Source organism: Dromaius novaehollandiae, chromosome 1 (assembly GCF_036370855.1).
Source record: "Dromaius novaehollandiae isolate bDroNov1 chromosome 1, bDroNov1.hap1, whole genome shotgun sequence".
Classification (NCBI taxonomy): domain Eukaryota; kingdom Metazoa; phylum Chordata; class Aves; order Casuariiformes; family Dromaiidae; genus Dromaius; species Dromaius novaehollandiae.
In genome coordinates this window covers 159,523,517-159,645,412 of record NC_088098.1, presented here as the reverse complement: position 1 = coordinate 159,645,412, position 121,896 = coordinate 159,523,517, and the positions used below count along the sequence as shown (strand labels likewise).

Below are 121,896 nucleotides of genomic sequence, written 5' to 3'. Positions count from 1 at the left end.
TTTATGGTAATGATGTCTAGACCTGGAATACATCTTTAACTGGCAGTCCCAGCAAGGATCATCAGTGAGATATATGGTACATCACAACTTATCTGCTGGATAAACTTCTCAGAAGACCTGAATATCTGGATCAGTCATTCATAAAATCCAGCCAGCATGGTAACACTGCATACAAGTCAGAACACATTTATTTTCCATTAGGTTAACACGTAAAAAGTAGAGTTCTATTTGACGATGGCATCTTATAAATCAGAGATTGATGACCTCTAACTAAATAATTTGCCATAGAGGATTTCATTAAAAAGTTTTTGAAATATTGCAAATGTTGTTTTAGAATATCTTTCATTTCATTGGATGAAAGCTGTCTTTATTGACCATACTATTATTTTTTTTAATTGTACAAGCTTAAGTACAACCTAGGTGATAGTTGGACTTTCAGTGAGTCAGTGAGAACCCACTTTTGCAAGCTATTCTTCAGTAATAACCTGTAGTCCATATTTTTTCTTCTCCTTCAAGGCCTTCTTTGTTTATATGGGTCTCACTACGAGATTCTCCAAAACATACACACTACCTCCCCGAAGGATGACTCTACCACCATTATCCAAAATGTGTGCATGCAACAGTTGCCCTAGAAGTGATCCTGGCTGCACGCCCTCCGGCGCACCTCAGCGGCCCCAAAGCCCGCTTTCCCGCTTTCCCGCTCTCTCCCTCTCCCTCTCCCTCTCCCTCACCAGCTACACAGCTATACCCAACCTACCCCCTCTGCCTCCGCCATTAACCCTCCCCCCACCCCTCTCGCGTCCAGGTAGGCGGCCGTCAAGCCCCGCCCCTAGCCGCCGGGGGCGGGGCCTTGTTCTTCCGTGCGCCAATCAAGCACCGCCGTAGCCCGCTGCAGATGCCCTGCCCACTGGAGGGAGGGCGGCGGGCTGTCATTCACGTGACGTCACTTGAGCTGCGGGCGGGAGGGGAGAGCAGGCTCCCGAGCGGCGCGGCGGGGTGGGTCAATCAAAGTGCCGCTTCGCGCGCGTATGGTCCTCAGCTCTGTTCCCCCTCCGTGTACCGCCCTCCGCAGCAGCTGCACCGGCCCTAGGGGCTGTTAACCGCTGGGGGCGGGGCGCGCGCGGCGGCCGTGGAGCAGCCGGAGCGGAGCGGAGCGGAGGTGCGCGGCTGAGGCGTCTGTGCTCTGCACAGTTGGGCCGGCGCCCAGAAGGGGCTCCCTGCCTTGCCGGACGTGAGCGAGCTCCTCCTCTTCCCTCCCCTCTCAGGCGGCCATCCTCATTGACGGTGTCTTTAACGCGGTGGCTTCCCGCGGGCAGACGCCGCTGCCCTCAGAGAGGAATGAGCGGGCACGCAGAGGTATGGCCGGCCTTCCTCCGCCCGCGCTGCTCCCGAGCACGGGGAGCCTTCCCGCCGAGCACGCCGGTGGCTCTGTGGCACCGTTGGTTCGGCCCTTTGGAATCAGTGAAAAAGCTGAAATAAGCAGTCATTGCGGCCGAGCTGTCAGTCTCAGGTGCCCTGCGGCTTTGGGTGGTTTTCCAAGCTCGCTTCCTTTAACTCTATGGTGTTTGCTTAGAAAGGAACTACGAAAGAAATTCTTGGTTAAATTTGGTTTGAGGTTCAAGTTCTGCAAATAGAGAAGAGAAAGTCAAAATATTTCGGGCAATGCTGTATTTGCAGTGTAATGTTTTGTAACTTTTCATTCATGCAGATACTGGAAAATGCATTTATACTCATAATTCTAAATTTTTATTTATGTGTTGCTACTTCCTTTTTAAAAAAAAGGTGAACTGATGTTCTCTGTAGTAGACTAACAAAATGTTTACAATTCTGGTTTCAAGTCCTTACTCACAGCCTTCCTGTGTATCGTTGGAAAAATCATTTAGTCTGCACATGCCTGGGTTTACTATGTGGGTAATAGTGCCTCCATACTGCAAGGAGGTAGTGTAATTTGCTTAGAAAGGTTGCAGAGTACTTGACTTCTTTCAACAGCTGTGGCTGAATACATAGCAACAATCTACTTGGCATTATAGTCCTACCATTAGAGATTTAAGATGATACAGTCTGTGGCAACTACACGTCCCTCCTAGTGAGTTGTATTAGTTTTGTTCTGTGTTGCTACCATTGCCTTTCTAGGTGAAATTTAGAGTAGGGGTGTTAGCTGGTGGAGTCCCGCCTGACTTGGTATCTTCCTCGAGAGGCTTCTCTGAGCAATATCTCAGTAGCCAAGAAGCAGAAGTGTCAGACATTCAGATTTCTGGTGTTCTTTCTCTGTATGTATATGTGACTACTGACTGCCATATGCTTCATATTGCCATCCCGTTTTGGCAGCTTATGTTTACATTCCTGAATTTCAGCCGAGCAGTGAGAAGGCTGTAAAGGTAGCAATTCGGTAATGCAGCTGACAGCCACTTTCTTCCTTGCTTGGTTTCTCTGATCATTGCCAAGAAAGAATATTTGAGAGGCAGTGGCAGCTGGGCATACAGTGGTATGAAACAGGGGTCCCATCTTGGTCCCAGTATGTTTTCCTCTGCTTTCAAGAGCTTTGAAGTTATCTTTAATGTCTAAAACTAGTAAATTCAAATCCATTTCTCATGGTGCTCTGTTGCAGTGTTTTCCCTATGTAATCAAGTTTGAGCATGAATCCTACAGCTACAGGATTAGACAGTTGTAGCCAACACAGTTCTTTTGGCCCTACAGACTCCATGGGGCTCTATAGACCCAAAAGCGTTGCAATAGGTGATTAGAGTGTAAATATTTTTTCACTATAGGAAATTTAATTATGGGGAGCTATTCAGGTCGATAATGGCAGTTAGCACTCAGATAGATATAGAGATACATAGACTGTCTGGTAAAAAGTCAGTTTGTGCTGTGAAACATCCACTGAAGCCAGAGAAGCTTTGGTACCTTCATTTTCTTTATAGAGAAACTGAAGTGCAGAATGATAAAGTGGTTTGCTCATAATCACAAGGAAAATCTTTGAACCAGAGGTAGAAATACTCCCTTACAGTGTCATCCAATACTGTTAAACAGAATTTTTTCCCCTGTCATTTGGTTTTCATCATCATAATTTATAGGCTGGAAATAATACTGTCATTTTTCTCTTTTTTTTTGTTTTTTGTTTCTAGGTTAAAGTGAAAATACCTTTTGGAAACAAATATCTGGATGCTATTTTTTCTGTGCCAAAGAAGAAATTAACGCATGGAGTGATTCTTACCCATGGAGCTGGAGGAGATATGAATTTCCCTCAGTTAGTTTCTTTGGCAGCCTATCTCGCATCCCATGGAGTTTTGTGCCTGCGGTTTACTTGTAAAGGCCTTAACATTGCTTATAGGGCTAAAGCATACAGAACAGTTGTGGTAAGAAGTGATCAAATTTTGTCAAAGCTCAGATCCACGGATATACTTCCAGAGGGGGCTATGATACCTCCAGTTTTTCCTTGATTTGAACTGTTTTCAGCTGATTAAAAAAAAAATCCTGTCTGCTTCTGGATTTCCTAAATTACCACCAGAGATTAGTCAAGCAGCTATGGAAAAAGCAGAAGCACTGGTTAGCTAAATGGAGCTCACCATGGAGCTAATGGCCATGAGCAGAAACAACAGGAGCGGTTTTTAGATAGGTAATAGTTGGAACAGCTGCAGCAAGTATGTGGCTCTGAGTTCAAGGAGAGAAGGAAAAGCTTGAGACAAGGGCATGAATAGAGCAAGGATGTTTGGTGGGAGAGAATTTTTAGCTGGGAAAAATGAAAGGATTTGGGCAGGGTGGGGGTGAAAGGTAGGTGTTCTGGGAGCCTGATGAGCTGCTTGGTGAGGAGAAGGGGAAAAAGGAATACAGCTTTCAGACAGGATTTCAAAGAAAAGAAACAGACCTGGGAATTGTGGTGGGTCTGAGTGTTTGGCGCTGAGAGAGCAAACTTTGGGGAAGAGAAGAGCAGGGGATTCTGGGATGCAGAAGGATTTGGGGAAGAAGAGATTGGAAGTAGCATGTGAGGGCCCTAGATAGTGAAATAATTTTTGGTTACAAAATCAATTTAAACTGTGTTTGTTTATATGTTTGTGTTTTTCTTTCTGCTGCTACTATGTTATTTAAGATGCTCTCATATGCCTAGATTTTGTTAAAATGGGCAACCTTTTGCTATAATAGTGTCAGCTTGGAGTCTGTTCTTGTTCTGGAGTGTGTAGGAAGGAGTGGAACTGTTCCCCTGATTATCTAGGGTATGGGAAGCTAATCTGAGCACTTTGCATCAAATCAAAGATTCAGTTAGGATTCGTTAGGGTATCAGATATTTTTACTGTGGGAACTATGTCCAGTTCTTAAAGAATTCATTTGCATGAAGTCATTGTGATTATTTGCCTGTTACTTTGAAGTAAGACTTTGCTAGTACTAATGCGTCTGCTCTATGATATTTTTCTTCAAAGCATAATGTTGTTAGCCACTTTATGTTAATCTGCTATTGTATAACAGTAGTTTAAAGGTCTCTGCTAAGATAGTAGATACTAATTTTAAAAAAATCCAATTAGTTATCTCCTGTAAACTGCGAAAAATTCTATTGCTGAATTTTATCTTTTCTGTCAAAAGTAACTGTGTCTTAACCTTTTTGCTGGAAATATAAGGTAAAATACATGACCTTAAAACCCCCAATGAAGGGTCTTTGCGCTAATTTACTGTGCCTTTTGATGGGCCAGAAGCCTGAATGTGGTCTGTTACTATAACTAGGTTGATACACAGTAATTAGGTACATTTTAGTAACTCGATAGCTCATCTGAACTTTCAGACTTGCTGAGAACTAATGTGAAGTTGCTCATGATTATTACTCATCTTATATTTTTGCCACAAAATATTATGTGGTTATTTGTGTGAAAAACAAGAAAATGTTGTATGTATGTATGTTCTTTGTTTAATCAGTAGGGGAAAATGCCTCCCAACTCATGTTTAGTAGCCCCACACAGGAACAAAACCCTTCAGCTTTCTTAATGCTGCTGAGTTGGTGACTTGTAATATTTCACTTTATCTTATTTCTTTAGGAATACTTAAAGCTTTCTGATGATTATAAACTTTCAGGTGTCTTCCTTGCAGGTAAGATTTTCATTATCTATAATTTTCCCTCTTATACTGGCTTTAACAATCGTAATCTGAAATTACTCGCTTTTGAAGTCTACCCTGCTCTGGGAAAAAATGAATGAACTTCATATGTGGAGGATGGGTTTCAGTTTGAGTAGTCACCAAACGCTTAGTGTCTAACATGGGAACAAGCTAAATAAACTCTCACTATTTAGAGAGACTAGAGATTGCCTAGACAGAGCAATTCAGCTGTCTACTAGTAGGATCTTCTTTACAGAGAGTTGGATGCTCTGTAATCTTCATTAATTGATTAATTGTCCACTGACTGCAATGGGAACATAGGGGCCAAATCCACTTACATCATCTGCCTTTAGGTATCCTAACCTGGAGCTGAAACCTACGAGCTCTGTAGCTGGTGGATGAGCCAGGCACGTATACAACTTGGCTCTCTAGTAGCTGCATTGGCAGCACTGCTTCTTGGACCAAAAATGGGAATATCTAGCTTGACATTTTCAAAAAAATTCCTGTGGGAGTATGGTTGTCTAGACCTATTCACTGTCCTTATGGCTGCTGCAGATTTTGCTCCAGAAGGGAAGGAAAGAGCAATAGGCCATGTTTTCCAGATTCTTTGAGAGAAAACTTTCTGCTCTTAAGTGGAAGAGCATGACTTCTCTCATAATCCACACGTGGACAGGATTACTACAGATCTTGAAGAATTCCCGTTACTTGCAAATAGCTGTTTTCCCAAGGCAGATTTTGGTAAATAAACCCAGTGGCAGATAGAAAATCAGTTATATTATGTGAAAAGTGAAGTAGATGCATCCTACCTGGATTCCAGCTACTACTGTGCTATATAATCAAGTGGGAAATAGTTCAGCTAGAGGTTAGTACTATTAGTTTCTATTTTTACTTATAGTTTTTGGCTGAAATTTGAGGTGTGCCTAAACTTACTGGATTTGGTTTGGGGGCAAGGACCACAAAACTTTGTTTTTACTCTGGGCAGATTTAGGTCGCATAAGAAAAATCAATGCAAGGTAATAGCATTGTTCTTTAGAATTTGAAAGGTCTGGAATGTAGGGCCTGTTCTTCATTTTTTTTTCATAGGATGAACTATTACCCTTTCCGGTATTCCAAAGGATCCCTCTCTGTTTCTTTTTCCTTTTTTAAATAGTGATATGGAATCATAATATAACCAGTGAGTTACCTTATCAGAAAATACTGAAATTCTGATTAGTATTTTCCACAGAGTTGATGAATGAAAGTATCTCTAGCATTTTGTACCACTGGCGCACTGAAAAACACTTAGAATTGTTTTTAGGAATTGTTTATTCTAATAGAATGTAGACGAGATGATAGTGGATATACTTTCTTGCTTTATTTTTACATGGGAGAAAGGCCGTTCCATGGGCTCACGAGCTGCTGCCTCAGTGATACGTCAGCTTAGCCAGGATGGTGATGATGACTTCATTCAAGGCTTAGTATGCTTATCTTACCCATTGCATCGACCAAAACTTCAGTCCAAACTCCGGAATGAGGATTTATTATTTATCAGGTGTCCAGTGCTATTTGTCTCAGGATCAGCAGATGAGATGTGTGAAAAAGTGAGTATCGCAGTAAATGCTACTATGAAGGGTAGTGTGGAGGAACGGGAATTAGTCTCAGTGACTTTGGTATCCACAGCTGTGACTTTGATTAATAGTCTTCTGAAGGAAGGAAGCTTTGGGAAGGAAATGTCACCATCAGAATTAAGGAAACCTGAGGTGCTTGCTTTTGCTGCTCAGCACTTCTGGCTCATACTTCATCAGCTGCTGTAATAAATTCATTCTTGGGCCACTAAAATAATGCTGATTTAAATGTTTTGTCTTTCTTGATAGGATATGTTGTACCAAATTATAAACAGTGTGCGGAAGGAGAGGGTTACTTACTGTGCTGTCTGAACTCTGTCTTAACCAATTCAGGTTACAAAATAGAAACACTGTACTACACGGTACAATCCACATTCATCATATTTTTGTGACACGTTTTTCCAGCAAAGCAGCTCTGCTCACAAGACAGACATCTCTGAAAGAAAGTGGTATTTTTTGTTGAGATGAAAAACAAGTGTTCAGTGATCAGATTATAATGTTTTTCTGCTTTGTTTTCTTGCAAAGTACATGTATGTTGTCCTTAAACAGTCCTACTCAAATTTGAGACTGTGTGCTTAGCATTTTCCATGCCTGGACAGTTTATAAGGAGCCATAACACTTTCATAAGGGGTTGCAACCAAAATTAGTTGTGTTAGTAACCAGCAGATACTTGGAATGCCCTCTTAATGGGGGAAATCTTCATTCTTTTGTGTCTGGCTTATCATTTATCCTAGATCTGTTTACTGGGAAAGTCGAGCAGAGTCATAGTTAATCTCTAGGGAACTATATTGATATTCTGCTGTTGTAGACAACTGTGACTTAACAAGTTCTGTCATTTCATTGTTAGTAATACCATCTGGCAGTGAGAGTAGATTCCTTTATCAGTGCAGGGAAGGAGCCTTCACAGGGTTATGACCTCTGCAATTTTTTGAAGTTCTAAATTTCTGCTGTTTTCAGTTGGGTGACAGACTGACACTGATGGCTAACCTTTTAGCAAGTTCCATTACTGAATATGGGATTGTCACATCTTTTCTGTCAACATCTTTTTAAAGGGCACACCACTCCACTTTTTTTAATAGTTGCCTATTATGTTTTGCACAGGTAAAGGAACAGCTGTAACTTGCACAGTTTGAAAACTGCTTAGCCTCTGATTCTCTGACTTTTCCCATTCTTGATTTTCTCCATAGCAATTGTTAGAAGATGTGGCGAGCAAAATGAAAGCTTCTAAAAAAATCCATTGGATTGATAAAGCAAACCATGGGATGGCAGTCAAAGGACGAACAACAGATGATATCATGGAAGAAATAAACACACAGGTTTTTTCTTGGCTCAGAGAAAACATTGAACTGGAGCACAAATGATTATCGATTGTTAAGTAATACCTTAGGTTAACATTTCATAAATATAGCAGATTAGAGGTTGTTATTTCTGATAGACAGGTTTTTTAAAACAAATATTTTCAGAGTAGTCTAAGGGTAAATACAAGTATAACTTTGTATGAATGTAAAAATTGTGTAAAACAATAAAGAACTGTTCTTAAAGGAAGGACACAAGGTACCAAATATTCAGTATTGGGGCAGTGTTCTCTTCTATAGTTCCATGAAAATGCCTGTATACATTTATTGATGTGCATTACCAAATAAATATTTTTTGACTAATATTCAAAGTAATATCCTGGGAGGGGGAATCTATTTTGAAGCCTCTGAATCTTTAGATATATTTTATTTCTAGGTATATTACTGATGCTATGCTTGTTTTGAAAAGATATCTTTCAAATTAAGCCTTATTTTGAAAAGTTGTTTTGTTAATTAAAATTTATTCTGCTGATTTGTAGAATTCTGCCACCATGTCCTACAAGACTGCCCAATATGGCTTGTACTGCCCTACCTTTGTGCCATATCCTTGACCTCAGTCCACTTCAAAAACTGTGACAGAAGTAGAGCAATCTCCCACTCTTAAAATGTCGCTACCATAAAGAGCCAGATTCTGAGCCTGCATGTGGTGGTGGAGGAGGAGGGGGGATGGGAGCATGGTACTGCAAGCAGTTTTATGCAACAGGAACAAAGAATGTCAGTAGGGTTACAATTTTGAAAAGTTAGCCTGCTACAATCTGTTATGTAAAGGTCTCTATTCTCATGGGCTGTTTGGAGAGATGGATGGAGAAGACTATTAGATTAAAATGGAGAAAAAACATGGTGTTTTTACCAGTGGAACAAATCCTGGAGGAGGAAGCAGTTCTGCTTCTATGATGTGTTTCACAAGGCTTTTGGCAGGAAGACTCAGAGGAGGCATGTGGGCATTCAGACCTCATCATCCATTAGGAGAGGAAGTCAGGTCTCCAATGCTGAACTCTGAAGATTGGAAGCGTACCTTGTATGTGTTTACAGCTGCAGGCCTCCCCACTATGGACTGTGAATAACCTGTTTTTGTATAGCTGAAGAATATAGCAATATGCTCACTGCCTTAAGCCAAACAACCAGAAGGATACATAACGCCAAGCTGCAGTTATGACTGTAAGTGAATGTACGAAGGTCGAACCAGTTTGGAGTTAATTGGTTAGTCTTCCTTGGCGCACTGCTGGATTGGGCACCTGTTGGTTTATCTAATAAAAGCATCCCATCCATCATTCTGAGGGGTGAGAACAACCTATGCACTGGGCTTGAAAGGGTTTCCTGTATGCATGCAAAGTGCACAGTGAGTGCTCGTGATCTGGACAGTGCTATCTTGTGCAGGGGTCAAGTTCATCTTGGAGGCAAGGCCTGTGAACCTTGAACCACGAGAAGGTATTTTCACTAGCCACTCAATATGAATGGGAACTTTTGTAGAAATTGTTAGGGGTATTTGCTAGAGTCACTGTGTTGATGCACAAAGTATTGTTGCATCATTACTCTTGGCTTTGTGGGAAAGGAAACCTGTTTGTCCCAGAAGGAATTTCTGAAACGCAAGCTTTGTGCACTTTGCTGTTGTGGGCTGTGCTACAGAAGGCAATTTCTGAAATTGGAGAGGCTCTTGGGAAAGATCTTGTATTCTGAGAGAACTGGAAAGCCCACTTTCCTGGATCAGCCTGGAAGTTCTCAGCAAGTTGTGCATCCAGAAAGTGTTGATAGTGTCCAGGATGTCCCAGGTGGTGATCAGCGATTATCTACCAGGCACCTGATGCCAAGCTGCTATATTCCAAGCTTATGGAAATATGGCAGGGATAATCTCCAGAGAGGGTGCCTGCCTCTTTCTGAACCTGAATATGGGCCTAGAAATTTTATGTGCTGCTCCTTTATAGCCAGTACCAATTGTCCCATGGGCCGGGAGCATGTCTTTTGTATCTTGTCTCTAAGGGCCTGGAGTTTCTCATCCAGGTGATAACATCCTCCCACTCGGAGGTGCTCATTGGTCCAGCTGAGATTTGGCAGACTTGGGCCTTGAAAAGAGCAGAACTCAGCCATGTTCTTGCTTTACTGGGAAATGGCTGAAATGCTTCTGTTCTCAGCTATAGTCATGAGCCATAACCCTGAGATGAATGGCTGTTTGGTCCTGTAAAAAGCTTCTTGGTATTGTCTCCTGAGCACCTGGCTCATCTCCACTGCCAACAGTTTCCCAAAACCTGCTCCTGTCATTCTGTGCCTTTATGGCTTGTAGCTTGCTGCTACAGAGCGATCAGTCTGAAGTGAATAGTCCGTTCTAGCCTGGAGGGCCTTTCTGGGAGCAGCCTTTGCGCGTGACATTGCAGAGCTGCTTAAACATACTCTGAGTCAGCCCTGGTGAGCTCAGATGATTTCTGCAATGTTTTGGTCAGGAGATTGGATCAATAGGTTTATTTTGGCATTGTAATGTAAGAAATATCATTGAAGACTTTAGCTTATTATAGTTTAAAAATATATGGTATATGCACCTTACCAAATGATCCAACAAAGTATTCCTTATTGGCAAGAGTAAACAACAGAAGTTGCTTTTCTGCAATCATTCACAGAACCCAGATGCAGAAAGACCAAAACCAGGTGGCCTGATTTCTTTAAAATTCTTTCTGTTTAATTGCAAATACGATCAATAAGGCTTAGTGCTCGTTGTTTATTAGCCATATGAAAGAGATTTCTGCTACCTAGTAAAGGAAGAACTTAAAGTAAATAAGATGTTACGCTAAGCCAGCTAATCAGCTTACTAGATAAGAACTGGCTCTATAAAACTACTTTGCAAACAACTGTAGGTTATCAGGGTTGCATTTAGAAGGCTACTGCTAACAATATACTTGTAGGCTCATTTTTGCTATAGCAAAAATAATCAATAGACAGATGAAAGTTAAACATTGGTCAGACATAATATTCCTCCACTGTTTTTCATAGGATAGCTCATAAATGTTGATCTCCCAACAGTAATGTTATTTAATAAGCACAGGACACATTGAAATGTCCACAGCTGTTTCCAAAAGAGACACACAAGGAAAGATTTTAAATTGACTGGCTATGTAATACAAAGTAAAACAAATCCTCATTTTTGTCTTGAAACATACATTCTGACTTTCGAATTTCATGAATTTAGACTTGAATGTGAATCTACCTATACAGCATTTTGAGATGATGTTAATATGCTCATAACAATTGAGTTACTTGAGCAGTTTCAGTAGAGAGTAGATATTTTAAAAGTAAAATAGCCTTAAGAAGTAATGATCAGTTTAGTTTCAGTAGTCATTGCTAAACTCTACTTAATTCTCTTTATATTGCCAAAGAGACTAAGAATTTCACAAAGCATCTGTAAAAAATCCTACAGACCTTAAGTTTTTTTTATCTAGTATTTTTAACGTGTCCAATAGAACTGAGCTTTTCCTTTAGGATTCTGTAAGACTTAAATATATATGTATATATTTAAAAAATATATATATATATATATATATATATATATATATAAAACCCACATGATTTTCTTTGAGAATGCTGGTTCTCTCACAAGGAACAAAATTATGGTCTGAGAAAGACCACTTTGGATAGATGAACTGGGTGGGAGGTTTGCAATTCATACTTAGTCATTTTTGCAGAACACACTTGTGACTAGAGCCAGTACACCAAGTATTGTATTCATGAAAAGTATCTGCATTTCAAAGGTATCTCAGAACAAGAACACGACTGATATAAAGATGTTTTTTATTAAAAACAAATTATAAAAACATCTTGAACAAAGTTCAATGACTGCATGATAAAAAGAAAATTGGTCGTGGTTGGTTTTCTTCCAAACATAGATCATGATGCAATAAACTTTATAATATCCACTGAAGTTTTAATTCAAATTTTCCTTCTTTCCTTAAGAAGGGATTCTTAATTTTGGCAAATATTCCAAAATACGATTTTTTTTCTTTCTGTCAGAGTTCATCTTTGGTCTGTAATGAAGGAACAGACATTTTTCAGTTAATCGTAAATTCAATTTTCAACTGTCTAGTGCTGCAAATGCACTAAGGAAAAAGTCTTCAAGACTGACAGGTCTTAATATTGTGGTAACTGATACTATGCATTATTGCACAATAGCTGTACCAATTTCACTGAAAATGAACTGAAGACATTCAGCTCTTGCACTACACTTAACACTCTATGTACTGTACCTTTTTTCTGTGGCAAGTACATGGAAAAAGGTCATCATCAGGCTGCTGCACTCTCTCCATGCCCTCTCTGATTTTTGGCTCATTTACTTGCAAACTGGAATATTCCTAGTTTTTTTTTTTTAAAAAAGAAGGCATTATTAGTTCATAAACTTCTTAGATTATACATCTGGTTGCAAATACTGCAACAACTCAGCTGAATAATTCTGTAAAAGTAATGTGGCTACACAATCTGTTCCTAAACCTCCACACTGTGTCACGGAAAGGGTAAACAGATACTTAATCGTTGACAGAAACCCCTGCGGGTGCCTCACTGGAGTTTCAGTATCTTGGTGCTAATGCACAGATATTTTCCGCTGTGGTGTATGTTTCACAGAGTGTATGTCTGAGTGGAATTCTTTGATCTTGGTGGGCAACATATTCTTGCAGATTAAATCGAGATTTATGGGATCTGATTCCTTCTCTCCATCTGCAAATGTAGTCTTAAGAGGTTTCATAGGAAATAACTACATACAATGTTTATAATCCAGTTAAAGTTCTTGATTGATTGCTGCTGTTTGCTTTGTGGCTTCAATACTCGATTGGCCAATTTCCAGCAGCTCTGTCTCCCTGATTTTTTTCTATGGGATTTCTACTTCAGTGGTAGTAGCAGTTAAAAAGGTACTAACCTGAAAAAGTTTGAAATAGTAACAAAAAATATGATCTCCCATGAGATTATTTCTTGCAAATTCTTGTCCAGATTTTGCAATATTTTTTGCCTGTGAAGAAAACAAAAGTTTTAAAAAATCCTGTCATAAAGTTATTTCAGGACACCAGTATTGCTTCTGTCATTAAATATAGTATTGATTGTTTACAATAAATAATAATTTATTTTTATCTATTGCCTACATGCCCTCAATTGAGCTGTCCATAAAACGATAACAGAAATCTCCTACTGATAAATTGAAGAGATTAAAAATTTAAGCATTCCTAATTTTAAAAGGAAGGCATTAATATGAAAAGTTTTAATTTCTCCAAAAATCAACTTAATTTCCAAATTAAGGGCAGTATTATGTATTGTAAAAAAGTGTTTTTCTTATTTTTACAGTTGGTAACACTCAGAGATGCTTCTAACAGATTTTTTATTTTAAACAAATGCACTTTTTGCTCTCTTTTTTTGTCAAGAAACATTGCTGACTACTTATAAATATATATTTACCTCTTCATCATGCTCTTTTGCCCACTGTAGTTTCTCTAGTAGATCACTCAGGTCACTTTTAAATGGAATATAGTGTTTCCATGGCTGCAGCTCATTATAAAAATGCTCGTAGTAGACGGAGTCTTGCTTTAGCACTACACTGTTTCCTGCTAGTAGATAAGGCAATCTGTATGCTGCCACTGTGCCATCAATATTAATTTGATATTTATACTGAAAAAAATGACCATAAGTTATTAACAAACAGAAGATCTGAGTAACTTGGTTAGGTTTTATTATTCTGAGGGCACTGGGTATCACTGACTTGCTGATATTGAGAAATGTAGGACTGGCTAGGCGAGCATCAATTTTTAAGTAGTTTTTGTTATTTAGTTTGGGATTCATCACAATGCAGAGAGTATAAAGAGATGCCCTCTTCATCAATTAAGTTCTCCGGAAATTCTTAGACGCTCATCCTCTGATGTGAGGGTAGATGTGCCATTTCATCCACTGATTTTTCCCACTATGTTAGTTATGTTAGTAGTCCTGATCACTGAATCAGGAAAAAGAAATAAAAAGGAACTTGGAGTTATTAGATTACACAAAGAGGGTTCTACTGAACCTTCAGATGTAAATCAAACATTATTATCTTCAATCTAAGAGCTACACAGCAGCCAAGGCCACTGGAGGGATGTCTAGTCATGCTTGTCATTGGTGTTGGGGTGGAAAACTGCAATAACTTTATTATAAATAACATATACCAAGTTACTTGATAATAAGAAATACTGAGAACCTAATTCTGCAGAAAGCAATTAGTGACCTACCTTAAAAAAATCAAAAAATGAAATGTGCTTAACAATGGGGCCATAAAGGCTTTCATCATGTTTAAAAAAAAAAAAGTTTGTGAAAGCAGCATCTATGATCTCTGGATATTTTCTGCTGAGTTTTACAAGTTCAAGCCTCTCTTTTCGGCTGTCACGTCCTCTCCAAAATGCTGTGGTATTCTTGTCTTCCCATGATGGGCCAGTATTAGCTTGAACTGACATCATATCCAGACTGACTCTGGAAGAGAAAGGAAAAGTGATTTAATAAGAAAGTCTTATCGGAAATTTTTTTAAATGCTACTTAAATTTATTTCAGTGCCATTATCTGAAAGACTTTACAGCACCAATACACAAATAACAAAAGATGAAGGTCAGTCATAGGTACACTCACATATGCATTTGCACTCATATTTTTTCAATGATAAAAATACGTAAGGAATGTCAAGTTAACAGGTTTGTGGCAAACAGCATCAGTTCAATGGTGACATTGTGTGTGGAAAGGATATATATCTGTTGTCACAGAAAAAAAAAATGGCTGAAAGTGGATAATGTTGCCAGACAGATGAAGGTGGTGCAGGATAATGCAATGACCGATAATGGTGATAAGGCAGCCACGATATGATGGTCCAAGGCAAGGTATGTATGTAACTGGCTTAATGTGAGGTATTTCATTTCCTTAAAAACCTTGCTTAAACTAAACAATTAAAACACACAGATTGATGGGGAGCACATTTAGGAAAAGTCTTATTCATAAAGAGAAGGAACCTGAACTGAATGCTGTGAAATGATAAACAGATTCAAAATGGATAATGAAGATATCTTAGAAATTGATTTTGTAGTATTTCAAGACAGCAATACAGCTGTTACCAAGGCCAGTTATCATCAGGAATCAAAGTGGGAGATGATAAGACCTACGCTGAGAATTTTGGCTAAGTAGGATTTTATAACAAACAGATTGGATTCTAGGAAAATCATGAAGAAAGACATAGCTAGCTGTCAACATGTTCATAGAGTAAAAAACAAACAAACAAAAACCCCTTGAAATGTTCACTCCAAGTGCTGTTTTCATTGACTTGACCTCATTCAGATTAATTTTGATTTCTGAAATAAAACAGTGAAGTATATTTTAATATACATAATTCATATGTTATACAATGCATAAATTGGTTATGCTAAGATATTAATTACATATTTCTAGCCTATCTAGAGGCTAGTAATGTCTGAATAAATAAATAGTAAAACAGTTACTATACTGGTAACATAAATGTCTGTTTGGAAGATTATTCACTCTAATACTTTTGGGAAAATTATAAATGATTTCTTACCGTCCCATAGTTTCCAAAACTGAGTCTGTTAAGTCGTATGTTGGCATGACAATGTCTTTTGACTCACTGGACCCACACCATGAGAAAATAGGGTGAGGGATCTGTGGAGATTTCTTTTTCTCCAAAGGCCAATCCCCCAAATTAACAAAAAATTCTACATCTGGCATTTTCACCTACACAGAAACAAAGTAGGCACAAATGTGTTTTAGTACAAAGCAGTATTCTTCTGCTGGCATCTGACATTTTGAGAACAACTACACTGAGAGAAAATTGAGCCAGGTCAATTATATACTCAATCCATCCATAATAGATGGTTAAAATTCAGAAATGTTGTATTAAAAATACCCAGACCAGACAGTAAAGCCTACAAGTTTTTTCTTTCTTTCCTTTTTTTTTTTTTAAGAATCACACAAAATCACATCTTTTAAGGGATATGAACACCTCAGTTTAGAGGATAATTTCATGTTATACTTCACATAATTGGCCACATATTCTTTGTCCCATTTTAGCAATGAGATCTAGTAAGCAATCATCTGGTTCCAGCATAAGTTAGACCATCTTGCTGATTGTACGGAAAACTGTTTTTGGGTGGTCAACAACTTTTCTGATGCATCAGTAAACTGATCTGATTTGCCTTCTATCTGCACGGTGGCTAGATCCAACACAAGAAAAGTAACAGGAATTAACAGCCATGATGGAAAGACCACATTTAGTCAACACTAGGGTTAATTATTAAGCATAGCATGGCATTGCATCCTCACTTATTTAAAAAACACTGGTAATACTGAAACCATTATCTGAAATCACATGTCTCAATGTGCAGTGGCAGCCAAAACGCTATCAAAATATTGGCGATTGCCAGGAAATGTTGTGAGAGCAGAACAGAGGGCATAATTTTGCTGCTATATACAACCTTGATGCACCCACATCTTGAGCTCTGTGTGCAGTGCTGGTCTTTGCATGGAAAGTAAGAGAAGGTACAAAGGGCAGCTACTATGATGGGGATGGACCAGTTGCCTTAGAAAGAGAAACTAAAAATGTGGGACACTTCAGTTTGAATAGCAGAAGGCTGAAGAGAAAATATGATTGGAGTTTTACAGAATCCTGAATGCATGGATAATGTGACTGCAGAACTCCTTGTTCCTTGTTCACCCTCTTCATGACTTTTTTTTTAATATAAATCTTTATATCTCCCTCAGTTGCCTCTTTCAAAGCAAAAGAATGCTAGTCAAATTAGTCTGTCTTTATATACAAGTCATTTGACATCTGAACACCCTTGTCACTGTATAGTTCTTTTCAAGACAGTGAAATGAGCACTGCACACAGTATTCACAAGATAGGCATGGTCTAGTTATTTATTTATACAATAACATAATCTTTTTTCTTTTGTTCTTGCTTCCTTCCTTAATAATTCATAATGCAGCGTTTGAATATTATGAATATCTGATCATTAAGCTGTTGTTTTTGGAAAACTCTTGGAATAACTCCAGGATCTCTGTCCTGAGTAGTATCAGATAATTTAGAGATCATGTATGATTAGGAATATTTTGTTCATGTTTTATCATCAAAAATCTTAATATCTATATGAGAAAATACCTTTTTTGAAGGAAGAACAATTCTGAATATAACATGATAACAATTCACAAATTAAAATATACATATAAATGTAAAAAAAAAGTTATAAGCATGTTGCTGACTCATCACTATATATGTGTATGGAAACTTTTCTGCTTTTAAACCTCTTTATTCCTGAAGTCAGAATGGCTGGTCACATTCTTAAATTTCAGGATTTTTTTGTGGTCCAAATACATTTCATTAAGTTTCTAATTGAATGTCTCTTTCTGGACAGAAATAGGAATTAATCATTTGCCAAGGATCAAACTTGGGGAACACACTCCCAAATGGCTGAAGATATTTACTCTAACCTGATGACGTATGAAAACCTTTGGCAGACAAATCCAGAAATTATAGAGAGCCCCAAAGCCATAGTTTTTGCCTTCTGTGTACAGTGTACTTGTGTGTACTGACAGAAAAGGTTTTATCATGTACCTTCATTTCAAAGGGAGTTTGGAAACACTTTCTAATCTTCAGCAATAATCTTTATCAGTACAGTGCCATCTAATGGTTATAATGGACATAAAAAAGCTACAAATCACATTTTATCTACGTCAGCAGTGACAAAACCATCCAACAGGTTAATTTTTCTTCTCCAACCCAACAGCTGTATTGTTTTTCAGTCACATTATCAAACAAAAATTCCTATGCGATCTCTTGGGGATGAAGCAAATTGTGTTTTCTAGAACCATAAACAGTTTGTCTTTGGAGTTAACAAGTCTTTTTCAACATTTAGCCTATATCCCCTTGATGTGATTTAATTTCATTATTTCTTATCTTACACTACTGCCACAGAGAAATAGAGAACAGCTTCCTTCCATCTTCCACAGGGCAACCTTTTCCATAATCGAAGACTATCTTCATATCTCCATCAGTTAGATGAAACAATCCTCATTTAAATGAATCATTCTTTGTACATCTAATCATTCTTACCACTTTCCTCTGCAATGTCATTAATTGAACAATCTTTCTTAAAGCACAGTACCCAAAGGTAGACACAGTAGCACAGCTGAGGTTTTACTAATCCTGACCATAGTGGAAAGGAAAATATTTCACATTTATTTCAAATGTTTCTCCAGTTAATTTTTTTTTTTTTTTGCAACAGTATGCCACTGCGGATTCATGTTAAATTTGTGACACTATAACCTTCCCACTTTCCTGCAGAAATTACACCCACTTTTTTGCAGAAATTACGGCTCACTGTAATTGTCTGGTTTATCCTGCCTTTATGTAGTACGCTGCCTTTTTCACTTCATTTTTATCCACTTTTTCATACAATTTCTCTTACTTGTCAAGAAAATCTTTAATTCTGATGCTGTTCTGCAAGGTGCCTGCAGGTTGTCCCAGCTTTATGTTTTCTGTAAATTTAATAAGCATATTCTCTATTCATCATTCAGTCAAAATACAACTAAACTATTAAATAAGGACTGGACCTAGGACAAATTTCCGAAGAAACATTTGGTATATCTTTTACCTGTCTGGAAACATTGGCAACTATTCTTTAAGAAAGGTTTTCTGACCATGTTACACTAGTTTCTTCTAATCAAAATTTTCCTATCTTGTTCATGAGAAACTCAAGAGACTTACCCTCAAAAGTCTTTCTATAATAAAAATATTTGACATCGTACATGAAATCTATTATCTTGTTATAGATGAAAATTATATACGTTTGGATTGATTTGTTCATGATAAATCCATGTTGTTTGATACTGATAAGCATCAAAATAATAATGTGCTTAGTATTTTTTATATAGATTTTTAAGGAATTTAGTTAGGGTAACAACTCAAAACTTTGGTCTCAAAACTCCTGTCTTTTCTTTTTTCCTTTCAAAGACAAGTACTGTGTCTTTGTACAGTCAGAAACATATATTGTTTAACTTCGATATCTTCGTATTTCTGGTGCTTTTCTGTGTACATAATAATCACATGTATTAAGAATATTAATGAGTCTTTCCACCTCCTGCACAATTCTTTATTGCATTTCAGGTCACTGGAAAGCTGGTTCCTTAGCCGACTTGGTCTCTTCCTATTCTTGCTTTGGAGAATTTGTCCTTATGCCCTTAATATTGTTTATTAGAGGAACTAACAACTCACTTTTTCCTGATAGTTGCTTTCTATCTTCTGTACTGGTATTTGATTTCAGTTTCCTGGAGTCACCTTTCTTAAAGTCTGGACTTACAATTTAAATGCTCAGTGTTTGCATTGTGCCTTGAAGATAATGCAAGATCAGACTTGCAGCCATTTCTGCACCTCTTATGCTTGAGGTTTTTACAGGCGTCAGGACATCCCTATTTAGATAGTTCTGGAATTTGTCCAAATTATGAAAGCCTCCACAGGCTGCCCTACAAGTGTCACTGATGTTCAGAGTGCCCCAATCTGTGTATGCTGAAACTTCAGCCCTTTCTTTATTCCTTCTGCCTCTGCATACAGAATGTTAGGGTTTTTTTTATGGATTCCCTAAAAAAAGCCTGTGTGGTGCTTTTTACTTGTACCTTGAGGGACCTTTCCCACATGCCACATGGTGGGCTTTTGGTGTTCCTCTTCAACCCTTCCTGTACTATTTTCAACATATTGAATTTAATGGAGAATGATATAAAGTCCTTTTTTTATTCTCCATCCCATAAAACGTAATAGCAAAGACAGAATTTTCTGTTAGATCCTACAAGATGTCTAATTTACTCTATAGAAAAATCACTCTTCAAGTCTACCTGACTCTGCTAACCACTTAACATTTGTGATATTCCATACACTGATCACATAGCATTCCAGAACATCCCAGCTTCAATGAAAAAAATCCATCTGATCTTTCAATTATTAATGAAAGAACAAAAACAGCTTTTTAACCAATATAGTAATAAATACACTGAAGTGTATTTATTGAGCCCATGTTTCTTTAAATTATGACATATAGAATAACTGGTTGTATAGATGTACTCACTTTTCTTGTCAAAGAGAGAAGTATGGCATCCATGAAAATTCTGAAGCCAACATGTTCCCCATATGTCTTTATATAAACCTGAAAATAATCCAAAGTTTTTACTGGACTGGTGTTTTCATTTCAGAGAATGGCTGGCATAATTTGGAGCTCTTTTAATCTCATAGTAAAGATCTAGTCAGACAGGTTGTATGATTTTATCTACACATTTATGGATCTTTAAAAAGCATTTATGAAGCTTTAGAAATCCTGCCTCTCATAAAATCATAGGAAAGCAGAAGAAAAAAGACAAGCTTTATTTGCTCTTTGAAGACATTTTAGATCTGTCTCATGCACACAGAAACTGGTTGCCTGTTTCTGTTGTCATCTTTTGTTCTCATTTCCCTGTGAAACTCTACTTAAGGCAGTAATTTTTTTAGGAAGAACTGTAGCTCTGATCCTCAATGGAGCTAGATGGTATTTCTTTACCTCAGAATTATGCAGAGCATTTATTGATATATGTCACAACTGGACAATCATGGCACTCCACAGCAGTACTACTCAGAGAATGTGAAACTGAACTAGCATTTAGGAGACTTAGTTCTGCTCCCAATTCTCATATTGATTGGTCGTATGATCTTGGAAAGTAATTTGTCTTCATTATGTTTCAATTGCTTCAGCTGTAATGTGGACAGAACACACTTTACAAAGTAGGGCAGATGTTACTGAGCTCATATTCAAATTGCAAAGTATTCAATTTCAAGGACAGAAAAGCAAACAAAGGCAGTTTCTTAAAGAACAGATAAACATGTTCCTTTGAACTGGAAAAAGCCAAGTAGCCTAACCAATCACTTGCCACCAGATCCCCATTTGGGCTTCCAATCAACCCATACTGTACCTCATTATCTTTGATGGTGTAATGACACAAACTCTGTCTTTGTCCAAACCTCTGTGGAATTTCCTTTGCAATCTTATCTGGATCAAGAGTGGGAAAATTTGCTAGGTCTCTCTGAATCTGTGGAATGGTCTGAGGACAGCCCATCTCTTCCAGCCATGCACTGCTCTCTTCCTGAGGGCAGTCACAGTTTTCATGGTAAACAGGTCCTATTAGGAACACAGTTATTAGTTTATTGTTAACAAGTCATACTATCAAGCCATTGAGATCAGAACAAAAGGGTCAGGCACTGAACATTCATTGTTTAGGGCCAATCCTTCTGCAGTTCTGAATGGACATGTTCTGACATCAGTGAACTCATGCCCAGCTACTTCTGATTGAACGCTTTACATGTACTCAATACGCATTCCAGTTCATAGTATCTGTTTCTGTTTTCTCTACTGAATAGTATATGCAGGACACTTATAACTGTCCATAACTCCCGTGGGATTTGATAGTTCTCAGCATTTCCTGAGAAGCTCTATATTAGTCCTAGCAAACATTCACAATTTGTTAGAAAAAGCCACAATACGAAATCTCTGTATAGTGCTGCTTCTTACCTTTTAAAATATATGGAGACTTTGCAACATGTTTATCTCTGGTTTTAATTTCTATCTTCAGGTTTTTGTAGCTTGCATACATCCTATATCTCACAATGAAGGAACCATCTTTCCTGTCCAGTACTTGCACACCAACCCGAGTGAACTGCTCCTCTGGAGCAGTTATCTTCACCTGGAATGCATTTTCACCTGGTGACGAAGTGAACCTAACCAGAGAATAAGTGGGAGCTTAATTAAAAAGTAAACACGCAACAGTTTTCTTAGAACCTGATCCATTCCCTTCCAAGTTGACAGATTTCCACGGACTTCAGTGAGCTGTACTGAGTCACTTGATGTTACATGTTGAACAGTATAGGAAACACTGTCTTTTTTGGCTTATACGGAAACAGAGCACATTTAAAGATGCAATGCAGTCCTTTATTAGTAATAGCCCAAGTGTAGAGTGATAAAAAGGTAGTAAGCATGCAGATAAATGAAAGTTGATGGTTATAAAAAAAATACCAGAACAAGCTTCATTTTACCAGCTTAATAATTCCATTATTTTACATATATGGAACCAAAATTTTTCCAGTTTACCTAACAGTCTCTGGAGTACTTTCTAATTGATTACATTGATCTGGTGCCTACATGTTCAGGAGAAATACTGGTATACCTAGCAGTGGAAACAAGCAGGAAACCTGAGTGGGCATATAATAAATTAATCATTTATTGTTAAGGTTTTGACACAGCAGAAAAAATCATAACTTGTTGGTTGGACTAAAGTACATGTTTTGCTAACTTTTTAAACAGCCTTTCTCATCTCATACGAAATTTGGTATAAAAATTTTGTATAAAAGCTAAATTTTATACTAGCACAATGGAAACAAGTTCAGAGGAGTTTGAAAAAGATTGTAATTACTTAATAAGATAATTCCCTACTTACATCTTGCACATGAGAAAAATTAAACCAATTACACAAATTAAACAGTGGCAGAAACAGTCTAGCACCACTGAAGTTACTGTGGTCTTTTATTCCATCAATGAATTTGCCCTTACATTTTGTTGAACATTTTTTTTAGTCCAATACTGCACAAGAATACACCTTTCTTATTACTGCCAAGCAAATAGGCCTGGTAGAATTAATTTAAGCAGAGTGTTATGTAGTATTTGACACCCATACAAAGATTAAACTGCCTTTCCAAGTGATATACAGAACAAGCCATGTAAGGGACCTTCAGTACCAGTAATTTCCCTTTCTGCAAGAAACTCTAACTTCCTTAATAAAAGGTTAAAGTAGTTTGGGAGGGATGTGAGTAGGTAAGGCCAGTCCCGCTGAGGATGCACAGACCTGAACGGGAATTTAGACACGTGGGTGCTGCTGTGCTTTAGAGGGGGAAAGCAGGAAGCTTCACAAAAGCTCCCCAAAAATCCAACAATTATGATTTGGACTCAGACCCAGCAAATATTTAAGAATGTCCTTGACTTCAGGAAAACTGTACACTTGCACATCTTTTTTTTTGGGGGGGGGGGGGGGTAAAGCCTGGAGAAGGACAACTAGTAATTCTCAATGTAAATTATTTCAAGATCTTGATGGGAAGAGGGGAAGTGGACATGAAATTATGCCCGTGCAGTAAGATGGTGACATTTTAACCGATCTCTCGATTTTCTGCCTGTAACCAACGCGTGAAGTCTCTGTGAGAAGCTGCCATACTTACTTCTGCCCTTCAGTGTCCACGGCCTGCACATAAAAGTAGCGAGCGGGGAGGACAGCCTCGGCTCTCAGGCCGGGCCCCCATACTGCGGTGTGCTCCGGGCTCAGCTGGCTCCCTCCACCCCCGACAGCCCCCGCCGAAACGACTCCCAGAGCGACGCAAAGCAGCCAAATGCTACACATTTACGGGGCTTCCTCCGACGGAGAACCACCGCCAAGGAGCAGGAGGGAGCCCGGAGGGAGGAGACGGCGCGAGGAAGGCCAGGCTGCGCTTCAGTCGCGGCGGCAGCGGCTCCGTCAGACCTGCGCCGCGACCGGGCTCCGGTCAGGACAAAGCCGCCCACAGAGCTGCCTGCTGCCCCTCACCGCGGCTCCGGGGAGTCCCGCCTTCGGCGCCGCTGCACGAGGGTGGGGCGTGGGGCACACGGCGCCTGGTCGCGGGGCCGCCGCCGCCTCCCTCGCCCTGTGCCTGCGTGTGGCGGCCGGCTTTGCTGCTCACCGCAGCATCCCCCGGTTCCGCACGGCGTCAGCGGGAAGCGGCCGGGAGTGGGGCCGCCCGGCCCAACCGCTTCCGAAGGAGCGGCGGCGGGCGGCGCCGCACTTCCCGCGCGCAGCGGCGGCGCTGGGAGATGTAGTCGCGCTCCGCCGAGGGCGGCCGTTGGCGGCCGGCCGTTAGCGGCCGTTGGGGGAGCGGCGCCCGGGCTGCCCAGAGCTCGCTCTGCTGCGGAGCTGCCGCCGGCTCCCGGCGCTTCCCGGCTCGTTGCTGCGGCCGACAGCCCGGAGTGCCTCAGCGGAAAGGGGCTCAAAAAAGCCTGCTTTCACCGTGCTTTTTACGTATCGTGCTGAGCATCACGGTGTAGCCAGGTTCTCCGTGTTACACACTGAAGTCTGTGTTTGCATCGTTTACGCTCACTAGCGTGGGAGTTCACTCTCCTCCTTTACTCTCATTAGTGTGAGAAATAAAGGGTTTGCGATTAGAAAAATAAGCTCACAAAGTCCTGCCCACAGTGGTGGAAGCAGAAACTATGTCGTGTAACTAAACTCATTGTCTTGAATTACCTGGATTTGAAGGCCAATGTGGTTACATTGGCACGTTTCTCCTAATGTAGTTTATAATGCTAATGCACTTGGGATGCCACGTTAATATAAATAATCATTTAACACAGTCCTAGTGGAGGCACTAAAGCTTTGGTGATACAACAGTTTGTGCTGACCTAAGTCTGCTGTGCTGTTAAAACCCATCTCCTGTTGTAATGCATTATGTTCTGCATTAGTAAAATGATCCAAATTCTGGCTTTACGAGCAGATAAAAAATGTAAAAAGATACGCAGTTTACTGAAGCATTTCAAACCATGACTACGTTGATTTTCATCCTAAAAATTATTCAACAACAATATAAATAATAAAAATATAAAATACAAATATATAAATAATATAAATATAAATCATAGATAAATAATATAAAAATATACAAGATTTCTAAGTTATCAATAAGAAAGAAAGCCAGGATGACTCAAGCTGGGCAAATGGCAATTACGCACTTACATATTTCTAAATAGAGTTTTGCTATAATTTCGTGCTTTTCTGAATGACTTTATATGTATATCTACATGTTTTTATGAAGGTAGGAATGAAACTGTGAATACTAGGGTGAGTTCCCCCTACTGAGTGGAGAGGTAATATATTGTGGAGGTGGAAAGGAATCCAAACTAAATAGGTGGCTTTCAGGCTCTGTGGAAAGTCTGGATTCTCTGTCGCATCAAAAACTTTCAGGATGGGCTTCAGAGAATTTCAAAGACCTTTGCCTGAACTGCAGAGGGAAAAAAAACACTCTTTATCATCGATATGGGGTGCTCCCTACTACATGCAAGAGGTGCAGAGATAGGACCACAGCGTACAGCAGGGAGTTTGGCTGGCTCTCAGTCTCCAGCCTGAGGCCTGTGTGCACCCAGAGTGTGAGCGTGGACAAGGACAACCGCGCCAGGGAAAGCTCTGAACAGCTGGGGTTTATTTCATTGCATAGTAAGGAGTTACACGCAGGGTAGCGGGTTGGATTGGAACATACAAGATCTTAGTGGCTGCTGAGATACCACCCGGGTTTCATCAACCCTGTGGCTGCAGTTGGTACTACTTAACTCCATTTTTGATCATGCCTTCCTAGAATCTGGATCCACTGGTTTATCAGTGTAAAGAGCTAAATGCAGAGGGCTTGTCATATTCCCCTCATTTTAACAGTATGAAGGGTTTTACTGTTTTTCTTAAGAAACATTGAACAAGGAAGACTTGGGTTTCCAAATATGGAAAAAGCCATGGGAAAGTTTACCAGAGTATGTAAACTGTCAAGCAGATATGTTCTTTAAAGACTTCAGATGAGGCTTGAGGGATAGAGGTTTAAAAAGAATCTTTAGTTTCTTGAAGCTGGTTGCGGTTAATACCATTGAACTCTGAAAAATGATGCAGCTTCTTTTGCACAGAAGAGCAAACACAGAAAGGAAGTGTCAAATGCTTTTCTTAGTCATTTAGCTATAGAAACCTCATCAAAATGAAGGCTTCTTTGTGGGAGAACTTCAGTCCTAAAAGATGGTTTCAATTTTGCTATTGTTTTTCTCGTTAAAGCAAACAATACAGTAAATTAAATCTCCTCATCAAGGAGTCTTCTTCTGAATTCTGAAGAGATTTTGTGGTTTTCATTTTGAAATACTGCAAATATGTTTATAGAACGGCACATTAAAAGATCAATTGCTTTCAGAAAATCATAGGCTGAGAAAGGACCTCCTAGGTAAATGAATTTAGTCTTTTCCAACAAGCAACTTCATCACAGAATGTCTTAAAAATTAATGAGCTTCAACTTCTAAAGAGACAGTTTTTGCCTCCTGGTATTTATTTTATAAACTGAGTATACTCCTCAGCTTATGTTTTGCTGTATGAAACAAGCCAGTCTCCTTTAATGTCCTTGGAAGAGAATTTTAAATATGTTTTTATTTAACAAGAAATGCCATAACTATAGACTTCAAATAATGTACTTGCTCTTCCTAGTAGAGGGGGATTGGCACATTAAAAAAAGAAAAATATCGATGAAGTAAAGGTGACACATTTCTACCCTCCTGCCTTTCTAGCGTCCAGCTTTTCTTCCCCCACATAAATACTGCTCAGGGAATCTGTGTACACATTTGGCACTATTTTTCAGCACCCAAACAAGCTGTAAAATAAATCATAAAACCTAATTTTAGTTCTGTCTGGCAAAGCCAGCATTGTTGCTATCCTAATGCCTATAATTTGGCTCAAAGAAAAATGCTTTGGAGGCAGAATTGCTTAATTACTTCAAAGGCTGTTGGCGGACTAAGGCTTCACAGGCTTCCAGCTGGGAAAGACTTAAAGGGACACTCTCAATTATGAGAGGTAAGTCTCCTCAGGATGAAGCCATACAAAATTCTGAATTTGGTATAGGTCTTGTCTTATTTTTGTCCATGGACTGGCAAACTTGGCTGTGCCACCAAGCATCAGAGGAATTTTGTGATTTTCCTCTGCCTAATCACTGAGAACTATCAAACAACTCTAGCATCCCGATGCTTTTTTTCCGTTATTGCTGTGCCTCTCATACTGGCTGAATTAAGGACTCTGTGATTTACAGGCACTATGCCATAATTAATAACACCAAATCTTTTGTTAGCAGGAGACTGTAACTGTTTGATCTTCCTCCAATTGTGGTTTTAATTTTGCAGTAAGTACATACCAAGCCATACAAGCAACCATTTAATGTTACAAATCTGAGTATTCTAAAATAAATAAATATTAAATAATTGTGCAAGTGCCCAAAGTGTGCCACTCATGTCTTCAATGTCACTGTGTTTGCTAATGTTGAAAATAAGCTAACTGCAGTGAAAAGAGAGGGAAATATTTTCAGCACTTCTAGGCACTGTTTTTTCTAAAAGGATCATTTGTAACTTTATATAATTTCCCAGAAGCATTTCTGTTACTTAGGCTATATTTTCCTTACTACTGTCAGAGAGAAACCAAGAGAAAACTGATACAAATGAAAGAATCAGATGCCTCTCCCTCCTTCCCCAGGAGGAACCCAAAGCACTGTTTACGCCCCTACGTTTTCTATACCCTGAACTGGAAGATTTAGCTGCCTTAAAATGGTGATACTGAAGCTAAGCCAAGACTTGCCATGAGCCCATTCTTCTATTTTAATCTAATGACTGTTTAGGGTAGCAGGAGCAGGCCTGGAAGCTGGGAGTGGAATCCAGGACACCCTGCTCCCTTCGGAGTACGCCAAGCACAGAAGAGCTACCTCTGGCTTCATCTTCCGGCCAAATTAACCTTCTACTCTTGGCTGCGCTGACTGATTGGGTGGGGAGCATTTCCATATGCAATAACCTATAATCTAATGGTAGGGAGGTGCTGAACCCACGTTTCCCAGACTGGTCCAATTCTGGGGGTTGTGCACATCACAGAATGCAGGTAAGAAGCGACGCTCCAAGTAGAACGGGATGTCTTTAATGAAGGCAGGCAATCCCAAAGCTGTTGAGCTGGGCATTTTGCTGGTTTACTGTTTTGCAGCTGGGTACCTTCGGTCAGCACATATATTCTTTTGGATGACTGTCAGCAACAGGTAATTTATAAATGGATTTTCTGCAGCCACGCATCCATTAGTCATCATAGCTTTACTGTTTCAAACGCACCTTCCTGGCAGAGACTAAGCAGGTAAAGCCAAATTTCGGACTCTTTCCAACCTTTTTTTTTTTAAGCATCTCCGACCAGTCCTTCCCCTCGCCGCCTTCTTGCCGTTTCCAAAATCCCTCCGCTGAAACGCCCCCTGCCCTCAGCAGCCGGGTAAGGGCTTTCCCCAGCGCCGCTCGGGCTGCAGGCGACGCACTCGGCGGCTGGGGGCGCAGGGCCGCGCAGCCCCGCGTACGCGGTGCAGAACAACTGCTGCTGCTGCTGCTCCGCTGCCGCTGCCGCCGCCGCCGCTCGAGCCCCTCCTCCCCTCCCCCGCCCGCCCGCCCCCCGGGCAGCAGCGGACGAGACCATGAGAGCGCCCACGGCGGGGGGGCGGGCGGAAAGGAAGGCAGCAGAGGTGCCTCTTGCGGCGCCGCGCCGCCGTCGTCGCCTAGGCGGCAGAAGCGCGGGCGGTTCTCCTGACGCACCGCGAGGGCCCCCGCGTGTGCGCGGCCGCTGCCTGGGGCGGCCGCCCGCGCCGTCTCCCCGGCCCGCTGCGGGAGGTGGTAGCTGCCAGACGGCCGCGCGGAGTCGGAGGCAGAGGGGGAGGAGGGGGCGCAGGTGAGCCCCGGCGCGGCTCCGCTCCCCGCCCCCCTCCGGCGCCCCGCGCGTAGTGTCCGTTTCCGGCGCGCTCCCATCGCCGCGGCCGCGGGCTGGCGACGCAGGCGGGCGCCATGCAGGTAACGGCCGAGAGCGCGGGCCTCGCCGCCCTCCCTGCCTCCCCCCGCTGCGGCACCGCCGGGCGCCCCCGCGGGGGTGGCGGCGGAAGAAGGAGGTGGGCTGGCCCCGGCGGCGAGCGATGGCGCCTCTGGCGGGGCCCCTGGTGTGCCGCGGGCGGGCCCAGGAGGGGGCGCCCCCTCCCCCATCTCGCGGCTGTTAACTCTGGAACCGACTGGCGGCAGCAGACCGGGGACCGTCGCCTCCCCGCGGCCCCCACTGGCCGCTGCCCGTCCGCCGGCGCTGTGGCCTGGGCCCGCGGGGGCGGGGGGGGGCGGTCTGGGGGCTGCTGGCCACTAGTCCGAGCCGTAGGCAGCCCCCCGGGCCCGGGCGAGCTGTGCAGCGTGATCCCGTGGTGGTCGTGGTTCCTATCAGATCCACGCCACTGCGAGGCTTAGGCCGGCCAGAGCGGGTCCTGCCGGTGGAGCGCTCTGCAGAGTGGGCTAGAAACAGCAATGCTGCTACCACTGCAGTTATACTAAGCAGCTAATAAGTGCACATATGTGTTTTCCTCTTTCCTTGTGATCTCTGCAGCTGCTGAAATCGGAGCTAAGAGCTTGCTTGTGTTTACTTACGAAACGTGTTTCTGTAAGAGGAAGGTTACTGCACTGTCAGTTAAGTTCAGAAGACAGCATTGCAGGAGTCTGCTCTCCAGTAAAACTTTGCGCAGTGTTTTCCGTCTGTGGAAGTGTCTTTGCACCACAGAAGTACAAACTGCTGAAATGACAGATACTATCAGCTTGCTTAAAAAAAAAAAGTTAAAAGCAGTTCAGCACATGTGCTTCTAAATCTATTTCTGGTAATTCTTAGCTACTGTAAACAAAACCTGACACTTCCTGCCATTCCAAAGAACGGGAGGCGTGCAAAAATAAAAGAGAACCCTTAAAACCATACAAGGAGAGCAGTGAAAGAAATTGAGTCAAATGTTGTCAATTCATAATAAACAGAGATTATAGTTACCATCATTTTCTGCAAGTTTGAACTTCACTGGCACCAAAAATAGGCAGGATTTTTCAGTTATGTGACCTTAAGTTGCTGTCTCTGTAATTTGTTAATTTGCATAAATTATTTTATGCTCCACATATGTAAGGTATTCTGACTGTGAAGGAGTAGAAGTGGTCAACCACAATTATGTAAGTGTAGGGAAATTATTTTTTTTAAATCCTATACTGATTTAAAAACGTAATTTCACACGATGTCATCGTCATAGTATCAGCATAGGATGTGGTGTTGGCATTTCATAAATAATGAAAAGTTTCATTTTTAGAAGTCTAGAGATGCTTGGGGAAAAAATGTGTAGCAGTGTGTGCAGTGATATATCTTGAAGGGTATTTCAGCTTTTATGGGATGTAATTTCACAAATAAGCTTTGTATATATTTGTATGTTGATTATCAGCTGAGGCACCTGTACTAACTTTTCTTCTTTTTTTTTTCAGGTACCTCATCAATAGCTTGCAATGACGTAGACTGTGTTGTAACTACGATTTAAATACATATATTCTTAGCTGTATAATACTTTTTTCAGTATCATTCAATGCCTAACATTTCAGAAGATGAAAAGGAGAATGGTTCTGGAAACAATGGAAACACTGAAAACAGACCTGGGAAAGAATCCTCAGAAGCTTCTCTTCATGATCCTGTAAAGCCATACTGCATGTCAGATGCCTCCACTGCATCACTGGTTTCTAGGGGAGGTGGGCATTATCCATGGGGATGTCCTGTGACTCATACAAGAGAGAAATTTTATACAATCTGCTCAGACTATGCTTTTTTAAACAGAGTAACATCTATTTGTAAAAGCCCAAGTGCTTCAGTTAGTGCCTGCCTGTCAGGCAGTGCTGCCTTAAATGTTGGTAATAACACACCTAGCTTAATCGGCATCCAAACAGGTGTTTCAGACATAATCTATAGTGAAGATGCTAACTTAGAAGGTTTGTCTAGCAGTCTTGGAAAGCTTCCACTGGCATGGGAAATTGACAAATCAGAATTCAACAGCATGACCCCAAATCTGAAGAACAAAGCAGGTAAGATGCTGAACATTTGGGGCTGTGATAGAGAAAGGTTTCATGTTTAGAACTTGTTGTGGAGGGGGAGAATCAGCACTTTCATCTCTCAGTGAAGTGCTGTAGGAGAGCCTGTAAGTCATTTCTCACAACAGAAGGATCTTGCTGATAGGAAGGGAGTGGGTGAAGAAGGAGGAGTGAAAGTCGAATGTAGCTAGCTAGGTAAGCGGCTCTAAAACAAGGCTGGCTTTTACTTAACTGTGTGTGTGCTTTTTGGCATTGTTTGTGGTTTGCTTTTCTATTAATAGGTAAAAAATTGCTGATGCACTGGGTTCTATTAAGTACAGATTTATGATTTGCAGAAATATTACAAGGTTCTTCAGAGATGGAAGAACAATCTCTATTTTGCACTTAAAGAAGAGCTGGACTTTATTTATGATAAGTAAACGGAATCATTACAGTTATCTAAGAAAGCAGTTGTTTTCTGTAATGAAACTGTGTATATTTTGTTTTGTTGTACATATATGATGTTAGGGAACCCATTTCTTTAGAACTGTTTCCCTTACTGCCTCCTGAAGTCTTTCTCTACATAGTCACAGATTTCAGCTGTGAATCAAGCATTTGCACACACGTGTCTTTCTTTGTCCTATAATCCCTCTGCTTATCTAGAGCTGCTTGCAGCTATTTCATAGTGTGTTGGTTACCTAGTCAGATTGCTGTTTTGTCTACCTTATTGTGAAAACAGTTTAGCAAAACTTAAATATTTTTTGGCTAATTCCATTGTCTCTTTACATGTACGTGTAATGTCCTTAAATAAAAATAAGAAACAATGAGAACATCTTACGGGGATGTCAATTTTGCTAAAATATATGCAATATATTTCATTTGGGTATGATGGCTTCAAAATGGGACAGAAATACCCCTGCTCTGATGTGTGTGGCTGAACTATTTTAATTTTTCCACTGCCTCAGTGGTTTACAAAAAGGAAAAGACCTTGTGGGTATATTATTCTTAGTGAATTTGCATAGCAGTTTCCATCAGAAAGTGTAGCTGGCTGTGCAGCTTGGCCATGAAAACCGAATATTTAATTATATTTCCCCATGTATTTAATATTATGTGATAGGAAGTTTATGTTGGTGATTGCTTCCTACTCCCCCAGTGGGACAGCATTATGTTAGCTGTGTATGATTTTTCAGAGAACCTGTTTCTAGGATGGCTGATTTAACTTGTTAGAAAGTAATCAGGTTGACTGTCCCATCCAAACAGCTGGGCAGGTGATTATTACTTCTGCTCAGGAAAAACAAGACACTGTTTAGGTGGTTAGTGAGTGCTTTACAAACCTGTTGACAATCTTGATTGCTTATTTAAGCTTTTTCTTCAATTAATGTTTAGTCCCAGTTTGCATTTAATGACACAGCTATTATCTGTATTTGAGATGCATGCTATTAATAAAAATTTTCAAAGAGAAAGATTCAAAGAGGAAGGTAAACCAGCAATTAATTTGCTTCTGAAATCTGTTTTGCAGGCAACATGAAGAAACAAGTAACAAAGAAAAAATCTTTAGACAAAAAAAGCAAACAATACAGGGAGTGTCCTCAGCGTTCTGCTCTTGAAGAGGTGAAGGAGAGAAAAGTGTTGGACCTCCGGAGATGGTAGTATTTATGACCTGTGTTTAAGATTATCCCCATATAGTCTGTTGGTAAACACTGTTGCTGATTATCTTATTTAAAGCTTCTTAATAATGTCTTTAATATTTTTTAGTAGAAATACTGTGTGGGGTATGAGATTTAGTCTTTATACGTTTAACATACTTTCCACAGGATGGTGAGAATAACAGCTTCCCTCCCATATGTTAAAATACTAAAAGTGTTTTGCTTTCTAAACAGTTTTCCCTTTCAATAAGGAAACAAGTTATGTGGGGATTTGCTGCTAATAAAATGCAAGTTCACGAGCGTGGTCAGGCAAAAAAATAACCTTGCATGTAATTGTCTTACTTGCGGTTTTTCTTTTGGTTTGGAAATATTTGAGCAAAATTTATCAGTTCTATCCAACCTATGAATGTGTATCATATGGACTTAGTTCACTAAGTTCACTTTATTTAGTGAATTCATCCAATTCTAACTTACTGTATTTCTGTGACATCAGGAAATTAGAGTCCTGGGAACCTGTGGCCCAGAATCACATTCATTAGTAAATTGGTAGAGATGCAATTTACTAAAAGCTCGTGTGTTAAAAGAGACTGGCTGAAACTGTGTATTATATTAGTATGCAGTCATTCTTCCTACAAGATCATTGGTACAGAACTTTCTAGGGGCTGTTAAAAATTTGATGGTGACTCATTTGTATGAAATAAGGTTGTAGTGTCTGACAAATTTGAAGGAATTGGGTTAATATACTTGCTCCAAATTTTTAAAAAATAATGTACAAAAATACTTCAGGATGCTCACATGGCTAAATCAAGAATGCTTACTGACTTGATTTTTTTCTTTTTAAATAGGTATTGTGTTAGCCGACCACAGTACAAGACTTCTTGTGGAATTTCATCCTTAGTGTCTTGCTGGAATTTTTTATATAGTACACTGGGGGCTGGAAGGTAAGTCACACTTAGACCACTTTACCTCCAGAGAGTCTAAAATATGTTTTTAATTACATTATCAAACAAAATTATTGTTTTTTCAGCTTGCCACCTATTACTCAAGAGGAAGCTTTGCATATACTGGGCTTTCAACCACCATTCGAGGAGATTAGATTTGGTCCTTTCACTGGAAATACAACTTTGATGAGGTATGTCTGGTATTCTTGATGCAGCTAAAGTGTTAATATGTGCAAAAATAACATGATAAAGCTGAGAGAATCTCTAAAAATGCAGTAGTATTGGTTTGTTAGGAAAAAAGAAAAGGGATGTGGCTGATGCAAATTGGTCATGTAAGTTTTCCGAGTAATGAAGAATATCTGGTGCTCTGACAGAGTCCAAAGGAACTTTTCAAAAAGAGCACTAGCCATTTGGTATGGTACTATGTTGGTACACAAATCATGAGAACATGAAATTATATTTGATTTTTGGTTCAGTTTGACTAGTGGCAGTGTAATATTCTATTGAATGCAAACACTGTCTTGATTAGGAGAAGTTTTTTACAGTCATTCACCTGTCTTCAAAAGCCATGTTAAATGCTTGATAATTTCATTAAATTAGCCTGTAAAGGCATTTCATATAACAGTAGCTCTATGTAAAAATTTGTTTTAGAATTGAAAATGAGATTGAGTGTTCCCTGTACCTTTACCACAAAAGACTTCTTCAGGGTGGGGCAGGGAAGGGAAGTGGGACTGGAGTCACAAAAGAATTTAAACTTTAAAGTTCCCTTTAACTTCTGTTCTGCTGCTCCCTGGTCTTGAGAAGTTAGGCCTAAAATCTGTGTCCTTTTTTGTTTTACTAACCTCATAAAGAATTTTAGAATTAAACAGGGCCAGAAGCATATTTTGATAGTGCTGAGCATCTTGACAGGGCTTTAATGTGTTACATGTCTGTGAGATTAAAAAATATTGCAGTCTTTTGCCTGTTCCATCAGTAGCATCTTACCTAGTTAGTATATTTGGAAGGTAATGTATATGGTTTGGCACAGCATATGGGTGCCGGATTAGAAAATGTGGCAGCAATCTGTTCTTAAATAATAGTATATTAGCTAGATTGTTGAAGGCAGTCATGAAAATTTCCTTCTCTGCCTTGAAAGACTGATCTTATTTTGTATCTCTTTGGAGTATGTCAGGGTACAGTAACGCTTTCAGAAGCAGCTGATAGAATAGTCTGTCTCCTTACAGTAACAGTCTATAGAGCAGAAAGTAAAACCTGAAATTCTTCTTTTTCCCCCTGTGAGTGTGTTATGCACTACACTAGTTATCCGCTTTTCCCCACCCCCCTCTCTCTGCCCAGTCATTTTTTAAGTACTTGTCAGACTGGAAAACAGCAGGGCTGAGAGTCGTATCCATCCTAAGATAGCTTTATAATTGAGGTGCTATCTTGAGAGATGTGAATTTGAATCTTCTAGTGCAGAAAAAGGCAGTGAACATCTGAGACCAGTTGTTACTTATTGCTGCTGTGAAGAGTTCTGGTATTGGCATACAATTGTGAATTGTGTGTGTTGAAAGCCAAACGTGGTATACAGGCAGTCTCACTAAAGAGTCCTGCCTGCTAATAGCTGTCTTAGAAGGTTTTCTTTGGGTAGCATGCAAACCATGTTTAAAGTTCAGCACTTCAGAAACTGAGCGTTTTTCTGAAAGTTAGATGGGACTGGACTGAATACAATAGGATGAATGTTTTCACATCTTGCCCTTTGGTTATTATGCACAGATTTATGCCAGATCTGGAAAAACAAGATGGAGGAGAAAGCTTTAAATATTTATATAGCTTTCTAGGAGATGTTATGTTTTATTTGTATTACGGTAGCATGGTCATCTGAGATCTGTATGCCTGTGGTGGGTACTTGGCACCACATTGAGACTTCTTTCCTAAATTGTCAAGGAGTGGGAGAATAGAATTGCACTTACTAATTTTTGAGATACTACAATCTTTAAGCTTATTGTTTCAGATGGTTTAGGCAAATAAATGATCACTTCCATATAAAAGGATGTTCATATGTTCTGTATAAGCCTCATGGGAAGAACAAGACAGCTGGAGAAACTGGTAAGTAGCTAATCCTAAAGCATTCGTCTTCCAATATGTAAACTGGAAAAGTCCTATAATGTGTAAGATTTGACAGAACAGATTATGTAAATAGTCCTTATATTTGCAGTTTCAGATAAGGTATCAAATAGCTCCAAATTGCCGGGTTTTTTTATTTTACTTTTTCTCTTATTTTACTAAAACTTTCATTTATACTTTTAATAAAATATATTCTGGGCTGTGGAGTTGCTGTGAAAGAGCTGGACTTTTAAGGTATCCAGGAGGATTCTGCATTTCCACTTTTGTGTTGGTATCCCTGTTTGCTTTAATACACAAGGGAAGAGCATATTTCTATTTCTGAATTTTTTGCACAGCTTTCTAAAATGATGAATATACAGCATCCAAGCTACTAAATTAATACCTTTATTAAATGTTTCTGCCTTTTAAATATGCAGTTTTGAAATTAGTCAATTTCTCCTTCATGCCTGGCTGTAGCTAGCATCTATCTCTAAAAGTTAGGTGATTACTCCGAATTAGCTACTGAAGCTACTTTTTTCCATTGTGTATACTTTAAGTGTGCTAACTAAAGAAAAACTGTATTTTTGTATACAGATTATTAGTCTTTGAGGTAGTCTGGGTAATTATTTTCAGACTGGAAGGGTAATTTGAAAGGACTGGACTACTGACAAGTTATGGGGAATTTTTTAAAGTGGGAACCTGAGCAAACTGCTCTTTGCTGTCGAACTGTTGTATGTTCAGGCATCTTTTTTTTGTCCTTAGTATCCCATTTGAGAATTCTTTCATGTTTCAGTGCTTTTTCTACTCTTTTTCTGAAACTGACCACTGTAGTTGTTACGGAATATGGTGTGGCCGTATTTGGGAGGTGTTTACAAGACTATGAAGCTTTAAGAAGCTCATGATATGAAAATGTTTGAAAACTTTCAGGAGTTCCAGTTTTATCACTGATATGTGCTACATCTGACTTGGGTCAGTGGGATTACTTTGAATTGTAGTATGTTTCCTGAGTTCAGAGATATTTTTGGTTCTTTTTGCAAGGCAAGTAATCTTTAGTATGACTTTGTTCTAAAAACAATGTATACTTTATATTGTATTTCCCTAGTATCCGCTCATGTGGCAGATGTTACCTTTTAGTACCATGCAGGAATTGGAATTTTAAGCTGCAAGTTTTAAGTGAAAACTCTATTTTGTATGTGCCTGTCAGTTTAGAAAAAAGCTTTGCAACTATTTTATGTTATCACATAGGTCTTTTCTGCTGAATGTGTAACACAGCACCAAAAGCACTTTGAACTGTAACGTGATCTTTCTTTATAGCTGCAGGGGCCCTGGCAAAGCTAACACGTGGACTGAAAGATGAATCAATGGCCTACATCTACCATTGCCAAAATCATTATTTTTGCCCAATTGGATTTGAAGCAACTCCTGTAAAAGCTAGTAAAGCATACAGGTAAGATATTGTGCTTATTTTTATTTTGGTAGAGAAAATCTACAGAGAAATTTACTGCAAGTTCATACTATTTTTCTCCCTCAACAGTATTTCAGTGCAAGTTGGAAAAGCATTTATGTCTGAGCTAGCCAAATATTACTATGTACGTCAAAAGGCTTGATTTTACAAAACTAAACACAACTTAGCCAACTGGATGAGAGAATTTAAACAGAAAATTATGAATGGTATTACATTTTTTTAAAGACATTTTAGCCAGGTGTGGAGAGGATACTTGCCTGAAGGACAAATGAAGGCAGCCTTGCTGAAAAATGAAACTATGTAGACTGAAAAAAAGCAAGGTAAATTTTTTATTTAAAAAATAAACAGAAGAAAAACAAAAAACCAACTAATTAGGTGGGAGAGTCTGTGCCCAGAGAGCTTAGGGAAAAAGGAAGTGTGTGTGTGTTTTAGGATTTTCTTGATAAATAGAAGTAAAAAGAAGCTTAGCTATTAATCCATTATGAAACGGTAATGATGAAACTTGCCATTGCAGAAATAAGTGTTTGTGTATAGTGAGAATATAGGGGATATTGCGGTACTGCAGAATGCTGGCCACATACTTTTTTGCAGTGTTTATGAAGAATGATGATAAACTGCAACTCCTGGAGTTTAAGGCTTTGAAAAATAAACAGATCTAAATAATTTGTTACCAAGAATCTTAAAAAAAACAAACAAAACCCCCCACACCCAACAACAAAACAGACGATCTGGTGAAGAGATCACTAGAATATTATTGTGTTTACCTCTTTTAATTGCTCTTGGAATGCTGGAGCACTTCGAGAAGACCAGGAGAAAGTTAATATGCCAGTGATGACTCAAATGATTTCAGGTTTTTCAGGGTGATAAACTCTGAAAGGATAAAATAATGGAATAGTTGATATGGGTTTCAGTTAAGTATGGGTTGAAAGATAGTTGGATAATAGAAGTTAGAAGACTAGATGATAATATTGATATTCATATTGGGTTTATGAAAAACATTGCATAAAAATACAAAGCTTGGTAAATTTGAAAAATTTTGAAATCTGGAGGCAGTATATCTGAGCTTTTTTTAAGGCATTTAACTTGCCACTGTCTGATATGCTGAAAGTAGTTCATGTTTTACATTGCTCACAGAATCAAATTAAACTGTTTTTTTTCTGCCTCAAAATAGTTGTAAACATAGTATGTTTTGGATGTTTCTGTTGGACTTGCTCATGGTTCAGCTGTTGGTAAACACACATTATCAATGAGCATAAGAAAACAATCTCTGACAAACTCAGAAGATACTGATTGTAGGGAATGCTAGCCAATGAAGAGAGTAGGTTGCTGATGTAAGGTGAACCTTTGCTTACCAAGCAGTCTACATTTGGCTATGTTGAAGAAGTAGTGTCAAAACAGTAATTGTGTGAAGGCAATAAAGTGTAATCATCTAAATCTACTCTGTTCCCAGTGTGAGACTGAGACGGAGGGGTCAATGAAAGCTTGCAGTATATGAACAAAAGAATACAGATGTTTTTATTAAGGTTGCATTCACTGATGTGCCATGTGAGTGAGACGAGTTTGGAAGAATATGCCCCAAATGGAAATTCAGCAGTTAAGTCTGCTTATGTTTACCAGAAGGTTAATGGCTTGCTTACTCAATCAGGTATCAAATATCTGCACAGGGAGAGGAGAGAAGTCAAGAAAACTTTTGCCGACTAGATTGGAAATGCAGTTAAAGAAATAATATGGTCCAGTGGCTGGAAACTTAAGATGCCTTATAGTTTGAATTCTCATTGTTTAGTAATGAGGGAGATCAACAATTTGAATATTTTAACAGTGGTTGAAATGAGTTCTCAGTTGCTAGTGATAGAACTTTTAAGTCAGTATTGGATTTTTTTTTCCTAAAATCAGATCTCTCCTAAAAATGTAATGTCTGGAGGTCAGATCATAAGAGCACCATGTTCCAATCTTCCAATATATGACTGGGAAAAATTGTTTAGAGTCCAGAAGCACTATTAATAGATTCTGCAGTATTTCTTACTTACCCATTTTTGTATTCTAGTTATGAGGAAGGCTTTTATTTAGAATTGAAACTTAAGTTTCAAAATAAATCAGTAGATAGGTAGCTCCTGGGTCACCCACAGACTTCCTGTATGATCTTAGGTTGCTGGATTTGGACTCGGGAGACCTGGGTTCAGTTCCTAGTTCAACCACAGACTTGCGGTGTGACCTTAGGTAAGTCAATCTGTCCTGTGTCTTGGTTTCCCATCTGCAAAATTAAATCCTGCATTATTATTTTACGGAATATTATATGGATAAAGCATTGCAAACAATAAGGCCATATACTGTCTAATCCCATAGGTAGAAAAATCTCAGTTCTTGTCACTGTTGAAACTGAAGTAGTTTTTGAAAGCTAATTATGTGCATAAGGTGGCAGAACAGGACTCTCTCATCAGTATGCCCTGATGTCTGTCATGGACCATCCTTGGGAAGGTTGCTGCAGGCTTTGTGTTTCTTGGAAGTTGTTCCCAAACTTGAATTATTATCAGCTGAGGGTTTTTTTGTTTTGTTTTTGGGTTCTTTTTTTACTTAATATGGGTTGACAAATGTTTAGGAGGAAGCTGTTCAAGTCACCAGTTGATTTCATGTAGGTTACTTTACAGCTGTTAATAACAACTGTCAGCTGGGATGTAGTTTAAGAGCAGTGAAAGGGGCTCTCTGACTGGTTCTTTTGAGGGTTCCACCCTCACAGGTCTTTCCAGAATTTTATTTCCATTGCCGCGTATATATTTAGGTTTTACATTAAGACTGTCTTTCAACAGAGTAAAATTATTTTTGATGGAGATTTTTCTTTTTCCCAAGTAATAAGCAGTAGCTTCTGTCTTGCTTCCAGGTCTTGTGAAACTAAAAGCTTCAGTGTATGCAATTGCATACATTATTTGTAGCATGGGAGCTCGTTTTTTTTTTGGCTGAGGAAACAAATTTAAATAGTATAAAATGCTAAAAAATATCATAGAATGTTAATCTTTTTTTTCTTTTTAGTATGAACAGTAAGTCTTACTAGGATTGTATCTTCTATTGAACAGAGGTCGTGTCTTGCAGCAAGAAGTGGAATACTGGATCTTAATTGGTGAGCCAAGCAGGAAACATCCAACAATACACTGTAAAAGGTAGGTTACTAGGTAAGAATTTAAAACCATGTGTGTTCTTCTAAAAACAACATGAATTTCCCTAGTAGGGACCGTGAAGTGACTTTTCAGTTCTTGCAAATGAATATACTATAGTTTTAAGAAAAACAAGTGCTCTAGTGAGAGACTTCATGTTTTGACAGCTTATTTAATTCCAGTTTAGAAACCAATAATTCTTGCAATTAATATGTTAGCACAAGGGAGTATCCAAGGCCAGATCTGCTGACCCTCTACTCTGGTTATTTGTTCTTTCACAGTAACATCAAGGCTGGCTCTAGGATTTTAGACCATGTAGCAGGACACACTGACCTATGCTGTATGTGGGCATGTATAGGCTGCTGAGAGACAAAGCAATTTCCTTTTGTGTCAGTATGATGCAGCTGACATCAGTCAGACAGAAAAGACACCTAAGTTCTCTGCAATAATGCCAGTTGGAATTTATAGGCTCTGTGAACTTTGGCTGAGTTTAGGCTGCCATTGTGGAGGTACATAGCTGTGTTCTGGGTAAGCATTGGATACTGTGCTACTCTTAGATCTCTTTGCTCAGCTGTAGGTACAGCCTGCAGTCTTTTACAATAGTAGCTTAAATGTGCATTAAAACAAAGAATTTATAACAAAATCTGAGTCAGAAGTTAATTCCTCTCCCCAGTTAATTATGGAGTGTTTTTTTTTTTTAATACATTAGGAAAAGAGCTGTTTGGGGTATGGGGGGAAAGTCAAACAACTTGTTTCCTCTTCTTTATTCTCCTAAATACTTAGAAAAATTCTCTTAAAGTACTTATCTGAGTCTTAGGTACGGGGATAGATCTGACATGCTATGAAACAGAAGTTTTTGGTCAGTCATGTGACTGTGTCAACAACAGCTGGCTGTTTTGGACTAATGAGCATTTAAGTGCAACAAAATAAAAATCGCACTATGCATGTGCTTGCTGTACTGAGAAATGGAGTACTGATATCCCACTGACAGACTTTTTCCCTGTGGTATAATGAGCTACAAACAACACAGGAAAAGCTTCCTGAATATGAAATACAAGCCTCTAATATTATTTCTGATTACAGAGAAATTTTTCCTCCCACTTCAGTTGTGCGAGGACCTAGGAGAAAGTTGTGCGTTTTAGTTTAGGTACATTTAGGCAAAATGGTCAAAGTAGAAATGTTTTTTCTGAATTTGGAGGGTGATGTTAAAAATATATGTGTGTGTATATATATATTTGGAGGTTGGAAGAACTGAAAAGGTGGTGTGTAAGCTTAAAGATGTCTTGAATGTGGGGATATATGTTTCAATTGGGCTAAAAGGAGCTATGAAACTCTGAAGAGCTGAGTGAATGGGGAATGACTGAACTGATAGCTTATTACAGAGGGGAATTAAATAGAACAGAGGAGTGAGTTATGGTCAGAGCAGCCTGGTGAAAACAGGTTTAATGGGTGAGGGGAAAAAGGGTTCAAATGAAATACTATAAAAGGGTAAGAGATGGTTAAATACAATAAAAGGTAATGTGTTTCCTTGCCTAAACACCTTGCTTCTTCCTTTTACAAAGTGGCAAATTGGTAAGGGTAAGGAGAGCTGATAGTGACTCATAGTGCTCTTACTCAATTTGGAAGCTGTTTCCCAAGAGCAGTAATGATCACTATGAATGATGTAATTAGAACTGAAGCCTTTATATCTGTTGTGTTTATATCTGACGTGTTTATATATTTATGCATTAATCTACCTTTAAATCTCTGTTAGGCTATTCAAAGCTGCAAATATATATTTATGTGTGTATGTGCATGAGTCTTAGTGGTGCTGAGGTTTTATAAATCTCGGTTGGGTTATAATATATTTTATTCTGTAGGTGGACAGATATTGTTACTGATCTAAACACTCAAAATCCAGAATACCTAGATATTCGACACCTAGAGAGAGGATTACAGCATCGAAAAACAAAGAAGGTAAGGTAAACTTTATAAGATGGGACAAAACTCTTAGAGCAAACATTCATACTTCAGCAGTGTAAGATAGCTTTACTAAAAGAAGTTTAATCTGAAGTATTGCTGAAGACAAAAGTGAAACGGGTGTACTCGTCAATTATATTTACTTGCAGGACAAGACATGATGCAGTAGTAGTCTGGTATATGCTAGGATGAACTGGGATGTCTGTGTATACAATATTTACAGTCACAATATTTAACCTTGGCTTAAAATCTAGCAGCAGCAAGGGCAGAAATAGTCTACAGGTAATAATAGACTGATCCTTTTGATGCATGAACTGCACATAAACAGGAAAGAAAGTACAGTGGAGTAGGGTCAGACAGAAAGCAATGCATGTTCTGTGGTTTTATCATCAATGCGTATAGCTTTCTTCTCTATTGATAGGGCTGGTGGGGAATTTATTTTTGATTAGCAGATTGAAAGCCTATGTAAGAGTAATAGGCTGGAGGGATGATTTCAAGTGTGGAGACTGTGTAGAAGATGAAGTCAACAAGCTGAGAAGGGACCAGAAAAGATAATTTGTGTTAAGGTGGCTGGAATAGCAGAAGATAAGTTATATTAGACCACAAAAGGTAAAAAGGGTAGCTTAAATGATGGGAAAGAATACAGTAACTGAATTAAAAACAAAAAAAACCATGGAGCAGAGTGTTTGTGGGGTTTTTTTTTGGTATTTTGTTAGCCACAAAGTCTTTATTTCAAATATCTACTTGTATTATAAATGTGCCTATGTGCATTTAACAAAGAACCTTTTTACTTTGATTAGGTTGGAGGAAATCTTCATTGCATTATTGCCTTTCAGAGACTTAACTGGCAAAGATTTGGTCCTTGGAACTTTCCATTTGGAAATGTTAGACAGGATAAACAACCCCAAATACAAGGACAGGGAATTGCCAAATCTGAGAGTGAAGACAATATCTCTAAGAAACAACATGGACGATTGGGTAGGTCTTTTAGTGCTGGTTTCCATCAAGAATCTATGTGGAAGAAATCTAATCTCCGTGAGAGGAGGAACAGTGGATATCAGAGTTACAATGATTATGATGAAAATGATTAAAATTAACTTCAGAATAAAAGAGCTCATATATTGAAGTTAGTTTTAATCAAGATATAGTAGGGATCTATTAGTCCTAGAATACATATGAATAGAAATTATGGTATAAGATACAGCTTCATAATTATTAAATATATGTGATTATATGGTTGCAGTGGATGAAATCTGATGTATAAACTGACAGATAAGCACAGATTATTGTACTTTTGTAATCAAAAGTATATATGATAGCAAAATCAATCATTTTTTTGAAATAATTGTACTATGTCCTGACCTGTGAAAACAAAAAAGCAGACTGAAGTGTAATAAAGAGACTTCATTGAAAATACTTAGTATTCAAAAGCATGAAAATTTACCATATGACTTTACAAAAAGGGTATTCTGCATATTGTATAAGGATAGAAGTAAACATTGCCTTCCTTTTTAATGCTCCATTTTATTAAGGCTGTTAGTATCCAGTAAAAAGAAAAAAATCATGTACGTTAAAAACCCTTGTGCGATTCATGAGGTGAATTAATGTTCTCAATTCAGTTCCTAGTAGACTTTTGTCGGATAATCCTATTTTGTCAAGTGGATACCAGTTACTTTTCTCTTAGCTGGGAGCCTATAGGAGATGGGGAGGATAGCCCAATGGCAGGAAAAGCTTCAGGATGGACATTCCTTACTATTTTTGTTTTGTGGTTATGGTAGCTGAATTCTTACTCTGGAACCTCTTGAGAGCACTGATTCACCTAACACTTACTACAAGCTTGTAAAATACAGTTTTAAAAAAAGTTGCAATTACCATTAGCCAAATGAACTAGCTGAACACTGTGTTCTGTTGGCAGTTCTTTTTCTTGCTCAATCTTAAAACTCCAGTCAAACTTTTATGCTGCTCCTTTAATTTGTATGAAGGTGATGCAAATGCCGAAAACTGTTGGCAGTCCTGATGATATACCTCTAGGCCAGCAGACAACTTAAGTTTTTCAGGTGTCCGTGTGCGGTCCTTTCTTTATTTGAAGGTTTATATAATTGTTTGCCGAATTACATCTCAGCAATTTTGACTTTCTGTGTACAAACGTTCATACCTGCCCAAGGATTAGGTTTTTTGACATAAAAAATGTCATGGAATGCAGGGGTTTTGTAGCTTGCTGCTTTTGTTAACCAAAAATGGGAGACTTTTAGACTTTTGTTCACTCAATAAAATCTGTTTTCTATTTTGTTGTTTTTTGTTTTTGTTTTTTTTTCTTGGGAGCAATGACTTTACATTCAGTGAAGATTTTGGTGTTAGGTGACTGAAGGATCAGAGTCGCAACCCCTGCTCAGCTAAGTAATCCTGCTGGTGGTGCGCAGGTGCGACCACTCGGGTGTGCAACCTCTGTGACTTAACCTCTAATACCTATCTGGCCAAAGTCTGTAGGCTAATGACTGAGCAAAGACGGTAGCTTTTGAAAACGCAGGCATTTTTTTAAACGAGCTATCTTCACGCTTCATTTTTGCAAGCTGAATTTGTGCCGAGGACACAAATCTCCTGCGGGCCAGGTCCCTGAGGCGCCCGGGAACTACACTTCCTGGCGGGCAGCGCGGCATGGCGAGAGGCGCGCATGCGTACACGCAGGGGGGAGGCCGCTGGGCGGAAGCGCCCGAAGCCGCCTCGGCGGGGCTGGGAGGGGGCTTCTGCGCGTGAGGGCGCCGCTCCGCTCCCCCGCCCCCTCGGGAACCCTCGCGGGGGGGAGGGGCCCTCCAAGCCCCCCGGCGGGCGGTCGCCGCGCTGCGGTCGCCTCAGCCGCGGGGTGGCGAGCGGCGGCCTCCCACGGGCCTGCGCGACGCCAGCCCGGGAGAGCGCCGTCCCTCAGGAGAGCGTCGGCCGTGGCGCAGCTCGCGGGGAGCGTCAGCCGGGAGGTGCGCTGGCGGCGCGCGGATAAACAGGTCAGCCGCGGCCTTGGCGGCGCGGCCGGTAGCTCGGAGGGGGCGGGCTGCTTTGGAGGGCAAGTGCCGGTGGTGTAAACCCGGCTGGGCGTGAGCGGGGCGGGCGTGGGGGCTCCTGCGCCCGCCGCTGCGCCTGCGGCGGGCGGTCGGGTGGGATCGTCGTGGCGTCTGCGGAGGGGAGAGCTCCAGGGCTCCTGGATCTCTCTGTGGGCAAGCACGGGGCAGCTGTCCTGGTGCACCCGACCGGATTTTCGGGGTTTTCGTGTATTAAAATCAGAAGGAATAAAAACCGCAGAAATCACTTGCAGTGAGGACGGGTCTTTGACTGGAAAGCGTTGCCCTGCATCGTGAAACATGATAGAAGATGCAGCTCTTTTCAGCACTTTTCCTCTTCTGTTAGATCTGCTTAAATATTGTCTGTGTTTAGTTAGCTAGCTGTTACTGTTTTATATCAGTAGTGCTATACGTGAGGTAGAAAGGATAACTCCCTTGCTCTACAGATTTCATAAGCTAGTGGAACAAGGATAATATCTGAGACAAGTCAGTTTACTTTTTTAGTTTGTTTTGATATCTGTTTTCTCTTGATAAGCCTGCTACACAGCTTAAAAAGAATGTGAAAAAGGCTTTTTAATTTTTGATTTTTTTTCCCCAGAGAGCAGATTTTACCATATGTGGTATATTTTCTGTTGTTTGCACAACAAAGCAGAATACTGCTATTTTAAATTTCACATCCATGGTTTGCCTGTGAGAGAGTTGGGGCAGGGACCTTGACTTGCAATTACATGTCTGGCGGGCTGCTTTAACAGCTGTGATTTAATGTAACCCTGCTTCAGTTTTGATGACCTTGATGTGTTTTTTTCTGCTATTTCTATTTGCAGTAGTAATGCATTCGGTTTTCATTAATAAAGTGGATCATATAACCTTTGGATTATATTTGCATTTATTCCTCATAGATTCTCTTCTCTCAGAGGAGCTAAGAAAGGACAATGGGAGTTCAAGGGCTTTGGAAACTGCTTGAATGCACTGGGAGACCTATAAACCCAGAAACACTAGAAGGGAAAATTCTTGCTGTTGGTATCCTTTGAAAGTAAAGCTGATGCACCAAATTTATGAGGGAGTTTATTTTAACTCTTCACTTATTTCTATGTGATTTATTGTGTTTTTCTAAATTCTAAATCATGACAATATTTTGATAACATCTTATGCTTTTTAATATGTGGAGAACAAATCTTGATATTTGTGTATATGAAAAAAATGAAGCTTCTGTCATAGATTTCTTATACAAATGCTAAGCTGTAGGATTTTGTGCTGCTCTCAGAAGGACTATAATATGAAAAAGTTTGAAATGCTTTTGCATCTGCTTTTCTATCGTGCATACATAGTTCAATGCTAGAAAGATATTACCCTTCATTTATTTGTAAATAACTGGGGAGGTAATGTTTGCTGCACAGTTGTTTCATTTTGTTCTTTGCTAAGGATGATAGGGACAAGAATTCTTCTTCAAAGTTCACAAGCATTTGGATAACCTCGGCTTCAATATGCCAACTTAAAACAGTGGGCAAGAGTCCACTTAGTCATATATACACACTCTATAGAAACTGTTAATGTATGTGTAAGATTGCACTTTTTTTTTCTTTTTCTTAACCATTCTTTAAGATATCAGTATTTGGTTGAATCAAGCAATAAAAGGAGCCAGAGATCATCGTGGTAATTCCATACAAAATGCTCACCTCCTCACTCTGTTTCATCGACTCTGCAAGTTACTGTTTTTTCGAATTCGGCCTGTCTTTGTTTTTGATGGAGAGGCACCGCTTCTGAAGAGACAAACCTTGGTATGTAACTTTACTGACTTATTTTATAGCCTATTCTAATATTGCCATGCAAAGATATGTCTGTTGATGCTAAGCAGCCATTTTCAGATTCCTTGAATAGTGCTTGTGCTTCCAAGCCATGACAGTGGATGGCTTGAAATACAGTGCTGTGCAGATGTTTTTGCAATCCCAGTCTCAGTTGGTGCATTCCCCAACAGCTGACTCCCTTTTGATTCACACATTCGGGTTTCCTTTGCATAGAAATCGAATTGCAGAGAGGTAGATGACAGCATAAGTCTTGCTTCAAGAATGGAGCCTGAACACAGCTCTTGCAAGCATTTGTACTCACAAGCTGATAACTAGTCCTGAGTCCCACAGAAACCAGACAGATTTAGAGGATCTGAAGGCTCTGACCCTCACTGATGTAGAATGAGTTAGGAGTCAGCTACAGACTCAGCATACACAATTATAAGAGTAATTCACTGGATGTGTATCTCCAGCATCCAGCAAATGCTGTTTTAGTAAAATTATGTTGCATTAATTTTATGTTCACAGGCTAAGCGAAGACAAAGAAAAGAAGTGGCAGTCAGTGATTCCAGAAAAACTACAGAAAAACTATTGAAAACATTTTTGAAGAGACAAGCTATCAAAACTGCTCTAACAGGCAAAAGGCAAGAATAAAAACTATTTTCCTCTTCTTTATAAGGGGAAGATAAGTTTTTATTTCACTGTTAATCACTTTTAATTTTTTTCCCTAAGCAATGAAGCTTTGCCTAGTATTACACAAGTTCGAAGAGAAGAAATTGATGATATATATGTATTGCCCTCTTTAGAGGAGGAAGAGAAGAATAGGTAAGTAGAATTAAGAAAAATGGCTATAACAAACTCAGATAAAAATATAAAATACTGTTTTTGAAGGTGCTAATAGATCTTTGAATCACGTGTCTCCAAAATATATACAGTATATCTCTTTAATTTATTTCATTTCATTTTCTTATTGGGGAAGTAGGATTATAGGATGCAGAAGCCTTCTAGTTGTTTACTGGAAAGTAAATAACAGAACAAGCTTTCTTACAACAGCCTATAAATTAAATTTCTACCCTGGAATCATCTTTAAGGATGAAAATGCTACCTCACTCTCTCTGGCAATATCTTTACTGCTAAATGAACCTGATTGTTCAAGCTTGGGTAGCTACTGAAGTGTGTGGCAGCTTGCTTGCAGTTTGTGTCTCTTCATTTAGGTAGTGTGGACATGTTTAGCAGAGGTAGACTTCATATGTGCTTGTCAAATTTGTGTCATCTTCTTAAACAAGACTAAGTGGGAACATGGAGCTATCCTTTATAATAGTCTTTGCACATTTTCAGTGTTAACAGATCTGCCCTAAACATAATTTAAATGCTGACCAAGTATCAGGTAATGCTTTTAGACAGCAATAGTTCTCTGAATCTAGATTTAACTGAGCAGTCTGCCTTCTTGCTTTCTGCGCATAGCTTTTTGAGAGAGGGAGAGAGACGAGAAGAAGGGGAGAGAGGAGAGAGAGAGAATCTAGCATCTTTTGTCTCTGTGATTTTTAGCTCAGAAGAGGAAGATGAAAAAGAATGGCAAGAGAGAATGAGTCAAAAGAAGATACTGCAGGTAAATGCATCCTAATTGCCCTGTTATTATGAAATACCCTGTTATTCATGTGTTATGCTTTAAAAAATATTTTTAATAGTGTTTGGAGGTATAAATCTCAGAATAGCATTACTTGACAAGCAAATTAGTTAATTTTAAGAATTCTGTGAATTCTTACTAATCATAAAATACAAATGTAATTTTCTTCACTGGAGTACAACAGAGTAGGAATACCCCGGAGTGTTTTTTTTTTCCCCTCTGGCTATTTTTTCTGGACATGTGAAGAAAACAAACATTGTTTTTTGCAATGGCAAAAGATAACAGAATGCACATATGTATGCAAAAGTAAGACAGCATATTTAACAGAACTCCAATGCAACACTTCAATTCTTTTTTTCATATATAAATTCTGTTTCCTTTTGATGCACTGGGATCTCATGGGAAAAGGAGAAAATAAAAATAATTAATACATCTAGCAGAATATCTTTGTGAACAGTAAAGTTGTTATTTTTGCTTTCATGCAGTCACCAAAGTAAATAAAATAAAGAAAAAATTCTCTTGGAAATATTCTTACTGTTTGAAGTAGTCTGTGTTCGGAAAGAGAAAGTTTTTGGAAGGATAAAAGTTAGAATTACTGAGGCAGTAGGAGCTGCTTCTGTGACTTGTACTAAATATCTTGTTATGTAAAAACTCGTAAGTTTTTAAGTTTAAGTCGTAGTCTCTTTATATATTGTATATCAATAATTATGTAGATTAAACATTTAATTAAATAATAGTTACTTTTTTACAGTTTTCTTCACAGTATAAGAAGTAGCAAAAAGATTTTGTGTTTTTGTTTTTTCTTTAGATTTGGAGCGATGCTGTGGATATTTTCATTTTTATTGTTGATCTGTAATGCAAAGCAAGTGTTTATGTATGTTGTTGTTCATTTTTATAGGAAGAATTACTTGAAAATCCTCATTCTGTAGATATTGAATCAGAAGACTTCAACAGTCTGCCTCCAGAAGTAAAACATGAGATCTTGACTGATATGAAAGAATTTACAAAGCGAAAAAGAACATTATTTGAAGTAATGCCAGAGGTAAAATTTGAAATAGTTTCAAACCATTACAGTGGGGTTACTGTCATTAATGCACATGAAGACTACATAAGAATATCACATCTGGAAAGTTTTAACCCCAGACCTGTTTTACAAGAGGTGTTTGGGAAATTTTGGGGGGGGGGGAATTTTCATGTTTGGGGGGGAAAAAAGGCAAGGTAATAATTCTTAACAGATCCTTCCCAAGGGTGTATGCAGAGTTCTAGCTCCTGATTTCTAGTAAAATTGGCAGACTAAGTCTTTTGGGCAAGAATGGAAATATCATGCTGTGTCTCATGCCTCATCAGTATTATGTCCAACGTTTCAATTGCGAAAACATATTACTGGTGTGGATAAATCATGCAGAAAGAACCGAGCTTGACTTCCAAACCCTCAGTTTGTTAGAGGAGCTGGTAGCTGGGAAAAAGGTGTTTATATTTGTAAATTAAATAGATGTGACACCAAAGCCATTTGGAGATAAACAGGGAATCCTACAATGCTGCTTTTAGAATAGTTTTTCAGAGTGGAGTAAGATTTTTAAAGTGCAATATATTTCTGATCAAATGATAGTTTGTATCAAAGTGTAAGCTAAGAACCATTTTGTGATGGGCAACATCTTAAAACTACCCACACGTGGCTTCTATTATAATTGAGTTGTATTTGAGATGGGGTCCAGCTCTATTAGCCAGGTGATTTTTGTTGGTCAAGTTATTTAGATCTCACTGTATTTAATCAGCATTCAGAATTATTTAGTGATACCTTTTAAAGTTCTGTTGCATATTAACATTTTAATATCACTGCCACTTGGGAATGCAGCAGTCAGTAAAAGACAAATATTCTCTGGTTAAAAGAAATAAGAAAATATTTTTATGAAAGGGCTCTCCAGCACATAGTAAATACACTTGCTTAAAAAAATGCAGTTCATGCCATTTTATTTAAATTGACTTGGATTCTTTTTTTTTTTTTTTTTTTTTTTAAGGAGTCCAATGACTTTTCCCAGTATCAGCTTAGGGGTTTGCTTAAGAAAAGCAACCTCAATCGATACATTGAAAATGTAGAAAAAGAATTGAATGAGCAGCACTCAGGTCAAATCCAAACACAATATGAAAATGAAGGTGGTTTTGTGAAAGAAGTGGAATCTAAGAGGGTAATCTCTGAAGATACTTCTCACTATATCCTAATAAAAGGTGTGCCAGTTCTTCATTTCATAAAACTTCTCATTGGGTATGTGCAGTTTGCAACTGTAAATTTTAGGAAAAACCTGAGTGTTGTTTAGAGATGCATGTACATGATGCTTATGTGGAATATGGGGTATTGGTTAGACATAATTAGCTGTGATAATAAACATGTAGAAAACTGGTTTATTAATCTTTAAATTATGATTTTGATTCTCATTATGTAAAAAGAATATTGGCATAAAGCAGTTATGTATTAAACATTAACAAAAAACTTTTTTTTTAGGTATTCAAGCGAAAGAAGCTACTGGTAGAGATATGGAAACTACTGCGGCACACTCATCAAAAAGGCTAGAATTTACTAAATCTATTAAAATAGTTAATGAATCTCCTGCTAATACAAACCCAGTTGAGTCTGAGAAGTTGCAGACAGAGAAAGATAACAATGGGGTAACAGCACCCCCATCTCCCCAGACTTTGCTTGCTATTCAGGCAGCTATGATGGAAAGCAGCTCAGAAGAGGAACTGGGGGATGAAGTTAAAGGACGATCAAATGTGGACCAACCTAGATCAGAGGAAGGCAGTGTATCTCCGAGAACTCTACAGGCAATTCAGCAAGCTCTGAGTGAGGATGATAAAAGGGAGGAAGTTGTTACCTCTAAAACTGATGGAACGATAACGGAAAGGTCAGAAGTGAAGGATTTTCTCCTTAGTAGTTCAGATGAGGATGATCAGATTCCTAAAGTTACAGAGGGAAATAAATTACCTACATCTACAATTCATTCATCAAACCGAGTGATTATACAAGATACTGAATTTGGCCAGAAGAGTCATGAGTTGGAAAAGGTTCATATTGCACCCGAGGACATCAGTATTTCCAGAACTGGAAGTTATTCTTTTGTTGATGATACTAGAAAAGGAGATGATGATGTAGACAAAGAAGAAAATGGTTCCAAAATGGTCTTAAGTTCTTTGGAAGATAAGAATATAAACATGTCCATGCAGAACCCAAGCCATTCCCCTGCACAGACAAGTACACAAGCTTTGATTCAGGCTGAAACAACAGACCTTTCTAAAAATGGGGAAAACCTTAAAATTTATAAAGATATAGAGGAAGTCATTTCAAAAACAGAAAATAATGTATCTGAGGTACAAAAAGAAGTTAGCCTTTTTCCGGAAGCAGAAGGTCCTGATGAGGAAAGAATAGAAGGGGTATCACCATCTGAAGACAGTGATTCTGATGGTATGTGCTTTTTAATTGTGTATTTGTGTTTATGATTATTCTTGACTCCAGCCAGGGTTAGAAGACTTTTGTGATGAGCAGTTCTGTGAGAAAATAGGGCATTATTACATTGTAGTCAGTTGAAGTCAACCTTTTCTCATAGTAAAAAATGCTTTAAAATTTATGTTTGAGATGAGGAGAAAATCTGAACCATATTTTTCCATGGGTGTTATTCTGTGATGCTGAAATACGAGTATACAAAATGAAAAAGCTGGAAAGCATACTGTTCTGTAGCTTGAACTTCATTAACTGGTATATTAATGGCCAGCCACATGGTTTCTGTAGTTTCGCAGTCCTTATGTCTATTTACTGCACATAGCATCTGTTGCGTGTGAAAAAAACATCACAGCACAAATTAAGAAGAGATTCAAACATTTATTTTTAAACTAGCAGCAAGAAGCTAAACTCTGTATTTTTCTTTTATAGGAAGCTTTGTTGAAGTGGACACTGAAATCAGTAATGCAGCTGAGTTTCCTACTGAATATGATGAGAAACCGGGTGATAAAACAGCACTTACAGAAATGGAGAAAGACAGACATGATATTGTCACCAAGGACATGGTAAAGGAATCTGATGGAGTGCAGCTGGCAAACCATCAGACAGCTGAAAATGAAAATGATGGTAAAGATGCAGTGGATGAGTGGCAAGACATCAGTTTGGTAATTCCTTGTTATTTGTTTTAAGTTAGTAATGAAGTGCTCTGTAGCTAAATGTATATTTTAGGGAAAAGTATCTTACAGCTGCTTACAATAGCTGTGTACTGTTTTATCACTTTCTCATGCATTTGTTTATTTGAATTGTATGAGAAATGATTTTTTTATATATTTTTAAAGATGAGAGTTAGCCATAATTGCTTCAGAGAGAATTTGTAAAGTTTTAGCACTCTGATGAATAGACCTAGTTATGGTCTTTACTGCATTAGAGAAGCTATGACAATTCACAGGTCTGAATTAATGGAGCATATACTCTTAGAATAAATATAATTGGAGACTTAAGTATACTTACGTAAGTAAAGCACTAAATTGTTGTAATGACCAAAACCTTGTTCTATTATTCAGGAAGAACTAGAAGAACTGGAAAATGATCTTTCTGCTGAACAAAATGTGCTACAGGCTCAAAAGCAGCAGCAGGAACGTGTTGCTGCTTCTGTAACAGGACAGATGTTTTTGGAAAGTCAGGTAGTGTTTGTTGAATCATTTTGACATGTTGTGGGATAAGTAGTATTCTCCCCCCTCAGGAGTTAAACATTTTCTCAGAAGCTGTTTGTAATTTTTTTAACTGTAGGTCACCTTTTTCCTCTTAGGTTGTTGTTTTCTTCAGACTGCTTGATTTAAAATGCTGAGAGAAGATTAATCTTCAGTTCCAAGAGTTGGAAAATAACTGTTATAACACTATTAAATATTCATTCATTATGAATGAAAATATTTCCACTTTTTAAGCACCAAACTTTTTGAATTGAATAGGAAATTAAACTCAGCAGTGTAGAATTGGTCTAGTTGAGTTTAGGTAAATTGTGATTTCCCTAGGGATTAAAAGATACAAGTATAAAAGATACCTTTATTGTAACCCAGGTTGATGTCCTAGGAAACTTATTTTAAAGAACTTCACCAGTAATTCCTGTACAAGCCTGTAACTTCTGTTTGAGTATCAGCATTGGGAAGATAACTCAGTCTAATGCAAAGGCTACTGCATTTTAGATTATCCAATCATAAACAATATAATGTGTTGAATTAAGTATAGCCATAAGATAGTAGACAAGTGGTGGATCTGTGACATAATACATTTATTCTAAGGAATATATAAGTGTTCATATTTTCTTTGAATGAAAGGGATAGTTTGGATGTCATTAAGATGACTGAATTTTTTATTTTCTACATTAAGTGTGTGCTCATACTTTTATTTTCAGATGATTTTTTTAAAGACCACTAACTTACACTTCTGTAGTATTATATACCATATAATGGTAGATAGGCCATTATAGTTGTAAGTCTTTTGACCTCGTGCTTTTACTCTTTATTACAATGAAAGTTTTAAGTCATCTCTTTCAAAGTTGACTCTGTTAGGGCACAAAAAACAGTTTTTGCAGTGAAAAAAAGACCCCTTATATATATTTTTTTTAAATAAAAACTTTACACCTAGGTTTTGCAGTGGTTATTACATCCAAATTGGGAGCAGAATAAGTGGAAAGCATAATTCATGGAGATGAAGTAATTCAGAATTGTATAACCGGCATTAGTATGTAAACCTAGTGCATGTGGGATATCTAACTGAGGTTAAGTAACATATTCCATAAAAGCAGGTTGTGTGAAGCATATCCAAACACATGTATATCAAAACACCATCCAAAGGATGGCTAGTCTGCCCACTGTTTGTTGCCTGATGTGTGGGTTTCATACTTTTGTTACCATTTTCAGTGCTAAAATGTTACTGACTTTTTTTGCCTGAATCTTTCTTTCATGCATCCTACGTCACTGTAATGCATGAACTTTTCTCCGTGTTAAATCAGTAGTGGTTATGGAAAGCAAAATACTTGAATATTCTTGCATAATTAAAACAGCAGATTCTCAAATTGTAGTAATAGCATGGTCAAATAGTGCTTGACTTGCATGGCATTATCTGCCTGAGATCAGTAAGTGGGATTTCCCCCTTGACTTAGCAGTGTTTAGTGCTTTTCAGTGGAAATTTGCTGTGAAAGATTAAACACCTCCCAAGTGTGAAACTAGCAGTTCTGAGTCAAGCAGAAGTATATTAGAAGCTCATTTCTCAGGTGAAATACTAACTGTTTTCTTCCATCCTACAGGAGCTTCTCCGTCTGTTTGGCATTCCGTATATTGAAGCTCCAATGGAAGCAGAGGCACAGTGTGCTATCTTGGACCTTACTGATCAGACCTCTGGGACAATCACCGATGATAGTGATGTTTGGTTATTTGGTGCACGACATGTTTATAAAAATTTCTTCACTCAGAACAAATACGTGGAATATTATCAGTATGTTGATTTTCAAAACCAGCTAGGTAAGGCTCAGATATTAGTGTGTTAGACAGACTCTTTGATAAGACTGCTTTTACCTGTATCTTTTTGAAGATGAATTTCCTATGGAATTTCATGTAATCATTATGATGATGTCTGTTCTTTAGAGAGGACATGCAATTGGGTTGTTGGTTTTACTACCAGATGACCTATCTGAATTGCAGCTACTAGTCGCACCTGCATTTAGTACACTTAAGTTAGTGTGATCATAATCAAGACTGGAAGTATGAACTGTGGTATCGGTTTCTGGGTAGATGTCAGTATGACTTTTCTGACATGGTGAGAAAATGATTTTCTGATAAATAATGTCATCATATTGTAATCTTCTGTAAATAGAAGTTTATTTTTGACATACTGACTCATACTGTATTAGAAAGGGATCCAGTGTGTTTATACACTCTGCAGAAAGTAGAAGGAAATTTTTTAATATCGACAAGATTTTTACTTCTTTCTTCTTGTTCTTGTTCTAATCTAATCAAATTGTTGCTAGTTGAACTATTAAGCTTCAGTGTCATATAGTGTATTAAAGAAAATAATAGCAAATTCTAATTTTTCCTCATGTTTTGTTTAGGCAGGAGAGATAAAGTCAGTTTTGAAATTCCTGAGCAAAGTAGGGTTATGGACTTTGAAATAATATTTTAATTCCTTCAGCATGTAAAATGTCACAGTTCATGATAACTGATTCACAATTTGTGAAATGGAATTTCACAAATTTCATTTTTATGTGATAAAAAATAATTACATGTGTTTGCTTTCTTTTCCCAGCAAATTGGATGAAACCAGTGTAGCTTGCCTGGGGGGGCAGGGCGCAGAGTGCTCTAAAAGCTCCTGTGATTTTAGCTGTTGTTATGGTAGTAAACCAGTGTTTTTCTTTTGTTTGTTTTGTTTTAAAAAATGGTCACCATCTGTCTTGGTGTCATGTCCCTCTGCAGAGTTCCTGCTGCTCCCTTTCCATGTATTGGACAATTTTTCTTTCCTAACAGTTGGTGGATATCCTTACTAGCGTTCAGGTGGTCTTGTTTTGCATGTATAGACACACTTCCCTCCTTTTCTTCACTGAAATAATTTTTTGGTCTGAAGTCCTGAAGCTAGTCCCTAAGAATCAGTCTGGTTGCCTCATATCTTACAACGTAGTAAGTAGAAGTGGTCAGCTGGGTTCTTCCTTCTTTCTAGTTGTTTCACAGGCACTTTTGATCTATAAGAATAACTACAGTAACATAGAGAAAATGACATGCAGTTTGGGAACACTTTTAAGAAACAGAGTCATGAATATTATGGACTAGAGCTCAAAACTGGGGATGGGGGAATGCTTTAATTTCTGATTCAGGAGTTATTAAATTCAGGTCAGCATTAGATGAGAACTGAACTGTAACTGCAGAAGTATATGTCAAGTAATCTCTTAGCTTTCAAAGGCCTGGTGTTTGGGGAAATCTAGGTTTCTACATTGTAACATTTTAATTTTGGCATCATTGTAGTTGCACAAGTTACCATATTTTAGTACAGTTACTGGTGCTTGGACTAGCATAGCATATTGAGGCTGCTCCAGAAAGTAATTTAGCGAATTCTGATGTTGAATAAAGTGTAATTTTATACAGTTAATGCCTATATGTACCTTTTGTTGTTTGTCTTTCAGATAATATACTTTGGTTAATTTGTAAAAGAATAGAGGCTGAATACGCTAGGTCTACTTGTTTTTTGGGCTTTCTTTTACAGGGTTGGATCGAAGCAAGTTAATTAATTTGGCATACTTGCTTGGGAGTGATTACACTGAAGGCATCCCAAATGTTGGCTTTGTAACAGCAATGGAGATTTTAAATGAATTTCCTGGTCATGGATTGGAACCTCTCTTAAAATTCACGTATGCTGTGTCTGATTTTTTTTTGTTTGTTTTTCCATGATACGAATGCTAGTGAATATATTTTTCTGCTGCTTTACTATGCACCAAAACATGGACAAAATTAAGGAGGCTAAGTTAATTATAAAATACGTGATTCCATTATGTCACTGTTTGAAATGGCTGATAAGTAGGGTGATATGTTGACACAGCAATTGCAACAAAACTAGTTGAGACAATAGAACCACTTCAGAACTGTGCAACTGCATCTGAGTTCATTGCAGAGCTGGATCCCTAGTGCAGTGGAGGTGATTTCTCCCCGAGTTTGTGAGAAGGTGCTCTAGCTTGCTTATAGAGAAAAGACACTTGATGAGTGAGGAGTGGATGTCCTGGAAAGAGACAGACAGGTAGGCTGTGGGGGGAATGGGGTTTGAAGAGCGCCAAGCCAATTTTATTGGCAATGGCAGGGATGGTCAGAAGTTATTTTTTGTTTCAGAAATCCTCCAAAAATGATCATTATGTGTGGAGCATTCTTCTCAAGTGAAACTGAGTTTAGGGCCTTCTGTTTGGCTACTTACGGGGAATCCAGGTGATGTTTGCTACTGTGGCTGCCAGATGGCCGCATTTACTGTATGTGTTTTCTCCTTTCTACCTTTAAATTATATGCCCCTTAGGTCATGTAATTTGGAAATTTCCTACTTTGTCTCATATAGTAATTGAAATAGGGAATCTAATTAAGACTTTTTAAGTTAGCCTGGTAGCTCTTGATGTTCCAAATTTTATTTTATGGATACAAATGAAAGCTTTCCTCTGTTTTTCAGTGAGTGGTGGACTGAAGCTCAGAAGAATAAGAAACTGAGACCTAATCCACATGATACCAAAGTCAAGAAGAAGCTGCGGAACCTGCAACTTTCTTCAGGTTTCCCAAACCCAGCAGTGGCAGAGGCATACCTGAAGCCTGTGGTGGATGAGACAAGGGGTTCGTTCATCTGGGGGAAGCCGGATGTAGAGCAGATCAGAGAATATCCTTTTATGATGTGACAGGATTTACTATTTAAAAGTACTCAGACAACAGTTCATGAGACTAATTCAGTAGAAGAGAGCCAAATTCTTAATGTCTCATTAGTGTGAGAGCCCCCAACTGAGGCTATATGTGCTCTGCTACAATAATACCAACTCTGGAATTGAGAAGAGCGCATCTATGTGTGTATGGCATCCAAATCTGCTCTGCCTTCCTGAGAGGCTGGGCTGCTTCTCTGTGAATGCATAGGGAGTCTCTTAAGTGGACTGACTTAGCTTTGTTGTGATACACTTCTGTAACCATACTGCGCCTGTTTTTACACTTAGCGTGGGATTGTTTGCATGCTCCTGATGTAGCTGTTAGCCATCTTTCACAAGTAGGTTTCAAAACCTGATCAGAATGAGTGACTGACACTGTGCTTTATTCCTAGCTATTATTTACCACATTCCTTGCACTAATGCATTTTTCTTACATCAGTTGCAGCTTGAGCTGCAGTGAATTGTTGAAAAGTAGATGGTGATGCATGCAGAGCTAATATTGTTTTAAACTATAAATGCAATTTCCTGTGTGTATATGTGTGTTTGTGTGCGTGTAAGTGTAAAAATAAGGTTTATTTATAGGTATCGTGTTTTATGGCAGTACTGTGTAGTCAAAAGGAGCTTCACTGAAAGACACTCTTGGAAATGATGGTATTAGAGTTCTATAAATAATAGAAATGTGACATCATGATGAAGACGTGTCGTAATACTGGAACCATCTACATAGGTCAGGTATAATAACTTCTGTTATTTTCTTTTTTTTGTAGTTGAAAAAACTTTCAGCTACAGTAGCTTTTCTGCAGATGTTGGTTATTTGAGAAATTTTCATTTTGTGTGTTTACAGAATACTGGTAATATAAAAAAAATACTAGTTAAAAAAAGCTTTTTTTTTTAAGATCCTTAACTTTCTGTACATTCTGTCAGGATCACTTTGGCTGGTCTAGGACAAAGATAGATGAAGTCCTTTTGCCTGTACTAAAACAGCTGAACTCACAACAGGTAAAGTATAGAACTGTGTGTAGTTTAAGGCTAACCTGAAGACTGTAACAGAAACTTTTTAAAATGAATAACGAGGCTTTAATCTGAAGTGATGCTTAACTAACTTGGGTGAAACTTCACTGTAATTTATGCTTTCGTAATTCAGATAGCCCATACTGTTTGTAAAATAGCCTGTCACTTAGCCATATTTTTTTATTTTAATGTATTTTTAAAAGTCACTAAACTCTCAGTTACAGAGATCTTGTTGTTGTATGATTTGAGTATACTGTGAGGCACTCTACATAATTTCAAAGGTTGTAAATGCAATAGTTGCTTTAAAATCTTTTTATTTATCAAGCATTTATTTCAAGTCCAGATTGCTGTTTGTTCTGCCTTTTGCTGATTATTACAGGTACCTGAAGCACCTTTAATGCCTTTAAAAGACAGTGCCCTATATTTTAAAATAATTTATACAAGTGTGCCTGAGATTTTGGTGAAGTCAGACTGACCATTGAGTACCATCCATAACCTTTGGGGAGAAATGCAGATTGAACTATTGCTGTTGATTGAGCACCCATTTATAATACTACTCCATTTTATAAATAAATATACTGTCAACTTTAATACAATTTAAGAGTGAATAGTGATGCATGCGGTGACACTGTGAAAGTCGGTTGTAAAACTGATGAGCCAAGATCAGATTCTTTTCTCCTTTTGCTATGAGCAAGATAGAAATGTAGTCTAAACCAGCCTTCTAGGTCTCTCCATTAGTCAAAGGAGTGAAAATTACAAAAACTGTAATTAAATCTATATACTTTTAGGTTGATTGGAACATACTTTGCAAGTGTGTCTCAGTGAATTTTTGGGAGAACCCAGGAGACTGGCTTAGTCTATGCTAGGCTGTAGTTGAGTAAAACACATGTCATTGTGTGCGACTACTTCCAGTTCTATTGTTAACCTTTATACTGTAGCAGCCTGTGTTACAAGGCACTTGGGTCAAATTGTAGCATTTTGTTGCACTGGCCTGTGCAAAGTAGGAGGTGCATCTACAGCATTTGCTTAGTAAACTTTCTGTTGTTCTAATAGCTTGCAGCTGAGGATGTGTTTGTAAGGACACACTTAAGAGTACTACAAAAGTATCTCTGTTTTAAGGTTGAAAATAGCAACCGATGTCTAATCATAAGCACAACACAAAGTTTTTAATTTTTCACAGGTATTTGCCCATTACCTGGTTTCTTTAAAGAGCAGTGTAAAGGTTCTTGCTTTAAAGAAGGTAAAACTTGTTGCATAATTTATAGCTATAACTGTGATAATGCATCTTGTAGTCCACATCTATTTAGATGCATATGAATTTCGTTAGTCTTTCTCCTGCTTAATTTAGGATACTGTATAATACAACTTAGATAATATTGAATTCCTGTCAGAAAAAACCCAAAGCTGTTTCATTGCTTTATTTTTGATAGACTCAGCTTCGAATTGATTCATTCTTCAGACTAGCACAGCATGAAAAACAAGCCATTAAGAGCCAGAGACTTCGCCGAGCTGTGACTTGTCTGAAGAGAAAGGAAGAAGAGGAAGAAGCCAATGAAATTCGGGAGGCTACTGCAGTTATGGAGGATGAACTTAAGCAGCATGAGGAAAGGAAAGGGAAAAGTACTGCGGATTGCACAGATCATCAAGTGACAACACATATAAAGAGAAAGAAACATTCAGATTTCAAAAAAGAACGTGTTTATGGAGGTGGTTTTATTGGGAATTTGCATCTTTCAGAAACCTCTAGTGACTCCTCAATAGAGGAACTGGAAAGCAGAGATCCAGACAAGAGCAAGAGGAGGAAAACTGTGTCTCAAGTTGAGACAGCAAACCATAATGAGAAAAAGGGGTACAGTAGCTCAAGTGGTGAGGATGAAGAGGTGGGAAACCTAGTCATGGTGACCGCCAAACCTGTGTTTGAGGGCAAAAAACTTAAATCACGGAGTAAGAGAGGAAGAAACAAGAAAAAGTCTTAAAAAAAAAAAAAGATAGTCTTAAAGAGACTGTGTGTGGGTGGGTTTTATGACTTAAACTTTGTAAATATTCTAATGAATTTTCTGATAGAAAAACAATAAATTATCCCTATTCATCATGCATTTGTGTTACCTTGTCTTTTTGTCCAGAATTTATGTAGGAGTGATTTTAAACAATGAAAAAACTATTTTAGTACAATTACTCAAAAAGCCCTAGATTGAGCTTGGTAAAAGTTTTCTTTTTGAGATCGTAAAATTGAGCCAAAAAGTGACTTGCATTCATTTGCCCTTTAACAGAAGTGGAAAAAAATCACGTGCAGTCTGTTGCTTCCTTAACATCAAACTTGAACGAAACCTTGAAAGTGACTTACAGAATTTCCAGGTACAGAGAGAAGGAAAATCAGTTCAATTAGTTTTGTTTTCCTTATTCTCTTCAGTTTGCCTGTCTTTAAATCTTTGTGCTCAAAGTAATGTTGCATATTGAATCATTCATGATACAACATAAGGCCTTATAAAATCTCATGGACTATAGTACAGTGCAGTACATTCTTATGTAATTGGAGATGGAATAATTGCTTATGCTCTGAATATAGATGTCATGTTTCTAGACTTGGAGTTATATAAGCATGTCCAAAATCAGAATTTGTCAGCTGAAATGATGTTCAGCAGTAGTATAGATTTTTTTTTTTTTTTTAATTCCCTTAGATCTCACCTTAGAACACTTATCACTGGGCATAATCTGGATTCTGTCAGTCTGATTTTTCTGATTTTTTTTTTCCCCTCTAGTTAGCCTTCCTTCCCTGCCTGCCCTCACTTTAGTATCATCTGTGCACATTTTGGTATTAACAGTACAGGATCAGCTTTCTGGAAAACATATTTACCTACTAGATAGATTACAGTCTAAATAAAGGAAGTCTTACAGATACCTGTATCTACTTCCAATAGCAGTAACTGATTGGAAACTGCTGAGAGATTATACATCTTGGATATAGAAAAGAGGGGTGATATGTATATGCACGTTGACAGCTGTTTCATGAATTAAATATTTGACTGTAATTCTAATGTGAGCATGCATTTATATATCCTTGTCACGGATATACCCCTTTGTGCAAAGGAAGAATTCTTTGTCTCTGAAGATTTGGGGGGTTTTTTGGCTGTTCAGTTACTTTTGAATAACAATGAGAAGTTACTAAAACTGTGCGGCTACCTTATTTTTGTGGAAAATATTCCAAAATTGTTTACTTTTCTTTGCTTCGGAGTTCTCTTGACTAGATACCTACTGCTGTTTTGAAATCTTCTCTTCCCTTATGTAAGGGTATTGGGTTCTCTGGGAGACACGGTATGTTGTATCTACTTTGTGTTCACGCTGCAGCTGTCAAGATTTCTTATTCCTTCTGCTGTGGGGATGTTGGCAATATGTGACACACACTTAGAGCTTTTCTGTCTGGGACTGCTGGAAACTAACTGGGAGGAAAGGAGCTAGCAAAGAAAATTTTTTTGTTTGTTTTTGAACATCATTTTTGGAAAGCTAAAAGAAGATTTTCAGGTAATGTTAACTGAAATACAGTAAATGTGAGTTGCTGCAGTATTTCAATTGCCTGTGTTTTCAAAGTGTTCTCTTAACCTGCTTTGCATCCTTTATTTTAAAGACCGTAAATCAATAACTGAACTGTTGTGTACTTATGTTTTTAGTTACTTGTAGTATTATCAAATTAATATTTTAAAGTCAGGCAGGTTGTTGTGTAGTTCAGTGTACCTCCTAGGGTATTTTTAGAAGGAAAAAAAAAATGTATAGGAGCAAAATACAAAGGTTTTTTCCTTTAGAATGATTTTATAGTGCAACCTTATCTGTTCTTTATGCAAAGGGACTTATTATTAAGCCAGTATTTTTATCTTCTAATCAGAAGAAAATTTGTCTGTTTTGCACTTCTGAGGTAGGGGATGAATGTATGTAACATTTACTGTTTCATGTTCAATAGTTTATAATGCTACTTGGTATTCTGAAGATAGATACAAATAGATACAAAGATTTTGAATTCCATTGAATCTATCTTTTCTGTTCCCCCACATAATAGTGTTACTATTGGTAAATTCATAGAAAGACATAGATACAATAGCACTATTTTTACTTTATGTGTTATATAACATGTAGAAGCCCAGTAAGCCATTTTTCACCTTCACATAGGTTAATGACTTTTGGCACTATGGTGATATGGTTAAACCTGTATGTGTAGGATAAAGTCAGAGTATGGTATTTCCTCTGTAAGAAGACAGGATTAGTCTATACTATACACTTTGTTTATCCTTGGGTCTTCAGAAGTAAAGGCTTTGCCTACTGTCTAAGGCTTCGCATTGTGAGTAATTTTTTATGATATTCAGCCTATATTTTTATTTTCAATGTTTTTTTCCTTTTCTATCCATTGCCTTATTTAATTGCTTCCCCATTGGGTGATTAGACATCTATAAACTATTAGCTCTATGCTGCCTTTAACTATTCTTGCACAAATGGTCAAATTTCTGAATAAGAGTGTAAGAGTATTAAAAATTATCAGAGTATTGATAATTTTTGTTATTCTGCAATCTCAGTATTTTTCTGATTGTAAAATGTCAAGAACTTGAGAGAATTGATTGTCTATCTACTTTTCTACAGACAGGTGAAAATACCATCGTTCTTTTTTGCTATGATATTGTACTGCAACTTTTTGTATAAATTTTGTGCTTTGTCATTCTTTCAGCGTTACTTTCTTCTACTAAATATGCATGTTCTGAGTCTATTTATATAGACACATGCACATTCTGTGCTCTGTAGAATGTCTGTAATTCCTGCTTCTTTCTTAATCTCGTGTGCAAATTTTACTAATAGGTTATTTCCTTCCTTTCCAAGCTAATTAATTCAAATAGGATTAGAGCCTTTTGGTGTGAGTTTTCTTCTTCAGACATTTGATGGTATCTTTGCTTTCAATCAATTATAAATCTACCAATCTTCATTTGAATCAGTTCTAATTTTAAAACTTCATAGAATAGTTTTAAACAGTTACCAAAAAAAATTTTTTTTTAATCTACTTTTTTTTTCCCCTCTTGGGGACTTGAACAGTTAAACTGGCTTGAGATTTTCTTAGGCAGTCTGCTGTTATGGTTCTGTTATGCTCTGAATACTGAGTGATTTTTATGTGTCTCTAGGTCTCTCATTATTTATTACTAATATGAATAAATTATAGCATAATAAATGTAAAAATAACTTTTTTCTTTGAGAAGTGTTATGTGACAAAAACTAGAAGTAAAGTCGTTTTGTTCCTTTTACCAGGTAAGCAGGCTTGTGTTTCTCTGTGGTGTTCTCTGGCACAGTATGGATTTGACATCATCACAACATAATCATCCGCATAATGAATGGATAAGAAAATTAGAAGGCCAAGAAGGTAAAGAGTTTATTATCCACCATATTTTTTGTTACATTTCAGAAAATTATGAATAAAAGGAACAAAGGTGCCTTACTGCCAATGCTCTATCTTCTCATTCATTTTTCCTGAAGAATTCTGCTTATGGCATTTATACAGAAAATACAACAGATAGCGCTGTTGTAGTATTCTAGCTATGTAGCAAATTTCTGCTGTGCCAGCATACTTTGGTCCTGGCAGTTTCCTACCAGTGTTTGGCATCTTGCCTCCGGCTATTTGCCCATGAATGCTTCCAAGGAATGAAGCTGTGACTATGATCAAGCTATTCAGAAGACATTTCTGTGTGGGGTGTCAGTTGGACAAAAATCAGCTGTTACCAGCTTGGTTCTGTCTAGACAGCCTCAAACTTAATTCTCAAATACCTTCATCAACAGCTGTTCGCAGCTTCCTCTCTTAAGCGAGTCCATGGCTGCGTATCTTTCAAGGATCATCAGGAGCGATTTCCATTTTTAGGCATAACCAGGTTTTAGGGCAAGTTATGTGTATTGTTTTGAGGTGGGGTTTGGTTATGTTCTACATACAGCTGAATATGAAGGAAGTTTTCCAAGTTTTTTTTTTTTTTAATTTCATATTTTAAAATCTCAGCTGATTTGTGGTCCATTTTGGCCCCTGGCTTTTGGGGTTATGCTTTTTGAGGGAGGTCTGGGCTGGTTGTACTTCACCACTTTTTCAGCAATGCAAGGTGGCCCTGAGTGCTCTTGACAGAGATAGTGTTGACTCGTGCTCTTGTGTGCATGCACGCTCTCTCTCTTTCACAGCTGCTTGCTCTTGGCCTGTGAGTAACTTGCTTTTGCTCTTTGGTCTCAAACATTAAGGAAGAGATCTAAAATCTTCTGACAGTGTGGAATCCTTAGAAAAAATTTATATATTTTTTTCTTCGAGGGAGAGAAAAGTGGAGTTTTGGGGATGACTGCAATATATAAAACAGTTATTCTCTTACTGAAAACTTTTTATTTGCCTTTTTTTTGAGTGACACATGCATTCTATGAAGTAGCACATCTAAATATACTTAGCAGAATTTTTCTTGGAAAAGAGTCTTTTCTTTTGAATAATGACAGTATTAAAGAATGGATATAACTGAACTGAATAGAATGAAATAGAACATGGTGTATTAAGAGATTTCCACATTCCCTGACTATTAAAGTGTCTGTAAAATGGGGTGGGAGTGGGGGTATTAAGCTTTAAAAAAAGAGAAAACCTTGACTTATAACCAAAATGGAGAGTAAGTTTTATAGTAGTAGTATGTAATCAGAGGCCTGAGATTATAATGTAAATAAAGATGAAAATCATGCTTCTAGAGAAAAAAAGTGGAGAATCTTCCTTATTTGGAACCTTTATAAAGTTGGTCTACAGGATAGGTATATTCACATGTAATATATACACTTTGCATAAACCCATTGTATTTAGGAATTCTAACTGTCTAGCACTGTAAGTTTTGAAATAATTTCACTTGAAAAGTTTGATAATAGTAGAAGTGATTTGAATGACAGAGATGCAATTTAAAAAATTACTCTAAAATATTAATTTTCTCAGAACAGCTACTTCATGTACAAAAAAATTAAAAGCCATGTGTATCACACCTGAAAAGCTGGGGGGAGAGAGAGAAAAACAAGTTCTTCCAGAAAATTTCTGTTGTCTTTTGGAGGGTTTTTTGTTTGCTTTTTCCTGAGTCTTCGTATTTTTTGCAACAGGAATCCTAAGAAAATAAAGTACACACAATTGATGACCATCTCTGGAAAGTTGATGTTGCACAAGAAGACGGCTCATAGGGATTGATATAGATTGCATTTCTGCAAAGCACTGTTTAAATGCCTTAATCTTGAGATTTTATTTAATGCAATTCCCTTTCCTATTGTGTAATTTTGACTAGAACGAAGAGCTTGAGCTGATCCTATGCTATAAATGAGGCATGACTATTAGGGGAAGAAATATGCAGAAGCATAACTATTAAAGATAAAACTACTAAAGACTGAAATATTAATAACTTATGTATTCTATAATACACAAGAGGGCTGAGTTAAAGTTGTATAGGCATTTCTATGCTTCTGCAAGCTTGGCTTTCTAATACTGGTGTTTTCTTCATGCAGGATCTAGGGAAGGGAGGAGTCTGTAAATTCTTAAGCTTTGGAATTAGGAATGTAAATGGAATTCTAGCACATTAGATCAACGTATGCTAAATCAGTCAGCAGGGCAGAATCTTTAGATCAGCTGCAGCTGCCAGCAGATTGAAGGAGGTGATCATTCCCCTCTACTCAGCACTAGAAAGCCACATCTGGAGTACTGTGTCCAGTTCTGGGCTCCCCAGTACAAAAGAAACACGGGCTTACTGGAGAGACTCCAGTGAAAGGCCACAAAGAGGATGAAGGGACTGGAGCATCTCTCATGTGAGGAAAGGCTGAGAGAGCTGGGGCTGCTCAGCCTGGAGAAGAGAAGGCTTAGGGGGGATCTTACCAGTGTTAATAAATAGCTAATGGGAGTGAACAAGACAGAGCCAGACTCTCTTCAGTGGCAGGACAAGAGGCAATGAGCACAAACTTAAACATAGAAAATTCTATCTGAACATGAGAAAACACTTTTTCACTGTGAGAGTGGTTGAACAGGTTGTCCAGAGAGATTGTGGAGTCCCCTGTCCTTGGAGATGCTCAAAACCTGGCTGGTCACAGCCCCAAGCAACCTGTTATAGCTGACCCTGCTTGAGTAGGGGGATTGGACCAGAGGATCTCCAGAGGTCCCTTCCAGCCTCAACTATTTTGTGGTTCTGTGAAACATATTCCACTTGGCTAACAAAGTAACTGCATTAATAGCAATAGTAGGCTGTTCCCTTCTGTGTCTCGCAACACTAGTTTAACGGGATGAAGAGATATGAATGAAAAATGGGATATATTGACAGTTTCACAGTTTCATCTGACACCAGGCTTTGGGTTATTAAATTCCATGCCAAGCTGTGGAGGGAAGGGCACTAAACCTTCTGCACAGGGACTTACCTGGTCTACCCCCTCTGCCTGTGCCTCCCTTATTCTTATTCTTTTCCTCTACCCTGTTCATTAAAGTTCATTAACTTTATCTACCCAGTCTCAATCTATTATTCCACCTCAGTTTCTCAGCAAGTTCTGCTCCAAACTCTTTATATTCACTATCTCCACTTTCCTTCCCAGCTAGGTTCTGTTTTCTTAATTTAGAACTTGTTCTTGCTCATGGTTCCTGTTACTATTAGTTCCCAATTTACAGATAGGTCTTCACAAAGTCTGATCTTTCCTGATGTCTTTATCCTGTCGATTCTCCATTATGCCTGCATCATTAGATGTCTCTTCTCTCCTCTTTCCACTCATAATTTCTCTTTATCACTCACTTTTACTGTCTTTGGCTAAACTTTTCTCAGCTCAGACTCTACCACTCCCTTCTTCCTTTCTTGGGATGCTGAATTTCTTTTACACATTTGCCTTATTTGGATTCACCTCAGAACAATTTTGTCTCCAAGACAAGAGGAGGAGAGCATGTTTGCAAAACATACTTGTCCTTGGCACTTCAGTGTCTCACTTCACTTGGTCAGGGCCCAGTTTTTAATCCATAAATATCTGAGAAAATGCCGACCTGGTAATCTTCACATATCTTCCAGCATTTTATAAGGGATACACTCCCTCTCCTCCCCCTGCTTGACAGATGTCCTCACTGATGGCACTTACTCCCATAATTTCAAGTCTCTGGGTGAAGTCCAGAAAGATGTCTTAAATGGGACAGAGTTGGAACTAAGGCAAGTGAGAAGCAGCCTAAGATATTCAGCTTAGAAGATGGAGTGAGTTACTGTCTTGTTCCTATTTCTTGGGTTACTAATAAAGACCCTTTTTATTTTCTCCCCTTCCTACTGACCCTTCTCTGTTGACCTCAAAGACTATATGATATAAAATATAACAAACATTCTGGGACCAGAAAATAGAGCCTAAGATTGCTTCTTTCCAACTCAGTGCCCAGTTCATAGTTTTCCTTCCTTGCTGGCTCTTCTTGGCTTTCCTTATGGCTCACCTGTAATGGTGGTGGAAGGGAGAAGATGCACCTGACCACATGATTCTGTAGAATGGCTAGAACCACCCTGAGGATGCGAGAGTTGTGTAGTTGAATCACTCTGAGGAAAATCTAGAACCTAATTTCTCAATTTTCTGGATGAATGCTTAAAATGCTGAACCATTCTCTAAACAGTGGACTTTGCTATTAACAGTGCTGGTAAAAAAGGAACCTATTTATCGTATGTATAAATGACTATTTTGCTATATCTTCCCACCACCTGCCTTCTCTTCTTTCACCTTCTTCTTTTCCTGTTTCTTAGGCTTGAATTATGCTTCTATCTTTAAGAAAGAAGTCTATTACATTAATTCTTATCTCAAAAGCATTAAATAATAAAATACCCTCTTAAGAGCAGTATGTTTGCCTTAGTGAGCTACGTTTTTGTCTTCACTACAGGATTCACCTGAAATACTGGAACTCAAATTCTGTTCCTCTTAGGTGACAAGCTGTCTCCAAATTGAAAGAGACTAAAAGAGCTAATGTGGAATAAGACTTGAGTATAACCGACTTTGAGTGACTAGAACTAAATTACACCTTCACAGCAAATCAGAACACACTTAAAAATATCTTCTCTCTAAATTCATACTTTGACTATCTTGTAGCAACTTATCTCTGAGTTTGTTTGGAAGTGGCAGCATTCAAAATAGTATAGGAAACATTAGCTGTGGTACTTCGAACTAACATTTCGCTGCTCCTTTTCTCTCCCTGAAACAAGTAAACCCACTTTTGCTGAAGGCATTACTAAACTTGAATGAAAACTTCTTGTGTATGGATAGAACAGAAGTTGGAGGCAAAGCTCAAGTAATCATAGCATGGATTAACTCTATAGAGAAGTCTGTAGTATGATTCTCCCTTTCAGCCACGTGCCTATCTTTTCCGTTTTAACATCTTTCCTCTTGTCTTTGGTTTCTCCACTGCAGTAGGTGCATTTCAACAATAAATGAAATATTTCTCAACTGCCACGAGAAAAAGTGGCATGTTTTCATGGACTGATGTTGTCAGATAAATTTCTGATCCTTTCCTCAAAGAAAAGTTTTAGAAGTCCAAAATTATTGATAGGGGAAAATTGGTAGGGGTTTTTGGAGTCCCTCCCATTCCATTTGCCATGGTACCTAGAGTGCCCTGGTATGATTATAAGGAAGTAGGAACCTTCAACTGTACAAAGCCGTCTTGACCAGGCAGGGTAAGAAAGGTGGAAGTTTAGACTAGGCATGGCTTACAGTGTCTAAGTTATGCATCCAGATCCTCCCTGTCCATCAAGAAATTGGTCGTCAGCCCCTTGTACATTAGACTATCCAACTTAAGAATGCAGCCTGCTTTTGTAGTCAAAGGGAAGTTATTTAGTTTTCTTTAACAATTAAATTGCTGCTGATCCTGGACCTGCAGCTGTTTTCCACAAGAGAAAAATATGATTGAGTAAGAAGGGAAGTACTTGCCACATTTGGATTGATTGTGCTCATGAGATAGTCTGACTACAATGCTTTTATTTTCAGTCTTCTAATGGTTTTGGATGAGCAGTGGTTTGGATGGGGCTGGGAACTGAGTGGTGTGAATTTCAAATTGAAAATGCACCTCTAAAACCTCCATAAATCCATAGATTGTATGCTGTGAACATATCCTCACTCCTCTTCTTGTCTCCTCATACTCTGAGCTAAGTGCATTTTGTCTCTTGGCTGAGATGTGGCTGTCCATGGGTGGCACGGTTCTGTCTTTCTGCATTTCAAAGTATAAAGTTTCAAGCATTATATTACACTGACATAGTATCTCAGATTAATCGATATAATATACCTTGCCTTTGCCATCACTTCATCAGGCTTAGCTTGAAATTAATGTACTAGAATGTCTATACTCTGTTACACGGCCATTTCTCCCTTTGTAGGTAAGGATGAAGCCAGGGGAAATTAATCATTTAGTTTAGGTAAGTGAATTTTCTGGAACAGTGCTTTGCTTTATATTCTTAGAAAGGTGTAGATTACCTCTGACTTCTGGAAAGTCAAGGGCATGGCTAAAGTTCCCTCCTAACTCCTTCCTTCAAGGGTCCTTAGGCTGTGGTAAGGACAAATGGGTGGAATGAAATGAAGATGCTAATCTGATGCTCCCCAAAATGTGGGGAATATTCTGTGATTCAGTATTACGTGTTTCCATGGAACCATCTGTAATGCTTTCAGGACCAGGGCTCTGATCCTGAGATACTAGTAGCTCAGTAAAAATGATGAGGCTTCAGAGTCCCTTAGCATTGGGGCCTAATACAGATTTGAGTAGAGTTCATCTGAGCCTTTGCAAACACTCAGCTGAAATCACAGGGCTACCTTTTCAATGTAATAATGTAACTCTTCTCTGGTCATCTCTTACAGTCACAGAACTAACTGCAGATCTGTGCCTGTACTGATATTTCTGCAGCTATCTGCTTGGAGTTGGGCCTTACCATGTCCTGCTGGAATTGAGTTTGCTGATTTTCTTACTAGTGACTTATTTTGTGAGTGTATGTCCCCAGGCTTAACCCACAGGTCCAATGGTATTTATCACTTGTGAGCTTTAATTTTGGGAAGCTGTAACCAGAACAGTGATTGTAATGGTCAAACAACTATCTTAAATAAAAATATTGTCCGTTCACCACAATAGATAGAGAACTAAGATAAAGAGAGGAGAAAAATATTATAAAGGAACAGAGCACTTTTTAATTTAGAGCCTTACCACCTTCTTTTGGCAGCTGAACAGCTGTCCCAAAAGAAATTAAGTTCTGGAAAGAGAAAGTCTCTTTTTACAGCTCATCTTTTGGCTTTTCTGTTCACAGCATTTTAGCCCTTTTTGAAAAAAAAAAAGGGGGGGGTTCTGTCACCTGTGTGAAGATCAGAAGTACAGTCTTCACAGATGAGATCACAAAATGAAATAACATTATGAATAACAGCAACTGAGGTGCCTATATTACAAGTCATTACTTCTTGCCTGCTTTTCACACTTCCCTATTAAACCCAATCACCTGCTGTAGAGCACCCGCATGTCAGTCACACTGTCAGCCCATAGGGGTTAGGGGATTAGGAGAGAGATGAAATTGTTGATTGACTATTTCAATCTGTTACTGAAAGAGAGTAATACAATTGCATTAACTAGATGAAAGCACGACTGTGTTTAAAAAATGCATGAGAATATTTTTCAAACAAAATGTTAAAAATTGCTTGTCTTTTTGCTCCCCTCCTCCTTCCCAAACAAAAACATGTCCCCACACTAAGGCCTCTGTGTTTGTGAAAATGGAAAGTTTGAAGAGTCCACTTCAGAGTTACCTGAAAGGATTTTTTTAGTCACTGGAAAACACATTCAAGATAAGGCTTACTCTGTTTAAGTCATCCACCAGTAACTGTGCTTTTTGAGAGAAGCTGAAAAGAAAGAGAATTTCTGTGAACTGTGCAACCAAAGGAATTACAAATGAGGTGATGTAAATAACTGTCTTTTATATTATTTTTGAAATTTATTTTTGAAATTTAAGTAATTGCAGGATAAATATATAGACTATGTCTTGAATTTTTATTTTGAATGACTCCAGTTCTGTGTGTTCAGATTAGAGAGTTCTGAAGAAGTCTGTTGATAGTGAATTATTAGTACTTAATCTCATGTATTACTCAAATCAGTATGTCAGTGTGGGTAGTCCTCCTTGTTCGTCAAACTCGCAAAGGCAGTTGCTGAGAAGTCTCAGAGACACCCTGTAGATCTTCACAACTGTTGATACCTGGTTGTTACAATATTTGTAAGTACAGGCTTAAATGGTGAATTTGAAGTCTTAACTCTACAGGTGAGAGAGTATACTGCTTCTGAAGGGAGAATGTGTTGCTATAGGGCTGAACTTTGCCAGGTCAAGTTCGTGCTGGAGGCTTGGATTTCATTACTTTTGCCAGTTGGAAAAGATCCATTAAAGTAGACAGAGTAGACAGTTGGGTCTTATTTCATTTGCGTGCACTCTTATCACCTTGGGCTGTGACACCATTTGACCTTAAAAAATTAAGTAGGATCAGGTCAGTACTTGGAAGAGAGTATTCTGTAATTTTTTCTTGTAAACTGTTTTAGTAAATCACTGGGTGAGATTATGGCTTCTGAATTATTGCTGTCCTGATCCATTAGCAAAGTACAGGATATTTTGCTACTGTCTGTGGTGAAAATGGATGGCTAGTATATTCTTTATAGCTTCCATGTGGAAGGATCATTTAACTTCCTTTTTTGGCCACATTCTAATTAGGTATTTAAACAATGTTATCAATATTCTTTTTGAATTTTAATTCATACTCTTTGTCTTTACTACTTTTCCTGCAATTTATGTGCTGTTTAATAGTGCCCATCTTTCTTCTCTCTTTATTCAATTAAGAGCCCATTAATGTAGGGAATATTATTAGTTATGCAGTAAGAGAGATTTAACATATGCTAATAACTGATGGAAGATACCCAACTGAATTTTAAGGCTACTGCTTCCTGACTGAGCAGTATACTACCAAAGTGGATGTTATGTGACAATTAATGTAAACAGAACAGCTCATCACGTAGCATATTTAGAAACAGGTAGTGTTTCTACTAATTCCAAGCAAAAGTGTCCAAATCAGCTCAGCGTAAGGCCCGTTCTCATGATTTCCTTCATTATTAATGATTCTGTAATTACTAGCTTGTTAGTTTCTGACTTGGTCTGTCTCCTTTATTTTCCTTCTCCCTTGCTTTCTTCACTTGAAGGACTTCATCTCCATCTCAGAAGAACTCGTCCTTTTTCTTCAGGTTTTGTGCTAATATAAAACATTTCATGTGACATTCAGATGTATCAGCAAAATCCTCTAGTTCCCTATACAGGATCCTACAGTTTGTCACACATTTTTATAACTAACCTGCCACTAACTTAAGAACTCCAGTCTTCCACATGATTTAGTATGTCTCTTTGGAAAACTGTGTTCACGTTTTAGTTGTAATAATGATATTTGCTGTGCCTTTGGGAATGATGTTCATGCTGTTTTCATAATGATGTGGTTGATACACTGCGAGATTATTTGTCAGCAGTATATGACTATCTTGCTCACCCCTGATGTTAGCTGAGAACCAAGGGATTTCAAAGAACATGCTCCAAAGACATTAGACTTTTATGGTAAAAGATAAAAGAAATACCTGAAATATTTCAAGCAACACTATAAGACATTAGGCTATGAGGCAGAAAGTCTGAAGAAACTTACCTAAATTCAAATGCTGTTTCAAGAAGGATTTGGGCATATATAGATGGGAACTTCTGTGTGAATACAAATTCAAGGCCAGAGGAACATGATCCATTTCTCTAGTAGAAAATTATTTCAGTTGCTGTAGGTTAACTGAATAGGATCAAAGTGTCGCATCTTAATCTAAATTAGGTTCTCCATCTGAAACTCCAGTGCTATCTATGTATACCTGCTTACACCAAGAGATGAATAGAACGAAGAAGGTAATTGCATGTTTACACCACTTCTATGCCTCTCCAAATCACAGTAGAAGAAGAATTATGGGGAACCTACCTGATCAGACTCAGGTAAATGACAAGGGGAGGAACCAGTTCTAGTTCTTTAAAGTTTTGCCAGTTTGGTATGGATGCTTGAATAGTATCACTGGAAATGACCCATGTGCACTTCCATTCTTACAGGAATTGAGACCCAAGTCAACCCTCTTCTTCCTTTGTCTGCCCCTATTCTACTGATGAGTCAGCTGTTGCTATCTTAAAATATTAAAATTGTTAAAATCCATTCACTGAGTCATAATTTCAAGAAGTTATCTTCCTGAACAAGAGAATAGGGATTGTAACACACAGATAAATACCTCCAGGAGAATAACTTCCTATCAGAATTTTAAATCTGGTATCAGGAAATTTGAGTTTGAGTGAAATAGCAGAACTTTCCCAACATTTGCAGGTGTTAAAAGAGATTTCGCTTGGATTTTGTTTACTCTGATTATGATTTTCTTGTTGCAGGAAATATTTCCTGTTAGTTTGTTATTTTCTGTTCTGGCTGCTCTGAATGCAGTTAACAAACAATAATTTCTTTCTTTATACAGTGCCAGAAGGAGTTTAGCTATTCTGAATAATAAAAAGCAGAAAATAGAAGAGTGTCTTTTGAGGTACATAGGGAGATTTACGTGGAACCAAGCAAATCTTACTAAAGGTCTACACTCATCATTTTGTCAGATTCTTCTTCAGAATCATTAGTTTCTTCATGCGGATATAATTGCTCATCATGTTTTTGAAGTCAGTCTACTATGTGATGTCCTTGACGAAACAAATGCTCTTCTTGATTCCACAGAATATTAGGGTCTTCTTAAGGAGAAGGAAAAAAAAAAAAACTTCTAAAACTGTTCTGTAAGGTTCTTCAGAAAACCCACCTGAGGGATCACCAAGTGGTGATAAGATAGCCTCCCACTAAGCATTCACGAAAGATGGTTAGTTGTTTCAGGGACTTAAATGGCGTTGCTAATCTGTGGGTTTGGCACTCTTCTTTCAGGGGTGTGGAGAGTTTAGCCTGACTGGGGAGTAGTATTCTTTATGGCCTACAAAATCTCTTAGTGTAGGTACTATGCAACCATTGAGTTGAAAGATGATTGCTAATATAAAAAATAGCTGAGAAATGTGTATTGAACACTAGCGGGATAGCTGCAATGTTTCTAAACTTCCATAGACCTTTTGCCAGAAGCTTTATAAAGTTAAGGCTTAATAAATTAGGGATTTTAATGAAAGTTAGATCAGAAGCAGATGTCAGAGCAGAATCAGTTCAAAAAGGAAGAAGAATCTAGAAAAGTGGTTGTAGTTGAAGGTAATAGAAGGAATGAGCTTTTTGCTTGCACAGCCGGTACTGTTCACAGAACAAGATCAGACTGCTTTAAGCAATCAGAAAATACTAAGAGCAGGCTAGTTCTAGTATGCCTAGAAACAGGATGATAAATTAAATACACTTAGGTTATCTGTAATAAAGCAGCTTCATTTCAATTATTTGAAAATAAAAATGAATTTTGCCCTGGAGCAGCATTTCTCTGGCATTTAGCTTGTGTTTGCACAGAGTTTTCTGCTTGGAGGCACAATATGTGCTTTCCCCAACTTAACATTAGAGCCTTGCAGAAGACGTAGTGGGCTGGCCACATACTGGTATTTCCTAACATCTTAGAGTATCATAATTTCCATGTTGATTTCCATCTTTTCTTTCTGTTAACTTTATAAAATTATATGATTTATATATTTATTTACAGTAATATATGCATTACATTATTTTCAATTTTGCAGTGTCCCATGGTTAGCATTTTGGGTTACCAGATCAATCTTGATATCAACAGAACTAAGACTAAGCATAAACGTTTTTGCTCTTCCTTGTATTTGTTGCCATTCTTTAATTTTATATGATGCTTAGAGTCAGCTGAATTACAAGCTTCAAGCACTGGCTGATGAGCCTGAGCATTTTTCTGATCTCTTTTTGTTTGCTATCATTCTTTCTTTGCTCACCTCTGCTTTTGCTCTGCGGTCCTTCTGTAAGTGGAAAGGGAGAGGGACTTTTTCAATAAGTTATGGCCATAAAAGCACTGAAGCATATGGCAGACTGAATGACAACTATTGAGGCTGTGATATCCTGTAGCTACAGTGATTCCAGGGGGAAGGAAATGTGCAGAATTTTCAGTAGTGCCAACAGCCGCCGTCCAATTACTTTGTGGTTTATGTGAATTTACTAAAGGATGGTAGACCAATGCTTTTATGCTGATGAGAGAGCATTTGCTTTCATTTATAGGCATTGGGGACTGCAGTTTCTGTGTTATGTAATACGCAGGCCTTGATATCTGTGATTTGGATGGTAATCACAGACTTGAAATAGAAACTCTGCTTTGGAAAAGATGGTAACCCAGTTGTCTAAATCTCTCAAATGCTTTCTAGGGGATGTAGCTTGTAAACATGTTTTGCTTTAGCTAATTTGCCAAGAGTTTGTAATTGGCTGTGAGAGCAAATTTCCTATGAAAACTTGGAATGAATCTGAACTTTGCTAAGAAAATGCTCTGGAGATATTCACTTATCTGTTTCATCACAACATTGTGGTGCAGCTTTGTGTGATGATGGCAAAACTGAAACTGTCTTTGTATTCAGTTAAAAACAAATGAATCTTCTCCTTTAGAAGAATTATCATGGATTATGTTAGTCATCATAAATATCCTTTGCATAGCAACAAGGATGGTATTCAGGGTATCAATCCAACTGGAAAGAATCCCTTTTTCTCTGCTCTGTTGGAGTGGGCGGATAAGCTTTCCTAACAACACTAGTGCATTCTCTCCTGTCTGTCATAATTTGCATTGCTAGGATCTGTTTCACAAGTTTTGTGACAGATTTATAAATGATATTGCAATTCCTTTGTTTACTGTCAAAAAGAACCATAATGTGTAGAAAGTGAACAATAAAAGGATATGGGAAATAATAAAAAACCCCAAGCACGTAAGACCATGAAAATGAACAGTATGGCAGCTGTTCTCAAAGTGAAAGAGAACTTAAAAATTTTCCTTTGGGTTGCAGGAAAGGAAAGCAAGATATGGTAACATGCTACTCATTTTCTTTACTTTTTCTGAACTTGGCTTCTTCAGCAAAACAGGAAAGAAATTACTTTGTGTAGTCACAAACTGAAAAATTAAAATTCAGGAGACTTCCTGTGTATCATGGTAACTGTTAATGGTAAAATGCAATTTCATTCACAGACATAATTCAAATTCTTGCTTCCATACCAGGTTTTTAATACAAATTGGTAGTTTCATTATCAGCCCACTCAGCTTTTGTGTTTTTATAAGTTGTTTGACCTCTTATACTTTCGCTTCCAGGGGAAAAAGAAGATGAACAGATAGTTGCAGAAATCATGAGACGGCGTTTTTTTCCTGCTGTTATAACTCATAAGGCCTGGGAAGGCTTTCATTTTGCTGGCCATGAGATAAGAATTACAGAAGCCACTGACTGTTACGGGGCAGTAGTCTGGCCATCGGTACAATATTTATGCTTTTTTTTTTTTTTTTTTTTTTTTAGTTTCTGAGTCTTCTAGCACTTTTAATTTATTTTGCATGATAATATGTTCTGTTGGATGTTGTAAAGACACAAGATGACTTTCTAAATTTTCTCTGTCTCCAGTCTATAAACAGCAAACCTGTATTTAGCCTGATTTCCTGTGGGTTCCTGGTTCTCAAAGCTTAGATAATCTCTCTTGTTTATTCCCCCTTTCCCCTCCTCTCCCACCAATAAATTTTGATCCTATTATCCAATTACAAGCAAATTTTGAAGGAAAGATGGCAGTCTCAAGATGATTACATTTCTGTACATTTTATAAATACAGATGGCTGTATAGCAGGCAGATACAGATTGTGGAAATAGTTATGATATGATCTCAGCAGGTTTTACCCCTGAGAGAATCTATTCAGTCTACTTATGTAAGAAACACATTAACCTTGTAAATACCCAGTCATGGGAAAAGGTTCAGTTGGAGCTCTCAATTCCTAAACAGCAAGCAATCTATGTGACAGAGATCCCTTGTATTCAGGAAATATCACTCATGGCTCTGGATATATGAACTATTAACATCCACCATAGGAAGAGCCTTTTTCAAGGTTTTGAGTCTGTGCAGTGATGCAGCTATTTGAGTGTTCGGGAGCTGTTAAGTAAGAGTGAAAGAAAGTGATGTGGTCCGGGTTGTGCCATGAGGCACCATTGACTCTTGTGGCATTTGGAGAACACCACTGAAATAGAGTGATCCCCAGGAGCTCCTACATGGAGAGGACTAAAATCCAAGAGGCTCCATTTCTGTCCCAACAGTGTTAGCCTGGCAGGGTTTTGCCAGTTAAGAAATATGGCCATAGTTAAGCTGAGGAGAAATAGCATATTTCCCTGCTTTGAACTCCAAACACTTTTTCCTTCTCTTAGCTGACCTGGGCAAGTCCTTTATACTATATCTCTTAGCAGCCTCAGTGCACTTCTTCAAGCAAAGTTTGGATGATTGCCAGTTCTTCTCACAAAATCATGGGCTGTACTGAAAAGCATAATTTCTCTGGAAGGATTTAGCCAGTTCTGCTATGAAAGGAAGACAGCCCCTCTGTGTCTCTTTGTATTCTCCATCTGGCAGTACTTGAACTCCTCTGATAAATGTCAACCAGATTTGTCAAGAGGGCAGAAGCTTTAAGGAAAACAAACTTTATGCCTGTTTCATGGAAAGGAAACCAGGTTCCAAAGATTCAGTGATTTAACTCATAGAACTTTGATCCTGCCAGCTGGTTTCTACAGCTGAATATGGCAAGACTCGGAGGAAAGACCTTATAGAAACATATGGAACTAAGAGAAAATCTTAGTATACAGTGTTTAAAAAGTCAGTCAAGCACCAGGCACAAATCTTTAGAAACCTAGGCTTAATTAGTCCTCATGCTCACAGAGCTACTTCTATGATGTAAAAATATTCCAAGTATTTGGTACACTTCTATATCAAAACTTTGTTGAGTAGGAGATGTTTGCGAGTTCACGTAAAAGATCTTTCTCTTTTTACTCTGAGTTGAGTAGCAAACAAAACTTTGATTGAGTTTCTAGTACGTATTGGATAAACATCCCTTCTGTTCCTTTCTCTTTCTTTCTCAATCTGTTAAAAGTAAAACTAAGAGTATAATTTTGCTGTTCCAAACTGAGACACCGATAATTGTCTTTCCAAGTGGTCATCCATATTGCAAAAGGATGTGGCAACCATCATACATATTTGTTAATGGAGACAATATAATTTTCTATGCAGACTGGCATTTGGCTTTTACTAAGTCTTGGAAATAGTATGAGAGATAAGCTGGAAACTATCATTGCAAGAGGAATGGAACTAGCAATTTTTATTTCGACAGTGAACTAAAGTATAATTCAGAATACACCAGTCTGTGGACAGCCATCTGGTCAGTATTAAGACAGGACAGAGAAGCTTAAGAAGTTTCTTGATCTTGATCAGCGTATAAATGCATACATAAGGAGACAATTGTAGAGGACTCTTTGTGGTTTTGTTTGCTAAAAAGGTTTGTTATGCTTACCAAGGTAAGCCTACAGAAACTGCAAACAAGCAAACTGAAGTGAAAGTAAAGAGGTAAAACTGTTGGTCCCTTTTGAATCATTACTATAATTAACTATTCTTATAAATAATTAATTATTGAAAGAGATTAACATGGATTGTGGTTGATTGTCTTGCACAAGCAGTTCTTACATAAAGATGTCTTTGTGAAGGACACATTTTAACTCAGCCAGAAGTAAGTGCAGTTATATGCTGGAATTGCTGACTGGAATTTTCTGGCTCATGTTACACAGTGTGACAGATTAGATAATTGCAGTGGTTCCTTCTGTATGTAATGCTTCCAAGTATATACTGAGGCATGTTGTGGCATTTATTTTGTCAGCCTGCAGAGCTTAAAGATCATAGGGAGCTGTGATCCTTTCAGGACAGCATTTGAATTAATATTGCTCATTTGAACAGATGGGAAGTTACAAAAAAATTTTTTGCATGCTTATAAATGACAATGCTTATTTAGTGAGAGGTTTTATTTCATTTATTTGTTCAGTATGTTCATGGATTCCCTCCTCTACAGGCTCTTGTTCTGTGTTATTTTTTGGAAACTCATTCTAAACAATACAATTTTGTTGACAAAAATGTGATTGAAATTGGAGCTGGAACGGGGTTGGTCTCCATAGTAGCCAGTCTACTTGGTGAGTACATATCATTGCTCTTATGCTCTTAGAAACCTCTACAAGATGAATACTGGATGACATAGGAAGCGACTCAGTTCCTCAGACAGAGCTGCTTGAAAGCTGTTAAGAGAAAGAAAAAGTGAATTCTGAAAGGCTTCTTTGGAAAAAGGCTTTCTCTGTAAAATTGTGAAGGTATTTGTGCAATAAAGGAGGTTCCAGTAGATGAAGCTGCTGTTAAGTGTTAAATAGGGGATCAAAATAAGAAACTAGTGGCCTGAGAGGAATGTCAGTGGCAACTACAAGAAGTCAGATTCAGGGAAAATGACTTCTTCCATTGACCAAATAGCTCTGGGATGCCAACTTGCTTCCTTTCCACATGTGTTCAGCCTTTTCTCTTTTAGCAATTGATCCTTGAGTTTTCTGCTATCAGCACTGTCTATTCTGTTTTCTCTCACGATAGCCTGCTCTTTCTCAAGAGTAATCCAAACCAGTAACTTCTGCATTTTAACAAAATTTTAACACTCTGTAGTCTGAGAAAGCTTCTTGCTGTGTGAAAAGGCAGGAACCTGAAACAATGCTTAAATCTCATGCTGACTTTTTGGAGTCAATATTCCTTGGTTCGTAATTTCTCATGGTACTCTTAACCAGTGTGCTATCTGGATGCAGTAAACATTTGATCCTATCCCCTCCTGCTTCATTTAGATGACAATCTGTAGAGTTCACTATCTTTAAATGTGATTCTTTATCTGGGAACCAAATATTAATTTTAAGCGCAATGACTAAGAGCTACTGGGAGCTTTTACAATGCTCTGTTCCCCTCAGTGAGATCTGTCCGGTAAAATCAGTTCCCTGGGTGGTGGCTTTTGTGAGTGGGATTTTGCTCAAGTCTTGAAGTGCATTCAAAGATTACATTTGTTTTCTCCCTGTCACAGGTGCACGTGTGACTGCCACTGATTTGCCAGAACTATTGGGAAACCTTCAGCACAATGTTCTCCAAAATACAAAATTGAAATGCAAGCACCAGCCTTGTGCTAAGGAATTGTCTTGGGGAATTGATCTGGAAAAGAACTTTCCTAGAACTTCATGTCACTTTGACTACATTATGGCTGCTGACGTAGTTTATCACCATCCCTTCTTAGATGAACTCCTCCTAACTTTTGATCACTTGTGCAAGAATGACACTGTTATTCTCTGGGCTATGAAATTTAGATTGGACAAAGAGAACCAATTTGTGGGCAGATTTCAGGCATTGTTTGACTTGGAAGTAATTTTCAATTTCCCTAGTTTAAACATAACCTTGTATAAAGCAATGAGGAAAAACCAGATGAAAATCAGACACTCCAAACTGGCTGTCTGAAAGAGAGACACATGAGGGTGACAGTTTCAGCTGTCAATAGCTTTTTAACAAGTTCCATGTTAGTAGCTGCTTAAACCAGCATGAATGGCATTTCTAGAGACAGCTAAAACAAAGCATCAGATTTCTAGTATATTCCTAAAGAATTCCTGAATTCAATTTGCTGATAGTTTTATACATAGAAATGTGTCTTTTATGTGCAAAACTGACGACATTAATAACTTTCACAAGTCTTACTATTATCATTAAGGTATGTGTAATGTGTATTTCATAGCTTTCAATTGCAGCTTTTAACAGTGCCTGATAAGATCAGCCAATCATTTGAAACTTAAGACTCTGGTAAATCTTTTGATTTAAAAGTTGTGTTGTCAAATCTGATCTTTCCCTGTTCCCACCACAGTGTGTAAATCCTTTCTTTAAATGGATATGCTAGGACACTAAACTAACTTCACAAAAATAGTGGCAAGTATACCGTCATCATAAAGAGACAGAATATGTAATAGGTATCTCCTTGATTTAATGATTGTGCTCTCTATCCCTTCCACTTATTTGGATTCAGGTATTCTACCACAGGCAACCACACACGAGAGGCAACAGGGAACCAACTGTCCTGTTGCTTGACAAAGGTCTTGAATAAAAATAGTATAAGGTATCGCCAACTCCCCTTTCAAAGATCTTAAATTCTTGGAGGGCTACCCCTCCAAAAATAGGCCATTATCTGGCCCTCAGAGCACAACAATGTAATAACAACAATAGGACAATAACCATCAAGAGAAGCATGTCACACTGCTGGCTGGTGGTAACTGGAGGTAGAAAGCCAAACCAACAAGACTCTGTGTCATTGCCATAGATAGACTCATGTTTTTTGATGGGCAAGCAAAATATTTTTTCTCCTATTCATTTGATGCTGCATGCTCCTGTCTTTAGTAATAAAATTAACATGATTGAAGCCAGTCAGAGAACTTTTCCAGGGGAAGACTGGTAAAATGATTCTTCTGACACCCTACATTTTCTGACTTAATTTATAGTTATGTGTGTGAGAGTATCTCCAGACCTTTGTAGGCTAGAGAAGCGAATGCAGCTCAAGTGCTAAAGTCCATGCAGAGCTTTACCCCATCTACTGTAGCAGGCAGTTGTTCAGGTAATACAAGGGCTCTGTGGTCTTTCAGTCTTTGCCTTTTTTTACTCCCCTTTATACTACCTCCAGGAGTTTTTTATATATTGTCAAATTCGATCACTTTTTTTTTTTTTTTTTTTTAGTGGTGATGGCTTCAAGAACATACTAGTATTTGTAACACTTGTTGCTTGTTATTTATTTACTTTGCAGCCTGGCAAAAGTATGGGGCAGAACTATGCTAAATGGGTAAAGGGACTGAAACGTGCTCTTACTCCCAACCTGGCATTTGGTCTGCTAGGACAGTGGTTTCCAGCATCAGAGATGAAGTGGTGCACAGAGTAGAGTCCAAGCTGAGAAGCTCTTCTAGTGAGGAACTGGTGATCCCCCATGTGAAAGGAGGTAGTGAGAAAATTCTGGTGGGAGGACACAGGAGGATGTGGCAGGAAGGGTCTGGAGGTGGAGGAAGAACTGTGAAGAAGATGTAGCTGTAGTGAGAAGGTGAGGTGGAGGAGGAGAAAGAGAAGAGGGGCAACAGTGAGGCTGGTTTCAGAAAGACTGGGAACCATAGCAAGACGGTATGCCATCTCTCTTATTACTGAACTTTAAGGGGCCACCCTCCGAAAGCCAGAAGAAGATGACTCTGCAGTAACATTACAGCAATTAGTAAGTCTTAGTCCAGAGCAGCAGAATGAGAAGAAAGGAAGCAAAACATATTGTGCTCTCTGGATCTCCTGATGGCAGATCGTGTGCAAGATTTTGGCTGGCTGGATTAGAAGCTTATTACAGTTTTCAGGAAGTTATTAAAGAAAATCTTCCCGTCTCATCAATTAGTTTTCTGTGACAACATTTGTAAGTAGCAATAACATCTTAGATCAAACAGTATAATTAGAAAATTGGACTATACCAAATGGTATAAGATAATACCTCTACTTACATATTTTATTCTGCTTATGTCCTCAGATTACTACAGCTTCGGAAAAACACAACTCCAGCAGGAATACAACTTTTTTTCTGTCATCCTTTATGTAATAGAGACAGTTCAGAGTTTGAACAAATAAACATTTGTGTGTCTACCATTTCCAGATTTTGTCTCCTCCTTCCTCTGAACTCACTTGCAGCCGTCAAATCCACTGCAATTGTAACTGTAATCCTTGCATCTCAAAGGGCATCCTTGCTTACACATGCTCCATGGATAAATGGATCGATACTATAATTTAATGAGTAACAAATAAGAAGGCTCTTAACACACCAAAATCCACCAGTGAAAATATCTTTTGAACTGCAGAATGATTCAGGCAAAAGAAAAGAAAGAAGACTAGAGCAAGGTAGTAAAATGCAAATACTTTTGAATAGCTGTTCTGCTGATTAGTCCTTCTGTCACGGCTGCTGGCTGTTGATGTGCTGAGCTACCACTGGTCAACAGGAGACCTGTTTGTAGAGCGGATTCAGGATTGGGCCCAGCAGCCTGTTAATGTTTATGTTAATATTTACTGTAATGTGACATTATTCCTCTTTCCCACAAGTCTGTCTAGCAACGCTGTGTGAAATTTCCTCGGAAAGCTCTAGCGACTGGCTGCTCTATTGTGTAGCGACCTTTTGTCCTCTGTTATGATTGGCAGTTTATTAGCCATGGCCAATGGGAGGTTGGAGGTTATATATGGCATTTGTCTATAGAATTTATTTCTGTTCTTTGAGAACAGGTCTCTCAGAAGAATATCAAGTATTACTGACTCTCAGAGTCAGCCATAATTTTAATAACCACTTATTTATTCTTTGTTCCAATATTTCAAAAACAAATCAAGTTGTCATTTGGTGCATTAGGTCAGTAAAACACATGGCATTTGCATCTAACTGATTTATATCAGCACTTTGGTCCAAATATCTTTTGGAAATAACTATAAAGCTGGTAGCATTTTGAAACGCAGAGCGAAAAAACAGTCTGATAAATTTGTGGGTAAAAGAGCTCCACCTATGAGAAATGCTAGAGGCCACATAAGCATATACATGCTGCGTCTTCTGAACTCCTTCACTTTTCAAGATCCCCTGTTTTTTGGGTACTAAATGCACTATTTCATCAGATGATTATGTTATATCTACACACATGGCAGCTAGAGTTTTCCTTGTTCACCTAATGCTGACTAGTGGCTGTACAACATCTAATATACTGTAGAAGCCCAGCCTGAGAAATGCAACTGCCAAGAAATAGTCAAATAACTACCCATGGCACAAAGGACAATTGACTAACAAACAGCCTATATTAGATGTTGCACAGTCACTAGTCAGCCTTAGGTGAACGAGAAAGACTCTAGCCGCCATGCATGTCCTTCTTAATGGTGACTGATGTTAAAGATCCACTGAATGTGTCAGTAGATATAACACCCTTTGAACTTAGGAAACCTGAAAAATATGGTATTTTTGTCCACTTTTAGCCACTGATACTACACTGGCAATTGTGAGGTGATCTCAGACAAATTCAGTAAGATAGATGATGTCAAGATGTCATTGCTTGGTATGTGCACTTTAGAAATTGATACCTTAATTCTTATAATAGCTCTGTGATGTAAAGGAAATAATATTGTTGGACATGAGTAAAACAAGGAGGGAACTGAGCTAAATGTCAAGTGATTTCACAACAGTCACACTGCAAAAGCCAACATGAAAGTTCTTCCACAGTGAAAATAATATTTCGTGTACCTACATTATCAGAGTTTGCTCACATTAAGGGAAGGTTTAGATTAATTTTATTAGTTCTTATAAAATAATTTTCCATGCCTCTCTGTAAATAAATAATTAAAAAGTGATTATAAGCACTCAGGAATAGACAAGAAGAAAATCTCAAATTTCCCTTTCACGTAGTTATGTCAAAATACCTTACCGCACATAGACTGTATTGGCTATTGTGGAATTTCATGGAATCATGCAGATTGGAAGGAACCTCTGAAGTTTATCTAGTCCTATCTCCTGCTCAAACCAAGGCTAGCTTCAAAGGTTTGAAGAGGTTGCTTAGGTTCCCCAGCTGACATATGAAAATCTCCAAGGATGGAGATTCTACAACTTCTCTGAGCAACCTGTTCACCACTCTTATTGAAAATGTTTTTTTTTTTCTCTATGCAACTGGATTTTCACTTGCTGCAACTGGACCATTGCCACTTGTCATTTAGCAATGTGCCCCTTGCTCCATATTCTCTATAACCCTCTTGTTGAGTAATCAAAAACAGCAATTAGATTCACCCATTACCCCTTTAGGTTGAAAAAACTGGGCTCTCTCAGCCACTCCTTGCTCCAGCCACCTGATCATTTTAGTCCTCCTCCTCTGGAGTCTCTTCAGTTTGACAATATCTCTCTTGTACAAGGGGCTCTGAAGCTGGACATTACTCCAGGTAGTACATCGCGAGTGCCATGTAGAGGGATAATAATCACTTCTCTCAATCTACTGGCTGTACTGTTGCTGATGCAGACCAATACGCAATTAGCATGCATCAACAGCAAGGCTACCCTGCTACCTTTGTTCATGTTCAGGTCCTTGTCCATCAGGAATGCCAAGTCCTCTTCTGTAGAGGTGCTCCCTAGCCAGTCAGTTCACAACCTGTGCTATTGCATGGAGTTATTCTGTTGGACTTCATGAGGATTTTATCAGCCTGCTCCCTCAGTTGTCAAAGTCCTGCTGAACAGTAGCTCTGCCCTTATCCCAGTTTGGTGTCTTGAGAGCATTTCATTTCAGTGTATTTCATTCCATTGTCCAGGTCACTGATGAAAACATTTAACAGGATCAGTCCCAGTCCTGACTCCACCCACATCATGCATAAAGGGTGTTAGCTGGACTTTGAACTCTTGATCACTACCTTTTGAGCTTAATGGTGCAGTCTTTTTTTAACACTTCATAGTCCATCATTCAATCTGTATCTCTCTTTACAAATGAGTTACAAAGTTGCAATAGGAAACAATGTCAAACTTTATGAAAAAATGATAGCTATTGTGCTCTTCTAATACACAGAAGCTGTCATACAAGGCAATCAGGTTGATCAGCTCCTTGGTTAATTTGCATTGTTTGTTTGCCATCAATTTCTTGATTTGCATGTGCTTGGAAATTTCTTTCAGTAGGATTTGTTGCATAGTCTTCCCAGGGACTGAGTTGAAGCAGACTAGCTTGTGGTTCCCTGGAGCCCTCTAGTTCTTTTTGAAGATGGGTTAATATCTGCCTTTTGACAGTCATTGGAACCTCTTCTGATTGCCACCTTTCAGAGCTGATAGACAGTAACCTTACAGTGATGTCAGCCAGCTCCCTCAGCATCTTCAGAAGCATCCTGTCCAGTCCCATGGACTTCTGTATGTTCAGTTTACTTAAGTAAATTCGGCTCTTCTACCCTCCTACTACCTCTTTCACCAAACTCTGTCACTAGGCACAGAGATCAGGGAATCCTGAGAGCAGACCTTGCCATTAAAGACCAGGCAGAGAAGGAAGTGATTACCTCAGCCTTTTTGCATTTCCTCTGTCATTATATCCCCTACCTCATTCAGAAGTGTATTCATATTTTCCATGGTCTTCCTTTTGCTGCTGATGCACCTATAAAACCCTTCCTGTTGCCTTAGCTATTTTCTAATACAGCTAAGCTTTGGCTTTCCTAATTCCATCCCTGTAAGCAATGTCTCTATGTTTCTCCTGGGTAGCCCATCCCTGCTTCCTCTGTGTACTTTCTTTTCACATTTGAGCTCAGTCAGGATATTCCTTTTCATACATGCTGGTCTTCTGCCATGCCATCTACTGGTTCCTTGAGCAGGCTGAAGTCTGCTCTCCTGAAATTTAGAGTCTTTATTTTTTTACTTGCCTTCCTCACTTTTCTCGGGATCTTCAACTACCATTTTAGGGGTCCCTGCAGTCAAGGCTGCCTTAGAATATCACACTACTGACAAGTTCTTCCTTATTCCTGAGTAGCAGATTGAGCACAGCACCTTCCTTATCTGGCCAGTCTAGCACCTGCATCAAAAAAATTGACTTCAAAGCACTCCAGAAATCTCTTGGATTTCTTGCAGTGCTGCACATTGCCTTACAAGCAGGTTATCAGGTTTGGTTAAAGCTTCTCCAGGCTAATTCAGAGGATCGCAGTGACTGCCCATCTCTGCCTGAAGACAAGGCTCCGAAATATACATATATGACTCTATTACCATGTCTGAGGAAGACTGGTAATTGCAAATTGAGAGGCATGTACAAAAATATTACTTAAGAGATCCTGCAGACTCCTAGGGCTTATCAAGACCTCAGGTTTAAGTGCACTGAAATCCTGAGCTCTTGTTTTCTGGGAGGTCCATAGTTACGCAGACTTGCATAAAGGACATTATTTATTGATTATTAGAGATGATTTATCTCTAATATCAGATCACTGTATTATCTGATTATTGAGATTATATATTATCAGATTGCCAATTATGTGATGTTAGCTATAGGCCATCTGTTCTCTGTTTACTGACTCCATTCACGTTTCTTTCAGGCTTGAAAAGAGTTCATGAAAATAGAAAAAATTGTTGTTCCTTTGATACCCATGATTACTCCCATGTGTACAGCAATGACAGTTGCATTCTGAGATGCTCAGCCTTGGCAGCAGTGTAAAAGGATTATTAGGTATTGGCTGTGTTCCTCTTAGAAGTCAATGAGGTTATAGTAGCATTAGCACTCTTGTATTAATTGATGGAAGTGTATGGACATTCTGGATAATTGAAAGGATTTCTTATTAATGGAGGATGCAGACTGCATTTGGAACACATAGCCTGTGATTTCTTTTACTGATCAGTCAAAATAAAAGTGATAGCCGTGTTCCCCAAGTGGCCTGAACAACCACAAAAACTTGTCCTGATGCCCTGGCAATGAAATTCTGGAAGGCTCTGCTTCTGTAAAGGGTAAGAACAACACATGGCTCCATTGCAGTTTATTGAATCTTGGACAGTGTTGTTTTGATCTACAGTATGAAGACACAGGTGGAGATAGATAAGCCTGATTCAGAGGATCACAGTGAATATAATCTGGAAGACCACAGTGCTGCCCATCTCTGCCTGATATGAAAGACTGCTAAATGTCTGCTTCCTTCTAGACTGGAGTCCTTCATCAAAGAAAGGAAGCTTTGGGGAAATGTTTTAGTCTGAATTAAGATGAAAAGCCACAACCTCACAGTTTATATAGTCATCTGTGATGACACTGGACGTCCAAGGAGCCCTGTTACTGTCCTGTCTCCCAAAATGGCTGATACCCAATGCTCTAGCACAGCTGCCTGAAAGACTTTGGCTCAGACTACATAGTGGGCAGAGAGTCTTTGACTTTTGAAATCTGTTTTTCCCAGCAGCCCAATAGACAAGTACATAATTTGAGTCAAAGGTTGCTCATTGAACCCGAGACATGTATTCTGCAAAACTGTGCAGTTTTAATGAAATGTACCGTAAGCCTACTTTATTAGAAGATTCCCATCTAATTCTAAATAGGAAAACACAGTGGAAAGAAATCTGCTGAACAAGCTGTTCAGAAGGTTGCAGAGATAAGAAATCATAAGGAAATTATTGCTGGATGATTAAAATACCTCAGCTTTATTCAATACTTATTTTCAATCTAGTGTCCATTTTTTTACTGAACTAGCAGATAGTCCATATACTAGCCATAAGCAGCTGAATAATGGAGGCAGAAGAAAGTTCAAACAAGAAAAGTCTCTGAAGCAGCCAGTCCAGAAAAAGATGCCTTTTAATAAGTCTGTAAAATAATTCCCAGCTGTAATTTCATCACTTCCTATAGTGGCAGAATAGATATTACCCTCTGGGGTGTAGCTGCAATTTAATAAGGTCTAGCCAGGGGAAACAAAGATCTCTTTTATGAGTCTTTAATTGTTGGCCTCACATCACACCAGACACAGAAATGCTCTGTTTCTACCTTCTCTGCACAAATGTAGCTGGTCCTCAAGTTTTGTTTGTCTCTTCCTCACAGGTTCTAGTGGTTGGAGAAAAAGGGGTGGCAGAGCACAGAAAGAGGAGATGTGCATTTTTTCTGTCCCATTATGGTTTGATATAAAAGGTAAACATGCTTCAGAGGGCTGATCTGGAGCCCCCTTTGCTGCCTTTTCCCTGTTTCCCCTCTTTGTCATTAGTGCAGAGCCAAGCTCAGTCTTGGTCTTCCAGGTTTGGCCCCCCAACTCCTACATTCCTGGATGCACAGCAGCCCAATCCTCAAAACAAAGTGGAGATCATGCCCACCTAGCTCCAGGATGAGAAGAGACCTTGAACTAGGGTTTCATTCTTCTTGAAAAAGTGCTGTAACCACTAGACATTTACATAAAGTTGGAACACGATCACTACCCAGTCTGGATCAATGGAGACATCTTCCATTTCTTTCAACAGGAGAAGAAGATATACAATTTAAGGAGACTATAGCATTGCTGAGGTGTATAAGTTCTATCTGGATAATAGTACAGAAGGAACCGGATTTCTCCCTATTCCTTCAGGTAAATACCTAATATTTAATGGAGGTAATGCCTAAGTCAAGTATTTAAATTAGGAGAACCTAATTTCTTTCTTTCTTTTTTTTTTTTTTGTTAGATTCCTCTTGGTCCTTAGAAGACTTTACTGAACCAGACCACTTGGTTGATAGCCTTTCCTTTACAGTGGATCTCCTCTCCGAGTAATGCAGCACTTAGACAAAAGATATTAGATATCAGAGAGAGCTCAGTCTGCTGTTTTCTGTCAGCCAAGTATCACCAAAGGAAATGCAGATACCTTATTCATATAAAATCAATCATCATCACTTGAAGCTGATGCAGTTCAAGAAAGATGCAGATGCCAACACTTCTGTTGTTAAAGCGTCTTTGAAACCTGATGCACAGTTTGCAGCTGATGCTCCTGGTATTAACACAGTTCTGCTTTTTACAAGCATACAGGCAAATGTTTTGACTACCTGGTGATGTTTGTGAGACTTTCATTGCATAACACATAAGCCTCTGATATATGGCAACTGGTGATTAAGTATTGTCACATGCAGTGCTGCAAACCCCATTGGAGGTAGCAGACGCTTCCAGTCTGCCTATTTGCTCCTGTAGCGATACCTCAGAAATATTCCTGGCTGGATCTTTCAGGTCTTCCAAAGGAAAGTGTGAAGCTAATCACCTATTTTTCAGGATGAGATCCATTTAATTTTCACATGAAGGAGGCCTGTGTTCCACAGAAGACTTCCACTCACCATTCATATCTCTGGTGGTCCTTTCACTTTTACTGATTTACTCCCCAGAATAGCTCAGCTCTTTTAGGTTTCCTTACCTTTGGTCTTTCTGAAGCCATAAAGTCTCCACAAAAACTCAAACTGGTGCATATCAGGTCCTGAGCACCAGGTAATTTGGGTCAAAGCAAACATTTTAATACATCATCAAGAGCTGTGAACCTTATCTTCTCTCCTGCTTTCTGACACAATAATCCTCTGTGATACACCTTTTCAGGGTGCAAGTGTCTAGGTTTTTCTATGCCTGAGAACTAATTATCACAGACAAATACTCAGACAGGACACTTGTGGTATTACCTCGAGGCTGCACAATGCCATTTGTGTTTCTGCTGAAGTCCATCCTTCTCCATTCTCTTTTTACAAGGATTTTTCTTATGAGCGCTCACTGCAGTAGGAGAGCAATTCTTCTCTTGTCATGCAACGTCTCATTTGATCCTGTCTCAGTATCTGGAGTTCATGTCACTTTTTGCTATTCCTTGCCATCCAGGTTGACAGTGGCAGGTGCACCTTTCTTCAGCCAGAAAGTTTCTTCCAGCTAACCATTGGCTTCTGCTCTCCTGTGAAATATGATCTACACATAAATGTGCTGAAGCCCTTGGAAGTGAGAAATGTGTATCAGGCCATCTTTCTGCGTATTCAGGGCCACCTTGTGTTGCTAGAGATGCACAGCACTTTCATGTTCTGAGTCTTCCTTCCCTTCCAGCGATCAGCCATCTGCCCATGTAGGAAACCAGTCTGCTCAATAATGGGTATACCTTTCCTCAATATTTTTTTCCAAAGCTGTAAGTACAGTAGTGACTGGGATTCATTTCTTCAAACTGTTCACAAAGACCTCCGTTCTAGCTGTCTACAGAAGAAATATCTAGAGGACTAGCCATTTTGATGCAAGAGTGGTAAAAGATATGTGGAAAACAGCAAAGAGAACCACCTGTGAGAACTGGAGGTGGATTCTGTCAGACATAAGGCAACTTTATGGTCTCTGTTCTTGGGATGCACAAGTTGCTACTTGGAGCTTTGTGACAGTGTCAGAACTTCTCAACTTGATGCTGGCTTTGTTACATTTGTCCTTCAGACTTTATTCAGCCAAGCAGTCCTTCATCTCTCAGGTGTGCATGCTGCTGGGAGTCACCGGCAAAATGAAGGTACCTGTACGCAAGCTCTTGAAGGAGAAATAAATACTATTTATCCCTTTTAAAGGTGTGTCATCTGCAGGCACTTTGAAAATTATCCTAACTGTCTTACTTAGACCTAGAAGGACCTCCTGGAAATCTATGGCTGAGACAGAGGGACATGAAGCAGCTCTTCTATGACTGCATGTACTTTTGTGAAGGGGAGTGAAAGCTTGTGTATGCCCTTACAGATAATGCAGAAGAGAAACAATTTTGTGTTAACACTGCCTGTGACTACATATATGAATTTGGTAATGACATATTGAAAAAGAATGGTGACAGTAACTTTTCCATGGCTTGATCTCTTCTTAAAACTACACTTGTTCATTTGTGCTTGTCAGCAATCACATTACTGACTGTATCAGCATTTGTCCTTGAAAACCATTAACCTCACAGTGTTTGAGATGATTGGAAACCATAATGATGAGTGCCACCTACCAAAATCTGTGTGGGATAAGATGGTAGCTCCACTTTAAAGCCAAGCCCGAGGAGGTTGAGCTTGCTGGCTTGGCAATGTTTGGGCATGCATGTGACTGTAAGCGGCAGGGGTCATTAACAGAATAGGATTTCTCCAACTGTGGGCTGTATAAGAGAATATACAGTTTCATTCCCTCTCCCACAAAAATTCGGTACCTTCTAGCATAGGAAAGGTTTATCACCTGAAAAAAAGCTGTTGCACTCCTCAGAGGCTGAAATGCAAAATGTCTTTCAGTAGTAGCATCACAAAGTAGTTCGATGTTTAGCTTATGTATTTCTGCATTCTTCCACTGCCATCTATTCTTCTAATTTAAATTTAGCTTTTCCACATTTTGCAATATTTGATCTTTTTTTTTTAACTTGTGGTGCCTTTCATTTTTGACAAGGGGCTGTGAAAGTTGTTAACACTAAATGAAGACTCTGCTAGAATGATTTACAGATAGATAAACAAAGCTTATTTAATTAAAGGCATACCTACTAAAGAAATGGTGAGATAATGAATTCTTTAAACTTCTCTCTTGCTACTTACTTTGAGATAACATAGTTAGTCAGTCTTCAGCTTTCATCCAGAAGTACATGGATTCAATTTCTGTCTCCAATTCCAGACCTGCCTGTCACACTCAGATAAGATCAGGTATACTTTTACCTTTCACAAGGTAAGTTTAGAAACCTGAGAGCTGATATTGGCCACTGGAGGTCACTATAGCTCTACAAAAGGAGAAAAACGTTTCTTAGCAAGTAGCTGTCTAGAAAAAAGTTTAAAGCTTGAGCTGTTCTATGCTTCATATGTTAGTGGTGTGAAAACTGTGGGATAAAAACAATAAAATCCAATTGCAAAATGTGACATATTTAGACACTTTTTTGGCAAATTCTGCATATCCAGGAACTATTTTGAGCAAATAGTGTAGGAGTCCACTTCTCACATGCCCCTTCTCTACTCGCCGTGAAAATTTATAGTGCTTGGTGTGAGAGAGGAGGAACTAGGCTAGTGCCCTTTTTCTCTTCTTTGCATAGTGAAGGTCTTTTCCTATCAAAAAGTGTGTTTTATCTCAGGCAACTACCATCTGAACTTTCCCTGTACAATTCTTCCTGCTTCCCTTAGCTGGCTATCTCTTTGGGAAACCTAATCCATGACAATACAGGAAACATTGATTTTTTTTTTTAATTTTTGATATTTCCTGAAAGTTTACCTTTATCCTTCTCTGTCTTTGCTGGAGGGTAAAGTGCAACACCTGCTCTCCAGCAGGCACATGCTGTGCTCTGCTCACAGCCAGCCCCAGTGCACTCGTGTTCTTGGGGCATGATCGAAAAGCAGCTCTTGTTCCTCTTGATCACTGATGCATAAGCAAGTGTGGCAACTAGCTATATCTACTCTGTCACTGAAATGCCTCGATTTAAACTTGTTACCTGCTGTATTTATATCAGTTACAGCAGGGAAGGCTGCAAGATGCAGCTGAAAAGGTGGGTAAATTTTCTGGCCTTTATCCTTCACTGAGCTCTTGCTGCTGCATCAGTACTGATATCAGTAGTTGAGCCAGCCAGTTTAAAGCCAGCTCAGGAACGTTAAAATTTTGGTAGCAATACAGACATTCTCCAAGTGCTTTCCCGCAGCAAAGCAGTTTAGCACATGTTCAGACATAGCTATGTCTCCAGCTTCAAATGTTGAATTGGAACTGGAATGGAGAATGTAGAAACTGTTGAAAAGATGCAGAATCTGTTAAATTTTTGAAGCAGGGTGCTTATGCTTATGAAGCTTCCTGTTTCTTGCACTTTTAATAGCTGCTCCTTGGAGCTCTCTCACAGAAGGACACAAATCTTGCCTCAAAAAAGCCTTCAGCTAAAACCAAACAACATATGGAAAGTACAAGTGAGGATGAAAATACAGAGGGACTGAGATTCTGGTCTAGTAGATCTATATCTACTAATATCGTTGAGGTCTAGATTGGCCTACCTAGGTTAGAAGCCAGGCACCTCATTTTCCTTTTATAATTTAGCTTTAAGGGGATTCCCCCTGCCCCCCAGCAGCCCTTCAAAGTGATAAGTCAGCATGAGCTGCTGCCAAGAGACTTAGCTTGGAGCAATCTGCCTGTTACACCAGGAATAGGCTCACTATAACTTATGCAGGCTGGCAAACCAAACGGCAGAAAAGGTCACAAATCTGGGGAATTTCAGACATAAGCCATGTTCCATCACGTTATCTTTTTCTGAAGAAAATCATAATGAGCCAGTTCAATGGAAAAGTCATGCATGCTTAACGGTTGATTATTTATTATATGTGTTGACATCTGACTGTCAGTTTATACATATATCCCTCATGCAAATGTCTGACACTGATAACTCAAAGTGTGGATAATATGCTTGAAAGACAACTGTGTTGTGAGATAAGATAAAAGACTAACAAGTTATAAAGTGGAAGCCTACAGATGCATCTTTATACTTATAAACCTAGCCTGCATACAGTCAATGTGAATCACTCCTGTAATGAACTTATGCAGAGATCAACAGCCCTGCGGGGTATTTGAGGTAGGTATGTAGTGTGTCCGTTACTGTACTACAGCTGCAGCTTGTATGTCTGCATCACAGCATATCTCAAAACAGAGGCAATAAATTTGGAGGAAGCTGGAGATTTTGATATTTCCGTTTCAGATCATGTATTGCCTAATTTTCCTGAGAGTGATTAAGCATGTTTGTGTCTATTTAGATATGCTCAAAATGATTAAGAGCCAGGCATTTGTGATTGTCCCATCCAGCCCTTCCTTACCAGTGTTGCCAGTTATTTTTGAGGCTCATGTTGTCTGTTAGAGTTGTTTAGTGTCTTCATGGACTCACACGGCACCTCTCGCTTGTCTAAGGAACAGTTAGGTTAATATTGATGTTTGACTTCACAATGTGCATAAATGCAATCAATACATTAATTCAAATTGAATCCTGAGCTACACTTTGGAAGAGGACAGAGAAATGCTGTTCCAGGTTGGTTCATTGCATGCGTCCTGTATTTAAATGGTAGGCTAAAACGCATATGAAAACATCTAGGGAAAGTGGGAAAATAGGAGAAAAGGTTCATGGCTAGTGTCATTGTGGGGCAGAGCGTGAGGGGTACCACAGTCTGTACAGATCCTCTGGCACAAAGGGGTTATTGAATTCCTGCCTGTCGCAAGGCTTGTCTCGACAGGATTATAGAGAGAAAGGAGAGGCTGGTACAAAGGACACCATGTGAGGGTCAAGGTATGTGCTCTGCTGTTTCCAGCTGGCAGAAACTGGAGAGGTTTAAATGCTGACTTTGAAGTTTGATCTGATTTACTACCCTTTTGAATTTGTTTCTTTGAAAGTCAAGTGTGGGAAGAGACCTTGTTTGGGGCTGCAATTTTCCTTCCACTGCTTGAACCTACTCTTGGCTCACATCAGGGACACAGAGGGCAGTGGGACCAGGTGAGCTAGCCTTGTGAAGGATGCCAGGAAAAGGAGTCTGGTTTTGATGCAGAGGGAGAGCTGAGCCTGGAGATTGTACCTGGGCTTCCAGGACAGACCTGGAGAAAAAGGGACAAAGAAGATGTCAGGAACAGCTGTGATTCCCAGGGGACATGCATGTGCATGCATGGGTTTGGGTGACTGTGACGTGCCACTAGAGGGGCATCCAGGATTCTTTCAGATAGTTAGTTTCAGTTAGTTGCACTGAACCTGAGAGATCATCATTTATCAGATATGAGAATTTATTAAAAATAAGAGGTTATAACAAAGCTAAAAGTATAGTAAAGATAGAAATATAACAGAACTGGAACTATATACACATATTGGAGCTCTACAGTTAAATCATGGGTGCATAGTACAATGACGATTTTCGCACCAGAGGGGACCACCTGTCTGGTATAGTTTTCCCCAGGTTCTCTAGCAATGGGTGTATGGTACAGCAACCACTCCTGCTGCTTATGGGCCACCCCTCCAGCCTAGTTTTCCCTGGTTTCTCCTCATCATGCCGTTGGCATCAGAGGCATCCCTGCTGGCGGATGTGCCCTTGGGTCCACAGACCAGCTGACCATGGGTCTGAGTCCACACCAAGCTATGTGGCTTACTCCCTTTTATACCCAGTCAGAACAATGCCAGCCCACAGCCATGTCAAGGCCACATGGCTCTAGTTAATACTAGCATGCACATCAGCAGGTCACCTTGTGCTCAGCCCACAGCCATGCTCCATGGGTAACCACATGCCCATTAGCAGGTCTTTCTGAGAGGAATGGCTCCACAGGCCATTGAGATGTCTATGGTATGGATCTGCAGTGTCACTTCTCCTTTGTCTGGACTTGTCAATCATGAGGTCGTTAAAGGGTGTGCCTCCAGGCTTCAGCAACCCCATAGTGTGGTGCCTCTGGCAGTGGTGCACCCGGGGTTTGTTAACTCTTCTGGAGCACCCCAGAGCAAACCCCTCTTCTATGGGATGCACCATCCAGAGTCCCACGCTTGCCTGTGTGGCACCTGTCAGTGATATGTGTGGAAGGGCAGCAATGGGTGCTTGAGAGAGTCCTGAGAGAAGAGGGGTGCCAGTGCTTCTACTCGTTCTTTAAAAATCTCCTTCATTCCTCTTCAGAGAGGAAACTGAAATCATGCTGTTAACAGCTCATCAGTTAGCTCAGTTGTTTTCAAATGTTTTGTGTTTATGTCCTTTTTCTACTAATCGGTTTGAACGTCAGAAAGAGGAAAGGATTTCAGACATAGAGAATGTAATTTCTAGGGGATTCACAGCAAGAAATTCACCATTGGACAACTTCTTAAAGGGAATTTTTTTAGTACAGTGAACATTTGATCCTGACCTCCAGTGTAATTTGGAAAATCAGCTCTCTAGTTGCTGATTAGAATGTGTGGCTGACAACTCTATAAAAACTAGCCAGGCTTTAAATAGGAGACCTGACATCTGAAAGACGTTATCCATCAGTCTGTCTTTAACATCATGTCAGCATCTCTGAGAGAAACAGGACCAAATGCAGAGTGATGTACCTGGAGCTCAACTGTGTTAATTATTTTTAACTGACTGAGTGATTCTGGGCAAGCTGCTGCATTCCTGCCTCAGTTTTCCATCCATCAAATATTGGTTTCCTGCTGAGCACTCTGATGTCTGCCTTCTCTCAGATGCTCCAATATTTCCAGTGTGTTTACCAGTTCATCCTTCTCTTTTTCCTGGGCTTGATCTGTTAACATGCATTTGATTGGGATGCCTGAAAGCTGTTGGAGAGTTACCTTCCTCTCCTAGATCTTTTTAAGGAGTCCATAATTCATCTCACTTCCTGAAGGGTTATGTGACACCTTCTGTTTCAGCTGTGTCCACCACAGTAGCACATTTCAGAGCAATAACCAAAACCTGCAAGGTCTGTGTTTTCAAACTGCTCACATTCTCCCTGCACTTTCTATCAACACCAATTCTTATGAAATGGTAGCTGTAACTTCTACCCAATCTTTACCTGATGGGAGCAGATTAAAGCAAGTGCATGTGCTAGTGAGTCTAGTTCGGTGAAAAGCCTTTGCTATTATGGGTCATGAAACATAAGAGAAGGGGGTGGTTGTGATAACTGGATGTGTCAATCCATGCCTACAGTTTTCACTAAGTCCTTTCTTAGTTTCTTCATGGCAAATTACCTTCAGAGGAACAATTCAGTCTCTCACTTTCTCTTCCCCTTTGGTAGACTCAGTCCTTCGTCATCAAAACCCAGCTCCTGCAGAGCTCAGAAAGGCACATCAGACACACAGGCTTTATGAAGCCCTCTTTTTATTAAAACAGGTGAGCCTTACCTATTGGCTGCTCCAGATAACCAAAGCATTGCCAACAAATACAGGAACATCATATGGGCCTTTGCCATGGTGATTCTATGATAAGAGTGAACTTATTTCTGTGCTTTATCCTTATCCAAAGGTGGAAAGATTGCCCTAACTTTCTGTTAGAGAACAGGGAGTGAAAGGGGAAAATGCATCTGCTCTCCAAGCCTGGCTCTCTTTCACAGGCCAGGCCAGGAGGAGCTCCCAGCCTCCCTGCTCTCTCTGCTTGCCAGCCTGGTGGGGCTGTCCTGAGGGTCTCAGCTTTTTCTCAGCCAGGGGCTCTTGTTGCATTTGGTTCTTGCTCTATTGGAAGTCACCTCTGCCAGGGAATGTGCACTAGATGGCTTGGAGCCATCTAGGAGCTCGGAGATGTAGCATTCCTCTGCAGCGGTTTGCACTTTTTTATTTTTAAGACTACAAAAACAAACAAAAAACCCACAGAAAAAGCTTATTAGGCTTATGAGAACCTAGCCATCTGTTAAGATGCATCTTTCCCACCCTCTCAGCTTGACAAGATTTGGGCATGTGGCAGCGAGTGTGACAAAGAGCCAGAAGAGGTCACAGATGGACATGTATGTGCAGTCATTCATGCGCATATGTTGTGTGTAGCTCATTGCTTTAGTATAAGCTTGTTTGCCTGGTTTCCACATCTTGTGTAGGCAATGAAGACATTTATGATGGAAATTCATCTTCTATTTTTATTTTTCTCAAAAGCAAGCAAACAAAAGTAATATTTCTGCTTTTTTTTTTTTTTTTTAATTGCTGAGGTCTGTATCCTGGACTACTATTCTCACTTGCCTGTAGTAGCCTCACCAAAAGATACCATAGTTGCACATGTGACCATACATATCCAGTCCATCTTTCATTACACATTATACATGGTGAATAACAATGTCTGACTCTGGGCCACAGTTTAGAGAACATAAAGTTGGGCAATTTGCAGTAAAATTTGGATTTAGACACATTATTGCTAGTCTCCATCATTCCTAGTATAATGGACAGTGGAAAAAGGCATTAAAATAATAAATTGTCCACTGAAAAAGCTGTAAATCCAGACTCTGCTATAAATTTGGCACCATAGATCTGCCTTAATGAGCCATGGGCTGCCACCTACTGACATGCTGTTTGACTGGAGACTGGAAGCAAGAAGTCTGTAATATTAGCAGTGCTACACGATTCACTGGCAAGCTGCAGATGTATGAAGAAATAGGTAAGGAGAAAAATCATTACTCAGTTCATGTTCAGAACAGGAAATAATGGCTGCAGCTCAGGGAGGTAGTGTTGTGATTCTGTAATTGTTTAAATATCATATAACTTCGTAATTAGATTTTCCTTTAGGATTTATTCATCACTGTCCTTCACCTTGCAAAACGAGGATGACCCTTGGTTGGTGCAATTGCACCAGAAGGCAGGTAGGCCTTAGTTCAGCCCAGTACAGCTTGAACCAACTCAAGTGCAAGTAAATATACTCAAAAGCAGAAAACAAATGAGAAGAGCCATCATTCTTGCTTTTCAGACACATCTCAAAATTCTGTGAGCTTGATTTACCATTGCTGAAATCTTCAAGTTATCAATACAATAACTGTTCAAACAACTGAGATGATACTACCAGAACTGTTTAAGAATTGGTCCTCTGACTTGGGAGTGAGAAATGTATAGACTATCATTAAGGGAACTGTTATTACATAAGATTATATATATAATTCTCTTAATATATGAATAATTATATCTAGCATCGTTTAGATATTAAGAGGCTTTCTGAAACTGAAGAGAAAAAAAAAAAGAAATACAGAATTCTAATAGTGATCAGGCACTTTAAAGAATTATGCTGGTTATAATATTAGGGAACTTCAGCTTCTGTATGAAGGAACCAAAGCTTTAAAGAGGCATAAGAAAGGGATTTAAAATGAAAGCAAATGTGACTTAATTTTCATTTTGGTTTTTATCTGTCATTATGAAATGTATTGATGCATGTATTTATTTTTCACTTTTATAGCACATCCAGGAAAAAGCCTAGAACATCATCTCTGGACCTTGGTCTGGGATTCATCTTACTTTGTTTTAGATACCTATGTTGTCATTTTCTACTTTTCGTATAGATAGCAGATTTCCTGAGCTTCTCAAAATATATGCTTGAAAATGTGATTCACCTGGCCTACCATAGATGTTTACCTAAGGATGGGATGAATCCTATTGCAGAAGGGTTTGGTTTTTAACATTGACTATAAAGGGAATTGACACAAGTTCAGATGAACCCACCCCTTTTGTTTTCTGAGTCTGCATATATCAGCCACAGTTTGGAAATGATAGTGGGTCATTTTCCCATTTCCCTACTATTTTCTCTTTCTTTCAATTTAGAAAAGCTATGGAGAACGGATGAAAGGGAGATATAATCTCTCTAACTAGGTCTACACAATCTTTGAGGAGTGGCTGTGAAAGCATTTGCTAGCACAAGGTACACCTTAGCTTGCCCAAAAACTTTGTCCATTTGACTTTCTGGCATGCAACCTGCAGAGAGCTCATTGGAGTGGTCTCACCTCACACATACCAACCCACACACTGTGCTTGAGTATATAGGCCTACTCCTCAAGTAAAGGTGCCCTTCACTTGTGCTGGGGCAACACTTGCGGGTTTTCTGGCTATACAGGCTTTAACTCTTGGGTTAGCATGGCTGTGGGTCAGCTCTCAGAAGATGTACAGACATATTTCTTTTTCTATCAATTCTTGGCCTTGCTGGTGTCAAAAGAATCAAAAAAGACCAACCAGGGTGGTAGTTCTTGTGATAAGGACAACCACCAACAACTTGACTGAAACAGGTATTTGTTTCCCAGGTGAGAACATTTCAATGACAAGTTGCCTTAAAATGAGAGGATAACAGGAGTACAGTGGGGGAGGGGGGGACTGTCCAGCTAGATAAGAATATGCTTTAGAAGCTCTCAAATTACAGTGGAGACCTAGTGAAAATTTAACATTATTTTTTTCCTAAAGCAGGGTCCCTTCACATCTTACAGCTGATCAATAATTTGCTTTGACATCTGAGTTGCAAAAAGAAGAGAGAAAAAAGGAAACTCATGGCAATATGCCACCTAATTATATCTACAACATGAAATCACTGCCTCAGTTGTATCTGACAAACATCAGGGAAGCTTTAAACCTAACTATGCATGAAATTTCTAACAGGCTTACTACATGTGTGAAAATTGCCTGGAAAACATTAAAAAGGATAAATTCTGCTTTGTATTGTGTTCTAATTAAATAGACAATGAGGCACCGTATCTGTTTTTTTAAAAAAGCCTTAGATTCTTAAGTATCTCATTATAATAATTAACAATACCACTGCAAGTGAAAAATCAGTTTTGAGACAGCTGATCCCCAAGTTGTCATGAAAGAGAATAGTGAGGAGAATTGCTTTATACTTGAGGAAAAGCAAGCTGTGAGATTTCAAAAATAATTATCATGACTGTGAAAAATCTGCTTGGCAGTTCATTTCACTTGTGTCTCAGGGTTGCTATTCTTTCTTTTCAATGATTTCTTGCTAGGTCTAAATACAGACTTTCAGTCTGAAGCTAATTCTCCACTTCAACTTTTAAACTCACTTTTGAAGAGAACTGGGAAAGAATTATGTTTGGTGACTTCCATGATACTCAGAGTTTAACTGCACTTCATTTTCACTCCTGGATCTAGACTTCAAAGTGCCACCAGGCTATTAATCTATCCTCCAGTGTTAGCCATTTATTCCTACTATAACTTCTTAGTCATTTTGCTGTGGTTGGCATCAGAAAATGCTGGCTAGTCTTAGTAAGGGCATCATGAGCCCCTTGATAGTCACTGATTTTTGACTTTTCAGAGCTCAGCATGTATCCAAGGTTTTTACAGTCTGAGACCTTGATTTTGTGACTGTTTGTGCAAATGCTTCATTCTACTCACCTAAGTAGTCCCAGTGTTTTCATTAACATATATTATTTTTTAATAACAAGAGAAAAATGAGGAACCTTTATTAACCATTTCACATGTTGAGCCTTGTTATACAGAATTCCATGATGTTTTATAATGTAGAAACAGCACTCTGTTGATCACATACAGTATTTACCTAGTTTGCTTTTAATCTGCTGCTATGGGGAGAGTCAAGGGTATTCCTATAAGGGAAAATGGAATGAGAAATGCTTGTTATGGCTTCCTGTTAAGACTACATACTCCAAATAAAACTAAGCTATGATCTATTAAATTTTGTCTTGGCTCTGTCCCCTGGAAAAGAAAAGAAAAGAAAAGAAAAATCCACAGTGGGTCATGACCCCCAAAATCATAAGAATGGGCTTGAAATGGGATATATTGCCAATATTTTCTAATCTAATTGAAAATGTAGTATTTTACTATAGAAATGATATTATGCAAATTATTTTCTCCCATGCTGCCTCCTATGCTTGGAAAGACTACTTTTTAATATATCCTTGATGCCTAAGCTCTTCTGCAAACACACCTCTGTGATAGCTACAAGCATGGGCGTGGCTAGGAGCATGGCAAACCATGGTCATTAGGAAGCATAGGAAGATGGGGAAGAAGGTCTGCCTTCCCAGACACCCAACAAGCCTTGCCAGTGCCTGAAGCCCCAGTTACTGCTGTTGCCACCTAGGATGAGTGTGAGAGTCCAGGGTGATGAGCTGGGCAGGCTGCAGCTGGAAGGACACCAAGGACACTGGAAAGTGTGGAGTGGGGGAGGATAGGGAGGAGGCCCCCCCACTAGGGCTCAGGTTAGTGGGGACAGGCAGAGCAGGAGGAAAAAGGGGCATCAAAGGGGGCAGAGAGAGCACCTGGGCAGGTGCTGAGAAAGGACGATGTTTTGGAACAAAACTTGTCTCTCTTGGGGTCCGGTTGCAGAACATTACATTTGCCAAAATGGGGCCTCTTTCTTCTGTTCTCCTTGGTCCCTTCTATTTGCTGCAGTTATTTGTCTTTCACTACCTTGATAGCGAGCTCTTAAAGGCAATGGTTGTCTTCTTGTGTAGGCATGTATTTTATGTGAGTAAGCACAGTGAGATGTGATACTTTCCAAAACAGTAGTTAATACTGAGATGACTTTGACATTGGATGCAGTAGAGATTCTGCCTTAATTTGAAAAGGCATCTTGAAAATGTTATGTTTATGTCTGGAAGTACTGTATACGACAACTTAGAGACTAACAGTGAAAGAAAATGTCTTTGGTTTATATGAGAGTGGTTACATCTATTGACCTGTCCCTAGCTGCTCCATGAGTTTTTTATATTTATATTTGTATTGATTTATATTGTATATTTTTGGGCCTTTTTAAGAGATGTGATATTATTCTGGCCTTCATCTCCATGAAAGTATACTTAGGGAAAAAGCTTCGGAGGAATATATTGTCAGCTTTGCACATCTCATTAGAAGAACAGGGAAGATACAAATCTGAACCCTTTTCTCTAGAGTCAAAATATCCCGTCTCTTGGGGAAGTGCTCGGACTGCCAAATGTTGATATAAAATGATCCTTCCCCCTCCCGCTATGATCTATGGGCCCTAAGAAGGTTACATGCAAAGTCTAAGGCTTGCTGTCCTCAGCTTTGGGGTATGATTCCTGTTCAGCTGCCTAGGACTGTCCTATACAAATTTACATGGAAGATGATGCATCACAGTTTCTGTTTTGAAGAAAAACAAATTAAATGTCAAAGAGAGCAAAATTCTCTTTGTAAAACTCTCTTTATTCCAATGAACACATTCTAATTGCTTGCCCATGACCACAAATGTTCTGAAAAGAGGTAGGTTTGAAAGGTAGGTATGAGAGAGGTAGGTCAGTAGGATGAAAGACATCCCCAGTGTTCAAAACTCACTGAAACACTGTTTTCGTTGCCTAAAGCTCTTAACTGTTCTCCTTGCCTGCTTCTGTATTTATTGTTTAATTGAGATTAGTCCTTTATTTGGCAAAGCATCTTGGGAAGCAGTTTTTAGTGAAATATATTGTACCAAATGAAGTTTATTGTATTGTAAATCTGTATGTTGCAACTCAAATATTACTACTGGCATATCAGTGGCAAAAGCCAAGTGAGGGTTTGTACACACTACTCTCACCATCAGCAAACGAACTTTGCTCCTTAAATGCGGCATACTAATTTCCCCCCTCATCACATGCTAGTTCAATGTAACAGACAAGAAAGGCACTGCTATTTCTCTTACTGAACATTAGAAAAATCTTGAAGTATCTACTTACTTCTATCTATGTAAAGTGTATATTGAGGCATTAATGACCATTGCATGAGGTTGACTGGTCCCTCGATGACTGACTGTCTCTGTTTGTGTAAAGCAGAATTGCCCATGTCCATCCGTTTCTCCCAATGTAGCTCTGGCTCACTGTCTTTGGTCACATGAGTCTGTCGCTTCAGTAAGCGCAGGAAAAACTCTGTTGAACTGATGGAGCAACTCATGAAAATGATGTGTACAAGAATTATTATTTTGATTTCAGCTGTTTTGAACTTGTCCTGTTTCAGCAAAAATAAATTAATCTTTCTATAACAGTTTACAAGAATTATTGAGTCTTTAACCCAAATTTCCAAAACTTTACCAAATCTATAAGCTTTTTAAACATAAAAATATTTATTATCCATGATTTTGAAAATGAACATGCATCTTAGGGCTTTGGGAAGAGCAAAGAAGCCATTCTCACTCTTCCGAAAAAAAAGGATAATTTTTGGCATTTTTATCACGAGGCTTTTATTTTCCTTACAAGCCCATAAACATGATGCCAAGTATCTATTTATTACTTTTATTTCCCCTATTTAGTTGCATCCAGGCAGATACTGCTAACCCCACTTTTGCTGCCTTACCTACTGCTCCATTACTGCTAAACTTCATGATGGGCTGCTGAGCCCCCCAGGCCAACTCTAAACACTGCTCACCGAGCTTGGTTTATGCGGACAGGGTGTGCAGACAGTGTGGCTCCTTAGAGACCTCCTCAGCTCCTTCAGCTCTGCTAGTCTGCTAGTTTCTGGACTTTAGCTATTAGCGCTAAAAATGCACCATCTTCCAGTCCCTACATAAATGGGAGCAAATGGATACAGAGTTTGGTCCTGAAATACTTTTAGAAGTCTAGGTTATAAATCCTTGGGCTGGATGAACGGTTTATCAGGGAAAAGACTAAGTTTAAATCCAGCATTTCCATGTTGATAGTGGCATTATTATTGCCATCAAGTACATGCACTGCTTATCTCACTAGTAAGTAGCTCTAGCATGTCATTCATCTTCAAAGTCTATTCAAAGGATTTTTTTCTGTTCCTGTTAGTTTTGGATTGACCTTGCTTTCTTTCCCTTAGGTTTTTGGTTTTTTAAGGAGGAAGATTTGTTATAATTTTATAAGCATTTAAAAAGACAAAGATAAATCTACTCAGGCTGTCACATGTCATGGGCACGAATACTTGACTGTGGTTGGAGTTTTAGGTATGTTATACAGCTAAGTATAATTGATACTAGCAGGTTAATATTTAACATTTATTCTGTCTTATTTAAGTGTGGTCAGTGCAAAGGGAAGAGCATAAATGTTCTTCTTAGCTAAAACTACTTGCAAGTAGAAACACATGCATTCACTCACACTTTCTCTTAGTCTCTGCAAGTTAACCAATTTCAGTTGCCCACAGATTTGCTTGGTGGCCAGCCAAGGCTCTGAGGTGTGGAGGTGGGCTTCTGTCCAACATGTTCGGTTGCTCTGTTGATGCACATACACAGAATACCCACCACAACACTTCAGATTATACAGGTTGTAGTTGAAGATTTACGTCATGTCCCCTTTATTGGTCTCTAACAGTGTTACTCTTTCCAGTCTTATCAGCAGTGTCTTTCTCCCTCAGCATTACGAAGGGTGTCAGTCTTAGTCCTATCATTACCATCTCTCTTCTTTAAGATCAATTGTGCATTGCAGCGGTTTTTCTTATCATACGCTAAAGGTTGGAACAACCAGACCTTTATAAGCCCATCGTTCTTTGGACGATTCCATAGATTGCACTTATTCAATATCACACACAAACAGTCTTCTACTCACCCTGGAAACAAAGCACATTCACCCTTATTGATTGCATAGTGGTCCTAGCAAGTAGAACATGCTGGAGCATTTGTTTTAAATGTAATACCTGGGTGATAGTTTGTTATTCCTGAATATGGAAGATGGAACAGTTGTATTTTCACGTACAGCAAATGAATAAAAGTCTTCTTTGATGATCTTCTTAGTTCTTAGTCAGTTTTATTTGGTCTTGAAAAAGGTTTGAAGGCCAGGATATCAGCACAGATTCCTTTACTCTTAGGTTTTAATATCTGGCATCCTTTCTAGCTACTTTTACAACCTTGCAAAATAATCCATAAGCAACCTACTATATTCTTTTAAATTATCATTACTCTTGCTCGTTTGCAGCCCTCAAGCCATCTCCAAAGGTATTTCAATGTTAACACTTCTATTCACCTCTCATTCAGCCTCAGAATTACACACAGTAGAGGCTACCCACAGGATCTAACTTTAGGAATCTAAAGTAGGTGCCTAAGTTAGGAAAGAGCGTAGGCTCCATAGACAGTTTATGGAAAGAGGTCAGAGTTAAGAGCTGCTTTTCTATGCAGGCTGCCTAGATTTCCAGCTCTGGGACCTACGCTAGATTCCTTGATCTACATAGTGTTAAAGAGCAATGGGACTGAATTAACTGCATGCTTTGAAGTTATCCAGTTGTTAAACATGTTTTTAACTATACAACACTATCTATTGAGTATAAATCAAATGAACAGTTTTCTGTCATACAAATAACATGCCCAAAAATCTTGTGCCAATAATGTGCCAAAATCTTGCCCATTTTTTTAAAAGAAACTTTTCAGTTAGGATGGAAGTCTGTTTTATTTTGTTTGGCAAAGTCCTTTGGTGGCCAGTGTTACAAATGCCATTGCAGTCATGTAGAATCTTAAATTACCACTTGAATTGAAATTGTATTATTTGCTAAATGATTTTTCTTCAATACATGGGACTTCAGATGATTTGAAAAATGGACTGAAATTGCTCTTGGTTGGACAACGACAAGATGAAAAACCTCTCATATCTCCTTTTAAATGCCTAGTGTGTTGCAATGAAATGAATTGTTTCATATGAATGTCTTTGTTTTAGGATTAATGATAAAACTGAAGAATTTTTTTTATGATAGAGCAAAAACATTAGCTCTGTCCAAAAGAAAACACTGTAAGTACAAGTAGGAAGTTCATTGAATGGGTAGGGAAGTTTAAGAGAGAGGAATTTTATGTTGATCAAAGATTACGATTTAGCAGATTCAGGCTTTTGTTTTGTTTGCTTGTCTCTGTAGAATGTTCTCATTAAGTATAACTTGTATATCTGTACTAATGTCAATGGATTTAAAATAAAAATGCTACAGAAAAGTGGGGTTGGTGCAAATATGTGTGTGATGGCTGTATGACTTCATATATGTTGGGGGGGTACAGGCAAACAATTTGACACGTTAGCTTTATAACTATAATGTCTGAACAATCACCTCATAATGCTACAGTGCTTCATTCAAGATCAAACTGAGGTCCATACTCATTGCTTGCTTTGTGACAGCTCCCTCACCTTTTGGCTGTCTTTCAGCTTAACGATAACATTAGCTTTTGCCGGTTCTGTTACTCTTAGCTCATGGCTACTGCAGTGCCCAAGAGGCCTGACTTGTCTTTTATGACTGTAGGACCTAGCTGAAGCATGCAGGGAATGATCCTAGTTATTAAGGTGCAATCATCGGTGTCTGGTGCCATTTGGGCTCCTCCAGGGTACCCGAGAAAGCCCCTCGGGCCTGGCAGATATGACACAGGACTTATGAGAGATCTGTGCTCCTCTAAAGTGGCAGGTGGAGGAGGGAGGTGGGTATCTCTGTATCTGGGGCATCTAAAATAGTGCTAGCTATCTATGTTCAGGGACCTAAATCACACTCTCAGATTCCCTCTATAATCAGTGGGGAGCAACATTCGTTTTTAGAGGATGGCTCAGATACTGGATAAGTTGAATCATTCTGTTATTTCTTTTTCTACTGACTGTAGAAGCCTCTTCAGATGATAATGTTCTTAACTTGAACATCTGTTTGATTAAATCTGGATTTTTACATCTAGCTGTTCCAGATGACACTGTAACTGTGCAGAAAAAGCATATGCTGATTCTAATTAGTTTCTGATTAGACCCAGGCAAAGTGTTTTTTCTCTGAATACCCTATTTACAAAAAAAACCCCTACAGTTTCAAGGTGGCTGAAAATAATTCATGATGTTTTTCTCAGTTTTGCCAAAAGATTTGGTTACATGGAAATGTCAGAAAGCTATAAGGAAAAGTTAGAGAAGTTTATTTTGATGTTTTTCAGAACAATTGCTTCCACATTTGTCTACTGGGTGGTGGTTCTCATACCCATGGGGGCAAAATGGGATAGTCACCACATAGTCAGAAGAGAAGAAACCTGCTGCATCTTTTTCCTCATACCTAGGTGGCTTGTCTTCCCTTAATCATCACAAAATCTCATTCTCATCTTCTCTCTTCTCCTTCAAATCCTTGTTAGAAACATTTTAGTCCTTGGTTATGGTGAGCTGGCTGGTATGCTGAAGCTGCAGTGCATCATGCTGCTTAACAGTTTCTTTGCATTTACTTTTATAAAACAAATTTGTTTGTTTTTATTCACCTGCTGCCTTATAGCAGATGCTAGCTCATTGGAGGCAGGGCTGGCCCCTCTGAGCTGTGTCTGTGTATCTCCCTTACCCAGGATGGAGGAGACAAGGGTCCATTTTCTTCCATTGTTAAAGGATTGTCACATATTTCTCTTCCTTCCCAGGGACGTGGACTGGACACGGGAATTATCTGACAAGGTTTACTCAATCTCTTCCACTGATGCTGGTACATTTGTGCATTTAAGCCAAAGAATAAGCCAGTTTAGAGAGGGGATTTAGGTTTGAGTTTGCCTCAGGTCATACAATCAGTTCTCATTCTCCTGATCTGAGTATTTCAAAATGTTATACAAACCAAAGAGTCATCAACAGGAGGGATTACAACCCACCCAGGAACAGTGGGTGGGTAGTTACACAAGAGCTGGGTGGTTAGGAGGCTCTCTTGGAGCAAGGCAATCCCAATTTGTGAGCATTGTAACCACCAGGCTTTTGGACAGAAGATGTGCCATCTCCTTTAATAGGATTGCATGTCTAGCCCTTTGTTTTCATTTCCTTTTTCCTTTTTCTCTGGAAACCAAATGTTGGTATGACAGCACATTTTTCAAGGGTATTGTTTTGTTCATTTGTTTTGACAAGGATTGCATGGCTCCATCCCCAGGAAAATTGCTGTGTGTGAAATAATGAGCAGCAGTCATTGCAGAGCTTTCAAGCTGGTGGGTAAGAAATGCACAAAAGGCAGAGGTAACCTGAGGTATCTCAGCTTACACAGTCAGGACTGCAGAGGCTTTAGGAAGCACCTAATTCTCTCCATTAACTACATAGGGAATATAAACAATTACCGTAGGGGAGAAGGACTGCTTATTTCAGTCTTGATCCTATCTAGATGCAAGATGAATGTCTAAGGAGGGAGGGCCAAATACTCCCTCCCCACCTTCTCAGTGTGTGTAGGCAAATGCTAGAAAAACCAGATGCGGTGACATTAGAATATAGTGTAAAATATTAGTAAGAGACCTTGGGAATTCAATTCACTTGGGAACTTGAGTAAATTGCCTTTTAAAGGTTTTCTGTGTATCAACAGGGATTGCTGTAGAAGGGATGTTTAATTTATTTACTTGCTGTATTAAATTACATAATTTACATGAATTATCAACCATAAATTGGCCATGGAGGAAATCAGCCTGATCTCTATGAATTAGTTTATCCGTGACCCCTTTTAAGCTACCTGATAGGATTCTGAAGCACAATTAATTAATTAAACAGGACAAATGTTGTCACTCTGAATGAAGTTCTACCTTATTCATCTTAGGAATCACAGCTGTAGGTGTTCATCTCATTGGCCATGCATTACTCTGTTATACACTCCTCATCTAAAAGACTGCTTGCTCTCTCTCAAAATGTATAAAATATTCTATTCGATACCCATCAACCCAGTTGCTTATTTCTATACTGCTGAACTCATTTCCTCTGAGGTAATTGAGGCAATCAGTTTCTCATTATTCAGCTGATCCAGCTTTGGCATTTTAATTTTAGATACTTGATAATTTCTAGTCTATCAGCTGCTAACTTTGATGTAAACATTTGTTTATAACTATATATTAATAATTTCCTATTAATTTTGATACAGTTGATATATTATCTTTCAGAAACACCTTACCATTACTTATGAAATTGTCCTATATTTTGAATTGTTTTTATGATAGATTTATTATAAGTACATAAAAATAATCTGAAATGCAAAATAGACATACATACATTTGTACACAAAATTTGGATACTAAAAGTCAGTTTGTTGGAAAGTTGAGATAACTATTTGGTGGTTGTTATAGTTAAAGAATAGTCATATATTTAAATGTCTATATTTAGATAAAACTTACAAATAATATTTAATTGTAACTATTAACACATGCACTCAACACCTGAAAGAGTGACAAGCACTTAACAGTAAGGAAAGAAATCATGTTATACAATACTTACTATATAATTTTAGACATAAATTGATAAGCATGTGTAAGAAGTTGGTGTGAAAGAGAGGATGGAGTGTGAAGAGAAAAAGCGTTCCTACTACACAGTGTCCTCATTTTTCAAAATACTTTTCTTCTGCCAAGGAAGTTATTCTACCTCTCTTTTTTTCTCCCCTCTTAGCTGTGGCAACTTTCAGTATGGATTCCCAGAAGATCCCTTTGCAAACCAGGATAGAACTTCCTTGCAGTGGGTCTAAGGGCTCCACCCTTTGAGTTCTGTAATTTCTGACACTTTAATCCCCTTGTCTTTATGGATGTGGCTGGGCCAATTTAGCCCTGAAATGATAAGCTAGCAACCAGTTTGCTAACTTATGCCCTGAAGCTGTCTCTTAGCTCGAGCTCTATGGAGCTAATGCACTCCACTCGGAAGCTGTTTTTCTTAGACTTGTGCTATAAACAGATTTTTATTTAAGTATTCTCTTGTCCTTAAATTACAATTATCTTAACTTCGGTGTTATTGGCCAGCCTGTAGACTGCAAAACCATGGGGTGCCTCTCAATTCCTCACTTCAGTGTGTGCCCTGGTTATATTCTGATTCCATACTGGACTGAGAGGCACATGTGAACTAATGCTCCTTTACCATGTACCATGGTCTCCTGAGAATGGAAACCCCATCCTGTACTCCAGCAAGCAGCCTTCTCATGACTGCAATATTCTGGGGGAAGGTCCTTGCCCTCAGCTGACATGATCCCAAAATAAAGGGAGTTGGGGTAGACCTTGCCCACTGAGGTTCTGCCTACACAGCTGTCCTTTGCTGTTGAACTGCAAGCATTTATTGACTTTATTTGACAGCCTGATGTTCATGCTTTACTTTTCTGAATGCTAAGATACTGCTTGTAAATTTAATGCAGGCCGTGATTCTGCTGCTGGAGCCAGAAACAAGGTAAAAAATACAGCTGCATCATGAAAAACTAGAAAATCAAGGAGGTTGTGACAACAGGCCAGGCACAAGTCAGACCAACTTCTTCTGGGAAAGGTCAATCCAGTGCATAAAAGAGGGGAATAAACCTTGGGCCAAGGAACTCCCATAAATAAGCTGTTGGCACTTCATTCGCACTTCTTGGGACTTCAAATGCTCTTACTCTAGCAAAATGCAGAGAAAAGCTTCTGTGCATAGTCTCTTCATTTAAAAAAAGTGGAAAGAAAAAACAGCCACCTGGAGTGTGTAAAAGGGAAGGTGTAATAACTGCTGAGGAATTTTTCTCTCTGTCTCTGTCCTGTCTTATGTATTTGAAATTTCCAATTTCATCCCAGAGAGCCATACTTTCTTGTCACAGGCTTTGTTTAATGCTAGTCAGACAGCCTCTATAGACAGTAACAGTGGCTTCCACAAAAAAAAAGCAGACCATTCTTAGCCAAAATATCAAATGAGCACAAGCAGCTTTTCATTATCTCCTCCACTGTCATTCTTTAGACTTAGCAGCTGTGACTGCAAGGCGGGGAAAGGGAGGGTCTGTTACCAACATAGGAAGATGCTCGATGTTTGTGAGGGGTTAAATACCATAGATTTAATAAAGGACTTACACCCCAAACTGTGCAGGGAGCTCTGGGAACTGCACGGAGGAGTCGCTCATGGGAGGCTGCTGAACACACAGGTTGGATGCCCAGGTGGGACTCAACTTGTCACATCCTAAGGGCCCCTTAAATCTACTAGAACTATTTCCTTATCTCAGCTATGCCAACGTTGGATAGCTACTGGCTGTGAAACAGCTAGGCATTGTTGAGAAACCAGAATATGCACATCCAGCCTTGATGGGTTTCCGTCAGTGTGTAGAAAGCACACTCGGGGGCTGCTATCATGTACTCTGCCAGGCACCTGACTCCTTGACAGATCTTCCAAGGTGTTCTTATGACAACAAACTTACATGGCAATCAGACCCTTTCCAGAGTCCCTACGGAATGATTTCTTTCCTTTGCAAAATGCCCCTTAACATTCAGCTCTCTAATTCAACATACTGCAATTTTTGCCCTTCCTGGTTTTGTGTGGTTCTTGACTACTAGGACTGAGGTAAATCTTGAGAGTTTCAGGTCTACAAACCAACACACAGTCAAAACCCATGTGTTTCTCACCTTACCTGTTTATGAGAAGAGCGCAAAAATATGGAGCAGAGGCCCCAGGCAACCTTATTAAACAAGTAAGGTACTCCAGGCACAGTCATATTTTGCTCCCTATTCACCTTGAAGAAATCATTTTCTCTTTTGAGGACTGTTGAAGGCTAGTGATGAATATGACACCTTAACGCAATAGGTAGAAGACTTCTGTCTTAAAGGTTTGAGAGATACCAAGCAAATAACAGGAACCAACATCTTTTTAGTTTCAAAGCCTCATGTATTTTGGGGAAATCGTTATGGTTTGGAACTCCGAGGTGTTGGCAGTGGATCTAGAAATTGGAAAGTCTCTTATTCATATGCATTCTTGTGTTTTGTTCGTAAGCATAAAATGTATCGATTAGTGGGAACTTATAGAGTACTATCTGTTAAAGAACAAAGCAAATTAAAAGTTAAATTAGGCTTTTTGTATTGTGTATTAATAAATCAATTCTTACTTAGTACCTGTGGAATGAAGACAGCACTAGCGAAACACAGACAGATTGTTTGCTAATATGTTTCTAATATGGGACAGCCCTTGAAATGTAACACACTATTTAAAAATGACGTAAAAGCCATTTAGAGAATATTTCAGTGAGATAAAAATGTCGATGAAGTGCATCTAAAAATATTTACATATTTGTTAGGAAGACAAATCTCAGCAGTAATTTCAGCATTGTGGTAACACCTAGGAGGGTGGGACAGTGTTATGGTTATGCTGAACTTTACTTCCAATGAACATATCGTGTCACTGAGCTTCAGGTCCTCCACTGACTTTAGGGAGCAGCATATGTAAAGATTAGATCTGTGATTCTGCAAACAGTTCCACGTTGACAGAATGTATCACTGGCGAAATTGTCACCAATGATCCAAGACGAAATGTCTTCCTGAATTGCCATTCTCTGTGTGCTTTGCACAGTTTCAAGAATACCGTCTATGAAAAGGCAAGAATGACAGATCAAAATGTGCAGATTAACTTCAATTCACATCATGAGGGGATCAAGTATACACCTGTACAGTGGAAACATCTATGCCTGAGTTTCTTCTGTCCACTTCCTTAACTAGCTGACAGGGAGGAATAAGCATGTCTAGGGTACAATTTGTCCTATCCTAATCTAGATGTCAAACATAGGTTAGACAAATCATGTCCTGAAAATGCTTCCACCAACAAGGCACTGGGGATGACTAACTCAGATGTAAATTATAGATGCTGAAAATCAGGTGAGGATGAATCCCACTCTAGCTGACTACTAGCTTTTTAAAGTATGCAATTTTGGCAACGTTTATTGCTCTAGGCACTTTTGATCAGTCTCAAAAGTTATTTGCTTCCGGTCCTTTCTTTTCTGCTGAGGCGAGCATAAGTGTAAGTTTTCTATTCTGTTTGAGTGTACTCTAGCTAAAAAAACGCACCATTCCTGTGTTGTCCCTTAATGCATTAAAAGAAGTAACTAACATTTGTCATTTTCCTTGATGGAGGAACAAAACATACAGTGTAGAATTTCATTTCCTTACCCTTTTAAATGTGTATATCAGCAAAAAGTTGTTTGAAAGCACATACTTGAATGCAGAGTTGAGGGCCATGAAATATGAGGTGCATTGATAGCATGCATGATAGCATTTCAGTGGAAACCGTATACCATATTTGCTATATCATTATGCTACTGAAAGAGAAATTAATTCACCTACATATTGTTAATCAGATACACAAACTCTGTACTGTTTAGTGCTTTTCTGAGCTGGATCTGTGTGTCTACATCTTTATAAGAAAAGAAGGGTTGAATCTTACTGAAACATCTTTGCTTCTTAGGCCAGGTGAAATGTAGGTTTGCAGCAAGCTACAAAAATATAATAACAGGAAGAAATACACAACCTATTAATAAGTTTAAATCCTTCTGCTATACAGAAATGCATTTTCATTATAATAGACAAATGTCTTTAATGAAAGCAGAGTAATCTCAGAGCAGTTCAGATGAATGGCTGTAGCAGTGATGGAAAGATCATATGGTCCAGTCAATTTTTGTCACATTGTCATTTTTGCAGTTTCACCCAACAGGAAATAATTTCGATACATGTAGTTTATCATCATCATTGTCATCCAGTTTATCAATCCCTGTGTCATATTTGCCAGCACCAATTAAGTGAGGACTTCAAAGTTCAAGTCTCCAATATTTCTTGGAAGCAAGAAGCTTGGGGAGAAAATTAAGAGATCCATCATGAGCCCACCCACCTTACTGAAAGGCTTACTCCTCTTCCTCTATTATCCCGTGTTTAAACAAGGGCCTTGAACTCCTGACAGTGCTATGAAGCAATGTTCCTCAGCTATTTTCTCTGAGCAGCACTTGTTTCACTAACCTGAATCATCTCAAAGTTAAGTGCCTGGGCTCCCTTTCTAGTTAATGAAGAGAAACAACCACCTTCACATTGTGATTTATCTCACTGATTTTACACATCTTGGCTGGGACATTCACTCTACTTCTTCCTTATGGGTTCTGTGGCTAAATAAAAGACTTCAGTGTACTGATATGTGTAGAGTGGCACCTCTGCAGCCTTTCATGAAGAATAAATATTCACCAAAAGTAATAAAAGAGAAACAGAGAATTTTTTAGACAAGTGAAAGAAAAAGCAGGTCCTTTCTGAAAGTAAGAGAAAAAAGGCATGAGAATCAATATGAGGGAGAGAGAAAGAAGGCTAAAGTGAGAAAAAAGTGAATATTGCCTAATATTGAAGAGAGCAATCTCCATCTGGATCTGCCTCCGTTCAAATTAGTGGTAATACTATGTCTATCTCATGGAGTAGGAGGAAGCCAAAGGCAAGCAGAATTTTGCAAATGAATATATATTGTTAGGGAAGTAGAGATCACTGTGACGGGAGTGTTTAGAAGACTGAAAAAATCAGACCAGTTTTCAACTTTAAAATCTAGCTTTAGTAAATTCATTCATTAACAGCACATTTCTTGCTAATGACTAAATCTGAGTGGCTGCTACACCAGAGGGCTGTGCTGCCATTCAGAGGGATCTCAACAAGCTGGAGAGATGGGCAGAGAGGAACCTCCTGAAGTTCAACAAAGGGAAGTGCAGGGTCCTGCACCTGGGGAGGAATAACCCCAGGCACCAGTACAGGCTGGGGGCTGACCTGCTGGAAAGCAGCTCTGCAGAGAAGGACCTGGGGGTCCTGGTGGACAACAAGTTAACCATGAGCCAGCAATGTGCCCTTGAGGCCAAGAAGGCCAATGGTATCCTGGGGTGCATTAGAAGGTGCATTGCCAGCAGGTCGAGGGAGGTGCTCCTTCCCCTCTACTCAGCCCTGGCGAGGCCACATCTGGAGTACTGTGTCCAGTGCTGGGCTCCTCAGTACAAGAGAGACATGGAGCTACTGGAGCAAGTCCAGTGAAGGGCTACTGAGATGGTTAAGGGGCTGGAGCATCTCTCCTATGAGGAAAGACTGAGAGAGCTGTGACTGTTCAGCCAGGAGAAGAGAAGACTGAGCGGGGATCTTATCAATGTGTATAAACATATGATGGGAGGGTGTCAAGAGGATGGGGGCAGACTCTTTTCAGTGGTACCCAGTAAGAGTGGGTGAGAGTGGCCTCTTTGGTGATCGCATTGCTTGCACACTTATGTAAAATCCTTATGTGTTGTATCTGGCTATGCCATTTCAGCGTTACAAAATACTTATATACTGTTGTTAGTTATACTATTTTAGTATGCTTATATTCATGTTCAAGGCAAGTTAGTATTAATTATACCCTGATCAATGCGTTTATAATTTATATGGGTCCCAGGCCTCTGTACTGGCTACCAAGGAACATCCAATAGGCATTGTAGTTACAGTTAGAGGTCCTTAATGTGATGATAAAAAGAAGCTAGAGGTGGAAGAAGAGTCAGAGTTGGAATATAGAGAGATAGCTCAATCTTTTTTACCTCAAACTACTCCATAAGCATCTGGGTTCAAAGTAAAAGTGAAGAAAGTCATAGAAAGGAAGCCCACATATTAAGGCTCTAAAGGAAGACAGGCTTTTCTGAAATCTGCTAAGGCTGTCCATTACCCCAGGCCAAACTGAAACTTTGAGTCCTGACTCCTCAGCAAATCAGAGATATCTTGGATACTCCGTATGGCTCTCCATAAAATATCAAATCCAATCCAAAGTCTGAGTTTTATTTTTTAAGGTGCTTTGAAGCTTGCTGCTAGACCTAAAAACTTCTCAGATAAGGACCATGGTCAACAGGCAGGAGGGTGATTTCCCTAGGAACTCCAAACCATTTCTTTTAATCCTTATACAACATTGACCTACCTTTGTTTTTACTATTTTGGTAATATTTTAATGCTACAGCATCCTTTATAGTTCCTATTGGTGCACATCAATGTATCTGCAACCAAATAAATACCCTGCACCCTGATTACCCTGGAACTCAGAGTTTTGCCTTTTTCTATCCCACCTTTTTCTACCCTGACCCTACCCAGACAAGTATAACAAATGCATAAAACAAAATGGTAATGCTCATCCCAGTGGTTGATGCCTCATGTTCCAAATCTTGTGGAAATGAAAGCCATGCACTCACAACAAAGTATGGACTGTTATTTTTATGCAGCTAGTTTAAAGTACTTTTTGATGAGGTTAGGGCACTGGAGTGTGTTGTTCATAAATACCAGGTGTGAACTAAGGCTAAAGCAAGATTATCCTATGCTTTTTAGCAATACACAGCTGTGAACAGTACAAACTAATACAGTCCTTAAGAGTTTTATTTGTTTTAAAGGCAGTGCCTGTAATACATGAAAAAGCTTAAACCTTGAGCAGTTCTGACCTCTAAATTCCAATAAACAGTAGCTATGGGACCATTTTATTTCATAATGAGATACTCATTTGTCAGTGATTATCTTGAACTTTATCCCTTTTTGATTTTATAGAGTTAGCAGCTGATGAAATCAGAATTGTACAGTGTAGGCGATATTGCTGTAACTTGTGTAATGATTAGCTTGGCAACTTAAAGCGAACAGCAGAAATTTGCTCCAAAATTTCTTTCATTTTCCATGTGTCCATAAGAGGAAGCAGAAATAATGTTGTGAAATGAGGTTTCAAATGAATTTTATGCTTTCTCTATATAATTTTAAAGTGGTCTTTGAGTGGGCTCTGTCAAAACCTTCTCTCTTGAAACTCAGGCATAGGTTCACACTTTTCAACTTCAGGTACTAAAGCGCTAGGTACCGAATTTAAGTTAGGAGGTAGTCTTCCTCTTTGCTATATACCTAATCTAAATATAGACTCTTTTTAGAAAGAGATAGGCTACTTTAGAGGGCAATTTAAAGAAGAAATACAATGTTCAGTGCTCTGAGTTTGCATATGGGAATATGACTTGTTTGCTCAGCAAGGAAGCCATTTGGCATGTATGAAAGCAGAGGCTAGGGCAGTCAACAGCACAGGTATTACTGCTTGATTAGGACTTGCTAGTGAAACTGGGGAGCTTCCACATGACAATACAGTTGTGCTAAATCCTCATCCAAAGGAGCCTATATCTCTCTATTGTGCGTACAGGGAGCCTAGGAGAACTAAACTGCACTGGAAATGTTGAGTGCTTAAAAGTAGGTGTCAAGAAAGTGCTTTACGCACTTCATTTTTTGTCAATGACTTTCCAGAATCAGAAGGTAGGTGTTTTTACTATGCCTGTTTTTCTACTATCTAATGCTTCATGCATTCCTGTACAAATTTTAAAACGAAAGGAGAAACCTATTCACTTTGCACTGCTTTTGTCTAAAACTACATGGCTATATCAAAGATCCATGTAGTGTATTCTAGATTCCATTTGTAGTGTAGAATATTTTTGGGGAGCATGTGAACTCATGATTATGCTGAGGCAGTGGTGTACACTGGTGTGGTTGCTGAAGGTTTGAATTTGAACTACCTAGGCTTCTCTTTCATGCTGGTAGGAGATCAAAATTAAATTTGTTATGTTTTCTCTGCTTTAATACTGCTATCTAATTTTAGCTCTTTGACATAAATCTGTATACCAAGAATTCATTAAATGTTAGTCATTACACATATCTTCTTTATATCCACTCTTATATCTACTTAATATCTACCTTTATCTCTACTTTATACTTATGCCTTTATACTTATATCTCATATCTCCTTTAAAAGTGAATATACTTTTCACAAAAAGTATTATCAAGTTAAAATTATTCAGTACTTATTTAAGTACTAATATTCATTATTCAAATGAATCACTGTTTTTTAGCTAGGACCTGCATATTCAGTTTTGAGGAAGAACATGAAGGAAACAGGTTCCTGGGGAAGTGAACGGGTTGTACTGAGTCATATGCAAACATCTTCTGATTACACCTGATTTGACGTAAGCAAATTTCAAGGCATATGAGAAAATAGAAAAGTGGATGAGTGCCAGAACAAACCTGTAATACTGAGAGAGAATGAAAAGTTTATGTAAGACTAAGAATACAAATGAGCTAAAATGTTCGTAATTAGCAGGCCAGGACAGTGCTAATTCACACCCATGTGATCACACACATGCCATCATCATGGCATGAAGTGGAAATGTGTGGTGATTGATGTATTTGCTTCTTTCAAAACCAGCTTGTATATAATGTCAATGCACCACGAAAAAACTATTCTTTGCCTTCCTGACAAGTAAGAACCATAAAAGGTGCTTGGCTTCCACAGAAGAATCCAGAAACATGAATCTGATGTCTATGGGCAATTCAGAGATTTGTTCAGAAATGTCTGACAAGTTAATTTGTAACAGCAGGCTTCAGACTGGCTCAGGTGTCATCTGCCCATCGTACAGTAAACTGGAGGTATTTTTTTATGCTAAATCACTCCAGGGTTTTTTTGCCTGTGCTTTCACATGCTGCTGAGTAATATGATAATGAACAGGTCTGACATGAACGACTGGTGGGAGCTGATGCCTCTGAATGGGATCCAGGATGGCACAAAGTCCCCAGGAGTCACAGACCCCATATTTGTCTGCTTCGAGACAGTCAGCAGGCAGTCCGCTTTCCCTCAGAGCCTCCCTTGGGTTTATGTACAAGCTCTGTCCATACCAGGTATACAACCTTGAACCTATCCTTGAAGGAAGGAGTCATGCTCTTTCTTCCAAATATAAAGCTTGGTAAAATTATGGGGTGGGGGAATTCTGTGGAAAACATTAAGTATCTGGTCAGAAAATCTAAGCATACCTCCTAATTTCACCTGAATATTGAAAATCTAAAGAAAAGGGCAAAGACGTTTTCTTCTTGCCAGATATAAATGATGTTAACCAAGCTGAAACATCCAAGGTATAATTTTGTAATAAATAAAATAACAGAAAATACAATTATGACACTTGGGGGTTTTAGGTGGTCTTATTGCAAGACTGATGCAGATCCTTCTGAATTAAACAAGAAGGATTATCTGCAATGTCTTATGGAATTAGATATTTTACAATGCACTGAACAACATGTTTGCACACTATATGTTGCATTATGCTTGGTAGAAAATCCTTGGTGAATTTGTAATAGCTAGGTAACTCATTTGAGAAGTTATTTTCATATATCATTTAGGCACATTATTTCAAGAGTACAGTACGAAAAGCCATACTGGTTATTAAGGAATTGAGTGCAGTGAACTGTGCTTAAAAAATGTCCTGGAGGTTTCAAAAGACCTAAATATAACATTGTGAGAGTACTGTAACACAAATCAGGATGATTTATTAGTATCACAGGTTCTAAGGCTTATGGGCAGAAAGATAAAAACCTCGGTACTGACACCTTGAAAGCTTTCTGAGACAGACACAATTAGCCCTGTAGAAGTTAGAAAAAAAAGTGCGGTTCAGAAAACCAGGACAGAAAAAGGCTTTGACAAGAATGCTTCACAGTCATCTTCTTCTGAAGAGAGAAAATGTGAAGTTTGAAAATGAGTGTGCTAGCACCTCCTAAGGCCTCTACCTTTAGGTTATATCTTGTAACCTTCGTAAGGGCCACTGTTGTAGGAGGAAGTGGAGACAACTAAACACAACCAGGAATGACATTGTCTTTCTTTTTCTTGAGGGCAGTGAGAGTGTTATTGGCAAGGTAACACAAGTATCCTTCCAGTTGCTGGGAATAAAAGATGCTAGGAAGTGCTAGCATCTCTTCATGCAGAAAATGCATGGTCAGCTCCAGAAGGAATTTGCTAGAGAATAAAAAAGCTATAGTGTTTCAATGGTAGTAAGTTAAGATAAATTTCTTAAAAAACAAAGACATCTTTGTTTTTTTCTTAAAAAAACAAAACTTGTTTGTTTTTTCTTTTTCTTAAAACAAGAGTCCAGGAGTTCTCCTGGACATCATATATTTATTCCAAATTATTTCAATTTCTGCATTCATTTTCACATTTTGTCTTGCTTGCTGTTACATTTAATATCCATTTTGCTAAAAAAAAAAACAACCCCCCAATGCAATGGCTACTATAACAAAAGGATGATAATCTCTTCCATACATAAGATAGCTTGGAATTAGTGACAGTCACAGTGACAAGAAAAAGAGGGTTAGCCTTGACAAATGGTTATGCCACAAGTTAGTAGGCAGAAAGTAGGATGATTCCTCCATAGTGGTGGACCCATAGTATTACAATTCATGCTCTGCAGACTATTAGAAATGTGAAAAAGTAGTACTATATACCTGTGAATGATGGTTTTGTTATCTCAGGGCAACAGTTTATGCTTCTAAATATAAGTGGTCTGATTTTCACATATGCTGAACATACATGCCTTGCACCGAAATCAGTGGAGGGGCCTAACTTCTGCTCAGAGAAACCAATGGAAGCTCTGAGTGCTCAATATCAATTAAAAAACAGGCACTTCTTCTTGGGCTTACGTGTTGATGTGGACCCTTAACTTCAGATATCCAGGTTTCAAAATGTTGACTTTAATGTAGATTTATAAAGCAGATTA

The 121,896-nt window shown here is 38.8% G+C and overlaps 4 protein-coding genes and 1 long non-coding RNA gene across 5 annotated transcripts; 4 read left to right on the top strand and 1 right to left on the bottom strand.

Moving 5' to 3' along the window:
- The first annotated feature begins 880 nt into the window (after positions 1-880).
- On the top strand, positions 881-8,353 carry TEX30 (testis expressed 30). The gene is made up of 6 exons (XM_064504232.1): positions 881-996; positions 1,266-1,356; positions 3,126-3,356; positions 5,022-5,073; positions 6,454-6,659; positions 7,871-8,353. Exons 1-6 carry the CDS (start codon positions 896-898, stop codon positions 8,042-8,044), a joined length of 855 nt encoding a protein of 284 aa, XP_064360302.1. The 5' UTR covers positions 881-895; the 3' UTR covers positions 8,045-8,353.
- Positions 8,354-11,795: 3,442 nt separating this feature from the next.
- POGLUT2 (protein O-glucosyltransferase 2) lies at positions 11,796-23,894 on the bottom strand. The gene is made up of 10 exons (XM_026121643.2): positions 23,301-23,894; positions 21,607-21,812; positions 21,011-21,216; positions 20,137-20,214; positions 15,585-15,757; positions 14,260-14,497; positions 13,460-13,669; positions 12,930-13,019; positions 12,265-12,369; positions 11,796-12,045 (listed from the first exon to the last, which is right to left on the bottom strand). Exons 1-10 carry the CDS (start codon positions 23,477-23,479, stop codon positions 12,028-12,030), a joined length of 1,503 nt encoding a protein of 500 aa, XP_025977428.1. The 5' UTR covers positions 23,480-23,894; the 3' UTR covers positions 11,796-12,027.
- Positions 23,895-28,327: 4,433 nt separating this feature from the next.
- On the top strand, positions 28,328-60,968 carry LOC112996225 (DNA excision repair protein ERCC-5). Its single transcript, XM_064504214.1, has 25 exons — positions 28,328-28,698; positions 30,261-30,759; positions 32,264-32,390; positions 33,236-33,331; positions 33,418-33,522; positions 35,322-35,416; positions 36,728-36,860; positions 39,024-39,095; positions 39,947-40,030; positions 41,884-41,980; positions 42,784-43,033; positions 46,636-46,811; positions 47,346-47,461; positions 47,550-47,642; positions 48,366-48,426; positions 49,343-49,486; positions 50,463-50,670; positions 50,945-51,901; positions 52,367-52,599; positions 52,999-53,118; positions 54,741-54,954; positions 56,684-56,828; positions 57,626-57,828; positions 58,780-58,862; positions 60,305-60,968. Exons 1-25 carry the CDS (start codon positions 28,693-28,695, stop codon positions 60,848-60,850), a joined length of 4,863 nt encoding a protein of 1,620 aa, XP_064360284.1. The 5' UTR covers positions 28,328-28,692; the 3' UTR covers positions 60,851-60,968.
- Positions 60,969-63,352: 2,384 nt separating this feature from the next.
- On the top strand, positions 63,353-81,653 carry LOC112996222 (protein-lysine methyltransferase METTL21E-like). Its single transcript, XM_064506692.1, has 5 exons — positions 63,353-63,376; positions 64,152-64,263; positions 77,185-77,342; positions 79,951-80,068; positions 80,983-81,653. The coding sequence occupies exons 1-5, from the start codon at positions 63,353-63,355 to the stop codon at positions 81,405-81,407; spliced, it is 837 nt and encodes a 278-aa protein (XP_064362762.1). The 3' UTR covers positions 81,408-81,653.
- Positions 81,654-82,651: 998 nt separating this feature from the next.
- LOC135330045 (uncharacterized) lies at positions 82,652-83,597 on the top strand. Its single transcript, XR_010391807.1, has 2 exons — positions 82,652-83,370; positions 83,482-83,597. It is a non-coding gene; the product is annotated as an uncharacterized LOC135330045 (long non-coding RNA).
- Positions 83,598-121,896: the final 38,299 nt, after the last annotated feature.

What these genes read in the sequence shown, in the direction of transcription:
- TEX30 (XM_064504232.1), top strand. Translation starts at nt 896, where the DNA reads ATGCCCTGCCCACTGGAGGGAGGGCGGCGGGCTGTCATTCACGTGACG. An exon ending in CTCCCGAGCGGCGCGGCGGG is followed by an intron (nt 997 to 1,265) that starts GTGGGTCAATCA and finishes CTCCCCTCTCAG; the next exon opens with GCGGCCATCCTCATTGACGG. An exon ending in TTCAGGTGTCTTCCTTGCAG is followed by an intron (nt 5,074 to 6,453) that starts GTAAGATTTTCA and finishes CATGGGAGAAAG; the next exon opens with GCCGTTCCATGGGCTCACGA.
- LOC112996225 (XM_064504214.1), top strand. An exon ending in AAAGCTAGTAAAGCATACAG is followed by an intron (nt 36,861 to 39,023) that starts GTAAGATATTGT and finishes GTATGATCTTAG; the next exon opens with GTTGCTGGATTTGGACTCGG. An exon ending in TATTTGAAGTAATGCCAGAG is followed by an intron (nt 49,487 to 50,462) that starts GTAAAATTTGAA and finishes TTTTTTTTTAAG; the next exon opens with GAGTCCAATGACTTTTCCCA.
- POGLUT2 (XM_026121643.2), bottom strand. Translation starts at nt 23,479, where the DNA reads ATGTGTAGCATTTGGCTGCTTTGCGTCGCTCTGGGAGTCGTTTCGGCG. An exon ending in ACACCATCAAAGATAATGAG is followed by an intron (nt 20,215 to 21,010) that starts GTACAGTATGGG and finishes GATTATTTTCAG; the next exon opens with GTTTATATAAAGACATATGG. An exon ending in CATTTTTTGATTTTTTTAAG is followed by an intron (nt 13,670 to 14,259) that starts GTAGGTCACTAA and finishes CATTTTTTTCAG; the next exon opens with TATAAATATCAAATTAATAT.
- LOC112996222 (XM_064506692.1), top strand. Translation starts at nt 63,353, where the DNA reads ATGGTCAAATTTCTGAATAAGAGT. An exon ending in TCAAATTTCTGAATAAGAGT is followed by an intron (nt 63,377 to 64,151) that starts GTAAGAGTATTA and finishes TCCTTTTACCAG; the next exon opens with GTAAGCAGGCTTGTGTTTCT. An exon ending in GGGCAGTAGTCTGGCCATCG is followed by an intron (nt 77,343 to 79,950) that starts GTACAATATTTA and finishes CCTCCTCTACAG; the next exon opens with GCTCTTGTTCTGTGTTATTT.